Below are 122,186 nucleotides of genomic sequence, written 5' to 3'. Positions count from 1 at the left end.
AAGGAGCATTCTTCCCACTGATCACCAATGTAAGGAACATTCTTCCCACTGATCACCAATGTAAGGGACATTCTTCCCACTGATCACCAATGTAAGGAACATTCTTCCCACTGATCACCAATGTAAGTAGCATTCTTCTCACTGATCACCAATTTAAGGAGCATTCTCACTGACCACCAATGTAAGGAACATTCTTCTCACTGACCACCAATGTAAGGGGCATTCTTCCCACTGATCACCAATGTAAGGGACATTCTTCCCACTGATCACCAATGTAAGGAACATTCTTCTCACTGATCACCAATGTAAGGGACATTCTTCTCACTGATCACCAATGTAAGGGACATTCTTCCCACTGATCACCAATGTAAGGGACATTCTTCTCACTGATCACCAATGTAAGGGACATTCTTCCCACTGATCACCAATGTAAGGGGCATTCTTCTTACTGATCACCAATGTAAGGGACATTCTTCCCACTGATCACTAGGAATGAGCCGAACCCCCCCCCCCCCCCGGTTCGATTCGCAGCAGAACATGCAAACAGGCAAAAAATTTGTTCGAACACGCAGGCACCGTTAAAGTCTATGGGACACGAATGTGAAAAATCAAAAGTGCTAATTTTAAAGGTTAATATGCAAGATATTGTCATAAAAAGTGTTTGGGGACCCGTTTCTTTTTGGGAGCAGTGATTTTAATCATGCCTAAAGCGAAACAATGAAAGGGAAATTTTCCTTTACATTTCGTACCTAGGGGGTGTCTATAGAATGCCTGTAAAGTGGCGCGTTTTTCCCGGGTTTAGAAAAGTCCCTGCACGGGGGCGTGTCCGGATGTGATCGAGGCAAGACGTGTGCTGAGAGAGCTCCACAGTACTCCGGTCAAATCATCCGATTTTAGGAGCTTTTCCGCCCGATTTTTTTGCTGTTGCAGCCCTGATTCTGGTGGGGGAACCTCTGGTCATGCGAAAGGGGGCGGCGAAATCCGGAAATCCCCGAAGTGCCAACGCCAGACCCGCTCTGCACGAGGCTCTGACGCGGGCCTAGCCGCCGCCATCTTGCCCAATCCTCCTTCCTCAAAAAGTGTAAGGAAGCTTGCCAAGAAGATGGCGCATGTCGAGGGGATCGCACAGGACATCCGTGCGGCGGATCCTCAGCCTGTCCCTCCAGATCAGGATGCGGCCCAGGAGGCGATCACCCGCCCGATCCTGGAGGCCATAACTGCCAGCAAGGCCGCGGTCATGGTGAGCATAGATCACCTCACTACTGAATTTACCCTGATAAGGCATGATTTGGACAAGATTAGGGGGAGGCTGACAGAGGCAGAGGAGAGGATCTCAAATGTGGAAGATGAGACTCATGTGCAGGGTAATCAACTATCTGAACTGCAGGAGGTGGTGAGACTACTACAGGACCGCGCTAATGATGCCGAGGACAGACAAAGGAGGAATAATGTCCGCGTGGTGGGACTGCTGGAGGGGGCAGAGGGCCCACAGTCCACCACTTTTGCTGAGGACTTCTTTAAACAATTGCTGAATTTGGGTGAGAGACCCCGACATATGTGTAGAACGAGCGCATAGGGTGCCCATGGGCAGGAGGCCTCCGGGTGAATATCCACGTCCCTTCCTGGTGAAGTTCCTGAACTACAGGGATAGGGACATGATATTATCAGCATCCAGAAGGGCTCAAGAGCTGAAATATGAGAATGCCAAAATGCTTTTTCCTGATTTCTCGGCGTAAACACAGAGAAGAAGGCGCTCATTTAATGATGTTAAGAAAAGGCTGCGTGAGAAGAATATACTGTACAGCATGCTTTATCCCAGCAAACTGCGAGTTCAACATCAAGGCAACGTAAAGTTTTTTGATAATCCGAGGGATGCCTGCGACTGGTTGGATAGGAACCCCTGAAGTGCCTCCACTGCAAGCTGAGTATTGAGATGTTTTCTCTTGCTGTTCTTTTTTTTTTATTGTTGTGTATATCCTTTTTTTTATTTGAGTCTACTGATGCTCTAGACAGCAGCACTTTGACTACGGTGGCAGAGGCAATGGTCCTGTGTACTTTGCTCTCCTTCTGCGCCGCTCTGCACAAATTTTTCCTGTTGCCTGTTGTTGCAGGCCCCCCATTTTTTGTTTTTTTATTGCCCCAGTTATAGGACTGACTTTTTGGGCTCTTCACTACGTTGCTTTGCTAAGCTGAGAGATGGAACACTGTGCTCTCCTGTGCATTCTATCTAGGCTGTGTGCCTTATCTGAACTATTAGCCCTGAAGCCACTAGATGGCAGTGGTGCGCTGTCCTTCCTTCAGTTTTTCTCAGGACCTGATTTTGTAGCTCCAAGTTGAAACCTGTTTATGTGGAGCTCCCTGGAACTAAGGAAGACTTTTAGGCTCTACGGTTGGACAAGAGATCGTTCGGAAAAACTTCCAGTAACATCTGATTTTTGGGTGTTAAATTGTTTTTGGGTTTTGAAGCTGCATACCAGACGGTGGGTATTTTTGAAGCCTTTTTGCTTCAAGGTTCATCTTTTTTTTTTGTCTTTTTTATTTTTTGGTTCTGGTATAATGGCGGGGGGGGGTGGGTGGGTTGTTGGGGTGGGAGAGAGGGGGGATTGGTTTCTTTTTACACACTTGCTACTCAGTTCCCGGTCCTCGGTTAGCGTGGGCCTCATGTCAGCTCTTATTACTGTGTCCTGATCTAGACTTCCGGGTCTATATAAGATGCACCTGGGATATGTTTTGTACAGGGGAATATGACTAATGTGATCAAGTTTGTGTCCTGGAATGTTCGGGGCCTGAATAGCAAATTTAAAAGGGCCTCAATGTTCCAGTACTTGAAAGTAGCTTGTCCGCATTTGGTCCTCTTGCAGGAGACTCACTTGGATGGCAACAGAATTTTGGCCTTACGTAAACACTGGATTCAAAAATCATTTTACGCCACATATTCCACATTTGCAAGGGGCGTGTCTATACTTATTAGCAAGGCGCTCCCTTGCACAATCCACCAGGTGATAACTGATCCGGGAGGGCGATATGCGGCAGTAGTTATGGATATAGCCAATCGTACAATTCTGCTGGTTAATGTATATGTGCCACCTCCTTTTAATGTACAACTGTTATATGATTTATTTGTGAAGCTGACCCCGCATGCACACTTGCCGCTTCTGATGATGGGAGATTTTAATGCTACACTAAGTGATCTGGACTCGTCTAATTCTGGGAGGGGGGGTCGCAGGACTTGTTGTCATGGGTCTCTATGGCTGGTTTAACGGAAATATGGAGAGCTAAACATCCCACCTCCATCTGTTACTCCCACCTCTCGCAGACACATCGCTCATCGGCTAGGATAGACCTGGCATTTGCGAACCAGGCTATGCTATCCTATGTGGGGGGGGCAGATTACTTGGCAGGAGGGCTATCGGATCATAACCCACTCTCCGTCTCCCTGCTCTTCCTGGCGGTTGGGGGGGGCAGGAGTTGGAGACTGTCTCCGGGCTGGTTACAGGAGAAGCAGGTTTCTAATCACCTGCTTGAAGCAGTTGACAATTATTGGACCCAAAACGTGGACTCGGCTGATCCACTGGTGGTTTGGGATGCGTTTAAGGCAGTGATACGGGGGGAATCTATCACGGCTATTAAGAGGGTCAGGGTAGATCAGAATGCGAACATTCAGGAGCTCCAGGACAGGGAGAGGGACTGTGCGTCTGTGCATGCTACGGACCGGACTGATGCTTCTTACTCTGCCTTGTTGGAGGCTAGACGTAGACTTTGGATGCACTGTAATGACCTTGCGCATACGGAGGCTAAACATAGAGCAAATTCACTGTTTTCTGAAGGGGACAAGAATGGGAAACTTTTGGCTAGGTTGGTGGCTGACCAAAATCACATAGAACACATCTCGGTAGTGAGGGGGCGTAGTGGAGATCTGGTCGGGGACCCGACTGAGGTTTTAGCTGAGTTGCCCCGATACCGCCGTATGACAACGCGGCCCTGAGTGCTTTGCTGGGGGGTTTATCCCTTCCTAAGTTGTCGGAGGAAGACAGTGTGGCTCTAGATGCTAAAATTGCAAACAAGGAGGTGGTGTCGGCGATCTTTGCCTTCCCACCTAGTAAAGCGCCGGGTCCGGATGGCTTTCCGGCAGACTTTTACAAGTCCTATGTTGACCAATTGGCCCCTAGGCTTACAACATTATTTGAGTGCTGCCTGCAGAAAAAAGTGCTCCCAGCCTCCGTGCTTGATGCCTATATTATTCTCTTGCTCAAGCCAGGTAAGGATCCGCTAGAATGCTCGTCGTATAGACCCATAGCCTTACTCAACATGGACCTTAAGATTCTGACGAAAGTCTTAGCGAGGAGACTGGCGTTGGTTATTTCATCCCTGGTGGATGTAGACCAGACGGGTTTTATGCCGGGTAAATCCACAGATACTAACTTGAGAAGACTCTTTATGCATTTACAGCTTCCTAATGTCGATTCGGCCTGCAGGGTAATAGTCTCTATCGATATAGAAAAGGCCTTTGACTCAGTGGACTGGAATTTTATGCATACAGTTCTTGAGTCCATGGGTTTTGGTCAATCTTTCAGACAGTGGATTGCGCTCTTGTACAGTACACCTAGGACGGCCATTCGTATGGGGGGGTCTACTTCTGAGTATTTTTCGATTGTGAGGGGCACTAGGCAAGGGTGCCCTTTGTCACCCTTTTTATTTGCCCTCATGATGGAGCCTCTTGCAGTGGCGCTTAGGGTGTCGGAGGGCGTAAAAGCAATTCGGGTGGGTAGTATAAATGAGGGCCTGGCTTTGTACGCGGATGACCTCCTGTTATTTTTAAGGGACCTGGGGAAGTCGTTGGTCACTGCTCTGGGTATTATGAACACCTTTACTACATACTCAGGGCTGAAAGTTAATTGGGGCAAATCGTCCATTCTACCTTTGGATAAAGGGGCCAGTGAAAAGGCGGATCCCAACTTACCACTTAAATGGGTTACTCAGATAACTTATCTGGGAGTGAAGGTAATGGCGAGTGTGATGGATTACATGTCTCTTAACCTGCTGCCCCTTTTGACATTCTTTAAACAGAAAGCACAGACTTGGCAGAAACTTCCTCTGTCTCTGATTGGCAGGGTTAATCTCCTAAAGATGAAGATTCTCCCGGTTATTTTATATTTTCTGAGGAATGCTCCGGTCTGGATACCGAAGTCTTTCTTCCGGAAACTAGATAGTATCACCAGTACATTTCTCTGGGCACCCAAAACACCTAGGGTGGGGTTGAAGGTTTTGCAGGAACCATGGGGTCAAGGAGGGCTGGCGTTGCCTGACTGGCGCAAGTATTACTTGGCGGGGGAATTAGTTTTCGTACATAGATGGTTGAGTTCAGACGCGGGGGATTCGGCTACTATACTCGAGGCAGCCCATCTGGGCTCTTATGAGTCCCTTCGGTTGGCGATCCATCGGGGTACGGGTAAGGACCTCCCACTGACAGATTCTATGAAGGCCACTGTTAAGGCGTGGGTGGAGGTGGAGAAATTGGCTTGTCCCAGTTACACAGGGGTCTCCCCTTCGACTCCCCTGTGGATGAACCCGAAGCTCCAACATTTTTATAAATTTGACGACGCTGCTGGCTGGGCGGTTAAGGGGGTTAAATTGCTTAAGGACATTACGCGTGATGGGGTGCTTTTAACGTTTGACCAGTTGAAGGCCAAACATGACCTTCCTAATTCGCAATTTTTCCGGTATTTGAGACTGAGGCACGCATTTCAGACGCAGTTTGAGACGCAGACGGTTGAATCCTTTCCTTCTCGATTAGAGGACCTCCTAATGACAGAAGACTTACCCAAAACTTTGTCAGTGACGTATAAAGAATTATTAAAAATCAGTCCTAAGGCCTTAAAAAAAAGCAGAGAGCGGTGGGCGGCTTAGGTCCCTGGCATACAAGGGGAGGAGTGGGATGACATGTGGGACCGTCCATTTAAATATCTGGTGGCGGCTAGGGACCGGCTAATTCAGTTTAAATTCCTGCATAGGATCTACTATACCCCGGCTAGGCTGGCATCGATATATCCGTCGGTGCCCCCTGAATGTTGGAGGTGTACTTTTTTGCCAGCGGACGCACATCATGTGTTTTGGGACTGCCCTCAGATTCAGCAGTTTTGGACTGGGGTCACGTCCTGTATAGCGGGAGTACTGGGGGTACCTGTACCTAGGGAAATAAGTGTATGTTTGCTGGGCTTGGTGGAGGAGGTGGTCCCGTCCAGGGCGCATAGGACGTTACTCAGCATCCTCCTGTTCTATGGGAAGAAATCTATTTTGCTTAAGTGGAGGAGTCCGGGGGCCCCAGAGATAACATTCTGGAAGGGGCTGGTGAATGCTATGCTCCCGTATTACAAGGCAACATACTTATCTCGGGGGTGTGTGGGGAAATTTGAAAAAGTATGGAGGGCCTGGTATGAATCTGATCAGACGGTTGGGTAGCGAGGAATGGTAAATAATTTCTGAAGTTTCCTGCTTTGTGTATTTGCATTAATTTACTCCAGGTGCATCGGGACTGGGATCTGGGATGGTTATTAAGCGAGGTGGAGATCCTTCTTCAGAGGAGCCCCGCGCTAGGTTTTTGCAGGGGGAAGGGAACTGAGTAGAGGGGGGAGAGAGGGTGGGTGTTCTGTTGGTTATTGCCATCTGCGATGGCTCTGTTTTTATGTACATGGTCATGTTGACCAAAGGTATACTTGGTGTTGTACCAAGGAATGTGTGTTTTGTTATGCCAAAAAAATGTCAGTAAACAGAAATTTAAAAAAAATAAAATAAATTAAAAGTCACTGCACAAAATGACATTTCTAAAGGAAAAAAGTCATTTAAAACTACTCGCAGCTATAATGAATTGTCGGATCCCGGCAATACAGATAAAAGTAATTGAAAAAAATAATGGCATAGGGTCCCCCCCCAAGTCTCTTTGGGTCTGGTATGAATATTAAGGGGAACCCTGAACCAAAATTAAAAAAAATTGCGTGGGGGTCCCCCCAAATTCCATACCAGGCCCTTCAGGTCTTGACGTACGCGTGTGACCCCACCCCCCTCTGACACCACAGGGATTTTCCCATGGCATCACGGGTGACCCCGCCCAGCTCGGACTGCACAGGTCTCACCTGCGAGGAGATAACGCTGGTCAGCTCTCCTCTCTCCTCACACTCCCCACATCTCAGCGTGAGGCGAGGAGAGACGATAAACAGCACTTCCATGTTTACATGTGATTGGCTGTGATTGGACACAGCTGATCACATGGGTAAAGAACCTTGTCATCTGCTTTTTACCGAGATCGGGGCCAGGGGCACGCAAGAGCGGTGACACTGGGGCATATCATATAACGTCATCCCAGAATGAGACGGGTCCATTTTTTTGTATAAAGTGAAAGATGATGTTACACCGAGTAAATAGATACCTAACATGTCATGCTTTAAAACTGTGCACGATCGTGGAATGAACAAACTTTGATGCTTAAAGTGGATGTAAATCCTCTCCTATACCCAGTGAAGTGAACAGCCTCAGATGATACACAGAGATTAAACAAATCTCCCTACATAAGTTTTACTTGTATATCTGCTGTCTTGCTAGCTTTCTAGACGCTTTAGAAAGTAAACATTGTGTTAGTATTTGTTATTCCTGTTCCAGCAATGGGAGGGGAGTGTTGGCATACAGTGTGTGACAGCTGATTGGAGGAAAGGCATCCCCCCTCCACAGAGGAAGAGGAACAACGATACTTGCAGAGCTGTGCTGTTAATAGACCAGCTCTCTGCTAATCTATATAAAGCACCACCCCAACAGAAATTTCCAGCTGCTTTTATCTCCTGTCTCAGAGAACCTGTCAGAAGTTATCAGGCTGATAACAGAAGAACGGAGCAGCAGAAAATCACAGGACTTAGTGCTTTGGAGACAGAGATAAGTAAACACTACAGATATATGTGCAGGGGGGGTGTGGCTCTCGTCCAGCGTTGACGTCATATAACCGCGTACCAGAACGGCCGCTCTTGTCAGACGCTCTTTAACCACTTAAGGACCGCCTCCTGCACATATACGTCGGCAGAATGGCACGGCTGGGCACATGTACGTACAGGTACGTCCTGTACTAGTACCCAGCCGTGGGTTGCGGGCGCGCGCCCGCAGCCCGGTCCAAAGCTCCGTGACCGGGACCGCGGGACCAGCGCACCCGATCGCCGCTGGAGTCCCGCGATCGGTCCCCGGAGCTGAAGAACGGGGAGAGCTGTGTGTAAACACGGCTTCCCCGTTCTTCACTGTGGCGGCTGCATCGATCGTGTCATCCCTTTTATAGGGGGGCACAATCGATGATGTCACACCTACAGCCACACCCCCCTACAGTTGTAAACACACTTCAGGGAACACATAACCCCATCAGCGCCCCCTTGTGGTTAACTCCCAAACTGCAACTGTCATTTTCACAATAAACAATGCATTTTAAATGCATTTTTTATTGTAAAAATGACAACGGTCCCAAAAATGTGTCAAAATTGTCCGAAGTGTCCGCCATAATGTCGCAGTCACGAAAAAAATCGCTGATCGCGGCCAATAGTAGTAAAAAAAAAAAATAATAAAAATGCAATAAAACTATCCCCTATTTTGTAAACGCTATAAATGTTGCGCAAACCAACCGATAAACGCTTATTGTGATTTTTTTTACCAAAAATATGTAGAAGAATACGTATCGGCCTAAACTGAGGAAAACATTTTTTTTTATATATGTTTTTGGGGGATATTTATTATAGCAAAAAGTAAAAAATATTGAATTTTTTTCAAAATTGTCGCTCTATTTTTGTTTATAGCGCAAAAAATAAAAACCGCAGAGGTGATCAAATACCACCAAAAGAAAGCTCTATTTGTGGGAAAAAAAAGACGCCAATTTTGTTTGTGAGCCACGTCTCACGACCGCGCAATTGTCAGTTAAAACGACGCAGTGCCGAATCGCAAAAAGGGGCAAGGTCCTTTACCTGCATTTTGGTCTGGGTCTTAAGTGGTTAACCATGTGATCGGCTGTGTCCAATCACAGCCGGTCACATGTAAACACCGACAGAGTGTGTGGTGAGGAGAGCTGATTGGCAGCATCTCCTCACAGTGGGACATCTAGGTATGTAATCAGGGCTCTGATCATTAGTGCCCTGATTACATTATAGTGCCAACAGTGCCAGCAATCAGTGACAGCAATCGGTGGCCACAAGTGCCAGCAGTCAGTGCCCACAAGGGCCACCAATCAATGCCCATTAGTGATGCCAGTCAGTGCTGGCTATCAGTGCCACCCATCAATGCCCATCACTGCTGTCCACCAATGCCCATCAGTGTCGCCCATCAGTGCCACCCACCAATGTCCATCATTGCCCATTAGTACCGCCTATCCCTGCCCACCAGTGCCACCTATCATTGTCAATCAGTGACACCTATCAGTGCCCATCAATGTTGCCTAACAGTGCTCATCATTGCCACATATCAGTGCCACCTATCAATGCCCATAAGTGCGGCATATTAGTATATATGTATATATATATATTACTTTCTACTATAAGACATATCCTGTAAAAAACATGCAAAGAATAAATTCCTACATTTAGGCCAATATGGATTCTGCTAAATATTTTCCGTAATAGAACTTTGACCTTTACCCAAGCCAAAAACTAGCCCTGGCACTGACCCAGATCAAACCTTGATCGAGGTATTTTTTCTTTCTTTGTTATTTTCTTTTTGATTATTATTATTATTTTTTACACACAGTTATTTATTTATCTCTCTTGGCAAGCAAGAGATAGATACAATGGGCTAGATTCAGATACAATGGAGTATCTTTATGCACGGCGTAACGTATCTCAGATACGTTACGCCGCCGTAAATTAGGGCGCAAGTTCCGTATTCAGAAAGAACTTGCGCCCTTAGTTACGGCGGCGTAACGTATGTCGGCCAGCGTAAGCCCGCCTAATTCAAATGGGGATGATGTGGGCGTGTTTTATGTTAATGAATGGTGACCCCACGTATTTTACGTTTTTTACAAACGCCGCATGCGCCGTTTGTGAAAGAATCCCAGTGCGCATGCTCGAAATTAACCCGCAACAAGCCAATGCTTACGACGTGAACGTCATTCTACGCAAAGCCCTATTGGCGAACGACTTACGCAAACGATGTAAAATTTTCAAAATTCTACGCGGGAACGACGTCCATACTTAACATAGGATACGTCTCATATAGCAGGGGTAACTATACGCCGAAAAAAGCCTAACGTAAACGACATAAAATAATGCGCCCGGCAAACGTACGTTTCTGAATCGGCGTATCTACCGAATTTGCATATTCGACGCGTAAATATTCGGAAGCGCCACCTAGCGGCCAGCCTAAAATTGCAAATAAGATACGACGGCGTAAGAGACTTACGCCGGTCGGATCTTAGGGAAATCTATGCGTAACCGATTCTATGAATCAGTCGCATAGATACGACGGCCCGCACTCAGAGATACGACGGCGTATCCGGAGATACGCCGTCGTATCTGCTTTCTGAATCTGGCCCAATGTATCTTTCCTCCCCATTCACAGAGAGAGAAACACAGGGCTGGCCTTCACAGTAACTGATCCCTGGCATACCCAATCAGAGGCTATCACAGCAATCAGGCGACCCGGAAACCAGGAGTCCCGGGTCCCGATCATTAGTACGTGACCCAGGGCTCCCGGTGAGACACAGGTCAAGTTCTTCCACCCCAAACTCGCTCAACAATGTCTTCATGGCCCTTGCTTTGTGCACTTGTCCATATCATTGGGTGGAGGGGGGGGATTATGGTGGGGGGTTGTTTTTCAGGGGTTGGGGTTGGCCCCTTAGTTCCAGTGAAGGGAACTTTTAATGTGTCGGCTACCAAGACATTTTGGACAATTTCATGCTCCTAATGTTGTGGGAACAGTTTGGGGACGGCCCCTTCCTGTTCCAACATGGCTATGCACCAGTGCACAAAGCAAGGTCCATAAAGGAATGGATGAGTGAGTTTGGGGTGGAGGAACTTGACTGGCCTGCACAGAGTCCTGACCTTTCTGATGAAATAGAGCTGAGAAAGTTGGGAGCATAACATTTTCCAAAATGTCTCAGTATGCTAAAACCTTAAGAGTTCCCTTCACTGGAACTAAGGGGCCAAGCCCAACCCCTGAAAAACAACCCCACACCATAATCCCCCTTACCCCAAATGATTGGGACCCAAAGCCCATAAAGACATGGATGAGCGAGTTTGGGGTGCAGGAACTTGACTGGCCTGCACAGAGTCCTCTCCTCAACCCAATAGAACACCTTTGGGATGAATTAGAGTGGAGACTGTGAGCCAGGCCTTCTTGTCCACCATCAGTGCCTGACCTCACAAATGCTCTTCTGGAAGAATGGTCAAACATTCCCATAGACACACTCCTAAACCTTGTGGACGGCCTTCCCAGAAGAGCTGAAGCTGTTATAGCTGCAAAGGGCGGGGCCAACTCAATATTGAACCCTACGGACTAAACCTGGGATGCCATTAAAGTTTAAGGGCCAGACTCACGTAGATCAGCGGATCTATAGATCCGCTCGATCTACCTGATTTAAGATCCGCTCCCGCAAGTTTGGGAGGCAAGTGGGTAATTCACAAACCACTTACCTCCAAACTTGCGGCGGCGGATCGCAAATCCCCCGGCGGAATTCAAATTCCGCGGCTAGGGGGAGTGTACTATTTAAATCAGGCGCGTTCCCGCGCCGATTTAAATGCGCGTGCGCCGTCCGCGAAATTTACCGGCGTGCATTGCTCCCACTGACGTCGCTAGGACGTCAGTGGTTTCGGCGCTTACGTAAACGACGTCCGTCCGTATTCGAGAACGACTTACGCAAACGACGTTAAAAAATTCAAATTCGACGCGGGAACGCCGGCTATACTTAACATTGGCTGCGCCTGATAAAAGCAGGGGTAAGTATACGCCGGGAAAGCCGCTACGGAAACGACGTAAGAACACTGCGTCGGGTCCGCGTACGTTCGTGAATTTGCGTATCTCGCTGATTTACATATTATTTATCGTAAATCAGCGGGAACACCCCCGGCGCCATTTTTTAATTGAAAAAAAGATCCGACAGTGTAACACATTGTAACACTGTCAGATCTTAGTCCTATCTATGCGTATCTGATTCTATGAATCAGGCGCTTAGATAGGACCAGTGTAAGTCAGAGATACGATGGTGTATCTGTAGATATCAGGAGATAATACACCGTCGTATCTCTTTGTGAATCTGGCCCTAAGTGCGTGTAAAGGCAGGTGTCCCAATACTTTTGACAATGCAGTGTACAAGATTTTGCGCAGGCTGGCCCGCACTGTAGCTTTACTACGCAGTGGTCGGGAAGTTGTAAACAGGTTATGTGGACCAAGCTGACTCAAGTGAACTATTTCATCCTCTAAGGGATGTCATCGACGTATCATATCCGATACATACAGTATGTGATCCAGCAGCAGTACGGAGACTTACCATGTTAATGGAAGAAAATCGAGTTGGTCGGAATTCTTCTCAAAGATTCAGAGGAAGGGAAGTCTTGTATTTTTATCAGTGATTACAAGACTTCCTCTGACTTCGCCCACCCATCCTTCATCCCGCTAACAGACAGGCAGTCTTGTAATGAGTGATGAAAATACAAGGCTTCCTATAAAAGTCTGAGAAGCACTGAGCCCAACTCAACGTTCTTCTGGCAGAAGGTAGGAAGTGTCCCAAGAAGGCACAGGAACGAAGCATTGCTACATACAGCATGAAACAGCACTGATAGGGGCTGCGTCTCTCTCAGTAAAGGGAATGGCTCACTTGGGCCAGCTTGGTCTAAATCAACTCTTTACCTACCTCAATACCGGGCACTTAAGCCCCCTTCCTGCCCAGGCCATTTTTCATCCTTTAGCGCTGTCACATTTCGAATGACAATTGCGCGGTCATACAACACTGTAACCATGTGACATTTTTATTAGGGTTGTCCCGATACCACTTTTTTAAGACCGAGTACAAGTACCGATACTTTTTTCTCACCGATACCGATTACCGATACTTTTTTTTTCTATCTCATGTGACAGTGGCACATGTGTCAGTTGTTTTTTTTTTTTTACTTTTTTTTTACTTTTTTTTTTTATTTATTACAATTAGGTTTTTTCATTTTTTTTACAATGTTTTCTTTTTTTTAAGGGGGATGGACAGTGTCAGTGGGGTAGATTCAGATAGATTAGCGGATCTTTAGATCCGCGTAATCTATCTGATTTACGATCCGCCGGCGCAAGTTTGAGAGGCTAGTGCTGTATTCAGAAAGAACTTACCTCAAAACTTGCGGCGGCGTATCGTAAATCCCCCGGCGGAATTCAAATTCCGCAGCTAGGGGGAGTGTAGTATTTAAATCAGGCGCGTCCCCGTGCCGATCGAACTGCGCATGCGCCGCCGGCTAAATCTCCCAGCGTGCATTGCTCCAAATGACGTCGCTAGGACGTCATTGGTATCGGCGTGAACGTAAATTACGTCCAGCCATATTCGCTTACGAATTACGCAAACAACGTAAAAATTCAAAACTCGGCGCGGGAACGACGGCCATACTTAACATAGGATACGCCGCATATAGCAGGGGTCACTATCCGCCGGAAAAAGCCGAACGCAAACGACGTAAAAAAAAAAAAGCGACAGGCGGGCGTTCGTTTCTGAATCGGCGGATCTCCTCATTTGCATATTCGGCGCGTGTAAATAACGAAGCGCCACCGAGCGGCCAGCGGGAGAATGCAGTCTAAGATGCGACGGTGTAAGTCACTTACACCTGTCGGATCTTAGGGAGATCTATGCAGAACCTGATTCTATGAATCAGCCGCATAGATCCGACAGACGGAACTCAGAGATACGACGGCGTATCAGGAGATACACCGTCGTATCTCTATCTGAATCTGCCCCAGTGTGTTTTTTATTTTATTTTTTATTATTTTTTACAATTAATTTTTTGATTATTTATTGCAATTCTTTTTATTTTATTTTTATTTTTATCAGCCATGTTGGGGGGCTTTGGTGAGATATCGGGGGTCTTAACAGACCTCTGACATCTCCCCTTTGAGACAGGGAAAGGGACTAAGGACACAGATTCCCCAGTCCCTTTCTCAGCAGCCTCAGCTGCACTGAAAATGAATGGAGAGAAGACAGCGGCTCCTCTCCATCCATTAGCTGAAACATTGTAAACACAGGTTACGATGTTTCAGTTATGTGAATGGACAGAGTCAGAGTCAGGGCCCCTTACACAGCTTTAGGCAGGGACCCCCTGGAGCAAAGAACTGGGGGGGGGTGCTAACAAAAAAAAAAGTGTGATCTCTTCTCCCCTGACACGATAATAAGCGGGGGGGGGGGCTGGGGACCATCGGGTCCCTTACAACTGTACGCAACAAAAAAAATCAGGAGGGGGGGTTCCGGCTGGGCCTGTAAGGGGCCCTGGGGACCATTGGGCCCCTTACTGGTGTAATGCAAAAAGTAAATAAATACAAAATAATTTAAAAAAACGGGAGGGGGGCCAGCCGGACCTGTAAGAGGCCCTGGGGATCATCGGGCCCCTTACAGGTGTAATAAAAAATACATTAATTAAAAAAGGAAGGGGAGCCAGCCGGGCCCCTTACAGGTGTAATGCCTGTACTCCCCTGATGGCGGCCCTGTTTGGAAAACGAAGGAGCCGGATTTACCGGCTCCTACCTCCACTCTCCATCCTGACAGATCGAGGGGGACAACAGCACGAAGGGGGAGAAGAGAGGGGGACAGAAGCACGGAGGGGGAGAAGAGAGTGGGACAGCAGCACGGAGGGGGAGAAGAGAGGGGGACAGAAGCACGGAGGGGGAGAAGAGAGGGGGACAGCAGCACGGAGGGGGAGAAGAGAGGGGGACAGCAGCACGGAGGGGGAGAAGAGAGGGGGACAGAAGCACGGAGGGGGAGAAGAGAGGGGGACAGCAGCACGGAGGGGGAGAAGAGAGGGGGACAGCAGCACGGAGAGGGGGACATGCAGCAGCATGGAGGGGGACATGGAGCAGCATGGAGGGGGACACAGAGGAGAACGGAGGGGGGCAGCAGCATGGAGGGGGACATGGAGCAGCATGGAGGGGGACACAGAGGAGAACGGAGGGGGGCAGCAGCATGGAGGGGGACACAGAGGGGGACAGCAGCAAAATGGAGGGGGACTGGAGGAGGATACGGGGGACAGTCAGCCGTGATCGTGTTACAAGCAACGATCACCGCTGATTTCACTAAAGCAGCTGAAAGCCAAGGGGGGGGGGGGGGAGCAGAGAAATTGACTGTCATACATTGAAACCTATACAGGGTGATCAGTGCTTGTAACTCTCCTACCGCACTGACTGACTGCCCAGGTATCGGGCGAAGCATCGGAGCATTTGCATTCGGGCAAATGCTCGGTATAGGTATCGGGACAACCCTAATTTTTATAATTTCCTTCACACAAATAGAGCTTTCTTTTGGTGGTATTTAATCACTCCTAGTTTTTTTAGTCCCCCCCCCCAAAAAAAGTTTCTGTCAGTAAATATTTGCAAATAAGTAATGTAGCGGCCTGCTCCTGTTGAGCAGGCGCTGCTGTAAATTTAGAAGGGGTCTGAGTTTTTATTTGACTCAGACATGTGTAATTATAGGCAATTTAGCCTCTGTTGCAGCCATGGCTGTGCTGGGAGTAGTCCTAGGCCAAGCTGCAGCAGAGTCAGGGTGTATTGGGTGTTCCCCTCGGCAACCAATCAGTGGGAGCTGTTGCCCGCTGTGCATGCTGGGGAGGGGTACTTAAGGGACAGATGCCACTGGCGGGGGTCCGTTGTACGCGCCTCGGCAACCAACCAGTGGGAGCTGTTGCCCCGCTGTGCATGCTGGGGAGGGGTACTTAAGGGACAGACGCCATTGGCAGGGGTCCATTGTACGCGCCTCGTGGCCCACCTGGCCTGGGGTGCGTGTCCTGAATCCTGACTCCGGGGCCACGTTGGTCCGGGGTTGCGGCTTCGCTGGTAGGCCCAGTAGTCAGACTGGGGCCTGCTCTTTAAAGGTGATCCTGTGCTGTCCGTCCTGCGGGAGGAAGCCACTTGATCAAGGAAACCAGGGGAGGACCTATCCTGGAGAGGACCATGCAAGAGGCTGGTATCTTGGGAGAAGGCCTGGAGACTTCATCGAAGGATGCACCATACACTGAGAGGCTTGATGGTGATTGCCTGTCAGATCTAAGCTCTACTAAAGTTAATCTGCCCTGATGCTGATACATAGGACATATTATACACCTAAGAGATTATTTATCTTTGGATGGAGAGTGGATGCAGGATGCCCCAGGTGCCACGATACAGGAGATTTAATACATATGATATGGAGGTGCCCGAAACTGTTTAGGTATTGGAAGGGGATACTGGATACTATTAACAAGGGGCTAGATTCAGTAAGAGTTAGGCCGGCGTATCAGTAGATACGCCGACCTAACTCGGAATCTGCGCCGACCTAAGTTTAAGTGTATTCTCAAACAGACATACACTTAAACTTATCTAAGATACGACAGCTTGCGCCGTCCTATCTTAGGGTGCAATATTTAGGCTGGCCGCTAGGTGGCGCTTCCATTGCGGTCGGCGTAGAATATGTAAATCACTAGATACGCCTATTCACGAACGTACGCCCGGTCGACACAGTACAGATACGCCGTTTACGTAACGCTTTATCAGGCCTAAAGTTATTCCATCTTATAGATGGAATAGTAATGTTAAAGTATGGCCGCCGTTCCCGCTTCGAAATTCGAAAATTTTACGTAGTTTGCGTAAGTCGTCCGTGAATAGGGATTTACGTAGTTTTCGTCCACGTCGAAATCAATAGGCCCGTGCGGCGGACTTAGCCGCAATGCACACTGGGAAATGTAGGCGCAAGGGCGCATGCGCCGTTCCAAAAAAAAAACGTCAATCACGTCAGGTCAAACCAAATTAACATTAAACACGCCCCCACAGCCTATTTTGAATTAGGCGCCCTTACGCCCACCCGCTTTAGGCTACGCCGCCGTAACTTAGCAGGCAAGTACTTTGTGAATCATGTGCTTGCCTCGCTAACTTACGGCGTCGTAGTGTAAACACGATACGCTACGCCGCCGCAAAGTTAGGACGCCCTTTGTGAATCTACCCTAAGATATATAAAACAAAGTTGGAGATAAACCCTAGATTAACCACTTCCCGACCGGCGCATGTACATGTACGTCCACAGAATGGCACGTACAGGCAGATGGGCGTACAGGTACGTCCCCGCCTTTCCGCGGGTCGGGGGTCCGATCGGGACCCCCCCCCCGCTACATGCGGCGGTCGGATTCCCTCGGGGAGCGATCCGGGACGACGGCGCGGCTATTCGTTTATAGCCGCTCCGTCGCGATCGCTCCCCGGAGCTGAAGAACGGGGAGAGCCGTATGTAAACACGGCTTCCCCGTGCTTCACTGTGGCGGCTGCATCGATCGTGTGATCCCTTTTATAGGGAGACTCGATCGATGACGTCAGACCTACAGCCACACCCCCCTACAGTTGTAAACACACACTAGGTGAACACTAACTCCTACAGCGCCACCTGTGGTTAACTCCCAAACTGCAACTGTCATTTTCACAATAAACAATGCAATTTAAATGCATTTTTTGCAATGGTCCCAAAAATGTGTCAAAATTGTCCGAAGTGCCCGCCATAATGTCGCAGTCACGAAAAAAATCGCTGATCGCCGCCATTAGTAGTAAAAATAAATAATTAATAAAAATGCAATAAAACTATCCCCTATTTTGTAAACGCTATAAATTTTGCGCAAACCAATCGATAAACGCTTATTGCGATTTTTTTTTTACCAAAAATAGGTAGAAGAATACGTATCGGCCTAAACTGAGGAAAAAAAATGTTATATATGTTTTTGGGGGATATTTATTATAGCAAAAAGTAAAAAATATTGATTTTTTTTCAAAATTGTCGCTCTGATTTTGTTTATAGCGCAAAAAATAAAAACCGCAGAGGTGATCAAATACCACCAAAAGTAAGCTCTATTTGTGGGGGAAAAAGGACGCCAATTTTGTTTGGGAGCCACGTCGCACGACCGCGCAATTGTCTGTTAAAGCGAAGCAGTGCCGAATCGCAAAACCTGGCCTGGGCATTTAGCTGCCTAAAGGTCCGGGGCTTAAGTGGTTATGTATCCTGGGCCTAGGGGAAGAAATAAGTAGAATGACCAATACATCAAATGCAGTGTTGAGATGCCTTTTTCAGGCAAGAAAATGAATAGCTCAGAGATGGCAAGCAGTGAACCCCCCATCAGTAAAGGAATGGATTAACGTAGTCACAGAGACAATATGGAAGGAGAAGGTGGTTTATACCAAGAGAGGGAACATCAGGGAGTTTGGTAAAATGTGGAACCCTTGGTTGGAAGAAATGAGATACCCCGTCTGAAAAGAAAACCCAATAAAGCAGATGGTTAGAGTGGGGAGGGGGGAGGGGAGGGAGGGAAAAGGGTAAAACAAAAGGTGGAATATTGAAGATATGTATGAAATATGTGAAACGGAAATGGTAAAAAGAACATAAAAAAATATATGATTGTAACCATCTGTTGTTATTAAATGTTGAAGAAAATCAATAAAGAATATGAAATTGAAAAAAAAAAAGTACCGTATTTATCGGCGTATATCGCGCACTATTTTCCCCTTTTTTTTTTCGTCGTTTGCGTTCGGCTTTTTCCGTCGTAAAGTTACCCCTGCTATATGAGGGGTATGTGCGGCGTATCCTATGTTAAGTATTGCCGTCGTTCCCGCGTCAAATTTTGAAAATTTTACGTCGTTCGCATAAGTCGTTCGCGAATACGGCTGGACGTAATTTACGTTCACGTCGAAACCAATGACGTCCTTGCGACGTCATTTACAGCAATGCACACTGGGATATTTTTCAGGACGGTGCATGTGCCGTTCAATAAAAACGTAAAAAAAACACGGGGTCAAGACAAATTTAAATACTACACGCCCCCAACATCCCCATTTGAATTACGCGGCCTTACGCCGCAACACATACGTTACGCCGCCGTAAATATGGGCGCAAGTTCTTTCTGAATACAGAACTAAGCGCCCAAAGTTACAGCGGCGTAACGTATCTCCGATGTGTTACATAGTTACATAGTTACATAGTTAGTCTGGTTGAAAAAAGACACAAGTCCATCCAGTTCAACCACAAAAAACAAAATAAAAAAACACAGTAAAATCCTATACACCCAACTCCATACCCACAGTTGATCCAGAGGAAGGCAAAAAACCCCAGCGGAGCATGATCCAATTTGCTACAGCAGGGGAAAAAATTCCTTCCTGATCCCCCGAGAGGCAATCGGATTTACCCTGGATCAACTATACCTACAAATCTTAGTACTCAGTTATATTCTGTACATTTAGGAAAGAATCCAGACCTTTCTTAAAGCAATCTACTGAGCTGGCCAGAACCACCTCTGGAGGGAGTCTGTTCCACATTTTCACAGCTCTTACTGTGAAAAAACCTTTCCGTATTTGGAGGTGAAATCTCTTTTCCTCTAGACGTAAAGAGTGCCCCCTTGTCCTCAGTGATGACCGTAAAGTGAATAACTCAACACCAAGTTCACTGTATGGACCTCTTATATATTTGTACATGTTGATCATATCCCCCCTTATTCTCCTCTTCTCAAGAGTGAATAAATTTAGTTCCTCTAATCTTTCCTCATAGCTGTTACGCCGGCCGGACAAATACGCTCAGGTATCTGAATCCGACCCTTGGTTATTTAAATTTATTTAAATATTTAATTTTGAGTTTTAAATAAAAACGGCTGTTGTGGCCATTTTTACTTCAACTTCTGTGTGTCTCTCGTTAATGGGTAAAATGGGAGGGGGTAAAATAACGTGGGGGGTAAAAGAGATAAGGGAATGTTGGGCTATCTTAGCTACACTAGTCATGCACCTGAACCTACCTACCTATTTACCCTTCCACCTCTATAACTTCTTTTGTACTACGTTCTGCAAAAATCTTAGAAAAAGAAGCTTATCTTGTGGACATTGGCAGACAGATTAGCGGATCTTTAGATCCGCGTAATCTATCTGATTTACGATCTGCCGGCGCAATTTTGCGAGGCTAGTGCAGTATTCACAAAGCACTTTCCTCTAAACTTGCACCGGCGGATCGTAACTCCCCCGGCGGAATTCAAATTCCGCGGCTAGGGGGAGTGTAGTATTTAAATCAGGCGCGTCCCCGACGGCTAAATTTCCCGGCGTGCATTGCTCACAATGGTTTCGGCGTGAGCGTAACTAGCGTCGGGCGAATTCTGAATCGACGTACGCAAACGACGTTAAAATTTAAAACTCGGCGCGGGAACGACGGCCATACTAAACATAGGATACGTCGCAGTTACCCCTGCTAGAGCAGGGGTAACTATCCGCCGGAAAAAGCCGAACGCAAACGACGTGAAAAAAAAGCGACGGGCGGGCGTTCGTTTCTGAATCGGCGGTTTTCCTCATTTGCATATTCGTCGAGTAAAAAAACGGAGCGACACCTAGCGGCCGGCGGGAGATTGCAGCCTAAGATCCGACGGTGTAAGTCACTTACACCTGTCGGATCTAAGGGAGATCTATGCGGAACTGATTCTTATGAATCAGTTGCATAGATCCGACCGTCGGATCTCGGAGATACGACGGCGTATCAGGAGATACGCCATTGTATCTCTTTGTGAATCTGGCCCTGGAATTCTTCAGACTCTCTTTTAATTACCCTGGACAGCGAGAAGAAAAAGGTAACATGCAGCCTGAAATATTCAGCAGCTCCTTTGGGGGTTAGTGCTACACGTGGGGGCTCGTCCGGGATAGGCTGTTGCCTGTAAGGCTGCATTCACACCTAGGCGATAAAACTCCTGAAGCCCGACGCTACAATACGCTGGAGGGGAGAAATAACATGATTCTCTATAGAGATGGTTCACATCTCCACGCCGAACGCCGAAACGCCGAACGCCTGAAGCTCAAACAAGTCCCGGCCCCCTTTTTTGTCACGGCATATGGGGCGGCTTCGGCGTTCTCCATACCCGACAATGACCTATACAAAACCGCGGTTAAAAACGCTGCGTTTTGTCGCGGGAAATCGCGGTAAAAAAAACGATGCAATTTGTCGCGGCAAATCGCGGTAAAAAACGCTGCAAATCGCCTACGCCTAGGTGTGAATGCAGCCTAACAACAGAATCGGAAGATTATTTCGCTATTGAGAGTCTGAACTTGTCGGGGTGGTTGAACTGTGCTCGCAAATAAGGGGTTAGGGTCAGGTCGCTTGGCTAGGGCGTTGGCTGCACGTGCAGCAGAGTAAGGTGCTTGGAGCGACGTGCCAGGAAAGGGAACTGAAGGGGGGGGGGAGTTGCAAAGAATCCTGATGAAAAGGGTAGCTCTAGATTATGGTTGGGAGTTTCCTTACGTGCCAGAGGCAACTACAGTTGTGTTCAAAATTATTCAACCCCCCAATGCTGTAAAGGGTTTTAGGGAATTTTGTGTACATTTGTAATTGTATTCAGAATAAAAGTCCTAAAAGGACTTCGTAAAGAACCATATGCAACTAAAATGACATCAATTGGTTTTGTAATACAGTAGTAAATGTTTATTTTGTGAATTCTTCATTTACACAATTATTCAACCACTACCACTCTGAAGAACAGAGGTTCATTGAAGTGTTTTCAATCAGGTATTGAAAACACCTGTGGATGTCAGGGAGCAGCAATAAAGCCTAATAAGCACCAATCAGGCAGCTTTAAAATGACTGTGATACTCAGCTCCTTCTAGACATTTACTGGTGTGGTTACAAACATGGTGAAGTCAAGAGAATGGTCCAGGAAGACAAGAGAAGAGGTGATTAGTCTTCACAGGAAGGGCAATGGCTATAAGAAGATTGCAAAGATGTTAAACATACCAAGAGACACCATAGGAAGCATCATTCGCAAATTCAAGGCAAAGGGCACTGTTGAAACGCTACCTGGTCGTGGCAGAAAGAAGATGCTGACTTCGACTGCTGAGCGCTACCTGAAGCGTAGAGTGGAGAAAAGTCCCTGTGTGACTGCTGAGGAACTGAGAAAAGATTTGTCAGATGTGGGTACTGAAGTTTCTGCTCAGACAATACGGCGCACACTGCGTAATGAAGGCCTCCATGACAGAACTCCCAGGCGCACCCCCTTGCTGTCTCCAAAGAATAAGAAGAGTCGACTGCAGTATGCCAAAAGTCATGTGGGCAAACCACAGAAGTTTTGGGATTGTGTTCTGTGGACTGATGAAACAAAATTAGAACTGTTTGGGTCCATGGATCAACGCTATGTTTGGAGGAGGAAGAACAAGGCCTATGATGAAAAGAACACCTTGCCTACTGTGAAGCATGGCGGGGGGTCAATCATGCTTTGGGGCTGTTTTGCTTCTGCAGGTACAGGGAAGCTTCAGCGTGTGCAAGGTACCATGAATTCTCTTCAGTACCAGGAGATAGTGGATAACAATGTGATGCAGTCCGTCACAAACCTGAGGCTTGGGAGACGTTGGACCTTTCAACAGGACAATGATCCCAAGCAGACCTCCAAGTCCACTAGAGCATGGTTGCAGATTAAAGGCTGGAACATTTTGGAGTGGCCATCGCAGTCACCAGACTTAAATCCGATTGAGAACCTCTGGTGGGACTTAAAGAAAGCAGTTGCAGTGCGCAAGCCTAAGAATGTGACTGAACTGGAGGCTTTTGCCCATGACGAATGGGCGAAGATACCCGTAGATCGCTGCAAGACACTTGTGTCAAGCTATGCTTCAAGTTTAAAAGCTGTTATAACTGTAAAAGGATGTTGTACTAAGTACTAAGATTGAATGTCAATTGGGGGTTGAATAAAACTGATAATGATGTGAGCACAGAAAAGACATTTGTGGTTATTTCATTATAAATGTTATGTTATATTTGTCTGACCTACACGTGCCTCTTTGATTTAATTGAAAGCAGGATGACTGAATGATCAAAATCAATGTCAAACTGGGCAAAACAATCAATTTCAGTGGGGGGTGAATAATTTTGAATACAACTGTATGAAGGAGATCGAGGCGAGCCGTGAGAGATGGTGTGAGGAGGCTATGTGGGACTATCTCAAGGTGCCTAAGCCGTCCCGGGACTTGAGTTTTTATTTTTTTTATTACTCACCGTTTGAAGGGTGTCGCCAGTGGGAGGGACCTATCCGGGTGAGCAATACCCACTCTGGCTAGAGTGGCGACGAGAACTGTTTGCTGGAAGCAGGAGTGTTTCCTATTAGAGATTATACACCTGAACCTACTTACCTATTTACCCTTCCACCCCTCCAACTTCTTTTCTACTGAAGTTCTACAAACAAATCTTAGAAAACTAAGTGTATCGTGTGGACATTGAAATTCTTCAGAACTCTCTTTTATTACCCTGGACAGCCAGAAGATAGAGGTAACGTGACACCCGAAATACTCAGCAGCTCCTTCGGGGGTTAGTGCTACTGTCATTTTTCTCCCTTTCTGCCACTGATGGACGCTGATGAGGTGACACTGATGAGTACTGATAGGCTGCACTGATAGGCACTGATGAGGGGGCATTGTGTGGGCACTGATTAGGTGGCACTGATGAGGAGGCACGAATATGCCGCACTTATGGGCACTGATATGTGGTACTGATTTGTAGCACTGATAGGTGGCACTGGTGGGCACAGATAGGTGGCACAGATAGGCGGCACTGGTGGGTACAGATAGGTGACACTGGTGGGCACAGATAGGTGGCACAGATAGGCGGTACTGATTGGCACTGATAGGCGGCATGGATAAGCGGCATTGATGGGCAGCAGTGATGAGCATTGATGGGCAGCACTAATAGCCAGAACTGACTGGCCTCACTGGTGGGCACTGATTGCTGCCACTTTTGGCCACTGGTTGCTGGCACTTTTGGGCACAGATTGGTGGCAATTGTGGGCACTGGTTGGCACTGATTGCTGGCAGTGATGGGCACTTAATTGTAATCAGGGCATCTACCACTGCCTAACTGCGAAAATAAGTAATTTGTTTGACGTTAAATACCGGGGTTATGGCTGCAGCTAGATGCCATAACTAGGGTTCCCACCTGTCTGGGATTCACCCGGGCAGTCCAGGTTTTGAATTGTGTGTCCGGGTTTCAGTCCACCTGAAACCCGGACACAGTATTCAGACAGGAATGCTATAGTGTATACGTAGCAAGGTCCCAGGTCCCCTTGAGGCCTAATGGTGACCTCCAGAGTCAGGGACAGCTGAAATCCTTTCTGGGTTACAAGGCATATTGGGTGTAATGCAAGGTAGATTGATGGGCGTCAGACACTTCTTAAATGCAAAGAGATTTATTGTCTGCGCCCCCCAAAAATTTGGAGCACCAGCCGCCACTGGGACCAGGACACCCTTTAGTAGATAGAATGTTAATTGGCAGACTCAGACTTCCATAGGCAGACAGCCATGCAGGGAAGGCATCCAGCTGGACACAACGTCTGCATGAGTAGGACCGATGTCTCCTATGGCACAATCTTGTAACAGTTTCTAACAACGGGGTGCTGCGTTGAGAGATCCCCGCACACCCGGAGGAGGTATCTTGCGTCTGGTATGCAGTGGCGAGGAGAGTCCCACAGAGGAGGCATCACCAACGCTATGTATGGAGGTAAGAAAGAAGAGGTGTCCGGGCCTCCTCTCTCCAGGGCTGTCAAGCAGTGCGGGGGGATCCGGGGCTCCAGATGGAGGGAGAGTCACAGGCAGCTACCATGCGACAACTCCTTCTGCAGCCAGCTACCACCATGCCACAACCCCCTTCTGCAGCCAGCTACCACCATGCCACAACCCCCTTCTGCAGCCAGCTACCACCATGCCAGAACCCCCTTCTGCAGCCAGCTACCACCATGCCACAACCCCTTCTGCAGCCAGCTACCACCATGCCAGAACACCCTTCTGCAGCCAGCTACCACCATGCCAGAACCCCCTTCTGCAGCCAGCTACCACCATGCCACAACCCCTTCTGCAGCCAGCTACCATCATGCCACAACCCCCTTCTGCAGCCAGCTACCACCATGCCAGAACCCCCTTCTGCAGCCAGCTTCCCCCATGCCACAACCCCCTTCTGCAGCCAGCTACCATCATGCCACAACCCCTTCTGCAGTCAGCTACCACCATGCGACAACTCCTTCTGCAGCCAGCTACCACCATGCCAGAACCCCCTTCTGCAGTCAGCTACCGCCATGCCACAACCCCCTTCTGCAGCCAGCTACCACCATGCGACAACTCCTTCTGCAGTCAGCTACCACCATGCCACAACCCCCTTCTGCAGCCAGGTACCATCATGCCAGAACCCCTTCTGCAGCCAGCTACCGCCATGCCACAACCCCCTTCTGCAGCCAGCTACCACCATGCGACAACTCCTTCTGCAGTCAGCTACCACCATGCCACAACCCCCTTCTGCAGCCAGGTACCATCATGCCAGAACCCCTTCTGCAGCCAGCTACCGCCATGCCACAACCCCCTTCTGCAGCCAGCTACCACCATGCCAGAACCCCCTTCTGCAGCCAGCTACCATCATGCCAGAACCCCCTTCTGCAGCCAGCTACCACCATGCCACAACCCCCTTCTGCAGCCAGCTACCAACATGCCACAACCCCTTCTGCAGCCAGCTACCACCATGCCACAACCCCCTTCTGCAGCCAGCTACCACCATGCCACAACCCCCTTCTGCAGTCAGCTACCACCATGCCACAACCCCCTTCTGCAGCCAGCTACCACCATGCCACAACCCCTTCTGCAGCCAGCTACCACCATGCCATAACCCATTCTGCAGCCAGCTACCACCATGCCAGAACTCCTTCTGCAGCCAGCTACCACCATGTCACAACCCCCCTCTTCAGTCAGCTGCCACCATGCCACAACCCCTTCTACAGCCAGCTGTCACCATGCCACAACCCCTTCTGCAGCCAGCTTCCCCAATGCCACAACCCCTTCTGCAGCCAGCTTCCACCATGCCACAATCCCTTCTGCAGCCGACTATCACCATGCCACAACCCCTTCTGCAGCCAGCTACCATCATGCCACAACCCCCTTCTGCAGCCAGCTACCACCATGCCAGAACCCCCTTCTGCAGCCAGCTTCCCCCATGCCACAACCCCCTTCTGCAGCCAGCTACCATCATGCCACAACCCCTTCTGCAGTCAGCTACCACCATGCGACAACTCCTTCTGCAGCCAGCTACCACCATGCCAGAACCCCCTTCTGCAGTCAGCTACCGCTATGCCACAACCCCCTTCTGCAGCCAGCTACCACCATGCGACAACTCCTTCTGCAGTCAGCTACCACCATGCCACAACCCCCTTCTGCAGCCAGGTACCATCATGCCAGAACCCCTTCTGCAGCCAGCTACCGCCATGCCACAACCCCCTTCTGCAGCCAGCTACCACCATGCGACAACTCCTTCTTCAGTTAGCTACCACCATGCCACAACCCCCTTCTGCAGCCAGGTACCATCATGCCAGAACCCCTTCTGCAGCCAGCTACCGCCATGCCACAACCCCCTTCTGCAGCCAGCTACCACCATGCCAGAACCCCCTTCTGCGGCCAGCTACCATCATGCCAGAACCCCCTTCTGCAGCCAGCTACCACCATGCCACAACCCCCTTCTGCAGCCAGCTACCACCATGCCACAACCCCTTCTGCAGCCAGCTACCACCATGCCACAACCCCCTTCTGCAGCCAGCTACCACCATGCCACAACCCCCTTCTGCAGTCAGCTACCACCATGCCACAACCCCCTTCTGCAGCCAGCTACCACCATGCCACAACCCCTTCTGCAGCCAGCTACCACCATGCCATAACCCATTCTGCAGCCAGCTACCACCATGCCAGAACTCCTTCTGCAGCCAGCTACCACCATGTCACAACCCCCCTCTTCAGTCAGCTGCCACCATGCCACAACCCCTTCTACAGCCAGCTGTCACCATGCCACAACCCCTTCTGCAGCCAGCTTCCCCCATGCCACAACCCCTTCTGCAGCCAGCTTCCACCATGCCACAATCCCTTCTGCAGCCTAATACCACCATGCCACAACCCCCTTCTGCAGCCAGCTATCACTATGCCAAAACCTCCTTCTGCACCAAGCTACCACCATGCCACAACCCCTTCTGCAGCCAGCTTCCCCCAGGCCACAACCCATTCTGCAGCCGACTACCACCATGCCACAACCCCCTTCTGCAGTCAGCTATCACTATGCCAAAACCCCCTTCTGCACCAAGCTACCACCATGCCACAACCCCTTCTGCAGCCAGCTTCCACCATGCCATAACCCATTCTGCAGCCAGCTACCACCATGCCAGAACTCCTTCTGCAGCCAGCTACCACCATGTCACAACCCCCCTCTTCAGCCAGCTGCCACCATGCCACAACCCCTTCTACAGCCAGCTGTCACCATGCCACAACCCCTTCTGCAGCCAGCTTCCCCCATGCCACAACCCCTTCTGCAGCCAGCTTCCACCATGCCACAATCCCTTCTGCAGCCGACTACCACCATGGCCCAACCCCTTTCTGCAGCCAGCTATCATTATGCCAAAACCCCCTTCTGCACCAAGCTACCACCATGCCACAACCCCTTATGCAGCCAGCTTCCCCCATGCCACAACCCATTCTGCAGCCGACTACCACCATGCCACAACCCCCTTCTGCAGTCAGCTATCACTATGCCAAAACCCCCTTCTGCACCAAGCTACCACCATGCCACAACCCCTTCTGCAGCCAGCTTCCACCATGCCATAACCCATTCTGCAGCCAGCTACCACCATGCCAGAACTCCTTCTGCAGCCAGCTACCACCATGTCACAACCCCCCTCTTCAGCCAGCTGCCACCATGCCACAACCCCTTCTACAGCCAGCTGTCACCATGCCACAACCCCTTCTGCAGCCAGCTTCCCCCATGCCACAACCCCTTCTGCAGCCAGCTTCCACCTTGCCACAATCCCTTCTGCAGCCGACTACCACCATGCCACAACCCCCTTCTGCAGCCAGCTATCACTATGCCAAAACCCCCTTCTGCACCAAGCTACCACCATGCCACAACCCCTTCTGTAGCCAGCTACCACCATGCCATAACCCATTCTGCAGCCAGCTACCACCATGCCAGAACTCCTTCTGCAGCCAGCTTCCACCATGCCACAACCCCTTCTGCAGTCAGCTGCCACCATGTCACAACCCCCTTCTGCAGTCAGCTGCCACCATGCCACAACCCCCTTCTGCAGCCTGCTACCACCATGTCACAACCCCCTTCTGCAGTCAGCTACCACCATGCCACAACCCCCTTCTGCAGCCAGCTACCACCATGCCACAACCCCCTTCTGCAGTCAGCTACCACCATGCCACAACCCCCTTCTGCAGCCAGCTACCACCATGCCACAACCCCTTCTGCAGCCAGCTACCACCATGCCATAACCCATTCTGCAGCCAGCTACCACCATGCCAGAACTCCTTCTGCAGCCAGCTACCACCATGTCACAACCCCCCTCTTCAGCCAGCTGCCACCATGCCACAACCCCTTCTACAGCCAGCTGTCACCATGCCACAACCCCTTCTGCAGCCAGCTTCCCCCATGCCACAACCCCTTCTGCAGCCAGCTTCCACCATGCCACAATCCCTTCTGCAGCCGACTACCACCATGCCACAACCCCCTTCTGCAGCCAGCTATCACTATGCCAAAACCCCCTTCTGCACCAAGCTGCCACCATGCCACAACCCCTTCTGCAGCCAGCTTCCCCCAGGCCACAACCCATTCTGCAGCCGACTACCACCATGCCACAACCCCCTTCTGCAGTCAGCTATCACTATGCCAAAACCCCCTTCTGCACCAAGCTACCACCATGCCACAACCCCTTCTGCAGCCAGCTTCCACCATGCCATAACCCATTCTGCAGCCAGCTACCACCATGCCAGAACTCCTTCTGCAGCCAGCTACCACCATGTCACAACCCCCCTCTTCAGCCAGCTGCCACCATGCCACAACCCCTTCTACAGCCAGCTGTCACCATGCCACAACCCCTTCTGCAGCCAGCTTCCCCCATGCCACAACCCCTTCTGCAGCCAGCTTCCACCATGCCACAATCCCTTCTGCAGCCGACTACCACCATGCCACAACCCCCTTCTGCAGCCAGCTATCACTATGCCAAAACCGCCTTCTGCACCAAGCTACCACCATGCCACAACCCCTTCTGCAGCCAGCTTCCCCCATGCCACAACCCATTCTGCAGCCGACTACCACCATGCCACAACCCCCTTCTGCAGTCAGCTATCACTATGCCAAAACCCCCTTCTGCACCAAGCTACCACCATGCCACAACCCCTTCTGCAGCCAGCTTCCACCATGCCATAACCCATTCTGCAGCCAGCTACCACCATGCCAGAACTCCTTCTGCAGCCAGCTACCACCATGTCACAACCCCCCTCTTCAGCCAGCTGCCACCATGCCACAACCCCTTCTACAGCCAGCTGTCACCATGCCACAACCCCTTCTGCAGCCAGCTTCCCCTATGCCACAACCCCTTCTGCAGCCAGCTTCCACCATGCCACAATCCCTTCTGCAGCCGACTACCACCATGCCACAACCCCCTTCTGCAGCCAGCTATCACTATGCCACAACCCCCTTCTGCACCAAGCTACCACCATGCCACAACCCCTTCTGCAGCCAGCTTCCCCCATGCCACAACCCATTCTGCAGCCGACTACCACCATGCCACAACCCCCTTCTGCAGTCAGCTATCACTATGCCAAAACCCCCTTCTGCACCAAGCTACCACCATGCCACAACCCCTTCTGCAGCCAGCTTCCACCATGCCATAACCCATTCTGCAGCCAGCTACCACCATGCCAGAAGTCCTTCTGCAGCCAGCTACCACCATGTAACAACCCCCCTCTTCAGCCAGCTGCCACCATGCCACAACCCCTTCTACAGCCAGCTGTCACCATGCCACAACCCCTTCTGCAGCCAGCTTCCCCCATGCCACAACCCCTTCTGCAGCCAGCTTCCACCATGCCACAATCCCTTCTGCAGCCGACTACCACCATGCCACAACCCCCTTCTGCAGCCAGCTATCACTATGCCAAAACCCCCTTCTGCACCAAGCTACCACCATGCCACAACCCCTTCTGCAGCCAGCTTCCCCCATGCCACAACCCATTCTGCAGCCGACTACCACCATGCCACAACCCCCTTCTGCAGTCAGCTATCACTATGCCAAAACCCCCTTCTGCACCAAGCTACCATCATGCCACAACCCTGTCTGCAGACAGCTGCCACCATGCCACAACCCCTTCTGCAGTCAGCTACCACCATGCCACAACCCCCTTCTGCAGCCAGCTACCACCATGCCACAACCCCCTTCTGCAGCCAGCTGCCACCATGCCACAACCCCTTGTGCAGTCAACTGCCACCATGCCACAACCCCCGTCTGCAGCCTGCTACCACCATGTCACAACCCCCTTCTGCAGTCAGCTACCACCATGCCGCAACCCCCTTCTGCAGCCAGCTACCACCATGCCACAACCCCCTTCTGCAGCCAGCTACCACCATGTCACAACCCCCCTCTTCAGCCAGCTGCCACCATGCCACAACCCCTTCTACAGCCAGCTGTCACCATGCCACAACCCCTTCTGCAGCCAGCTTCCCCCATGCCACAACCCCTTCTGCAGCCAGCTTCCACCATGCCACAATTCCTTCTGCAGCCGACTACCACCATGCCACAACCCCCTTCTGCAGCCAGCTATCACTATGCCAAAACCCCCTTCTGCACCAAGCTACCACCATGCCACAACCCCTTATGCAGCCAGCTTCCCCCATGCCACAACCCATTCTGCAGCCGACTACCACCATGCCACAACCCCCTTCTGCAGTCAGCTATCACTATGCCAAAACCCCCTTCTGCACCAAGCTACCACCATGCCACAACCCCTTCTGCAGCCAGCTTCCACCATGCCATAACCCATTCTGCAGCCAGCTACCACCATGCCAGAACTCCTTCTGCAGCCAGCTACCACCATGTCACAACCCCCCTCTTCAGCCAGCTGCCACCATGCCACAACCCCTTCTACAGCCAGCTGTCACCATGCCACAACCCCTTCTGCAGCCAGCTTCCCCCATGCCACAACCCCTTCTGCAGCCAGCTTCCACCTTGCCACAATCCCTTCTGCAGCCGACTACCACCATGCCACAACCCCCTTCTGCAGCCAGCTATCACTATGCCAAAACCCCCTTCTGCACCAAGCTACCACCATGCCACAACCCCTTCTGCAGCCAGCTACCACCATGCCATAACCCATTCTGCAGCCAGCTACCACCATGCCAGAACTCCTTCTGCAGCCAGCTTCCACCATGCCACAACCCCTTCTGCAGTCAGCTGCCACCATGTCACAACCCCCTTCTGCAGTCAGCTGCCACCATGCCACAACCCCCTTCTGCAGCCTGCTACCACCATGCCACAACCCCTTCTGCAGTCAGCTACCACCATGCCACAACCCCCTTCTGCAGCCAGCTGCCACCATGCCACAACCCCTTCTGCAGTCAGCTACCACCATGCCACAACCCCCTTCTGCAGCCAGCTGCCACCATGCCACAACCCCCTTCTGCAGCCAGCTGCCACCATGTCACAACCCCCTTCTGCAGCCAGCTACCACCATGCCACAACCCCTTCTGCAGCCAGTTACCACCATGCCACAACCCCTTCTGCAGCCAGCTACCACCATGCCACAACCCCCTTCTGCAGTCAGCTGCCACCATGTCACAACCCCCTTCTGCAGCCAACTACCACCATGCCACAACCCCTTCTGCAGCCATCTACCATCATGCCACAACCCCTTCTGCAGCCAGCTACCATCATGCCACAACCCCTTTCTGCAGCCAGCTACCATCATGCCACAACCCCTTCTGCAGCCAGCTACCATCATGCCACAACCCCTTCTGCAGACAGCTGCCACCATGCCACAACCCCTTCTGCAGTCAGCTACCACCATGCCACAACCCCCTTCTGCAGCCAGCTACCACCATGCCACAACCCCCTTCTGCAGCCAGCTGCCACCATGCCACAACCCCTTGTGCAGTCAACTGCCACCATGCCACAACCCCCTTCTGCAGCCTGTTACCACCATGCCACAACCCCCTTCTGCAGCAAGCTACCACCATGACACAACCCCCTTCTGCAGCCAGTTACCACCATGCCACAACCCCTTCTGCAGTCAGCTACCACCATGCCACAACCCCCTTCTGCAGCCAGCTGCCACCATGCCACAACCCCTTCTGAAGCCAGCTACCACCATGCCACAACCCCTTCTGCAGTCAGCTACCACCATGCCACAACCCCCTTCTGCAGCCAGCTGCCACCATGCCACAACCCCTTCTGCAGTCAGCTACCACCATGCCACAACCCCTTCTGCAGCCAGCTTCCCCCATGCCACAACCCATTCTGCAGCCGACTACCACCATGCCACAACCCTCTTCTGCAGTCAGCTATCACTATGCCAAAACCCCCTTCTGCACCAAGCTACCACCATGCCACAACCCCTTCTGCAGCCAGCTTCCACCATGCCATAACCCATTCTGCAGCCAGCTACCACCATGCCAGAACTCCTTCTGCAGCCAGCTACCACCATGTCACAACCCCCCTCTTCAGCCAGCTGCCACCATGCCACAACCCCTTCTACAGCCAGCTGTCACCATGCCACAACCCCTTCTGCAGCCAGCTTCCACCATGCCACAACCCCTTCTGCAGCCAGCTTCCACCATGCCCCAATCCTTTCTGCAGCCAGCTGCCACCATGTCACAACCCCCTTCTGCAGCCAACTACCACCATGCCACAACCCCTTCTGCAGCCATCTACCATCATGCCACAACCCCTTCTGCAGCCAGCTACCATCATGCCACAACCCCTTTCTGCAGCCAGCTACCATCATGCCACAACCCCTTCTGCAGCCAGCTACCATCATGCCACAACCCCTTCTGCAGACAGCTGCCACCATGCCACAACCCCTTCTGCAGTCAGCTACCACCATGCCACAACCCCCTTCTGCAGCCAGCTACCACCATGCCACAACCCCCTTCTGCAGCCAGCTGCCACCATGCCACAACCCCTTGTGCAGTCAACTGCCACCATGCCACAACCCCCTTCTGCAGCCTGCTACCACCATGTCACAACCCCCTTCTGCAGTCAGCTACCACCATGCCACAACCCCCTTATGCAGCAAGCTACCACCATGCCACAACCCCCTTCTGCAGCCAGCTGCCACCATGCCACAACCCCTTCTGCAGTCAGCTACCACCATGCCACAACCCCCTTCTGCAGCCAGCTACCACCATGTCACAACCCCCTTCTGCAGCCAGTTACCACCATGCCACAACCCCTTCTGCAGTCAGCTACCACCATGCCACAACCCCCTTCTGCAGCCAGCTGCCACCATGCCACAACCCCTTCTGCAGCCAGCTACCACCATGCCACAACCCCTTCTGCAGTCAGCTACCACCATGCCACAACCCCCTTCTGCAGCCAGCTGCCACCATGCCACAACCCCTTCTGCAGTCAGCTACCACCATGCCACAACCCCTTCTGCAGCCAGCTTCCCCCATGCCACAACCCATTCTGCAGCCGACTACCACCATGCCACAACCCCCTTCTGCAGTTAGCTATCACTATGCCAAAACCCCCTTCTGCACCAAGCTACCACCATGCCACAACCCCTTCTGCAGCCAGCTTCCACCATGCCATAACCCATTCTGCAGCCAGCTACCACCATGCCAGAACTCCTTCTGCAGCCAGCTACCACCATGTCACAACCCCCCTCTTCAGCCAGCTGCCACCATGCCACAACCCCTTCTACAGCCAGCTGTCACCATGCCACAACCCCTTCTGCAGCCAGCTTCCCCCATGCCACAACCCCTTCTGCAGCCGACTACCACCATGCCACAACCCCCTTCTGCAGCCAGCTATCACTATGCCAAAACCCCCTTCTGCACCAAGCTACCACCATGCCACAACCCCTTCTGCAGCCAGCTACCACCATGCCATAACCCATTCTGCAGCCAGCTACCATCATGCCAGAACTCCTTCTGCAGCCAGCTTCCACCATGCCACAACCCCTTCTGCAGTCAGCTGCCACCATGTCACAACCCCCTTCTGCAGTCAGCTGCCACCATGCCACAACCCCCTTCTGCAGCCTGCTACCACCATGTCACAACCCCCTTCTGCAGTCAGCTGCCACCATGCCACAACCCCCTTCTGCAGCCAGCTGCCACCATGTCACAACCCCCTTCTGCAGCCAGCTACCACCATGCCACAACCCCTTCTGCAGCCAGTTACCACCATGCCACAACCCCTTCTGCAGCCAGCTACCATCATGCCACAACCCCTTCTGCAGCCAGCTACCATCATGCCACAACCCCTTCTGCAGCCAGCTACCATCATGCCACAACCCCTTCTGCAGCCAGCTACCATCATGCCACAACCCCTTCTGCAGCCAGCTGCCACCATGCCACAACCCCTTCTGCAGTCAGCTACCACCATGCCACAACCCCCTTCTGCAGCCAGCTACCACCATGCCACAACCCCCTTCTGCAGCCAGCTGCCACCATGCCACAACCCCTTCTGCAGTCAGCTACCACCATGCCACAACCCCCTTCTGCAGCCAGCTACCACCATGTCACAACCCCCTTCTGCAGCCAGTTACCACCATGCCACAACCCCTTCTGCAGTCAGCTACCACCATGCCACAACCCCCTTCTGCAGCCAGCTGCCACCATGCCACAACCCCTTCTGCAGCCAGCTACCACCATGCCACAACCCCTTCTGCAGTCAGCTACCACCATGCCACAACCCCCTTCTGCAGCCAGCTGCCACATGCCACAACCCCTTCTGCAGTCAGCTACCACCATGCCACAACCCCCTTCTGCAGCCAGCTACCACCATGCCACAACCCCCTTCTGCAGCCAGCTGCCACCATGCCACAACCCCTTCTGCAGCCAGCTTCCACCATGCCACAACCCCCCTCTTCAGCCAGCTGCCACTGAGAGGTGGCACTGGTGGATGGCACTGAAGGACATTGATAGGTGGCACTGGTGGGCACTGAGAAGTGACACTGAGAGGTGGCACTGATGGGTGGCACTTAAGGGCATTGATAGGTGGCACTGGTGGGCACTGAGAGGTGACACTGAGAGGTGGCACTAAAGGACATTGATAGGTGGCACTGGTGGGCACTGAGAAGTGGCACTAATAGGTGGCATTGATAGGTGGCACTGATAGCTGGCAGTGATGGGCACTAATCTGCACTGAAGGGGTCTGTATGTTACTACACCGCTGCACAGTGTATAGCTCATCTCTAATAAAAGGTTCCTGCAGCAGTTTAGTGCAACTTAGCATCAGCAACGCGGTGCGAATCGCATGCGATGTCTGTGTTCACAACAGCGTGAACCCAGGCCGAAAGCAGATTACTGTTTAGATATCACAAACCTCCTAACGTTTGGAGACGGGAACGGGGGACACCTATTAGGAAAATGGAGCATCTCTGAGGAACGTTTCTGTGACGGTATCGGTATGATATCCCCGTCAACGTTCCCTTCTTCCCATAACGAAAATCACCCCAATATTCCACGAGGAGGGATATCCCTGGAGTCGCCCAGAAAGCCACACATGCCAAGCTTACTGTTGGAACAAGACACTTTAATGACACAAAAACTCAGCTTATATGTGGTTACAGCCTGTTAGGAACGCCCCCCCTCACACAGTGGGGTTTCCCATACAGATTATAGGAGACAAGTCGGAGCCGACCCTGCAGAGACGTTTCTTTAGATAATGACATCAGTGGAGGTAATTACTACACTGAAGCAATCAGAATAATTAACATACTACTTCTCTAATCATTTAGCCTGATGATACAATACACATCTTTTAAGGGTAAACACAGATCTTCTTTACACAACACAATAGATCAATTAACGTTTAGAATAGTGAGGGGACATTAGCACGTCAATAACCTGTCAGAGGAATGAATCACACATGAAATTCCTTTCTACCTCTAACCCATATGGCTAGCAGGGAGCAGTACACTGAGACATATAGGCAAATGTATCACAGTTTCCAACGCCTTGTTGTATCTCTGCCACCAAAGGGGGTCCAACCCGGGACTAGCAAGGAGGACCTAATAAAGGGGGTCCAACCCGGGACTAGCAAGGTGTACCTAATAAAGGAGATCCAACCTGGGACTAGCAAGGAGGACCTAATAAAGGGGGTCCAACCCGGGACTAGCAAGGAGGACCTAATAAAGGGGGTCCAACCCGGGACTAGCAAGGAGGACCTAATAAAGGGGGTCCAACCCGGGACTAGCAAGGAGGACCTAATAAAGGGGGTCCAACCCGGTACTAGCAAGGAGGACCTAATAAAAGGGGTCCAACCCGGGACTAGCAAGGTGGACCTATTAAAGGGGGTTCAACCCGGGACTAGCAAGGAGGACCTAATAAAGGGGGTCCAACCCGGGACTAGCAAGGGGGACCTAATAAAGGGGGTCCAACCCGGGACTAGCAAGGAGGACCTAATAAAGGGGGTCCAACCCGGGACTAGCAAGGAGGACCTAATAAAAGAGGTCCAACCCGGGACTAGCAAGGAGGACCTAATAAAGGGGGTCCAACCCGGGACTAGCAAGGTGGACCTATTAAAGGGGGTTCAACCCGGGACTAGCAAGGAGGACCTAATAAAGGGGGTCCAACCCAGGACTAGCAAGGGGGACCTATTAAAGGGGGTTCAACCCGGGACTAGCAAGGAGGACCTAATAAAGGGGGTCCAACCCAGGACTAGCAAGGGGGACCTAATAAAGGGGGTCCAACCCGGGACTAGCAAGGTGGACCTAATAAAGGGGGTCCAAACCGCTACTAGCAAGGTGGACCTAATAAAGGGAGTCCAACCCGAGACTAGCAAGGTGTACCTAATAAAGGGGGTCCAACCCGGGACTAGCAAGGTGTACCTAATAAAGGGGGTCCAACCCGCTACTAGCAAGGTGGACCTAATAAAGGGGGTCCAACCCGGGACTAGCAAGGAGGACCTAATAAAGGGGGTCCAACCCGGGACTAGCAAGGTGGACCTAATAAAGGGGGTCCAACCCGGGACTAGCAAGGGGGACCTAATAAAGGGGGTCCAACCCGGGACTAGCAAGGAGGACCTAATAAAGGGGGTCCAACCCGGGACTAGCAAGGGGGACCTAATAAAGGGGGTCCAACCCGGGACTAGCAAGGGGGACCTAATAAAGAGGGTCCAACCCGGGACTAGCAAGGATGACCTAATAAAGGGGGTCCAACCCGGGACTAGCAAGGTGGACCTAATAAAGGGGGTCCAACCTGGGACTAGCAAGGTGGACCTATTAAAGGGGGTCCAACCCGGGACTAGCAAGGTGGACCTAATAAAGGGGGTTCAACCCGGGACTAGCAAGGAGGACCTAATAAAGGGGGTCCAACCCGGGACTAGCAAGGTGGACCTAATAAAGGGGGTCCAACCCGGGACTAGCGAGGTGGACCTAATAAAGGGGGTCCAACCCGGGACTAGCAAGGTGTACCTAATAAAGGAGATCCAACCCGGTACTAGCAAGGTGGACCTAATAAAGGGGGTCCAACCCGGGACTAGCAAGGTACACCTAATAAAGGGGGTCCAACCCGGGACTAGCAAGGTGTACCTAATAAAGGAGATCCAACCCGGTACTAGCAAGGTGGACCTAATAAAGGAGATCCAACCCGGTACTAGCAAGGTGGACCTAATAAAGGTGGTCCAACCCGGGACTAGCAAGGTGTACCTAATAAAGGGGGTCCAACCCGGGACTAGCAAGGTGTACCTAATAAAGGGGGTCCAACCCGGGACTAGCAAGGTGGACCTAATAAAGGGGGTCCAACCCGGGACTAGCAAGGGGGACCTAATAAAGGAGATCCAAGCCGGTACTAGCAAGGGGGACCTAATAAAGGAGATCCAACCCGGGACTAGCAAGGTGGACCTAATAAAGTGGCCGGTGAGTGTAGATTTTGGAAATATTTCTTACTTCTTACAGCATTTCTTCACACCTGCCTAAAACTTTTGCACAGTCCCGTATATAAAACAAAGCTAAACCCCGATGGATGTTTGTGGAGAAGAGCTGGAGATTCTCGGATCTCTTCTAAATATCATTCCCCAGACAGGAAATCTCTGCTGGAGAAATCATGAAGAGCCAGGAACAGACACATGATTCACCACGTGTGACAAATCCCCATCACATGTCCTCTGGGCACAGCGATCGTATTCTCCGCCACTTACACGCCTCTTCCCCGATCAGTCTGCGATCCACAACCAGACCCGTCCTAAGAGTAATAAAAACAACAACAATGGCCTGGATTCAAGAAGCAATTGCGCCTGTGTAACCATAGTTACGCAGCGCAATTGCTTACTTGTGCCGGCGTATCGAATGCTCCTGATTCAGGAACCTCGTTACGCCGACTGCAGCCTAAGATATGCGCGGCATAAGGCTCTTATGCCCGCATATCTTAGGCTGCATTCTTGCGATGGCCGCTAGGTGGCGTTCCCGTTGTGCTCAGCGTATAGTATGCAAATTGCATACTAACGCCGATTCACAACCCTACGCGAGCCCTGCGTACGCAGTTTACGTCAATTGCGTACGTCGGTTTTTGCGTAAGGCTGCCCCTGCTAATAGCAGGGCAGCCGATGCTACGTATACCCGTCGTTCCCGCGTCGCAAAATTTGAAAAATACGTTGTTTGCGTAAGTGAATCGTGAATGGCGCTGGACGCCATTCACGTTCACTTTGAAGCAAATGACGTCCTTGCGACGTCATTTGCCGCAATGCACGTCGGGAAAGTTTCCCGACGGAGCATGCGCTCTACGATCGGCGCGGGAACGCGCCTAATTTAAATGATTCCCGCCCCCTACGGGATTATTTAAATTGCGCGTGCTTACGCCGGGCATTTTGCCGGCGCGCCCGCTCAATTTACGGAGCTTCTGCTCCGTGAATCAAGGGCAGCGCAAAAAAATTGCGGGGGCGCAGGGCAAAAACTTTGCCCTGCGCCTCCGTAAAAAAAAGCGCAATTCTTACTGAATCCGGGCCAATGGTATTTACTTCCATTACAAAATATTCTGGATGCTTTGTTTACTCCGTATTATTATACAGTGAGGTGTGATTCCAATACACAGCGCCTTGAAAAAGTATTCATACCCCTTGAAATTCTCCACTTTTTGTCACGTTACATCCAAAAACATAAATGTATTTTATTGGTATTTTATGTGATAGAAAGTGGCGGTGCGCCCATAAAGGGGCGCAGGAGCGTCGTCGCCCCCCCCCCCCCCTCTCCTGGCACCGCTCTAATCACCAGAGATAGAGTCATGCATTCAGGGGTCAAGTCCTGGGGAAAAAAGTGTGGGAACTCCCACCCAAGATCCACTCCCCCACCAAAAAAAAAAAAAACGATACACTCATATGCACTAAACCGCAAGTTCTTTCTAAATCCCGCGATAACTCGCGGCAGACCTCCGCAATGTCTCCTGGAAACAATGACAAAAGCTCCCAGGAGACATTGCGGCATTGAGGAAGTGACGGAATACCCGCACACTACCCGATGAATCCATATACAGGAAGCGGCCAGTAACATAAAGGATTACTAAGGTTCGCCAGTCCCTGACAGTGACTCGAGCTGGGCATCGCCGCTTAGTGAAGGATTGGCTCGGGCGGCTCGGCTGCTCTAGTCCTGCAAAGGGAACTGAGTTCCTGCTGTGAAAAAAGTGCAGGGACTCCGTTCCCACGCGTTCCCGTAGGACTTGAGCCCTGCATGCATTGCATGACTCTATCTTTGGCCGCCGCTGACACACCCCCTATTCAGGTGCCCGGCCCCTTTTCGGGCGCCGGGCACCTGAATTACAGCCATAGGCTCTAATAGGTGCCCAAAACGGTGATCAGTGGGCGCCATGCTGGGCGTTCCCTGATCACTCAGCTGTGTGTTAGCAAAGCGAAGGATTTCGCTTTGCTAACACTGAACCGCCTCTCAGCCAATCAGGTTGCTGGGTCTGTTACCGGTCACCTGATTGGCTGAAATGGCAGGCGCTGTGATTGGACGCCTGAGAGAGGACAGAAGAAGACATGCAGAAGACTGCCGCTGACCCGCTGCGAGACAGGTAAGTGCCGGACAGCATCTGATGGGGCACAGTAGCGACAATTGATGGGCACACTGGCAGCATTTGATGGGGCACAGTAGCGGCAATTGATGTGCACACTGGCAGCATCTGATGGGGCACAGTAGCGACAATTGATGGGCACACTGGCAGCATCTGATGGGGCACAGTAGCGACAATTGATGGGCACACTGGCAGCATCTGATGGGGCACAGTAGCGGCAATTGTTTGGCACAGTGGCAGCATCTGATGGGGCACAGTAGCATAAATTGATGGGCACACTGGCAGTATCTGATGGGGCACAGTAGTGGCAATTGATGGGCACACTGGCAGCATCTGATGGGGCACAGTAGTGGCAATTGTTGGGCACACTGGCAGCATCTGATGAGGCACAGTAGCAGTAATTGATGGGCACAGTGGCAGCATCTTATGGGGAACAGTAGCGGCAATTGTTTGGCACACTGGCAGCATCTGATGGGGCACAGTAGCGGCAATTGATGGGCACACTGGCAGCATCTGATGGGGCACAGTAGCGGCAATTGATCGGCACACTGGCAGCATCTGATGGGGCACAGTAGCAGCAATTGATCGGCACACTGGCAGCATCTGATGGGGCACAGTAGCGGCAATTGATGGGCACACTGGCAGCATCTGATGGGGCACAGTAGCGGCAATTGATCGGCACACTGCCAGCATCTGATGGGGCACAGTAGCAGCAATTGATCGGCACACTGCCAGCATCTAATGGGGCAAAGTAGCAGTAATTGCGTGGCACACTGGCAGCATCTAATGGGGCACAGTAGCAGTTAGATATGTGCATTCCCGTTCGTACGAATGTTGTTTTCGTACGAAAATGTTCATTTTCGTACCCGCAGAATAATGTGTACATACGAAAAAATTTAAGCACCAAAATACGAAAACGACGGGATAACGAATGAGTCGCATAACGAACAACCGCAAATACGAACGAACGATCCGACGAAAATACGACAAAATGAAAACGGCAAAAGAACGAATATGACATCTATAACAAAAGACTTGCATTCTTTATTTTGTTTGAATCCTTGTTCTGTTCGTATTTTGATTTTCAGTCGTATGTTCATATGACATCTAACAAAAGATTTTCAGTCTGTATTTTGTTTGAATCCTTTTTCTGTTTGTATGTTCATATGACATCTAACAAAAGATTTGCATTCTGTATTCTGAATTCCTTTTTTCTGTTCGTAATTTGGTTTCAAAATACAGAATGCAAATCTTTTGTTATAGATGTAATTTTCGTTTTTGTGAATGGGCAGTGAGTGTAGTTAGTTAGTGAAGCAGCTTCTCTTTTGTGCTGAGTACAGTAGTGCAGTAAAGCCAAATAAACTTTTCTGTGGATTTTCGTCTGAAGGGAGATCAGTTGGCCAGACTTTTGAACCCAAAAATGGTTTTCTGATGGAGTTTAAAAACGAACGAACGTTCGGTAAAACGATAGTTTTTATGTTTGTTGTTAAAAAAGTCTGACCAAGTGTATGGGGCTTAACAATAGTTAATATGGATGAGCCGCGTGTTGAAAGTGCCGCGAATCCCGCGATATATTTACGAAAGTACAAAACGACGAAAATTCACGAAAATTATTGTCTAACAAGTAACGAACATGAATTAAACAGAATAACGAACCATCCCGCATGTACGAAAATAAAACGGTAACCAAAATACGAAACAATCGGAATACGAAAAAATCGCGTCGTACGAAAAACGAACGGGAACGAACAGGAAAACGGGCGTCTTACGAAAAACGAACGGGAACAAACCTACGGAACGATACGAAACAGAACAAAAAAAAACAAAAAAAAATTCTGTGCACATGTCTAGTAGCAGTAATTGATCGGCACACTGGCAGCATCTGATGGGGCACAGTAGCGGCAATTGATGGGCACACTGGCAGCATCTAATGGGGCACAGTAGCGGCAATTGATGGGCACACTGGCAGCATCTGATGGGGCACAGTAGCGGCAATTGATCGGCACACTGCCAGCATCTGATGGGGCACAGTAGCGGCAATCGATCGGCACACTGGCAGCATCTAATGGGGCACAGTAGCAGTAATTGATCGGCACACTGGCAGCATCTGATGGGGCACAGTAGCGGCAATTGATGGGCACACTGGCAGCATCTAATGGGGCACAGTAGCAGCAATTGATGGGCACACTGGCAGCATCTGATGGGGCACAGTCGCGGCAATTGATGGGCACACTGGCAGCATCTAATGGGGCACAGTAGCGGCAATTGATGGGCACACTGGCAGCATCTGATGGGGCACAGTAGCGGCAATTGATCGGCACACTGCCAGCATCTGATGGGGCACAGTAGCGGCAATCGATCGGCACACTGGCAGCATCTAATGGGGCACAGTAGCAGTAATTGATCGGCACACTGGCAGCATCTGATGGGGCACAGTAGCGGCAATTGATGGGCACACTGGCAGCATCTAATGGGGCACAGTAGCAGCAATTGATGGGCACACTGGCAGCATCTGATGGGGCACAGTCGCGGCAATTGATCGGCACAGTAGCTGCATTTGATGGGCACAGTGGCTGCATTTGTTTTTGTTTTTTCAGTTAGTGCCCCCCAAAAAATTTTTAGCACCACATAATTGTGAAGTGGAAGGAAAATGATAAATGGATTTCAATTGTTTTACGAATAAATATGTGAGAAGTGTGATGTGCGTTTGTATTCCGCCCCCTTTATCTGGGTTCACACCTTTGCGGCTGCGTTTGATGCGTTTTTCAGGCACATTTTTCAGTGCACTTTGCGTTTTTTATGTGTTTTTGTATGCAGTTTTCATGCATTTTACGTTTGATTTTTCTCTCCTTAAAGAGGAGTCCCGCCAAAAAAAAAAAAAATGAAAAGTCGGCGGCTACAAATACTGCAGCCGCTGACTTTTAATATAAGGACACTTACCTGTCCTGGGCGCCCGCAATGTCCTCACCCGAAGCCGATCTCTCCCTCGGCTCAGGGTGCTGCCGCCTCCATCTTTGGTAAGGGAATCGGGAAGTGAAGCCTTGCGGCTTCACGGCCTGGTTCCTTACTGCGCATGCGTGAGTTGCGCTGCGCAATCCGACTGGTCCCTGCTGTCTTCTGGGACTTGTGTGTCTCCCAGAAGGACAGCGGGGGACAGGGGACAGAGGAGGCGCTGGACATGGTGTAGGTCATGCAGTGGAGGCCCTGGGCGTATAGGGGGTGTAGAGGAGGTCCTGGTAGGGTTGCCACCTGTCCGGGATTCACCCGGACAGTTCAGCTTTGGAATCATGTGTCCGGGTTTCAGATTGCCTGAAACCCGGACACATTGGCCCAGATTCAAGAAGCAATTGCGCCTGCGTTACCTTAGTTACGCAGCGCAATTGCTTACTTGCGCCGGCGTAACGACTTCTCCTGATTCAGAGAGCTTGTTACGCCGACTGCAGCCTAAGATCTGCGCGGCATAAGGCTCTTATGCCCTCATATGTTTGGCTGCATTCTTACGCAGGCCGCTAGGTGGCGTTCCCGTTGTGGTCAGCGTATAGTATGCAAATTGCATACTAACGCCAATTCACAACGTTACGCGAGCCCTGCGTACGCAGTTTACGTCGTTTGCGTACGGCGTTTTTTTTGCATAAGGCTGCCCCTTCTATAGCAGGGGCAGCCAATGCTAAAGTATACCCGTCGTTCCCGCGTCGCGAAATTTGAAATTTACGTTGTTTGCGTAAGTGAATCGTGAATGTCGCTGGACGCCATTCACGTTCACTTTGAAGCAAATGACGTCCTTGCGACGTCATTTGCCGAAATGCACGTCGGGAAAGTTTCCTGACGGAGCATGCGCTCTACGATCGGCGCGGGAACGCGCCTAATTTAAATGATTCCCGCCCCCTACGGGATCATTTAAATTGCGCGCGCTTGCGCCGGGCATTTTGCCGGCGCGCCCACGCAATTTACGGAGCTACTGCTCCGTGAATCAAGGGCAGCGCAGTAAAATTGCGGGGGCGCAGGGCAAAAACGTTGCCCTGCGCCTCCGCAAACAAAGCGCAATTGTACCTGAATCTACTCCATTGTTCAGAGCAGACTATGGCTTCCAAGCAGGGTTGTTGGCTGCAGTTGTCTAAGCTGAGTGTGTCTGTCACACTTTCTTTCATTCTTTCATGCTGCCCAAAGCCAGCACTCAGGGCCGCCATCGGGAATTTTGGGGCCCCTTACACAGCTTAAGGCATGGGCCCCCTCGAGCAGAGAACCGAGGGGGGGGGTGCTCCCGCTGCAAAGTGATAAGCGGGGGGTTTTGAGAAGCAGAGGGGGGGATGCCCCAAGTTGAGAAGCGGGGGGGATCAGCAAGTTGAAAAGCGGAGGGGGGGCCCTCTTACAGGGCCCTGGTTGGCAACTCCAGTTTTTTTTTTTTACATTTTTATTTATTTATTATTATTTTTTTTTAAGGGCCCCCCCTCCGCTTTTCAACTTGCTGATCCCCCCGCTTCTCCTCTGTCCCCTGTCTTTTCTGGGGCACAGAGCGGGGGTTGGAGTGATTGGAGGGGTAGGGACATGAGGAAGAGGTGCAGATTGAGCCCTATCGCCTCTCCCGTCTGTGTGTGATGTATTGTTAGTGCTGGCAGGGCCACCATCAGGGGGATACATTGTATCACGTTGTGTAGAGTGGAGGATACATTGTATCACGTTGTGTAGAGAGGAGGATACATTGTATCACGTTGTGTAGAGAGGAGGATACATTGTATCACGTTGTGTAGAGTGGAGGATACATTGTATCACGTTGTGTAGAGAGGAGGACGCGGAGGATACATTGTATCACGTTGTGTAGAGAGGAGGATGCGGAGGATACATTGTATCATGTTGTGTAGAGAGGGTGATACATTGTATCACGTTGTGTAGAGAGGAGGATGCGGGGGATACATTGTATCACGTTGTGTAGAGAGGAGGACGCGGGGGATATATTGTATCACGTTGTGTAGAGAGGAGGACGCGGAGGATACATTGTATCATGTTGTGTAGAGAGGGGGATACATTGTATCACGTTGTGTAGAGAGGAGGATGCGGAGGATACATTGTATCATGTTGTGTAGAGAGGGTGATACATTGTATCACGTTGTGTAGAGAGGAGGACGCGGAGGATACATTGTATCATGTTGTGTAGAGAGGGTGATACATTGTATCACGTTGTGTAGAGAGGAGGATGCGGGGGATACATTGTATCACGTTGTGTAGAGAGGAGGACGCGGGGGATATATTGTATCACGTTGTGTAGAGAGGAGGACGCGGAGGATACATTGTATCACGTTGTGTAGAGAGGAGGATACATTGTATCACGTTGTGTAGAGAGGAGGATACATTGTATCACGTTGTGTAGAGAGGAGGATGCGGAGGATACATTGTATCATGTTGTGTAGAGAGGAGGATGCGGAGGATACATTGTATCATGTTGTGTAGAGAGGGTGATACATTGTATCACGTTGTGTAGAGAGGAGGATGCGGAGGATACATTGTATCACGTTGTGTAGAGAGGAGGATGCGGAGGATACATTGTATCATGTTGTGTAGAGAGGAGGATGCGGAGGATACATTGTATCATGTTGTGTAGAGAGGGTGATACATTGTATCACGTTGTGTAGAGAGGAGGATGCGGGGGATACATTGTATCACGTTGTGTAGAGAGGAGGACGCGGGGGATATATTGTATCACGTTGTGTAGAGAGGAGGACGCGGAGGATACATTGTATCATGTTGTGTAGAGAGGGGGATACATTGTATCACGTTGTGTAGAGAGGAGGATGCGGAGGATACATTGTATCATGTTGTGTAGAGAGGGTGATACATTGTATCACGTTGTGTAGAGAGGAGGATGCGGAGGATACATTGTATCACGTTGTGTAGAGAGGAGGATGCGGGGGATACATTGTATCACGTTGTGTAGAGAGGAGGACGCGCGGGATATATTGTATCACGTTGTGTAGAGAGGAGGACGCGGAGGATACATTGTATCATGTTGTGTAGAGAGGGGGATACATTGTATCACGTTGTGTAGAGAGGAGGATACATTGTATCACGTTGTGTAGAGAGGAGGATACATTGTATCATGTTGTGTAGAGAGGAGGATACATTGTATCATGTTGTGTAGAGAGGAGGATACATTGTATCACGTTTTGTAGAGAGGAGGATGCGGAGGATACATTGTATCACGTTGTGTAGAGAGGAGGATACATTGTATCACGTTGTGTAGAGAGGAGGATACATTGTATCACGTTGTGTAGAGAGGAGGATGCGGAGGATACATTGTATCACATTGTGTAGAGAGGAGGATACATTGTATCATGTTGTGTAGAGAGGAGGATACATTGTATCACGTTGTGTAGAGAGGAGGATACATTGTATCACGTTGTGTAGAGAGGAGGACGCGGGGGATATATTGTATCATGTTGTGTAGAGAGGAGGACGCGGGGGATACATTGTATCATTTTGTGTAGAGAGGAGGATGCGGAGGATACATTGTATCACGTTGTGTAGAGAGGAGGATGCGGAGGATACATTGTATCACGTTGTGTAGAGAGGAGGATGCGGAGGATACATTGTATCACGTTGTGTAGAGAGGAGGATGCGGAGGATACATTGTATCACGTTGTGTAGAGAGGAGGATGCGGAGGATACATTGTATCACGTTGTGTAGAGAGGAGGACGCGGGGGATACATTGTATCACGTTGTATAGAGAGGAGGACGCGGGGGATACATTGTATCACGTTGTGTAGAGAGGAGGATACATTGTATCACGTTGTGTAGAGAGGAGGACGCGGGGGATACATTGTATCACGTTGTGTAGAGAGGAGGACGCGGGGGATACATTGTATCACGTTGTATAGAGAGGAGGACGCGGGGGATACATTGTATCACGTTGTGTAGAGAGGAGGATACATTGTATCACGTTGTGTAGAGAGGAGGACGCGGAGGATACATTGTATCATGTTGTGTAGAGAGGGGGATACATTGTATCACGTTGTGTAGAGAGGAGGACGCGGAGGATACATTGTATCATGTTGTGTAGAGAGGGGGATACATTGTATCACGTTGTGTAGAGAGGAGGATACATTGTATCACGTTGTGTAGAGAGGAGGACGCGGGGGATACATTGTATCACGTTGTGTAGAGAGGGGGATACATTGTATCACGTTGTGTAGAGAGGGGGATACATTGTATCACGTTGTGTAGAGAGGAGGATACATTGTATCACGTTGTGTAGAGAGGAGGATACATTGTATCACGTTGTGTAGAGAGGGGGATACATTGTATCACGTTGTGTAGAGAGGAGGATACATTGTATCATGTTGTGTAGAGAGGAGGATGCGGAGGATACATTGTATCACGTTGTGTAGAGAGGAGGATACATTGTATCATGTTGTGTAGAGAGGAGGATACATTGTATCATGTTGTGTAGAGAGGAGGACGCGGAGGATACGTTGTGTAGAGAGGAGGACGCGGGGGATATATTGTATCATGTTGTGTAGAGAGGAGGATACATTGTATCATTTTGTGTAGAGAGGAGGATGCGGAGGATACATTGTATCACGTTGTGTAGAGAGGAGGATGCGGAGGATACATTGTATCACGTTGTGTAGAGAGGAGGATGCGGAGGATACATTGTATCACGTTGTGTAGAGAGGAGGACGCGGGGGATACATTGTATCACGTTGTGTAGAGAGGAGGATACATTGTATCACGTTGTATAGAGAGGAGGACGCGGGGGATACATTGTATCACGTTGTGTAGAGAGGAGGACGCGGGGGATACATTGTATCACGTTGTGTAGAGAGGACGCGGGGGATACATTGTATCACGTTGTGTAGAGAGGAGGATACATTGTATCACGTTGTGTAGAGAGGAGGATGCAGAGGATACATTGTATCACGTTGTGTAGAGAGGAGGATACATTGTATCATGTTGTGTAGAGAGGAGGATACATTGTATCATGTTGTGTAGAGAGGAGGATACATTGTATCATGTTGTGTAGAGAGGAGGACGCGGAGGATACATTGTATCACGTTGTGTAGAGAGGAGGATACATTGTATTACGTTGTGTAGAGTGGAGGATACATTGTATCACGTTGTGTAGAGAGGAGGATACATTGTATCACGTTGTGTAGAGAGGAGGATACATTGTATCACGTTGTGTAGAGAGGAGGACGCGGAGGATACATTGTATCACGTTGTGTAGAGAGGAGGATGCGGAGGATACATTGTATCACGTTGTGTAGAGAGGAGGATGCGGGGGATACATTGTATCACATTGTGTAGAGAGGGGGATACATTGTATCATGTTGTGTAGAGAGGAGGACGCGGGGGATACATTGTATCACGTTGTGTAGAGAGGAGGACGCGGAGGATACATTGTATCACGTTGTGTAGAGAGGAGGATGCGGGGGATACATTGTATCACGTTGTGTAGAGAGGAGGATGCGGGGGATACATTGTATCACGTTGTGTAGAGAGGAGGATGCATTGTATCACGTTGTGTAGAGAGGAGGATACATTGTATCACATTGTGTAGAGAGGAGGACGCGGAGGATACATTGTATCACGTTGTGTAGAGAGGAGGATGCATTGTATCACGTTGTGTAGAGAGGAGGATACATTGTATCACGTTGTGTAGAGAGGAGGATGCATTGTATCACGTTGTGTAGAGAGGAGGATGCATTGTATCACGTTGTGTAGAGAGGAGGATACATTGTATCACGTTGTGTAGAGAGGAGGATACATTGTATCACGTTGTGTAGAGAGGAGGATACATTGTATCACGTTGTGTAGAGAGGAGGATACATTGTATTACGTTGTGTAGAGAGGAGGATGCATTGTATCACGTTGTGTAGAGAGGAGGATACATTGTATCACGTTGTGTAGAGAGGAGGATACATTGTATCACGTTGTGTAGAGAGGAGGATGCATTGTATCACGTTGTGTAGAGAGGAGGACGCGGAGGATACATTGTATCACGTTGTGTAGAGAGGAGGACGCGGAGGATACATTGTATCACGTTGTGTAGAGAGGAGGATACATTGTATCACGTTGTGTAGAGAGGAGGATGCATTGTATCACGTTGTGTAGAGAGGAGGATACATTGTATCACGTTGTGTAGAGAGGAGGATACATTGTATCACGTTGTGTAGAGAGGAGGATGCATTGTATCACGTTGTGTAGAGAGGAGGATACATTGTATCACGTTGTGTAGAGAGGAGGATACATTGTATCACGTTGTGTAGAGAGGAGGATACATTGTATCACGTTGTGTAGAGAGGAGGATACATTGTATTACGTTGTGTAGAGAGGAGGATACATTGTATCACGTTGTGTAGAGAGGAGGATACATTGTATTACGTTGTGTAGAGAGGAGGATACATTGTATCACGTTGTGTAGAGAGGAGGATACATTGTATCACGTTGTGTAGAGAGGAGGATACATTGTATCACGTTGTGTAGAGAGGAGGACGCGGAGGATACATTGTATCACGTTGTGTAGAGAGGAGGATGCGGAGGATACATTGTATCACGTTGTGTAGAGAGGAGGATGCATTGTATCACGTTGTGTAGAGAGGAGGACGCGGAGGATACATTGTATCACGTTGTGTAGAGAGGAGGACGCGGAGGATACATTGTATCACGTTGTGTAGAGAGGAGGACGCGGAGGATACATTGTATCACGTTGTGTAGAGAGGAGGATACATTGTATCACGTTGTGTAGAGAGGAGGATGCATTGTATCACGTTGTGTAGAGAGGAGGATACATTGTATCACGTTGTGTAGAGAGGAGGATGCATTGTATCACGTTGTGTAGAGAGGAGGATACATTGTATCACGTTGTGTAGAGAGGAGGATACATTGTATCACGTTGTGTAGAGAGGAGGATACATTGTATCACGTTGTGTAGAGAGGAGGATACATTGTATTACGTTGTGTAGAGAGGAGGATGCATTGTATCACGTTGTGTAGAGAGGAGGATACATTGTATCACGTTGTGTAGAGAGGAGGATACATTGTATCACGTTGTGTAGAGAGGAGGATGCATTGTATCACGTTGTGTAGAGAGGAGGACGCGGAGGATACATTGTATCACGTTGTGTAGAGAGGAGGACGCGGAGGATACATTGTATCACGTTGTGTAGAGAGGAGGATACATTGTATCACGTTGTGTAGAGAGGAGGATGCATTGTATCACGTTGTGTAGAGAGGAGGATACATTGTATCACGTTGTGTAGAGAGGAGGATACATTGTATCACGTTGTGTAGAGAGGAGGATGCATTGTATCACGTTGTGTAGAGAGGAGGATACATTGTATCACGTTGTGTAGAGAGGAGGATACATTGTATCACGTTGTGTAGAGAGGAGGATACATTGTATCACGTTGTGTAGAGAGGAGGATACATTGTATCACGTTGTGTAGAGAGGAGGATACATTGTATTACGTTGTGTAGAGAGGAGGATGCATTGTATCACGTTGTGTAGAGAGGAGGACGCGGGGGATACATTGTATCACGTTGTGTAGAGAGGAGGATACATTGTATTACGTTGTGTAGAGAGGAGGATGCATTGTATCACGTTGTGTAGAGAGGAGGACGCGGGGGATACATTGTATCATGTTGTGTAGAGAGGAGGACGAGGAGGATACATTGTATCATGTTGTGTAGAGAGGAGGACGCGGGGGATGCATTGTATCACGTTGTGTAGAGAGGAGGATACATTGTATCACGTTGTGTAGAGAGGAGGATACATTGTATCACGTTGTGTAGAGAGGAGGACGCGGGGGATACATTGTATCACGTTGTGTAGAGAGGAGGATACATTGTTTCTCTCCGGGTTATACATTGTATCTCAGTGAATGGAGTCTTTGTATGGCTCAGCAGATATAATGGGAGGGCGGGTCATGTGATCAGTCAGCTGACCAGGAAGAGGAGGAGGGGGGAGAAGCACAGAGTTGGGTGTGTGTACATTGGATGTCACCGCTCAGGATGCAGTGTGTGTATATAGGAAGTATACATTGTATATTATAATGTGGGGTGTATATTATATTGTGTGATGTACGCTGGGATTACAATAGGATGTATTGGGGGAGATTTACTAAAACTGGAGGGTGAAAGATCTACATAGAAACCAATCAGCTTCCAGGTTTTATTGTCAAAGCTGAATTTAACAAGCTGAAGTTAGAAGCTGATTGCTTATCATAGACCGCTATACCAGACTGTGTGTACATTCGCTTAGTACATCTCCCCCATAGTGTGTGAGAGATGGGGTGTATATTATATGATATATTATGATTGTATGGGGGTGTATATTATGTGATGTACAGTATATTATATGATGGATGGGGATATATATTATGTTATGGATGTATTATGGGGTGTACATGTTATATAGTGTATATTGTGGGATGGATGGGGTGTATAACATGTGATGTATATTGTGGGGTGTATATTATATGGTGTATAGTGTATGCTGTGTATGTATTATATGGTGTAACCTGTGCGATGGATGAGGTGTTTAACATTTGATGTATATTGTATGCTGTGTGTATTATATGGTGTATATTGTGGGATGGATGGGGGTGTATATTATGTGATGGATGTATTATAGGGTGTACATTTCATATGGTGTATATTGTGGGATGTATAGGGTATATTATATGATGGATGGATGAGGTGTAAATTTTTGGATGTATAGTATATTGTTGGATGTATGGGGTGTATATTATATGATGGATGTATTATGGGGTGTATATGGGGTGTATATTTATATGGTATACCGTATATTATTTGATGGATGGATGGGGTTTAAATTCTGTGATGTATATTATTATATTGTGGGATGGATGGTGTGTATATTATATGGTGTATATTATGGGGTGTATATGATGGGGTGCAAATTTTGGGATGTATATTATATTGTGGGATGGATGGTGTGTATATTGTATGGTGTATATTGTGGGATGGATAGGGTATATGTTATATGATGGATGGATGGGGTGTAAGTTTTGGGATATTATATTGTGGGATGGATGTTGTGTATATTATATGGTGTACACTGGGGGATAATGGATGGGGTGTATATTATATGGTGTACACTGTGGGATAATGGATGGGGTGTATATTATATGGTGTACACTGTGGGATAATGGATGGGGTGTATATTATGAGCAGTCAGGGGAGGCAGGTGGAGCAGAGCCTCACCTGCCATGTATAAACATCATCTATGGTTCCGGAGATATGGGGGCTCCTATCTATGGTTCCCGAGATATGGGGGCTCCTATCTATGGTTCCGGAGATAAGGGGGCTCCTATCCTCTATGGTCCTGGAGATAAGGGGGGCTCCTATCCTCTATGGTTCCCGAGATATGGGGGCTCCTATCCTCTATGGTTCCCGAGATATGGGGGCTCCTATCTATGGTTTCGGAGATATGGGGGCTCCTATCATCTATGGTTCCCGAGATAAGGGGGCTCCTGTCATCTATGGTTCCCGAGATATGGGAGCTCCTATCTATGGTTTCGGAGATATGGGGGCTCCTATCCTCTATGGTTCCCGAGATACGGGGGCTCCTGTCATCTATGGTTTCCTAGATACGGGGGCTCCTGTCATCTATGGTTTCCTAGATACGGGGGCTCCTGTAATCTATGGTTTCCGAGATACGGGGGCTCCTGTCAGCTATGGTTCCCGAGATACGGGGGCTCCTGTCATCTATGGTTTCCGAGATACAGGGGCTCCTGTCATCTATGGTTCCCGAGATACGGGGGCTCCTGTCATCTATGGCTCCCGAGATACGGGGGCTCCTGTGATCTATGGTTCCCGAGATATGGGGGCTCGTATCATCTATGGGGGCTCCTGTCATATATGGTTCTGGAGATATGGGGGCTCCTATCTATGGTTTCGGAGATATGGGGGCTCCTATCCTCTATGGTTCCCGAGATAAGGGGGCTCCTGTCATCTATGGTTCCCGAGATACGGGGGCTCCTGTCATCTATGGTTCCGAGATACGGGGGCTCCTGTCATCTATGGTTCCCGAGATACGGGGGCTCCCATCCTCTACGGTTCCCGAGATACGGGGGCTCCTGTCATCTACGGTTCCCGAGATACGGGGGCTCCTGTCATCTATGGTTCCCGAGATACGGGGGCTCCTGTCATCTATGGTTCCCGAGATACGGGGGCTCCTGTCATCTATGGTTCCCGAGATACGGGGGCTCCTGTCAGCTATGGTTCCCGAGATACGGGGGCTCCTGTCAGCTATGGTTCCCGAGATACGGGGGCTCCTGTCAGCTATGGTTCCCGAGATACGGGGGCTCCTGTCAGCTATGGTTCCCGAGATATGGGGGCTCCTGTCAGCTATGGTTCCCGAGATATGGGGGCTCCTGTCATCTATGGTTCCCGAGATATGGGGGCTCCTGTCATCTATGGTTCTGGAGATAAGGGGGCTCCTGTCATCTATGGTCCTCGAGATAAGGGGGCTCCTGTCATCTATGGTTCTGGAGATATGGGGGCTCCTATCTATGGTTTCGGAGATATGGGGGCTCCTATCCTCTATGGTTCCCGAGATAAGGGGGCTCCTGTCATCTATGGTTCCCGAGATAAGGGGGCTCCTGTCATCTATGGTTCCCGAGATAAGGGGGCTCCTGTCATCTATGGTTCCCGAGATATGGGGGCTCCTATCCTCTATGGTTCCCGAGATACGGGGGCTCCTGTCATCTATGGTTCCCGAGATACAGGGGCTCGTATCCTCTATGGTTCCCGAGATACGGGGGCTCGTATCCTCTATGGTTCCCGAGATATGGGGGCTCCTGTCATCTATGGTTCTGGAGATATGGGGGGCCCCTATCATCTATTGTTCCGGCGATACGGGGCTCCTTTCATCTATGGTTCTCACAGATATGGGGGCTCCTATCTATGGTTCCTGGAGATAAGGTGGCTCCTTGAACAGCCTGTCAGAAGCTACATACAGAGCGGCCAGTTTAAATACAAGCTGACACACTGTTTGCAGCAGACTGAGAGGATGAGATCACAGGGCCTCTCCTCACTTCTTATCAGAGGCACTGAGCTCAATGGACAGCTTGGAACCTCGGACCAATGGTAAAGCACCATTGGCCCAAACTGTCCAATAAAAATTATGTTACGCCGAGTAAATGGATATCTAACATGTCAAGCTTTAAAATTGCACACACTTGTGGAATGGCGCCAAATTTTAGTACTTAAAAACCTCCATAGGCAACGCTTTTAATTTTTTTGTTTTTGTTTTAGAGGTTTACAGTTAGGCTGGGTTCACACCTATGCAAATTAGATATGGGTTTCTCTGCATCCAATTCGCATAGCAGGAGAATGTGACCAGGTCTCTCTATGGAGCCAGTTCACATATCTCCGGGGCGTCTGCGACGCGCACTGTGCGTCTTTGGCTCCGTTTTTAGGGCCGAGTTCAATCAAAGATTCTGAACCGAGCCTTACAGAGGAGGACTAGTGCTAGAATTGTGAGGAAGTTGGGTCCGTGTCGGCTTCGGTTGCTCGGACCACAGTACCTCAGTCCCCGTCTGGAGCCTAACGCCCCGTGGGATCAGGGTTTGGGTCCCTCTTCACAGGAGGACCACTTGACGTTGCACCCGTCTGCACGTTTTTGTGAACACTCTTTATGTGTGTGCACATTTTTTCTGCACCGGGTGGAGTTTTTGGGTGTGTTCACACGCCATAGGCTTTTCAAAAAAAAAGCGGGGTATATATTGTGGGGGTGTATATTATTGGATGTATGGGGTGTATATTATTGTATGTATGGGGTGTATATTATAATGTGGGATGTATGAGGTGTATATTATTGGGTGTACACAACGTGGAAGGAGTGATTGGACCTTGTATAATATAGAGATACATTGATACTAAACCTTACCACTATCTTCCCCCCAGTGATGACCTCGGAGAACTCTCCTCTCTTACACTATCGGCTCTTCAGTGTGTCAGACGGGGCCCTCGGTCCTCCAGACTCCGCCCTCTGCGATGGAGATGTCACCATGGTGGGGACCGGACCCGCTCCCCGCAAGCTTTCCACTTTCTTTGGGGTGGTCGTGCCGACTGTCCTCTCCATGTTCAGCATTGTCGTCTTCATGCGAATCGGTGAGAGCTGCGTCTGTCTCGTCTGTGTGTCCGTTCGATGAAAATGATTTTCTGTCTGCTGAGGTCCCCCATAGACATAAGATGACCTGTTTGAGATCCATTGGGCAGATTAGGAAATCTGGTGTGATCTCTGGGTTTTCCCTGGTAAACTGATCTAGCTCATGCTGTGCCCCACCACACTCCATAGAGTCTACTTTGGCAGGTGATGTGGGCTCACCCAACGCACAAGGTCTAAATAACAGCTTGGTTTTCATCAGAGGACCCCAGAAGGATTAATGGGCCATTGACCCTAGTAGTCCTGAGGCTACTTTGCTGCAAGCTGATAACAGGCTGTGGCCCTCATGATAGCCCTACCAAGGGGTTACTGGGACTGGACATGGAGAAAATGGTGTGATATGACAGGGGGTCAGAGTTTTTTTAAGCTGAGGTCAAAATAGACAGCAGGCAAGAGAGCAGTTAGGAGTCCGGGCAGAGGTGGAGGCAGGCAAGAAAATGGCTGGAGTCTGGGCAGAGGTTGAGGCAGCCAAGAGGTGCAGGCAGGTAAGAGGACAGCTGGAGTCTGGGCAGGGGTGGAGGCAGGCAAGAAAATGGCTGGAGTCCAGGCAGGGGTTGAGGATGGCAAGAGAATAGCTGGAGTCTGGGCAGATGTGGAGGCTGACAACATTCAAGAGAATGGTTGGTGTCCAGGCAGAGGTTGATTCAGGCAAGATAATGATTGGAATCCAGGCATAGGCTGAAGCCAAGGTTGAAGCTGAAAACATAGAAGAGAATAGTTGGTTTCCAGGCAAGAGAATGGCCATCGTCCAGGCCGAGGTTGAGGCAGGCAAGAGAATGGCCAGCGTCCAGGCCGAGGTTGAGGCAGGCAAGAGAATGGCCAGCGTCCAGGCCAAGGTTGAGGCAGGCAAGAGAATGGCCAGAGTCCAGGCCGAGGTTGAGGCAGGCAAGAGAATGGCCAGCGTCCAGGCCGAGGTTGTGGCAGGCAAGAGAATGGCCAGCGTCCAGGCCGAGGTTGTGGCAGGCAAGAGAATGGCCAGCGTCCAGGCCGAGGTTGTGGCAGGCAAGAGAATGGCCAGCGTCCAGGCCGAGGTTGTGGCAGGCAAGAGAATGGCCAGAGTCCAGGCCGAGGTTGAGGCAGGCAAGAGAATGGCCAGCGTCCAGGCTGAGGTTGAGGCAGGCAAGAGAATGGCCAGAGTCCAGGCCGAGGTTGAGGCAGGCAAGAGAATGGTTGCTGTCTAGACAGAGGTCAAAGCAGGCAAGAGAATGGTTGGTTGGATTCCAAGCAGAGGTTGAGTGAGTCAGAAAACGAGACTGGTCAGTGTGTAGGTTGAGGTCAAGACAAGCGGCAGGCAAGAAAATGGTTGGCGTCCAGACAGAGGTCAAGACAGGCAGGGGAACAACATTCACGGCCATCAGGCAGAGTCAGCAACAGGTACTGAGCAGAATTGGGCAATCTGGTTTGGCAATGGGAACCGCAACACCAGCCAGAATTTTGAAGCATAAGGTAGCTGCCGAGAAGGCACAGCACTGGTTACCGTAAGGGAAGATGATTAAATACCTTCCAGTCCCAGAGAGCATGCCCAGTATCGGAGCCACGCACAACTGTGTGCCCACTAAGGCATGCTAAGGCACATGCAGGTGACCAGCCATAGACAAAGATCCACGAGCTGGTGCCTGTGCCCATGACACACTGCAGATGGACAGGATGGGTCATGCTCTCCTGGCCCTACAGACAAGGATCCTGGAGATACTGTAACACGTACACGTGCGCTCACGCCTCTTTATACTATTTACTTCTCTCGGAGTGCAGCTTTAAATCTGTAGACGGTTAGAAGTGCCCATCTGATAAGACTCTGTACTCAGTGATAAGTCTTTGTATACGTCTGTTAGAGGTTTAAGTCTGCCTGATAAAGCCTCGTGTCTGATAACACACCACTCTGGTCAGATAGAAGTCAGTTGTCTGTCTAGCCATATCTGTGCCCCCCCCCCCCCCCGTACACACTGATATTGGTAAAGCCCAACTCCACTTTCACTAGAAATCCACTAAAATACATTGAAGGAGCAAACAAAAGGCTTACAATTAATTTTGGTTATTCTAACGCAGTGCACTGTCACGCATTCCCCCCTCGCAGTGCACTGTCACGCATTCCCCCCTCGCAGTGCACTGTCGCGCATTCCCCCTCGCAGTGCACTGTCGCGCATTCCCCCTCGCAGTGCACTGTCAAAGACCTGACCGCGTTGCCTGTCTGGATCATAAAACTGACTGGACAGAAAAAGAAATCCTTTGGCCGGTAAAATATTTCCCGTCTGTGAATTTAGGCTGCTTTCACACTGAGGCGCTACAGCGCTAAAAATAGTGGCGGCAAATTGCCTGTAAAGTGTCAAAGCCTGAGTGCTTTCACACTGGAGCGGTGCGCTGGCAGGACGTCGACAAACAGTCCTGCAAGCAGCATCTTTGAGGTGCTGTAGGAGCGGCGGGGTATACCCCCTGCCTAATAAAACCAATGGGCAGCGCCGCTGAAGAGCTGGCAAAGCAGCGCTTTGCAGGCACCTTTTTAACCCTTTTTCGGCAACTAGCGGGGGTTAAAATTGCGCCTCTAGCTGCCAAAAAGCTCAGCAAAAATGACGGTAAAGCGCTGCAAAAAATAGTGACTATTATTATCTGTCTATGTGTGATAAGATTTGACTCGCTGTAATGCGCTCTCCCTCTGTTTTTTACTCTTCCTTGCTCATGTGCCCCTCCCCCTCTCCCGCATATGTTCTCTCTTTTCCTCACTCGCTCATGCTCTTCCTCGTCCGCACTTGCTTGACCCCTTCCTCTCTCACTCTCTTCCTCGTACTCATCCTTCCCCGCTCACTTCTTTGATTTCCTTCTTCCGCTCTTCCTCTCACCCTTTCTCTTGCTTGTACCTTATCTCTCGCTCTCTCTTCCTCATAATCTCTCTCTTCCTCGTTCAAGCACTCTTCCTCATGCTTTCTCTCTCCCTTCCTTGCTTCTGCTTATTTGCTCTTGCTCGCACTTTTCTCTTTCACTTTTATCGCTCCTCTCTTTCTCATCGCTCTCTTCCACGCATAAGCGAATCCGCGCTCTTTTTCTTTCTCCCGCTCGCACCTTATCTCTCTCTTCCTCGCTCAAGCTTTCTTGTTCATGCTCTTTCTTCCTCGTACTCTCTTTTACTTCCTTGCTTTGTCTTGCTTGCTCACTCGTGCTATCGTTCCCCACACCTTATCTCTTGCTCTCTCTTCCTCACTCAAGCACTCTTGTTCTCGCCCTTCCTCTCGCTCGCGCACACTCTCGCCCTTCCTCTCGCTCGCGCGCACTCTCGCCCTTCCTCTCGCTCGCCCTTCCTCTCGCTCGCGCGCACTCTCGCCCTTCCTCTCGCTCGCGCGCACTCTCGCCCTTCCTCTCGCTCGCGCGCACTCTCGCCCTTCCTCTCGCTCGCGCGCACTCTCGCCCTTCCTCTCGCTCGCGCGCACTCTCGCCCTTCCTCTCGCTCGCGCGCACTCTCGCCCTTCCTCTCGCTCGCGCGCACTCTCGCCCTTCCTCTCGCTCGCGCGCACTCTCGCCCTTCCTCTCGCTCGCTTGTGTTCTTTCCTGCCCGCTTTTGCGCCCCCACGCTCTTTCTCATGTGCTCTCTTCCTCGCACATTTACTCTTCTTCTCTTGCTCGCTTTCTTTTGCTCTCTTGTGCACACTCCTTCTTTTTTTTTTTTTTTTTGCTCTTATTCTCCCTTCCCCTCTCACGCACTCTCTCTCCCTTGCTCGGGTGCGCACAATCTCTTCTTCACGCTCTCTCTTACTCTCTACCTCGTGTGTGTGTTCCTCATGCTTGCCTTTTCCTATGCCCCTGGCTTCCTCTTGCCCTGGCCCATGCTCGCCTTTCCTCTCGCCCACACTCACAAACTCGCTCTTCCTTGCCTTCCTCGCCCACGTGTGCGCTCTCTCCCTCCTTTGTGCTCTATTCCTCACAGGCTCTTTTCTTCACATTCACTCTCTTCCTTGTGCGCACTTTCTCATCTTTCCTTTCTCTCTACCTCCCGTTCTCTCCCTTTTTTGTGTGTGTGTGCTCCTTCTTCTTTTTTTTTTTCTCTTTTCTCTTCACGCTCTCTTTCTTGTGTGCGCACATTGTTTTCTATTCCTCTCTCACACTTTTTTTTCTTTCTCTCTCACAGGATTCGTGGTTGGCCATGCTGGTCTCTTGCAGTCTCTCCTCATGCTCTTTGTAGCATACGCCATCATCTGGCTCACAGTGCTGAGTGTGTGTGCCATCTCCACCAATGGCGCTGTCCAAGGAGGCGGAGCTTACTGTATCCTTTTTAGTGATTGCTAGCAATGTAGAATACACAGTTCGGAACCCGTCCAGTCTTCTCTTGGTGAAGTTTTCCTCAGACAAAGACATAGTAAGGAAACATAAGCGTTGCATATACAGTGGAATCCGTGTAATTTATGGGATAAACGAAGGGAAATGTAGTGTAAAATCAGAAATGAGCTCAATGACACATGTCTAGACCATGGAAAGGAATTGTGACAATTGTGGAACGTGTGAAAAACCAGAGGGTGTGAAATGGTGATTTCATGGTCAATATGTAGAGCAATAAAGACACTGAAGACACCAAGATGCTTTGGTAACAAAATGCTTATTCAGCTTTTCCAATACTGCTACATCCAATACTACAATCTACTGCTAAAGATCTATAACATTTCTCTTATTAAAGGACTATTCCCCTAAGATGGGTGGGAACAGACCTGGGACCATCCCAATGTGGAAAAGAACAACCAGACTTCCTAGGTGGGCAAGAACAGAGCTGATACCATCCCAAGTTAGGCAGGCACACCCAAACCTCCTAGATGAGCAGGATCAGAGCTGGGATCACTCCAAGGTGGGCAGGAGCACCCAGCCTTCCTAGGTGGATAGGAACAGAGCTGGGTCTATCCCAAGGTGGGCAGGAACAGAGCTAAAATCACCCTAAGGATTTGTAGGAACACCAAACCCCTTAGGTGGGTAGGAACAGAGCTGAGACTATACCAGGGTCGGTAGGAACAGAGATGGGACCATCCCAAAGTAGGCAGAAACACCCAAACCTCCTAAGTGGGCAGGAACAGAGCTAGGACCACCCTAAGGGTTTTAAGGGAACACTCAAACCTCCTATGTAGGCAAGATCAGAGTTCTGGCCACCCCAAGTTGGACAGGAACATCCAAACCTCCTAGGTGGGCAGGAACAGAGCCGCAACCACCCTAAGGATTTGCAGGAGCACTCAAACATAGGTGGGTAGGATCTGAGCTTGGACCAGCTTGGGCAGGAACACTAAAACCTATGTGGGCAGGAACAGAGCTGAGTCCATCACAAGGTGGACAGGGACATCCAAACATCCTAGGTGAGCAGGATCAGAGCTGGGATCACTCCAAGGTGGGCAGGAGCACCCAACCTTCCTAGGTGGATAGGAACAGAGCTGGGACAATCCCAAGGTTGGCATGAACAGAACTAGGTCCATCCCAGAGTGGGCAAGTACACCGGAAACCTCCTAGGCTATGCAAATGCCCTGTACCTCGGACTCCCAAAATACCAAATCTCTCGTCTGCAAGTCGTTCAAAATACGGCCGCTCGACTCGTGACTGGGAAAAAACCCTGGGAATCAATCTCACCTTCACTGAGATCCCTTCATTGGTTGCCAGTAAAAGACAGAATCACTTTTAAGGCACTCTGTCTGACACATAAGTGTATTCAAGGCAATGCCCCCCAATATCTATGCGAAAAACTAAAAAATCACAACCCCAATCACATTCTGCGATCCACCGACCAAAATCTACTCCAGATACCCAAAGCCAGATACAAGTCCAAAGGAGAACGAAGATTTGCAGTCCAAGGACCTAGACTATGGAACGCTCTACCAACCAGCATCCAAATGGAGGTGAATCACCTGGCCTTCAGGAGAAAGATCAAAACCCATCTTTTCTGAAGGCAAAAGGACAGTAGGGAACGGATACTAAGCGCCCTGAGGCGATTAAGTTTGCATGTGTTGCGCTAAATAAGTTTCTCACTCACTAGGTGGGTAGGAACAGAGCCAAGTCCATCCCAAGGTGGGCAGGAACAGAGCTGAAACCACCCTAGGGATTTGTAGGAACACCAAACCTAAGTTGGCAGGAACAAAGCTGAGACCATCTCAAGGTGGGCAGGGACATCCAAACCTCCTAGGTGGACAGCAACAGAGCTGGGACCATCCCAGGGTGGGCAGGTACAATGAAAACTCCTAGGTGGGTTGGAACAGAGCCGAGTCCATCCCAAAGTGGGCAGGAACAGAACTGAAACCACTCTAAGGATTTGTAGGTACACCAAACACCCTAGGTGGGCAGGAACATATCTAAAGCCATCCCAGGGTTGGTAGGAACACTCAAACCTCCTAAGAGAGCAGGCACACAACTGAGACCATCCCAGGGTCGGTAGGAACTGAGCTGGGACCGCCTTTAGGAATTTTAGGAACACCCAAACCTTTAATTTGGCATGGACAGAGCTGGTACAACTCCCAGGGTGGGCAGGAACACCAAAACCACCTAGGACCAAATTAGAATGAAAGCCGATCAAAAATGACGTTGACTTAGTGTTGCCATTGGTTCCAGTTAATGTCTACCACAAATTTGAACCCTGAAAATTGCAAAAGAATGGCCATTGAATGTGATGGGCTGCTGTAGGACACTCGATCTTGATTACACTTCTTACTCAGAGTAAAGCTCCAGCCTAATGGCCTCTACTCCTGTCCTGGGGGTAGTTGTACCTTTTTGGTTTCCTCCTCGCTTTACCACCCAAGTTAGATTCGATCTCCCCACTGGGAACTTAAGCTTTCAAGTACAACTTTCATGCAACTTTTGAGGGTTAGCATTGAATTCTATGGCCCTCAAGTTGCATGAAAGTCGGACCAAAGTAGTGCATGAGCATCCAGTATATAAATGGGTATCGTTGGCAAACATGGGGTACGACTTGTCATGCGATTTTAATGTCCAAAGTCGTATGACAAGTCGCATAAGTATGAATGGGGTTTAAAAACCTTACAGGGGCTCTAATCCTATAATACTCCATCCGAAATGAAAACATTTTTTGTTTTTTTTAATTCTACTTTTAACCACTTGCTTACTGGGCACTTCAACCCCACTCCTGCCCAGACCAATTTTCAGCTTTCAGCGCTGACTCTTTGAATGACAATTGCGCTGTCATACAACACTGTACCCAAATACATTTTTTTTTTTTTTATCATTTTTTCCCCCCACAAATAGAGTTTTCTTTTTGTGATGGGCACTGATAGGCGGCACTGGTGGGCACAGAGGTGACACAGAGGTAGCACTGAAGGGCTTTGATAGGTGGCACTGAGAAGTGGCACTATCAATGCCCATCAGTGCCACCTCTATGCCCTTCAGTGCCACCCATCAGTTTCACCTCTGTGCCACCTCTCAATGCCTTTCAGTGCCACCCATCCGTGCCAATTCTCAGTGCCACCTATCAATGCCCTTCAGTGCCACCCATCAGTTTCACCTCTGTGCCAATTCTCAGTGCCATCCGATAGGTGGCACTGATAGATGGCAGTGGGGACTGATGGGTGGCAGTGATGGGCACTGATGGGTGAGACTGATAGGCAGCACTGCTAGGTGGCACTGTTTGGCACCACTGGTGGGCCTTGATAGGTGGCACTCTTTTTGCACTGGCAGGCAGTACTGGTGGGCACAGATGTCCCTTGCACAAAAGCCGGTGATCGGCTTTTTTTTCTCCTCACGCTGTCGGCTTAAGGAGAAAAAATAGATTACCAAGCTTTTTTTACATCACATAATCAGCTGTCATTGGCTGACCACGTGGTAATGGGCCGGGATCGGCCCCTTACTCGGATCTGTGATCAGACGAGTCTCAGTGACTCAGTGATCACAGGGCCCTGAAGTGGGCGCGCAAAAGAGAGGACGTCTATTGACGGCCACCCGGCAAAGTAGATCCGTGCTGTAGCCGTCATTCAGCTATAGTACGGATGGGAAGTGGTTAAAGCACAGGATGGAAAAGTACTCTTAATCATAGCCGGGACAAGGGGTGGGCAGGAGGGACAGGTGCCCTGGGCGTAGTTGTATATTGCAGAGATGGGGGCGCCGCCATTCTTACTATATGCCTGACAGGAGTAGTGAGCGCAACATCACTACTCCTGTCAGCCAAGCACTAGGAGCAGTGAGGAAAGCAGTAGAGAGCCGGGAGGCATTGCTCTATCTCCTCTCTGCCTCAGAGGTCTCCCACCATGCACAGTTCTTGCAATGACTCCACTCTTAAAAAAAAAAAATCCTCCTATTGACAAGCAGGTGACTGCTGGGAGTAGGATCCCCCTAAGCTTGCATATAATGGGGGGGCTCCGTTTGGCATCTTTGCCCTGGGCACTGGTTGACCTTTGTCCCAGCACTGGTTGACCCTTGTCCCGGCACTGGTTGACCCTTGTCCCGGCACTGGTTGACCTTTGTCCCGGCACTGGTTGACCTTTGTCCCGGCACTGGTTGACCTTTGTCCCGGCACTGGTTGACCTTTGTCCTGGCACTGGTTGACCTTTGTCCCGGCACTGGTTGACCTTTGTCCCGGCACTGGTTGACCTTTGTCCCGGCACTGGTTGACCTTGTCCCGGCACTGGTTGACCTTGTCCCGGCACTGGTTGGCCCTTGTCCCGGGACTGCTCGTAGTCATACAGCACTTTAAATCTTGAGGTTTCAGGTAACTGTATTTTTTTGTGTAGTCGCCTCTTGGAGATGTTGTCCCTTAACCACCTTCCAGTTATGATCTCGCGTACGCTGGGCCCGGAGTTCGGCGGTAGTATTGGTCTGATGTTTTACTTGGCCAATGTGTGCGCTTGCGGAGTTTACGTTCTGGGCCTGGTGGAGGGTGTGCTGGATATTTTCGGAACAGGTCAGTCCTATCTTCTAGCCCAGTAATGGGGAACCTTGGCACCCCAGATGTTTTGGAACTACATTTCCCATGATGCTCATGCACTCTGCAGTGTAGCTGAGCATCATGGGAAATGTAGTTCCAAAACATCTGGGGTGTCGAGGTTCACCATCACTGATCTAGCCTGTCATACGCCTTTTTTCTTCCTTTTTGGTTTCCTCCATAACGCCTTCTGTCTCCGTTATCTTCCCCCAGACTCGTCTGATCCCGCCAACCCCCTGCGCTCGCTCCCACAGGGGTACGGATACAACTACCTCTACGCCAGCGTGGTCCTCCTCCTCTGTCTGTCCATCTGTCTGGTTGGGGCGTCCATTTACTCCCAGGCTGCCTTCTTCATCTTCATTCTGGTCTTTGTGGTCCTCTTGTCCATCTTGCTAAGTTTCTTGGCCGTTGGGCCGCGCCAAATCACTATCCGACACGGGGGGAACGTGACGTTTATTGGCGAGTACACCGGAATCAACCGCACCACTCTCCATAACAACCTGCAAGGTAAGTGCTGTGTATGGGTTGTATCACCAATCGGCTGTCCTTGTCTTTCCAGTATATTATGGGTAGACTCCATCACTTCTGAATGATCCAAAGGGGATGTTGGGCTCTAGGGTTGCCACCTCATCCCTTTTAAACACATATGAATTTCACAGGTTCCGAGTCTATTTTAATGCAGTAATGAGTTTAATCAGCCACAGAACCTGTGTAATTAATATGTGTTCAGGTTTAAAGGGATGAGGTGGCAACCCTAGTGGGCACAGTAGGTGTCCAGACCTGTAAACTCAGCACAGGGATGGTGGGAACCCCTCATAACGGGCACAGCAGGTGTACAGACCCAGAAACTCTGCACAGGGATGGTGGAAACCCCTCATAATGGGCACAGCAGGAGTACAGACCTGGGAACTCAGCACAGGGATGGTGGGAACCCCTCATAATGGGCACAGCAGGTGTACAGACCCGGGAACTCAGCACAGGGATGGTGGGAACCCCTCATAATGGGCACAGCAGGTGTACAGACCCGGGAACTCAGCACAGGGATGGTGGGAACCCCTCATAATGGGCACAGCAGGTGTACAGACCCAGGAACTCAGCACAGGGATGGTGGGAACCCCTCATAATGGGCACAGCGGGTGTACAGACCCGGGAACTCAGCACAGGGATGGTGGGAACCCCTCATAATGGGCACAGCAGGTGTACAGACCCAGAAATTCAGCACAGGGATGGTGGGAACCCCTCATAATGGGCACAGCAGGAGTACAGACCCGGGAACTCAGCACAGGGATGGTGGGAACCCTCATAATGGGCACAGCGGGTGTACAGACCCGGGAACTCAGCACAGGGATGGTGGGAACCCCTCATAATGGGCACAGCGGGTGTACAGACCCGGGAACTCAGCACAGGGATGGTGGGAACCCCTCATAATGGGCACAGCGGGTGTACAGACCTGGGAACTCAGCACAAGGATGGTGGAAACCCCTCATAATGGGCACAGCGGGTGTACAGACCCGGGAACTCGGCACAGGGATGATAGGAGCGCCTCATAATGGGCACAGCAGGTGTACAGACCCGGGAACTCGGCACAGGGATGATGGGAGCGCCTCATAATGGGCACAGCAGGTGTACAGACCCGGTAACTCGGCACAGGGATGGTGGGAACCCCTCATAATGGGCACAGCAGGTGTACAGACCCGGTAACTCGGCACAGGGATGGTGGGAACCCCTCATAATGGGCACAGCGGGTGTACAGACCCGGGAACTCAGCACAGGGATGGTGGGAACCTCTCATAATGGGCACAGCAGGTGTACAGACCCGGAATCTCAGCACAGGGATGGTGGGAACCCCTCATAATGGGCACAGCAGGTGTACAGACCTGGGAACTCAGCACAGGGATGGTGGGAACTCGGCACAGGGATGGTGGAAACCCCTCATAATGGGCACAGCAGGTGTACAGACCCAGGAACTACAACGTTGGGCAGTAGAGGGATATATTTGGTGAAGGGGGTGGATTGACTTTTTCCCATATCGTTGGATTTCACGGTTTCTCATGTCAAGTATTTTGAAAATGAGAATAAAAAAATAAAATGTTCCACACTTGGCACAGACATTGCTTATTGGAGAAGTCCAGCCTGAGCTCTTTATCCCGGGCTTCTCCTCTGGGTCACAGGCGTGCGATCCGTTTTCAGCGCAAAGACCCAATGATGACGGCACTAAACCTAAAATAAGGTTTGCAGTGAAAAACGGTTTAACAAAACGTGTTGATTGGGGGGAGGGAACCGGAACCAGTAAAGGCAAAATATAAGCAGATAAAAAAAAAAAAAAAAAAAAAATTGTCATCTGTATATCTTTTTTGTTCTGGTGGATTTACTGTCCTGTCCTTCTCTCTCTCCAGCGGAATATTCTCTGGATTACACCACTGGAAACCTCATGAACTTTGCCATCGTTTTTGCTGTGATGTTCAATGGCTGCACTGGCATCATGGCGGGGTGTAACATGTCTGGTAAGTCATGGTACTAAAAAATTTATATATATATATATATATATATACCAGAACCTTTTTCCTTTAACCACTTAAGACCCGGGGACCTTTAGGCAGCTAAATGACCCGACCAGTTTTTGCGATTCGGCACTGCGTCACTTTAACAGACAATTGTGCGGTCGTGCGACGTGGCTCCCAAACAAAATTGGCGTCCTTTTTTCCCCACAAATAGAGCTTTCTTTTGGTGGCATTTGATCACCTCTGCCGTTTTTTATTTTTTGCGCTATAAACAAAAATAGAGCGACAATTTTGAAAAAAAAATTCAATATTTTTTACTTTTTGCTATAATAAATATCCCCCAAAAAATCTATAAAAATTATTTTTTTCCCTCAGTTTAGGTCGATACGTATTCTTCTACCTATTTTTGGTAAAAAAAAATCGCAATAAGCGATTGGTTTGTGCAAAATTTATAGGCCCAGATTCAGGTAGAATTGCGCTATATTTGCGCGGGCACAGGGCAACGATTTTGCCCTGCGCCCACGCAAATATTTTGCGCTGCCCTCGATTCACGGAGCAGTAGCTCCGTGAATTGCGAGGGCGCGCCGGCAAAATTGCCCGGCGTAAGCGCGCGCAATGTAAATGATCCCGCCGGGGGCGGGAATCATTTAAATTATGCGCGCTCCCGCGCCGAGCGTACAGCGCATGCTCCGTCGGGAAACTTTCCCGACGTGCATTGCGGCAAATGACGTCGCAAGGACGTCATTTGCTTCAAAGTGAACGTGAATGGCGTCCAGCGCCATTCACGCATCACTTACGTGAGATTCAAATTTCACAGCGCGGGAAGGCCGGCTATACTTTAGCATTGGCTGCCCCTGCTATTAGAAAGGGCAGCCTTGCGCTAAAGTTGCCGTACGGAAACTCCGTACCTGGCTTGCGCGGGGCCCGCGCAAGTTTGTAAAACAGTTGGTAGTATGCAATTTGTATACTACACGCTGATCACAATGGGAGCGCCCCCTAGCGGCCCACGCAAGAATGCAGCCTAAAATCTGCGAGGCATAAGAGCCTCATGCCGCGCAGATTTTAGGCTGCAGTCGGCGTAACAAGGTTTCTGAATCAGGAGCACTCGTTACACCGGAGCAAGTAAGCAATTGCGCCCATGTAACTTATGGTTACACAGGCGCAATTGCTTCTTGAATCTGGGCCATAGTGTTTACAAAATAGGGGATAGTTTTATTGCATTTTTATTAATTTTTTTTTTTACTACTAATGGCGGCGATTTTTCCTGACTGCGACATTATAGCGGACACATCGGCCAATTTTGACACAATTGTAATTTTCACAGCAAAAAATGCTATAAAAATGCACTGTAGAATATGCAAATGAGATGGATACGCCGATTCAGAAACGTACGTGCGCCCGGCGGATTTTTTAACGTCGTTTGCGCAAGGCTTTTTCCGGCGTAACGTTACTCCTGCTATATGAGGCATAGCCAATGTTAAGTATGGACATCGTTCCCGCGTCAAATTTTGAAAATTTTACGTCGTTTGCGTAAGACGTTCGCGAATAGGGCTTTGCGTAAATTACGTTCACGTCAAAAGCATTGACTATTTGCGACGTGATTAGGAGCATGCGCACTGGGATACGCTCACGGCCGGTGCATGCGCCGTTCGTGAGAAACATAATTATGTGGGGTCATGTTTTATTTACATAAAACACGCCCACCTCTTGACAATTTGAATTCAGCGCGCTTACGCCGCCAGATGTACGCTACGCCGCCGCAACTTACGAAGCAAGTGCTTTGTGAATACTGCACTTGCCTCTCTAAATTGTGGCGGCGTAGCGTAAATAACATACGCTACGCCCGCACAAACTTACGTCCCCCTACCTGAATCTAGCCCTTCCCGTCCTTTCATATTATGGCACACAAAATAATAAAAAATAGTGACCCCTAGTGGGGAGTATTGCAGATGACACCAAAAATATATTGTATATGTCACAATGAAAGTGATATGTGCAACCAGTGACCTCTAGTGGTTACAAACATTATAACACCTACATACATATATATAGCAAAGTCCATTAATCCAATGCTGTCCACACACAATCCAACAATGAATGACGTAACACCACGTGTACCCTCCACCAGTCACACTATGCGCTCACCTCCCAGAGCGCCCCCCCTCAAGTGTTTCTGTTATCCTGACTGAACGTCCATGCCGGCGCGCCCCCCTCTGTCAGAGGCTTCTTACCACGTGATCAGCTGTGACCAATTACAGCTGATCATCGTGTATACCAGGACGTGCCGGTAAACGGCATTCCTCGGTTGACGCTGGCAGGGAGAGCCGATTGGCGGCTCTCCCTGTCGGGGGGGGGGGGGGGGGTCTGAGCTGATAATCAGCACATTGATTATCAGCACAGCCGCCTCCCATGTACCAATCAACTGTCAACCAGTGCCCCCATAATAAAGTATGCCAGTGCCCGTCACAGCTGCCTGTTGGTGCCCATCAGTGCTGCATATCAGTGCCACCTATCGGTGCCCATCAATTCTACATATCAGTGCTTCATATCAGACCACCACAGCCGCCTGTCGGTGCCCACCACTGCATATCAGTGCCCATCAATTCTACATATCAGTGCCCACCAGTGCTGCATATCAGTGCAGCATATCCCACCACCACAGCCACCTATCAGTGCCCACCACTGTATATCAGTGCCGCCTATCAGTGCCCATAAATTCTACATATCAGTGCCCACCAGTGCTGCCAATTGGTGCCACCTCATCAGTGCCCATCAGTGCTGCATATCACACCACCACAGCCGCCTGTCAATGCCCACCACTGTATATCAGTCCTGCCTATCAGTGCCCATCAATTCTACATATCAGTGCCCATCAATTCTACATATTGGTGCCACCTCATCAGTGCCCACCAGTGCTGCATATCACACCACCACAGCCGCCTGTCAGTGCCCGCCACTGCATATCTGTGCCACCTCATCAGTGCCCATCAGTGCTGCATATCACACCACCACAGCCGCCTGTCAGTGCCCACCACTGCATATCTGTGCCACCTCATCAGTGCCCATCATTGCTGCATATCACACCACCACAGGCGCCTGTCAGTGCCCACCACTGCATATCAGTGCCACCTATCAGTGCCCATCAATTCTACATATCAGTGCCACCTCATCAGTGCTGCATTTCAGTGCCCATCAGTGAAGGGGAAAACAACATTTTATGACAAACTAAAAAAAAGATTTTTAAAAGAATTTTCAAAAATTTTGTTTATTTTTTTTATTTTTTATAGTTTGTTTAGCAAAAAATAAAATCCGCAGAGGTGATCAAATACCACCAAAAATAAATCTATTTGTAGTAAGAAAATTATAAAAATATCATTTGGGTACAGCGTTGCATGACCGCGCCATTGTCTTTCAAAATGCGACAGTGCTGAAAGCTGAAAATTGTCCTGGGCAGGAAGGGGCGCAAGTGCCCGGTATGGAAGTGTTTTAAGCTCCCAATAGTAAACTCCTGTAAGCGTGATCTCTCGTATGATGGCAACAGAAAGGTAAAAAAAAGGAACTAGCGTACTGTCATACTATAAAACTAAATGTATTTAAAAACGCAAGCGACTATTCCACTAACATTTAGGAATGGACTACCCCTGGTGCATACAGGTGATGAACTTGAAAATATACAGATCTGTCCCGGGGGGGGGGTCACAAAACCGGCGTGCTCCCCCGATTGATCGTTCTTACGGGCAGCGAGAGGGGACGCCCCCCGTCCCGCCGCTCTCCGGGGCTTCTACCGACTCAGTGAGTCAGACAACAGATCCCAGGCCCCCGAGTTCCTACCATAGAGATTCCGGTGGACCAGATGGTCGCGGGAGTCTCTATGATTGTTTGGAGGCCGGGCGCGATGATATGACGCTGCGCCTGGCCTCTGCATTCAAAAAAAACGGCGGCGCTGATCCTTTTTTTATTTTATTTTAGGCTTCCCAGCCTAGGGGTGAGATGTGGGGGTCTTATTGACCCCCCCCCCCTTCATATCTCACTGTAAAGAGGACCTGTCATGCTATATTCCTATTACAAGGGATGTTTACATTCCTTGTAATAGGAATAAAAGTCATCAATTTTTTTTTTTTTTTAAGTGTCAAAAAAATAAAAAAATTAAGTAAAATTAACAACAATAAAAAAAATATTTTTTAAAGTGCCCCTACTCGCACACAGAAGCGAACGCATACGTAAGTCCCGCCCACATATGAAAACGCTGTTCAAACCACACATGTGAGGTGTCGCCGCGAACGTTGGAGCAAGAGCAATAATTCTAGCCCTAGACCACCTCTGTAAATAAAAACATGCAACCAGTAAAAAAGAATTAAAGCGTCGCCCATGACGATTTTTAAGTACCAAAAGTTTGGCGCCATTCCACGAGCGTGTGCAATTTTGAAGGTGGACATGTTGGGTATCTATTTACTCGGTGTAACTTCATCTTTCTCCCTCGTCTTCCAGGACGGCACGCTGAGAGTAGACTGGCCACCTGACAGGAAACACAATCAAAAAAAGAGGTTAAAAGGCCCCACCCTTCCCATGTGCCTCAGTTTCTGATTGTGTTTCCCCTACAGCGAAACAGTTTTTTATTTTTCACCTGACCTAAGGCCTGGGGCTGGTGGTCCCCCCCCCGGAGTCTAGACCACAGGTACTGGGTGCTTTTGGGTCCGGTCAAGGTGCTTGCACTTTCCCGGGGGGGTATCCCTTCTTTATGGTCTAGGGAGGCTGAAAGTGCTAACTAAGAAGAGTGCCTCCCTGGACGCCAGAGCCTCCTAGCTAGCAGGGCTTCCCTAGTGCTCTGAGGCGGCCGTTCCTCCCCCCCCCCCCCCCCGTCTTCCCTCCTACCTTACAGGGAGACTTCCCCTCTGCAGCGTGGTGTCGGCTGGGCTGGGCGCCGCTCCGAGCGGCGCCGTCACTTGCTGGGCGCGTATTGATGACGCGCACGACGGCGTGACGTCACTCCGCCCCTACAAGATGGCGGCCTCCACCGACGGATGCCACATTTCGCTGCAGAGCACAGCAGAGGCAGAGCAACACGCAGCCGGGGAGAGAGAAGGGCCGGGCGCCCTCATCATGGAGGACCGTCTGACAGACCTGGCTGCTGAGGAGTCCACCCGGGGTGAGTCCTCCTTGTGTTCGGGGGTGGGGGGCCCCCCCCCCCCCCCCCCCCCCTCTTGTTGTAAAACCTCAGCTGTGAGAGTATGTTGCTAATGGGCCTTTCTATTTTACATTATGTTTTAGGAGAGGACCCTTCTGCCCAGGGGGAAGCCAGTAGATCTACTAAACCCCTTAAAAAAATTAAGAAATGTGGGAATTGTAATGATAAGCTCCCGACAGACTATAACAAACCCTTTTGCTCCAAGTGTATCCTTAAACTAGCTGGGAAAGAGACCTCGCAAATCATGAAGGATTTTCTCTCTGTGCAGTCGGAAATGCTCGCCACTCTCAAGGATTTTAAATCTTCCTTGAAAAGTAGGGAGTCTGATCCCCCTGTGCCTGGTCCTTCGTCCCAGGAGGGATCCATTTCTGCGCGGCTGGGTTCCCGCCAGCGAACTAGGAAGGCTCCTTCCTCTGACTCCGAGGATTCTGAGGTCACTCTTCAGGACGAGGGCCTGGTGGAAAGCCAGGCGGAGGAAGAGGACGAGGATGCCAGGTCTGGAAAATATATATTTTCCGCGGATGATATGGAGGGTCTTCTCGCAGCCATTTACGCCTCTGAGCAGATCCAACATCCAGCGGAGCAGGTTTCAGCCCAGGACAGGATGTATTTGGGTTTAATTAAGCCTCAGTCTAAGACTATCCCAGTGCATCAATCCCTCAAGGATATTATCCGGAGGGAATGGGCTGAGCCAGAAAAGAAACTTCCCAAGTTTAAGACCTGGAAACGCCGCTGCCCCTTTAAAGATGAGGTGGAGGATACCTTTTTTAAAGTTCCTCGTCTTGACGCATCTTTAGCTCAGGTCTCTAGACAATCCGATCTCTCTTTTGAGGATGCAGGGAGTTTAAGGGATGCCATGAATAGGCGTGCTGATACCTCCCTCCGTAGAGCCTGGGAAGCCAATGCAGCCGCTTTGGGTCCTGCGTTAGCTTCAGCATGCGTCGCAAGGAACACTGCCGCTTGGACTTCCAGGCTGTTAGATCATCTAGCAAGTTCTTCCAAGTCTAGAGAAACTCAAGAGTCCCTCCAGGTGATCGGCAGTGCGGTAGCCTATTTGGCAGACGCAGCTATTGAGACGGTTCGCGCTTCAGCCAAGACTGGAGCACTTATCAATGCTTCTAGGAGAGCTGTCTGGCTGAAAACTTGGAGGGGCGACCTTGCGTCAAAAAACCGCTTGTGTGCGATTCCGTTTGAGGGTTCCCTCCTGTTCGGCACCGCATTAGATCAGGCCCTAGCGAGATCCTCTGAAAAAGGAAATAAATTTCCCTCCAGACCTAGAGCAAATAGGGGGAAGTTTTTTCGTCCCAACCAGAGGAAAAACCCCCCCCCCAGGGAAGAAATCGGCGCCCGGCAGGCGCTGGGGGTTTGGAAAGGATAAGCCAAAGAGTGGGATCCTTTTTTCCAGCCCCAAGCCTGGTGAAAAGGATCCCAAGTGACGAGAGGGTAGGGGGCAGGCTCTCCAGGTTCCTTCCCGCTTGGGAGGAGATAACCAGGAGTCCTCACGTCCTTCAGATCATCAGGGAAGGTTACAGGCTAGAATTCCGCCAGTTTCCTCCCCCCATTTTTCTCCTCACACACCTACCAAGCGATCCTCGCAAAGCCGCTGGACTTTCCCAGAACGTTGCCAGCCTGGCCGAACAGGGAGTCATAGTCCCAGTCCCTCCAAATCAAGAGGGCCAGGGGGTATACTCCCATATTTTTGTCGTTCCCAAACCACTCGGGAAATTCAGATTGATCATCAATCTCAGACCCCTAAATGTTCATCTTCAATACAAAAAATTTCGTATGGAGAATGTTTACAGTCTCAGGGGCCTCTTGTTAGAAGGCGTGTTCATGGTGACAATAGACTTGAGGGATGCTTACCTTCACGTTCCTATTTGTCCGGATCACCAGAGATTCCTCAGATTCGCCCTCACCTCTGCCCAAGGAGTTCAGCACTGGCAGTTCTCGGCCCTCCCCTTCGGACTGGCTTCCAGTCCGAGGGTGTTTACGAAGGTCCTGGCAGAGGTGATGGCTTTTCTACATTTAAAGGGGATCTCCCTCGTCCCTTACTTGGACGACCTTTTGCTCTTCAACCTGAGTCGGGATCAGCTCCTTCTGGACCTGGCCACTGTCATAACCACCCTGGAATCCCTTGGTTGGATCGTGAACAAGGAGAAGTCTTCTCTCCTTCCAGAACAAAGGAAGATGTACCTAGGTTTTCTTATAGACTCCCTAGAAAGGAAGCTTGTCTTATCCCAAGACAAAGCACAGGGTCTTATGACAGCGGTCAGGTCCCTAGTGGCGGCTGTAGATTCCTCTTTCAGAGAAATCATGAGGTTGTTGGGACGGATGACTTCGTGCATCCCGGCAGTTCCTTGGGCACAACTCCACTCAAGGCCCCTGCAGGCCTTCCTTCTCTCATCTTGGGGGGGAACGGAAGAGACGTTGGATACCAGGGTCAGTATCCCGGTTCCAGTAAAAGACACCTTACAGTGGTGGCTGTTGCCCCAGAACCTTTTAAAGGGTCGTCTGTGGAGTCAGGTCAACCCGATCAAAGTCACTACAGATGCCAGCAGCTGGGGGTGGGGAGCCCATACGGAGGAACTTCGAGCCCAGGGTTCTTGGAATCCCCAGCAAAGGCGGGCTTCTTCCAACTACCGGGAGTTATTGGCGGTTGGGGAGGCTCTGGAAGCCTTCGAGGAGAGAATTCAGGGCCGAGAGGTCCTAGTCCTCTCCGACAACGCGACTACGATCGCCTTTCTCAACCGGCAGGGGGGCACCAGGTCACACTCTCTCCTAGCCCTCTCCCTGAGGATCCTAAGTTGGGTAGAACAGAGGGTGCCCTCTCTTCTAGCGGTCCATATAAGAGGGTCCCTCAATCTGGAGGCCGATTTTCTGAGCCGCCAGCCCATCCTTCAGGGGGAATGGGAATTATGCCCGGAGACCTTCAGCTGGATTTGCCAACAGCTCGGTCGCCCAGAAGTAGACCTCTTTGCGTGCAAGGGGAACAAAAAGGTGAACAGGTTCTTTTCCCTCTCCCGAGAGCAGGGTTCACTGGGGGTGGATGCGTTGGCTCAACCCTGGAGATTCCGGTTGGCCTACGCCTTTCCTCCCTTGAATCTCATCCCAAGGGTTCTGCAAAAATTGAACGCCTCAGACACCAACCTGATTTTAATCGCTCCTTGGTGGCCCAAGAGGTCCTGGTTCCCCACCCTGAAACATTGGGCTCTAGCTCCCCCGCTTCCTCTCCCTCCCCGGGCGGGTCTTCTGCGGCAGGGGCCGGTCTCTCATCCGAACCCAGAATTCTTCAGCCTGACGGCATGGCTCTTGAGAGGTGGAACCTGCAGCAGAGAGGCTGTTCGGAAAAGGTGATAGGAACCCTGTTGGCTAGTCGCAAGAAAGTCACCAGACTCATCTATGCAAGAATTTGGGGGGTCTTTTCGCGCTGGTGCTCCGCGAAACAGATCTCCTACCCTGACATCCCCGTCATCCTGGATTTCCTCCAGGATGGGGTGGAACTAGGCTTAGCCACTAAGACCTTGAGAGTCCAAGTTACGGCCTTGTCCTATTTTTTGGACAGGAGCCTTTCTGGGGATCCTCTTATTAGGAGGTTTCTGACAGCTAGGGACAGACTTTCCCCTATAAAAGTGTCTAGAGTTCCCCCTTGGGACCTCTCCCTAGTCTTGAATCAGCTATCTAAGGCACCATTCGAACCTATAGATAGTATTCCAATTAAATTACTTTCCTTTAAATTTACTTTTTTGTTGGCTATCACGTCTGCCAAAAGAGTTGGAGACATGCATGCTTTTTCCATTAAGGAACCCTTTCTTCGGGTTTTTGAAGACAGGGTGGTACTGAGTCAGGATCCTCTGTACCTGCCCAAAGTGGCAACTAAGTTCCACAGATCCCAGGAGGTAGTCCTCCCTTCGTTTTGCGCAGATCCCAAGAATGAGAAGGAGGCTACTTTTCATTGCTTGGACGTAAGACGTTGTCTTTTGATTTATTTAGAGAGGGTAAGTGAGTTTAGGAATTCCCCTCATCTTTTGGTTAATTTTTCTGGTCAGAAAAAGGGTCAGCAGGCAACGAAAGCTTCTATATCCAGATGGATCAGGCAGGCTATTTCTTTATCCTACACCTTAGCGGGTAGACCAGTTCCTGTTATCAAGGCCCATTCCACCCGATCACTGGCAGCCTCCTGGGCAGAAAGAGCAGGAGCTTCCATAGAACAAATATGTAAAGCGGCGACCTGGTCAAGCCAGAATACGTTCGTCAGACATTACAGAGTCGAACTGCTGTCACCGCAAGATCTGATGTTTGGTAGGAAGGTCCTACAGACGGTGGTCCCGCCCTAAGGTAGGCCCGAAGATTGCTTGTTTTTCTCTCAGCGTGCCGTCCTGGAAGACGAGGGAGAAATGACCAGTTACACTTACCGGTAGCTGGATTTCTACGATGTCTTACAGGACGGCAGGCCTACTTCCCTCCCTGTTATTTACTGCTATTCGGAGTTATTTTTTTGTTAGGTCCTAGGACCGTGTTCTAATAGCGGTTACTTATCTACAAACTGAGGCACATGGGAAGGGTGGGGCCTTTTAACCTCTTTTTTTGATTGTGTTTCCTGTCAGGTGGCCAGTCTACTCTCAGCGTGCCGTCCTGTAAGACATCGTAGAAATCCAGCTACCGGTAAGTGTAACTGGTCATTTCACATTATGCAAAACAATTGGGCTAACTTTACTGTTTTTTTTTTTTTAACCACTTAAGCCCCGGACCAATATGCTGCTAAATGCCCAAAGGCGTTTTTACAATTCGGCACTGCGTCGCTTTAACAGACAATTGCGCGCTCGTGCGACGTGGCTCCCAAACAAAATTGGCGTTCTTTTTTTCTCCACAAATAGAGCTTTCTTTTGGTGGTATTTGATCACCTCTGCGTTTTTTTTTTTTATTTTTTGCACTATAAACAAAAATAGAGCGCCAATTTTGAAAAAAATTCAATATTTTTTACTTTTTGATATAATAAATATCCCCCAAAAACATATATAACATATTTTTTCCCTCAGTTTAGGCTGATACGTATTCTTCTACATATTTTTGGTAAAAAAATTCGCAATAAGCGTTTATCGATTTGGTTTGCGCAAAATTTATAGCGTTTACAAAATAGGGGATAGTTTTTTTTTTTTTTACTACTAATGGGGGCGATCAGCGATTTTTTTCGTGACTGCGACATTATGGCGGACACTTCGGACAATTTTGACACATTTTTGGGACCATTGTCATTTTCGCAGCAAGAAAATGCATTTAAATTGCATTGTTTATTGTGAAAATGACAGTTGCAGTTTGGGAGTTAACCACAGGGGGCGCTGAAGGAGTTAGTGTTCACTTTGTGTGTGTTTACAACTGTAGGGGGGTGTGGCTGTAGGACTGATGTCATCGATCGAGTCTCCCTATAAAAGGGATCACACGATCGATGCAGCGCCATAGTGAAGCACGGGGAAGCCGTGTTTACATACGGCTCTCCCCGTTCTTCAGCTCCGGGGAGCGATCGCGAGGGGGCGGCTATAACCGAATAGCTGCGCCGTCGTCCCGGAGCGCCCCCCGCGGAAATCCGACCGCCGCATGCATGTAGCGGGGGGTCCCGATCGGACCCCCGACAAGGCAAGGACGTACCTGTACACTCATCTGCCTGTAGGTGCCATACTGTGGACGTACATATACATGCGGCGGTTGGGAAGTGGTTAAGCATGAAACGTTTAATAAAAAATTGCTGCGCAAATACTGTGCGAGATAAAAAGTTGACCGACATTGTGTGTGTGTGTGTAGATCTATCTATCTATCTATCTATCTATCTATCTATCTATCTATCTATCTATCTATCTATCTATCTATCTATCTATCTATCTATCTATCTATCTATTCTCTCATGTTTGTAACCACTAGAGGTCACTGGTTGCACATATCATTGTGACATATATAATATATTTTTGGTGTCATATGCAATACTCCCCACTAGGGGTCACTATTTTATTTATTTTGTGTATATACATCACATTGTAACTTTTGGAAAAGAGGGAGCGCTTGACATTTCTTTTTCTTTTTACTCTGATCTGCTAATAACAGTTGGTGTTGAGCAGCAACCTCTTAGATTTAATATATAGCACTTACTTTATATTTGTAACGCAGAAGTAAATTTCCCTTTATTTGTAACCACTAAAACATGGTTGTGCGACCTGTGGGCCACCAGCTGTTGCAAAACTACAAGTCCCATGAGGTATTGCAAAGCTGACAGTTACAAGGTTGACTTCTAAAGGCAGAGGCATGATGGGACTTGTAGTTTCGCAACAGCTGGAGGTCCACAGGTTGAGAACCCATACACTAAAACTAAAATGCAACTCCCTATACATCCCCCCCTATACTCTTCCCTATACACCCCCCTATACTCTTCCCTATACACTCCCCCCTATACTCTTCCCTATACACCCCCCTATACTCTTCCCTATACACTCCCCCCTATACTCTTCCCTATACACTCCCCCCTATACTCTTCCCTATACACTCCCCCTATACTCTTCCCTATACACTCCCCCATATACGCTCCCCCCTATACTCTTCCCTATACACCCCCCCTATACTCTTCCCTATACACCCCCCCATACTCTTCCCTATACACTCCCCCCTATACTCTTCCCTATACATCCCCCTATACTCTTCCCTATACACTCCCCCCTATACTCTTCCCTATACATCCCCCTATACTCTTCCCTATACACCCCCCTATACTCTTCCCTATACACTCCCCCCTATACTCTTCCCTATACTCTTCCCTATACACCCCCCTATACTCTTCCCTATACACTCCCCCCTATACTCTTCCCTATACACTCCCCCCTATACTCTTCCCTATACACTCCCCCTATACACTCCCCCCTATACTCTTCCCTATACACCCCCCCCTATACTCTTCCCTATACACCCCCCCCATACTCTTCCCTATACACTCCCCCCTATACTCTTCCCTATACATCCCCCTATACTCTTCCCTATACACTCCCCCCTATACTCTTCCCTATACACCCCCCTATACTCTTCCCTATACATCCCCCTATACTCTTCCCTATACTCTTCCCTATACACCCCCCCTATACTCTTCCCTATACTCTTCCCTATACACCCCCCTATACTCTTCCCTATACTCTTCCCTATACACCCCCCCTATACTCTTCCCTATACACCCCCTCCCTATACTCTTCCCTATACACCCCCTCCCTATACTCTTCCCTATACACCCCCTCCCTATACTCTTCCCTATACACCCCCCCTATACTCTTCCCTATACACCCCCTCCCTATACTCTTCCCTATACACCCCCTCCCTTTCCTCTTCCCTATACACCCCCTCCCTTTCCTCTTCCCTATACACCCCCTCCCTTTCCTCTTCCCTATACACCCCCTCCCTATACTCTTCCCTATACACCCCCTCCCTATACTCTTCCCTATACACCCCCTCCCTTTCCTCTTCCCTATACACCCCCTCCCTATACTCTTCCCTATACACCCCCCTCCCTATACTCTTCCCTATACACCCCCTCCCTATACTCTTCCCTATACACCCCCTCCCTTTCCTCTTCCCTATACACCCCCTCCCTATACTCTTCCCTATACACCCCCTCCCTATACTCTTCCCTATACACCCCCTCCCTATACTCTTCCCTATACACCCCCTCCCTATACTCTTCCCTATACACCCCCTCCCTATACTCTTCCCTATACACCCCCTCCCTTTCCTCTCCCCTATACACCCCCTCCCTATACTCTTCCCTATACACCCCCTCCCTATACTCTTCCCTATACACCCCCTCCCTATACTCTTCCCTATACAGTAAGGTGACCAGATTTTTTAAATGAAATCCGGGGACATATTTTTTCTTTACTAGTAATGGCAACAATCAGCGACTCTCTGCCCGTTGCCGCCCGCCTCACAGCCTCTCAAGTCTTACTCTTCAGGCCCCGGCTACTACTGGGTGGGGAGCGGAGGAAGATCACTCCACCAGGGAAGGAAAGGAGATGGGCAGGTGGCTGGCCAGGATTTGAGCCAAGGCAGAAAAACATGCTAGTGGAGCTGGATGGGCATGTGCCCGAAACTGAAGAAATATTCCCTCCGCTCCGACCAGCACATGATCATCAGAAAGGGGCACAGATAATGGGAAAAATACACCCCCCTATGCTAGTAGGCACGGCGGATCGGGGGTGTGTAATTCAATTTTTTTTATTTTAATTCTGCACTGACTGTCTTTGAAATTGTACCTGCTCCATATTAAATGCAATCTGGGGACAAAACCAGGGACAGACTTGGTCCGGGGACAGTGTCCTCAATCAGGGGACTGTCCCCTGAAACTGGGGATGTCTGGTCACCCTACTATACACCCCCCCTATACTCTCCCCTATACTCTTCCCTATACTCTCCCCCTGTACACTCTCCCCCACACTCCGCTTGAGTGCTTCTGTCATATACCGCTTCCTATCAGTCTGGATATAGATATCAGATATTCCAGCTGCTCACAAGCACACGTCGAGACTTGTTTGTCTGCTGAACATGGAGTGTTTATTAGAACCAAGAATACGGCCTTATATACAGTTAAAGAGGAGGTAACCAGAACATAACTTAACATGAGCTAATTAACTAATCATTTACCCAGACTAGGTGACTCATAGATATGATCTTTCAGGGTAGACGTCACGTCTCCTCGCTCACCTGCTATACAATACACATTATCATAAGTGTAAACACAGGACATCTTCACATAATAGCAGGGTAAATTAGCATAGGGAACAGACCGATGGCTGGAGGGGATGGCATTAGCATTTCCTTACACTGTAAGTCCCAACAGTATGAATCGGTCACTTTAATGGCATATACAGGGTCCCCAGGCATACAGCTCACAAAGCGCACCGATCCTCCAAATGCCAGGGCACATGATCGCAAGGCAAGAGGCCAGAATTCAGTCCCCTCCAAAAGCCTCTGTCCCGGGTGAGTCTGTCACACTCTCCCCTATACACTCGCTACTGTACTACATTTATTTTTCTTCTGCCTGGAGTTCCGCAAAACGCCACAGAATTCTGATGAGGAACATGCAATCTAAAACATTTGTCCATTTTCACAGGGGAGTTGAAGCAGCCGAGTCGCGCCATTCCTCTGGGAACAATAATTGCGGTCATCATCACGTTCTTCGTCTACCTGGTCCTCTTCATATTAGCAGCACTTACCTGTGACAGGTGAGAATTCCTCCACCGAACGAGTGCAAATCCAAACCGAGCTTTCTTCAAACAGAAGGTCTATATAGAGTTCTATTGTGTTCATCTTTATAGACCGGATACATCCTAAATATAGAGCCATTTATCCAACTGTCCATCCAGAGCCTCTGGTTTATAGACCGGATACATCCTAAATATAGAGCTATTTATCCAACTGTCCATCCAGAGCCTCTGGTTTATAGACTGGATACATCCTAAATATAGGACCATTTATCCAACTGTCCATCCAGAGCCTCTGGTTTATAGACCGGATACATCCTAAATATAGAGCCATTTATCCAACTGTCCATCCAGAGCCTCTGGTTTATAGACCGGATACGTCCTAAATATAGGACCATTTATCCAACTGTCCATGCAGAACCTCTGGTTTATAGACCAGATACATCCTAAATATAGAGCCATTTAGCCAACTGTCCATCCAGAGCCTCTGGTTTATAGACCAGATACATCCTAAATCTAGAACCATTTATCCAACTGTCTATCCAGAGCCTCTGGTTTATAGATCAGAAACATCCTAAATATCGAGCCATTTATCCAACTGTCCATCCAGAGCCTCTGGTTTATAGACCGGATACATCCTACATATAGAACCATTTAGCCAACTGTCCATCCGGATTTCCCCTGCCTTAACTGTCTCCCTCTAATCTTGGTGGATTAACTAGAATGTTCTCCTTTTCTTCCCCACTAGGACACTCCTGAAAGAAGACTACGGATTCTTCCGACCCATCAATATTTGGCCGCCCTTCGTCCTAATTGGGGTGTATGCCACGTCTTTGTCTGCCTCTATGAGCACCCTGATTGGGGCGTCTCGCATTCTGCACGCACTGGCCAAGGATGACCTGTTTGGTAAGTTGGTCTTTTTCCTTTGTGGGAGGGACCATCATTTTTTTTTTTTTCTTTTATTTTCTGTGTGAAGTTGAGAAAATAAAGTAAACCTCTCCTGAAAGCTTAATTGGAAGCTGCAGCTAGTCATCCTCATTTCCTGGCCTAGCCCTTTCCTCCCCGGCCGGTGGCCTTGGCCCACCCCTTTTCACTCATTGGATTTAGTTTTTTTGGGGATGGAGGCTCGGCATCACATGCTGGCGTGTGGTCTGCATGCAAGTTCAGCCTGCCTAGAAACGCCCACTCCTCCACACTGACACCCACCCATCAAAATATTTTGATGATTTTGCATAACTCCTCCCAAGAGGCCACCCACTTTTTGCATCAGGCCTTAGGAGCAGACTACTGTGATGTTTTCAGGGTGCTACCGTGTTTCCCCGAAAATAAGCCTGGGTCTTATATTTATTATGCCAACAAAAGACACAGTAGGGCTTATTTTCGGGGTAGGCCTTACCATGTAATGTGCGGTCTTCTCTCTCCCTGCCTGACAGGAATCCCCAGTGTGAACTGAGTTAAAATGCTTCTAAAATCCTATAATCCACTCTATTACAGTATTATATAATGTACAATGTGTGCGTTTCTGTAATATAATTGTAGCGAATACCTTCGTTATAGTGCCGCTCTGCACTTCTGTTACCCGCCGGAGCTCTCTTCCCCACAATTATATTACAGAAACACACACATTGTGCATTATAAACTACTGTAATAGAGTGGATTATAGGATTTTACAAGCATTTTTAACTAGGGCTTATATTGCAGCCCTCCTGGAAAATAACGCTAGGTCTTATTTTCAGGGTAGGTCTTATTTTTGGGGAAACTGGGTATGTACAGCACTGGGACTGGATCATCCAGCACCCAGGGCAAGTATGTGGATCTGCACCCCCCTGCACCCCCCTGCACCCCCCTGCCCTGTGGCTAATGCATGATGTAGAATGGATGTATCATCCTGCACTCATTCTCTGCCCCCTTACTCCGGCTGCCCATGGTTGGCATTGAGTGCATGGTTCACATATGTGACCAATCACTTTTTTCCTTGCAGCTAGAAGATGCATGGTGTGTATTTCATGCCAGTTATGGGCAGAGAAGGTGAAGAGTGGGTATGCTGGAGCAGGCTGTGGCAGCCCACTGGTTGCCAGCCACTTATCTGGAGAATGTGGTAGGTACACTCCATACCACTGTGCCCAGGGCTGCTTATCCTCCTGCCCACCGGTGGCGGCTGGTGCTCCAAAATTTTATTGGGGTGAGCAAACAAAAAAAAAACATCAAGCGCAGCCACTGTGGCCCATCGGTTGCCGCCACTGTGGCCCATTGTTTCCCACCACTGTGCATCGCCCGGCACTTGCCTGTCTCACAACGGGTCACAGTGGCGTCCTCCACGTCCATGCTCCTCGATGTCTTCTCCCGTCCTCTCTATCAGGCGTCCAATCACAGCGCCTGTTGTTTCAGATAATCAGGTGACAGGTAACAGACCCGAGCACCTGATTGGCTGAGAGGCTGGTCAGTGTTAGGAAAACTATTTATTCGCTTTCCTAACACAACACTGAGTGAACAGCGAGCGCCCAGCATAGCACCCGATGTTCACCATTTTGGACGCCTATTGGGTGCTTCCAAAAACAGACAAAAAACGGCTATAATTCAGGTGCCCGGCGCCCGACAAAGGGCTGGACACCTGAATGGGGGGTGGCGGCGGCGATCATAGATGGATAGATTCATGCATCTATGGTGAGAGAGAGGGGGGCCGCGCCCGTGCGCCCTTTATAGATGCACCGCCACTGCTGCCCACCCCTTGTTCTAACCCTGTACGGCCCCCTGCAGGAAGAAATTAAATCCAGGGACAGACAAGCTGGGGAGAAAAGGGTTAGAAAATGCTGAATGCAAAAAAAAAATTGTGTCAGACCCCCTCTCCCTCCAGTATAGACACCTGCCCCCCGTAGTACAGACACCAGAGAGCGGTGTGTGTCCCACGAGCATAAGCCCCTCCTCCTCTGTGGGTGTAATATATTTGGCCATTTTGGAGAAATCGGCATCGGCCGATTTTTATCCAAATTAGGCCGATATTTTACATGGCCACTAGCGGTGCCACGGATCCGGAGCTAGACCGAAGCCGCGGCCTTTCCTGATGCTGTGACCGCGGCCCGCTCTCTGGTGTCTGTAGTACGGGGGCAGAGGGGGGGGGGTGTCTATACTGGAGGGAGAGGGGGTCTGACACCATTTTTTTTTTTTTTTGCACCAGTGCCACCTGCCAGTGCCAATTGGTGCCACTTGCCATCCAGTGCCATCTGCTAGTGCCACCATCCAGTGCCAATAGGTGCCACCTTCCATCCAGTGCCATCTGCCAATGCCACCTGCCAGTGCCAATTGGTGCCACCTTCCATCCAGTGCCATCTGTCTATGCCACATGCCAGTGCCAATACCAGTGCCACCATCCAGTGCCAATTAGTTCCACCTTTCATCCAGTGCCACCTACCAGTGCCAACTAAAGCCATCTGCCAGTGCCAATTAGTGCCATTGCCACCTGCCAATCAGTGCCATCTGCTAGTACCATCTTCCAGTGCCAATTAGTGGCATCCAGTGCCACCAAAAAAAATATAAAAATCGGCCGCAAAAATCGGCTTCATATATCGGCCGCCCAGATTTCTAAATATTGGCATCGGCCAGAGAAAAACCCATATCGGTCGACCTCGAGTTAACTCTTGGATATCCTTGTTGATTAATGTCAATGAAGGAACTATACGCATGCCTTGGTTAGTGATATTAGTTGGTAATCCTGAAAGCGCTATATTAAGCTGCAGTTAATCAGGTTATGAAAGTTCAAGATGGTATTGTACTTGAGCATTCCTAGTTGTACATGTCCAATGATCATTGATAACATAAACTTCTTCAGCACTGATTGTATATTCATGAACAGACTCTGTCACAATTGGTGAGTAAAGAAGTGCTGACAGCAAGAGGGTTAAATCATTGATATGCAGAGTACCTGGTTCTGGTATCCAATAGAGTTGGGCAGTCAGAGGAGGGTTAATACATTACCAGTATACCGCCATTCGCGAGCTTGTTAATCCATTAATTGGGCTGTATGATTGCTTTGTGAAGGAGTCAGTGTGGATTGACTCGATTAGCTGGGCTGGGAGATCAAGCGATGCATCGCAGTCCACAGGCCTCCCCAGCCATTCAGTCAGCTGCTTAACCACTTCCCGCCCGGTCAATAGTCAATTGACGTCCAGGAAGTGGTTGTGATATCCTGACTGGACGTCTATTGACGTCCAGCAGGATTTCATGCCGGCGGAGGCTCTTTACCACGTGATCAGTCGTGTCCAACCACGGCTGATCACGATGTAAACAGGAAGAGCCATTGATCGGCTCTTCCTCACTCGCGTCTGATGGACATGAGTAGAGGAGAGCCGATCGGCGGCTCTCGTGACAGGGGGCGTTCGTGCTAATTGGTTATCAGCACAGCCCCCCCCCCCCCTCGGATGCCAACACTGGACCACCAGGGAGTGCCCCCGGTGCTCAATGGAGCAAAAAAATAAAAAAATAAAAAAACACCAAAAAAAAACCTAAACACAATCAGTGCCCACAAATGGGCACTGACTGGCAACATGGGCACTGGCTGGAATGATGCCCAGCAATGCCATCAGTGCCACCCCTCAGTGTACATCAGTGCCGATCTATGCCCAGTGCCCACCCATCAGTGCCGCCTATGAGTGCCCATCAGTGCCACCTATGAGTGCCCATCAGTGCAGCATACCAGCACCGCCTATCGGTGCCCATCAGTGCCACCTCATCTGTGCCGCCATATCAGTGCCGCCATATCAGTGCCCATAATTGAAGAAGAAAACGTACTTATTTACAAAAAAAAAAATTAACAGAAAAAAATAACTTAATTTTTATCCAAAATGTTGGTCTTTTTTTAGTTGTTGCGCAAAAAATAAAAATCGCAGAGGTGATCAAATACCACCAAAAGAAAGCTTTATTTGTGGGAACAAAATTATAAAAATTTCATTTGGGTACAGTGTAGCATGACCGCACAATTGTCATTCAAATTGCGACAGAGCTGAAAATTGGCTTGGGCGGGAAGGTGCGTAAGTGCCCGGTATGGAAGTGGTTAATGTCCGCCAATGGACGGACAGACACTGCGCTCTAAGCCCAATAGAGGTGCCTGTTGGGTGGCGGTAGTTGGTGCGGTATCTCCCGAGGTTACCGAAGAGCCTCACTGCCTCATAGCTCTCTCTCTCTGACTTCCTGCTCGTCTCACTCGTGGGGGACGTCACGTGACTGGCGCGCGGTGATGACGTCAGCGCGTTTTGCCGTGCAGATGGCGTAGCTTCATCTCGGGCGTCAACCCATCACCAGAGGCCAGGCAAATTTATACGGTGGCCAGCTGGAGATTATCACCATGGGAAAAATAAATAAAGTGTCAGAAGAGCATGTCAAGTCCTATTATAAAATATATAACGGGTGATACATTGGAAAGAATTTATTGCGTTCATTATCATTGCCGCCTGTTGTTCAGAGATAGACTAGCGCCATAAATCAATGCAGTGCCAGTCTCCCTATCAATGCGGCGTTGGCCACGGCCTGAACGATTTGAATAATGTGTTAATCCCGGGGATATATGTGGTAAGAATTGTGTAAACACACATATAAGGAAGGGGAGGAAGACAGAGTTACAAAAAGAGACAGACAACAAACAACACGGAGGGCAAAATTGTTACCATCATTGCCTACTATGATATGCTGGGGGGCATCATTTTGGGGGAAGACATGAAAAAGTACAGGAGAAGGTCTAATTAGTCCATTTGTGTATCAAAACCCTATTATGAATGGATTAGGTCGATTAGCCACAATGAATAGGGAATAAGGATCTGTATGTTTGTGTGGAATGGAAAGTATAGATGCTTTTCTATTAACCAGGGTATACCGCGGGCCGGCGTATAACGCGCACCCCAAACCTAGAATTGTAGTTTAAGGAAAAAAATAAAAACTTACATTTTTGCCCTGCGTCCATGGTGGCCTTGTCCGGCATCCATCTGCGGCCTTGCGCGGGGTCTGTCCAGCCTTGTGGGTGTCCGTCTGCGGCATCCTTGCAAGGGGTCCATCCAGCCTTGTGGGTGTCCGTCTGCGGCTTCCTTGCGGGGGGTCCATCCAGCCTTGTGGGTGTCCGTCTGCGGCTTCTTGCGCGGAGTCCGTCCAGCCTTGTGGGTGTCCGTCTGCGGCTTCCTTGCGCGGAGTCCGTCCAGCCTTGTGGGTGTCCGTCTGCGGCTTCCTTGCGCGGGGTCCGTCCAGCCTTGTGGGTGTCCGTCTGCGGCATCCTTGCACGGGGTCTGTCCAGCCTTGTGGGTGTCCGTCTGCGGCATCCTTGCACGGGGTCCGTCCAGCTTTGTGGGTGTCCGTCTGCGGCTTCCTTGCGCGGGGTCCGTCTGCGGCTTTGGAGGTGTCCGTCTGCGGCTTCCTTGCGCGGAGTCCGTCCAGCCTTGTGGGTGTCCGTCTGCGGCTTCCTTGCGCGGGGTCCGTCCAGCCTTGTGGGTGTCCGTCTGCGGCTTCCTTGCGCGGAGTCCGTCCAGCCTTGTGGGTGTCCGTCTGCGGCTTCCTTGCGCGGGGTCCGTCCAGCCTTGTGGGTGTCCGTCTGCGGCTTCCTTGCGCGGGGTCCGTCCAGCCTTGTGGGTGTCCGTCTGCGGCTTCCTTGCGCGGAGTCCGTCCAGCCTTGTGGGTGTCCGTCTGCGGCTTCCTTGCGCGGGGTCCGTCCAGCCTTGTGGGTGTCCGTCTGCGGCTTCCTTGCGCGAGGTCCATCCAGCCTTGTGGGTGTCCGTCTGCGGTTTTGGAGGTGTCCTTCTGCAGCTTCCTCGCGGGGTCCGTCCAGCGTTGTGAGTCTCCGTTTTTGGATTTGGCGCCTTTGCCGAGAGGAGTCGGATTTTCTGTGTGTTCGGCTCCTCGCGCGTGCCTGCGGGAGGAGCCGAGCGTGTCCGAGCCTAGCCGAGTGCGCAGTACACTCGGCTCAGTCTATTTCGGCGGCGCCCGGGAACAGCAGTATCGGCGTATATCGCGCACCCACGATTTTCCCCTGATTTTAAGGGGGGGGGGGGGGGGGGGGAAGTACGCGTATACGCCGATAAATACGGTATGTATATATACACGCACAAACATAAGGGGAAAAAAGAATAAGTAGGGGAGGAATTGATTTCTCATGTTATATGTGTGTATATATACAGCAGAGGAGAAAGAAATGGAATTAAAATAGTTTTAGCCACAATAAAAGAGCATATGGTGAAATTGATAGTAATCGACTAGAAGGGAGTGATGATGATATACAACGGTAATTCAATGCGGTATGTACTGTATGCAAAATTGAACCATAACCATGTCAGGAGTCCAGAAAGACCTGTAGATTCAATTCAGTATTTAGGCCGATTGGCACCAATGATTTTAAACGATAGACCCACCATTTTTCTTTTTTGTAGGAGGATGCGATCGTAATCTCCTCTTCTGTTTGGTAGTTTTAGTGCATAAATGCCTTTAACAGTAAGTCCCCTGGAACTCCTGCCATGGTACTGGGCAAAAAGTGCTTGGCCAGTGTTTTTTCTGGTATCTTTTCCTTGTCGTTTATCTCCCTCAAGTGTTCACCAATGCGTATTTTAACTGGTTGCCGACCAGCCGCCGTTGTTTTACTGCGGCAGGTCAGCTCCCCTGCGCGAGAGCTCGTAGCTATACGTCGGCTCTCGCGCAGGCCACTAGGGGCGCGTGCGCGCTCCCCCGACTCCTGTGCGCATGCCCGGTGGGCGCGATCGCTCGTTACAGAGCGGGGACCGGGAGCTGTGTGTGTAAACACACAGCTCCCGGTCCTGTCAGGGAGAGAAATGCTGATCTTCTGTTCATACAATGTATGAACAGCAATCAGTCATTTCCTCTAGTGAGGCCACTCCCCCCCTACAGTTAGAACACACCCAGGGAACATGCTTAACCCCTTCCCCGCCCCCTAGTGTTAACCCCTTCACTGCCATTGGTATTTTTATAGTAATCCAATGCATTTTTATAGCACTGATCGCTATAAAAATGCCAATGGTCCCAAAAATGTGTCAGAAGTGTCCACCATTATGTCGCAGTACCGAAAAATAAATCGCTGATCGCCGCCATTACTAGTAAAAAAAATATATATATTAATAAAAATGCCATAAAACTCCCCCCTATTTTGTAAACACTATAACTTTTGCGCAAACCAATCAATAAACGCTTATTGCAATTTTTTTTTTTACGAAAAATAGATAGAAGAATACGTATCGGCCTAAACTGAGGGAAAAAACGTTTTTTTATATATTTTTGGGGGATATTTATTATGGTTAAAAAGTAAAAAATATTCATTTTTTTTCAAAATTGTCGCTCTATTTTTGTTTATAGCGCAAAAAATAAAAACCGCAGAGGTGATCAAATACCACCAAAAGAAAGCTCTATTTGTGGGGAAAAAAGGACGCCAATTTTGTTTGGGAGCCACGTCTCACGACCGCGCAATTGTCAGTTAAAGCGACGCAGTGCCGAATCGCAAAAAGTGCTCTGGTCTTTGACCAGCAATATTGTCCGGGGGTTAAGTGGTTAAGTGATCTCTTGGTCTTACCGACATCAATTTTTTGACACCTCGACCTGAAATCTGCAGGTTCTGGTTTTATGTTGGTCTGGATGGTGCATCTTAACTTCATATCTGCAGGTCCATAGGTGTATTGCATTGGGGCGTGCACCCCAAAGGTCAGACGCATGGTACCGATCACTCGCGATGAAGGGGCCGGTAAGTTACATATTTACCAGCCCCTCCTGCCACTAATTCTAAAACATCCAGCAACAACTGGAGGGAGAGGAGAGTAGGGAAGCCGGAAACGCTGAGGAGAAGGAGGGCAGTAGGGGGAATCTGTGCTGCACAGGGTGATTAGGGTGTGCCTGGGCACACCCATGTGAAGGTCCCTGTTTGATGAGTGGTCTGGATGGGACAATATAACCTCATCTCTGCAAGTCCCTATTTGATAGGTGGTCTGGATGGAACATCTTAACCTTTTTTCTGTCACTCTTCCCCAGATGGCAAATATGTTGGGTACCCCACTGACTCTCTGTGTAAAATACAGCAGTATCTAGGTTTGTTCTTCTCCTTTTATAGATTTTGTCTCCATCTCTTACTATTTATCTCTCAGGAATTCTCCTCGCCCCAGCCAAGCTGGTCTCCAAGGGAGGAAACCCCTGGGGAGCCGTCCTCTATACCTGGGCCCTGGTGCAGGTGAGCTCCTCCTCTTTGTGTGTGTTTGTGTTTTTTATGCTCTGTGAAGTTTTACGACACTTCTGAACATCTCCTTGCTACAATCGGGCCATGGGGTTCAGGGGTTATCCTAACGGTGATGAGACCAAATATCAATTTTGGATGGAGCTGACTTTTTTAAAATCTAGATCTTCCCTGAACTATTTTTGTGGTGATATTTTCTCTCTCTCTCTTTTCAGATTGTTTTGTTAGCTGGAAAATTAAATACCATCGCTGGCATTGTCACCGTGTTCTACCTCATGGCGTACGCCGCCATAGACCTGGCCTGCCTGGCCCTTGAGTGGGCATCCGCCCCAAACTTCCGGTAAGTGCGTTTCAGACTCTTTTTTTTTTTTTTTTTTTTTTTCTTTATTCCTCTTCTTCTCTTCTTCTTCCTTCTTCTTTTTTTTTTTTTTCCCCTTCCTCCTTTTTTTTCCCCTTCCTCCTTTTCTTCTTCCTCCCTCTTTCCTTTTTCCTCCTCCTTTTTTTTTCCTCCTCCTCCTCCTCCTCCTCCTCCTCCTCCTCCTCCTCCTCCTCCTCCCTTTTTTCCCCCTCCTTCCTCCTCCTCTTCCTCCTTTTTCCCCTCTTCCTCCTTTTTCCCCTCCTTCCTCCTTTTTCCCCTCCTTCCTCCTTTTTCCCCTCCGTCCTCCTTTTTTCCCCTCCTTCCTCCTTTTTTCCCCTCCTTCCTCCTTTTTCCCCTCCTTCCTCCTTTTTCCTCTTCCTCTTCCTCCTTTTTCCCCTTCCTCCTTTTTCCCCTCTTCCTCCTTTTTCCCCTCTTCCTCCTTTTTCCCCTCTTCCTCCTTTTTCCCCTCTTCCTCCTTTTTCCCCTCTTCCTCCTTTTTCCCCTCTTCCTCCTTTTTCCCCTCTTCCTCCTTTTTCCCCTCTTCCTCCTTTTTCCCCTCTTCCTCCTTTTTCCCCTCTTCCTCCTTTTTCCCCTCTTCCTCCTTTTTCCCCTCTTCTTCCTCCTTCCTCCTTTTTCCCTTCTTCCTCCTTCCTCCTTTTTCCCCTCTTCCTCCTTTTTTCCCCTCCTTCCTCCTTTTTTCCCCTCCTTCCTCCTTTTTTCCCCTCCTTCCTCCTTTTTTCCCCTCCTTCCTCCTTTTTTCCCCTCCTTCCTCCTTTTTTCCCCTCCTTCCTCCTCCTCCTCCTCCTCCTCCTCCTCCTCCTCCTCCTCCTCCTCCTCCTCCTCCTCCTCCTCCTCCTCCTCCTCCTCCTCCTCCTCCTCTTCCTCCTCCTCTTCCTCCTCTTCCTCCTTTTTCCCCTCCTCCTCCTCTTCCTATTCTCGTTCTTCCTTTTTCCTATTCTCGTCTCCTCTTCCCACTCTACAAAAATTTAGTTTTGAATAAACCGCAGAGGTGATCAAATACCACAAAAAGAAAAAAATAAGCTCTATTGTGTTACCCAAATAATTGATGTATTTTTTTTTTTGGCGTCGCATGACCGCATAATTGTCAGTTAAAGTAACGCAGTGCCGTATCACAAACAATGGCCTGGTCGTGAAGGGGGGGGGGTAAATCTTTCAGAGCTAAAGTGGTTAAAATTTTTTAGAACTCACAGTACATTATCTGGCCACATGCAAAATAATCGACATAGGTGTCCCGGCCCACTGATGAGAGCAAATCGGGGCCACTGGAGGAGAATTTCTAGGACCTTGTGGGTAGTGATGTCAACTTAGGGGCGGACCGCCTCTACACCTCCAGCAGCCTCGGTGCACCAGGACACCTATGTAGATTATTTTGCATGTGACCAGATATTTACTGTGAGTTCTAACAATTTTTAAACTGCCCACTAGATGGCGCTTTTATTCCCTTTCTACACACACACACACGGTGGGGGAAATCGCATTTGATTCTTTGCAGTGCGATTTGCTCCTATTCATTTGTATTGACTGAAATGGGACCCCTAAGTATCGTTTGGGTGAGTACCGATGCTCACGCAAATGCCCGGTATCGGCATCGGTGCACCCCTACGTATTGTGACACATTAGAGGAGGGTCTGCTATAGATGTTAACCGCTGTCACAAGCGATTGCGAGTGCCCGGCGGTCAACGCGCCCCGCATCGGCTCCGTGGGCGGGGGCGCGTGCCTCCAGCGGCGCGCACGCCCCTTGTATCCACAAGGCGAAGCAACGTAACATGACGTTGTTTCGCCCAGCCGAGCCATGCGGCAGCTGGGTGGTTTTTTAACCACTTAAGGACCGGCTCCTGCAGATATACGTCACAAGCACGTACAGGTACGTCCTCTTTAAGTGCCCAGCCGTGGGACCCGAAGCTCCCTGACTGCAGCCGCGGGACCCAATCTCCGCTGTAGTCCCGCGATCAGTCCCCGGAGCTCAAGAACGGGGAGAGCTGTGTGTAAACACGGCTTCCCCGTTCTTCACAGTGGCGCTGTCATTGATCGTGTGTTCCCTGATATAGGGAAACACGATCAATGACGTCACACGTCCAGCCCCGCCCCCCTACAGTTAGAAAAAACACATGAGGTCACACTTAACCCCTACAGCGCCCCCTAGTGGTTAACTCCTAAACGGCAATTGTTATTTTCACAGTAAACAATGCATTTTTATAGCATTTTTTTGCTGTGAAAATGACAATGGTCCCAAAAATGTGTCAAAATTGTCCGAAGTGTCCGCCATAATGTCGCAGTCATGAAAGAAATCGCTGATCGCTGCCATTACTAGTAAAAAAAAAAATTATAAAAATGCAATAAAACTATCCCCTATTTTGTAAACGCTATAAATTTGGCGCAAACCAATCGATAAACGCTTATTGCGATTATTTTTTTTACCAAAAATATGTAGAAGAATACGTATCGGCCTAAACTGCCAGAAAAAATGTTTTTATATATTTTTGGGGGATATTTATTATAGCAAAAAGTAAAAAATATTGCATTTTTTTTCAAAATTGTCGCTCTATTTTTGTTTATAGCGCAAAAAATAAAAACCGCAGAGGTGATCAAATACCACCAAAAGAAAGCTCTATTTGTGGGAAAAAAAGGACGCCAATTTTGTTTGGGAGCCACGTCGCACGACCGCGCAATTGTCTGTTAAAGCGACGCAGTGCCGAATCGCAAAAACTGGCCGGGTCCTTTACCTGCATAAAGGTCCGGGTCTTAAGTGGTATATCGATTAAATTCATTGGTATAAGCAATCATGTTGTGTAAAATAAACAAAAAAAATGAATCAGTTCCATTCAGTAAACGTGGTTGCTTATAACAATGGGAAAAAAAAAAAAAACACATCCTGATCATTTCCCCAGAGTAGTACAGTGTTACTATGGTAACACCGCGGTGCCCTGGTCACAGAGTGTTATGTATAAAAATATATATATATATATATATATATATATATATATATATATATATATATATATATATATATATATATATAATATATATATATTTAGATTTTTTTTTTTACGTAACACACTGGGGCCAGGGCACCGCGGTGTTACCATAGTAACACTGTACTACTCTGGGGAAATGATCAGGATGTGTTTTTTTTTTTTTTTCCCATTGTTATAAGCAACCACGTTTACTGAATGGAACTGATTCATTCGGTCAGTATTGTTGTAATTAGCAGTTATTTTTTTTTATTTTTTTTAGAGCTAATCGCAGGATAGAGGTGGGCTGTGATTAAACCTGTCTGTACCATGTGATCACTGTGACAAATCTCAGCTAGTAACACAATTGTATACAATGGATGGCAAGCAAGGAAGCCATTCATTGTTTACAACTATCATGTGATCTGCTCTGATTGCTCACAGTGATCACATGGTACCGGCAGGTGTAGTGATCTGTCATTGGGGCCCTGTTGCGGGAGGACGTCATGGTTAAAGCTGACCTAAAAAATTCACTGAGCTCTTAGCATAATGTGCAGGAGTTCCATTTTCCGAGACATCGGGGTGTATTCTCGGCATGGGGCCACACTGTTTACACCAAAGACAAATAACTCGCTATGAGCCACGGAAAAGGTTGTTGGGCAAAAGGGACTTTTCATGGCTCATCTGCCAGAAAAACTACTTTTTATTTACCTTATTTATCGGGGTATAACGCGCACCCCAAGCTTAGAAAGGTAAAAAAGACAACCTACATTTTTGCCCTGCGTCCATCAGCGGTCTTGTCCGGCGTCCGTCTGCGGCCTTGCGCGGGGTCCGTCCAGCCTTGTGGGTGTCCGTCTGTGGCCTCCATCCAGGTGTCCGTCTGCGGCTTTGGAGGTGTCCGTCTGCGGCCTCCATCCAGGTGTCCGTCTCCGTCCAGCATGTCCGGTGTTCATTTTTGGATTTGGCGCGAGCCGAGAGGAGCCGGATTTCCTGTGTATTCGGCTCCTCTCGTGTGGCTGCGGGCGGTGCCGAGCGTGGCCGAGTGCGCAGTACACTCGGCTCGGCTCTAGGCTAGCGGCTCAGAGACAGTGGGAATCGGCGTATATCGCGCACCCACGATTTCCCCCTGATTTTAAGGGGGAAAAAGTGCGCGGTATACGCCGATAAATACTGTAAATTTTTTAATTGGACTTTAGTTCTACTTTAAAGGTTTACAATGTTTTTTTTGTCTTTGCAGCTATTGCTTGGCATTGAGCTCTCCTGTTTGACTTTTTGTTTAACCAATTTTTCTGTTTCCTCAACCGTTTTAAAATGTCATTAACTGTTGGAGTAACACAACGTTGTCCAGCCAGGAAGGTCTCCTCTGGTGATATTTGCCTCTGTTGTCTCCTCCCACAGTCCGACGTTCCGCCTCTTCTCCTGGCACTCCTGTCTGCTGGGAATCCTGAGCTGTCTGGTGATGATGTTCCTGATAAACCCGGCCTACGCGTCGGGCAGCATCGTCCTCCTCCTCCTACTGCTGGGCACCATCCACTTCAGGAGTGGCAGCAGCAGCTGGGGCTACATCAGCCAGGCCCTCATCTTCCATCAGGTAAGGGGTGAGGAACCCACCGCTTGGGCTGGTAGGTATCCCCAGAGAGGGGGAGATCTGCATTATAAACATGAAAGTAACCAAAGGTTACCAGGGCACAATTTTAAAGGGAGATAAAATAAATCCTGCATAGATTTTCAATGTGCCCCAGTAGTCAGTGTGGAGCCCAAGCAACCTCTCCTTGCATTGTTGAGCCCCCGTTATAGTGCTTCCAGTATACTGCTCATCATTTTATTAAGTACCCCCAGTGCCAACATTACGTGCCCCCCACAGTGCAATCGTGCCACCACAGTGCCACCATTACTTCCATCTAGTGCTGCCATGTCCCCTCACCCTATATTCCCAGTGCCACCATTACACGCCCCCAGTGTAATTATGTCACCCCAGTGCAACCATTATTTCCCTGTAGTGCTACCATGTCACCTCGCCTTATGTTCCCCCAGTGTAATCATGTCACCCCAGTGCCACCATTATTTCCTTCTAGTGCTACCATGTCCCCTCACCCTATATTTCCAGTGCCACCATTACATGCCACCATTTCTTCCATCTAGTGCTACCCTGTCACCTCACCCTATATTCCACCATTACATGTGCCACCATTACACCCCCAGTGTAATTATGTCACCCCAGTGCCACCATTACTTCCCTGTAGTGCTACCATGTCACCTTGCCTTATGTTCCCCCAGTGTAATCATGTCACCCCAGGGCCACCATTATTGCCCTGTAGTGCTACCATGTCACCTCACCCTATATTCCCAGTAACACCATTACCTTCCCCCCCTAGTGCAATCATGTCACCCCACTGCCACCATTACTTCCATCTAGTGCTACCATGTCACCTCACCCCATGCCCCCAGTGCAATCATGTCACCCCAGTGCCACCATTACTTCCATCTAGTGCTACCATGTCACCTCACCCCATGCCCCCAGTGCCACCATTATGTTCCCCCAGTGTAATCCTGTCATTTTAGTGCCACCATTTCTTCCATCTAGTGCCACCCTGTCACCTCACCCTATATTCCCAGTGCCACCATTACATGTCCCACAGTGCAATCATTTCACCTCAGTGCCACCATTACTTCCCTGTAGTGCTACCATGTCGCCTCACCCTATATTTCCAGTGTCACCATTGCATGCCCCCCAGTGCCACCATTATGTTCCCCCAGTGTAATCATGTCACCCCAGTGCCACCATTACTTCCCTGTAGTGCTACCCTGCTACCTCACCCTATATTCCCAGTTTCACCATTACATGCCCTCAGTGTAATCGTGTCACCCCAGTGCCACCATTACTTCCCTGTAGTGCTACCATGTCACCTCACCCTATATTCCCAGTGCCACCATTATGTTCCTTCAGTGCAATCATGTCACCCCAGTGCCACCATTTCTTCCATCTAGTGCTACCCTGTCCCCTCACCCTATATTCCAAGTGCCACCATTACTGCCCCGTAGTGCTACTATGTCACCTCACCCTTTATTTCCAGTGCCACCATTATGTTCCCCCAGTGTAATCCTGTCATTTTAGTGCCACCATTTCTTCCATCTAGTGCCACCCTGTCACCTCACCCTATATTCCCAGTGCCACCATTACTGCCCCGTAGTGCTACTATGTCACCTCACCCTTTATTTCCAGTGCCACCATTATGTTCCCCCAGTGCAATCATGTCACCCCAGTGCCACCATTTCTTCCATCTAGTGCTACCCTGTCCCCTCACCCTATATTCCCAGTGCCACCATTACTGCCCCGTAGTGCTACTATGTCACCTCACCCTTTATTTCCAGTGCCACCATTATGTTCCCCCAGTGCAATCATGTCACCCCAGTGCCACCATTACTTCCATCTAGTGCTACCCTTGTCACCTCACCCTATATTCCCAGTGCCAACATTACTTCCCTGTAGTGCTACTCTTGTCACCTCACCCTATATTCCCAGTGCCACCATTATATGCTCTCAGTGCAACCATGTCACCCCAGTGCCACCATTACTTCCCTCTAGTGCTACCATGTCACCTCACCCTGTAGTTTCAGTGCCACTATTATGTCCCGCCAGTTCCACACTCCAGTTTTCCAACTTGCATCTTCTATAAAACCTCTTGACCTCCAGAAGATTTATTCAGAGGGACAGGCTGAGCCACTGCCCACTCCACCAGTTGGCGTACCTCTGTTACCCCCCCCCCCTCTCAGCAACAGAATGGAGTCCCGATGAGAACATAGCGTGGACCTGGACTCTTCTCTTTCCATACAAAGTCATCACCAGGCCATAGATCTCCGTAATGTTAGTCGACTCCCGGTGACCGACAAAGATGGGACAGCTAGGAAGTGAGTTCAAGTACCAACCCCCTCGCTACCAGATGACCTGATACCTATCAAGTACCATGCCAACAACTGGTTGCTGTTTCTCCTTGTAGTTGCTCATGAACCTCTACCGTAGTAATGTTACATGTACCCCATACTGTGGTTCTTTGATGATACGCCAAATCCTCACATGCAACCCTTGAAATAACTTCAGACCAGGCTCTGAGCAGTTAAATCGACGTTTACTATAACTTGGCAAACATGTATAACCTGCAATATCATTCCATTCCTAACTAAACCTAACTGTGGCTGCCCCAGGTTACCTGCACAGGTGGAGCCTCTTCGAGGAAAGTCCATGCTTGGTAGTGCTCAAACAGAGTATTCCATGTTCCAGGGTTCTTCTGGGTTTTCGGCATTCCAAAGTGGCCCATAGGTGCTAACTACACACACACACTCGTCAACCTGTCTACAAACCCACTGGAATTTTTTTTTTCCTTTTTTATACTAATCTGTCCCACCACCTGTCCCTCAGGTCTTTGCTATAGTCAAGAGTGATGGCCTCCATCAGAAACTTGACATCCAATGCACCTCTGGGAGGTATGGACCCCTTAATCTCCTGGCAGATGGCTGGGGACAAGACCTTCAACATACCCAGAAGTGTGTTGGGTGTAAAGATTCTGTTGGAAGGAGTAGATATTAAGTACAGTGGAACCTTGGATTACGAGCATAATCCGTTCCAGGCGAATGCTCGTAATCCAAAGTACTCGCATATCAAAGTGAGTTTCCCCATTGAAGTCAATGGAAACTAAAATAATTTTGTTCCGCATCGACTTCAATGACATGCAATACCGCATGCGGCAGGGGGTGGGGGGGCCGTAGAGACTCGGAAACATCCGGAAAGGCCCAAGGACAGTTCGGCAAACCTCATAAAGACTCCATTCACAAGCCTTTCTGAGGTTTGCCAAGGTCAGCTGAACGGTCCTCGGGCCTTTCCGGCTGTTTCCAAACGGCACCGATTATCGCCGTTCGGCTTCTGCGCCCCCCCCCCCACCTCAGGCCAAATGCAGTACTGCACACCGCTTTGGCCTGAATCCTGCTCGTTCTGTGAGACAACACTCGTAAACCGAGTTAGGACTTTAGGAAATACAGTGGTCATATTGCGACACGCTCGTTAACCGAGTTACTCGCAATCCGAGGTTCCACTGTAGTTTGGAAATCTGTGCAATGGGCTTTGGGACAGGTGAGTGTAAAAAGTCTTCTCTTGTATGTGTTTTATTTTTTAATCAATCTGATGATTCCAGTTCTACTTGAAGCCTATGCTTTCAAAAAGTTGGATTTGCATGAATCGGACACATGATTTGTACGGTTCATATAAAAGCTTAGACCTCGATCTGTATGTCCAAGAAGAACTTGTCAAATGACGCTTTGTCTCTTCCTGTCTCAGGTCAGAAAGTATCTCCTTCTCCTCGATGTACGGAAAGAGCACGTTAAATTCTGGAGGCCACAAATTCTTCTTATGGTGTCCAATCCTCGCACCTCCTGCCACCTTATAAAGTTCATCAATGATCTGAAGAAAGGCGGTCTCTACATTTTGGGTCACGTAGAGACCGGAGACTTGGGTGAGTTTCCCCAGTCAAGGTAATCCTGATTGCCATTATGAGTGTGTAGCACTATCTCTAAAGGAGCCACTGTAGCTAACAGGTTCTTTCCCCACCCAGTGCAGAGGCCACTAGGCAAACATCAACAGTTCACTTTCTCTGGCTCAATCGGTCTAGGGCAGGCATTACTAAATGGTGGACCAGATGCAGACTGAGTCACTCCCATGTGAATGGGGGGGGGCAGAGCCGAGGGAAACTACAATGTGAATGAGGGGGCAGAGCTTGGTGGGGCTGCAATGTGAATAGGGGGGGGCAGAGCTGAGGGGGATGTAATGGGAATGGGGGGTGTGACGGGAGGGCCCGTGGAACCCAGAATCCCATGAGAGCCCTGCCTGGGCATTTTGAATTTCCTTTCCCTGAGCGCTGCAAAGTTCTCAGCTGGCTCGGGGGGAATCAAATTCCCAGGCAGTAGATCTAGAACAGCCCAAAATGGCAGATCACAGCAACTCTGGCTACAAGGCAAGCCGCATTAAAAAAGTGGAAGTAAACCCATCCATAAAACGGGTTTATTTCTGGCACGTCCTGAAAAATACATACCTCCCAACATTTCAAAAATCCACTGCGGGACATTCTTGTTGAGGGGGGGTGCCGGGGATCGAAGCTGTTGAGCGCGGGGGGGGGGGGGGGGGGGCGATTGCCGCGATCGAACTTGTTGAGCGGGGGGCGGGTAAATGCCGGGATTGATGATGTTGAGCGGGGGGGTGGGGGTGATTGCCGCGATCAAAGTTGTTGAGCGGGGGGGTGATTGTCGTGATCGAACTTGTTGAGCGGGGGCGGGTGATCGATGTTGTTGAGCAGGGGGGGGGATTGCAGCGATCTATGGTGTTGAGCTGGGGGGTGATTGCCGCGATCTATGTTGTTGAGCTGGGGGGTGATTGCCGCGATCTATGTTGTTGAGCTGGGGGGGTGATTGCCGCGATCAATGTTGTTGAGCTGGGGGGTGATTGCCGCGATCAATGTTGTTGAGCTGGGGGGGTGATTGCCGCGATAGATGTTGTGGAGCGGGGGGGGGGTGTCGCTGATTGATGGAGTTGTTATCTCCTACCTGTGAACACAGCCTGTCGGGTTTTTCTCTTCCCTTCGGCTGCCGCAGACCACACACCGCTCCAGTAAGTCTCCCCTCTGACCTTCTTCTTCTTCCTGTGCGGGAAAATTAACCCCTGCGCGGGACTGCTGGAGGATGCAGTCTGTGCGGGAAGTTCCCGCAGAATCAGGGCGGGTTGGGAGGTATGAAATTGTAACACTACCATTGGTTGTGCTCCCAACCAAACTGTCAAGCCATCCAATGGCTGATGTCTAATCTGATCACACGTGCAGCATCATGGCAGTTGTAGATTAAACGGAGACTTCCTTGGCTGAAAATGATAGGGGGGGGGGGGGTTTACTTACACTTTACGTTTACCTAGCATCCTTAGGAGTGTGCTACATCTAGTTGTATTTTATATTTTGATTCAAAGTATTAAAAAGACAAGGTGGATCATGACTGTATAGTAGTAGTGGATTGTAAATGCTACCAAAGCAGAAGGTGGAAGAAAGCCACAAGTACAGGCAATCTCCATAAGGACATGTTAACATTCTGTGTATTTTATTCCATTACAGATGCTCTTCCTTCAGACCCAGTTCAGGCTCATTATAGCTTCTGGCTTAGTCTGGTTGATAAACTCAATGTCAAAGCCTTTGTGGACCTCACCCTGAGTCCAAGTGTCCGACATGGAACGCAACAGCTGCTGCGAATTACTGGGCTTGGTAGGTTTTAACGCCAAAATGTCACCATCACTTCGCCACTTTTCTTTACACTGTTGTACTTATTAAGGAACGTTTTCCCGCACTGTATTTATGATTTAAGTAATTTTTAACAATGATATTTTAAAGATACAGATTTAATCGAATATGACCACAGTCTAAAAATATGAAATTTATTCACCAGACATGTAATTCGGACATACAGTACAGACCAAAAGTTTGGACACACCTTCTCATTCAAAGAGTTTTCTTTATTTTCATGACTATGAAAATTGTAGATTCACACTGAAGGCATCAAAACTATGAAGTAACACATGTGGAATTATACATAACAAAAAAGTGTGAAACAACTGAAAATATATTTCATATTCTAGGTTCTTCAAAGTAGCCACCTTTTGCTTTGATTACTGCTTGGCACACTCTTGGCATTCTCTTGATGAGCTTCAAGAGGTAGTCACCTGGCGCAGCACCCCATCACTCTCCTTCTTGGTCAAATAGCCCTTACACAGCCTGGAGGTGTGTTTGGGGTCATTGCCCTGTTGAAAAATAAATGATGGTCCAACTAAACGCAAACCGGATGGAATAGCATGCCGCTGCAAGATGCTGTGGTAGCCATGCTGGTTCAGTATGCCTTCAATTTTGAATAAATCCCCAACAGTGTCACCAGCAAAGCACCCCCACACCATCACACCTCCTCCGCCATGCTTCACGGTGGGAACCAGGCATGTAGAGTCCATCCGTTCACCTTTTCTGCGTCGCACAAAGACACGGGGGTTGGAACCAAAGATCTCAAGTTTGGACTCATCAGACCAAAGCACAGATTTCCACTGGTCTAATGTCCATTCCTTGTGTTCTTTAGCCCAAACAAGTTTCTTCTGCTTGTTGCCTTTCTTTAGCAGTGGTTTCCTAGCAGATATTCTACCATGAAGGCCTGATTCACACAGTCTCCTCTTACCAGTTCTAGAGATGTGTCTGCTGCAAAAGGTGGAAGAACCTAGAATATGAAATATATTTTCAGTTGTTTCACACTTTTTTGTTATGTATAATTCCACATGTGTTACTTCATAGTTTTCATGCCTTCAGTGTGAATCTACAATTTTCATAGTCATGAAAATAAAGAAAACTCTTTGAATGAGAAGGTGTGTCCAAACTTTTGACATATAAGAATGTCTAATCTGTAATTTGATGCCTTTTGGAGATTTTTCCATCTTTCCTTGGCTTCGTTATGCACATTAATACAAATTTTTACCTGGGGTGTCCAAACTTTCGATTCCCCACTGTATATGTGTATGTGTGTGTGTGTGTGTGTGTGTAAACAAATGTTACATAAAATGTAAATACCAATTGCGTTGCATAAAATCTTGAATATCAATTGAAACACCTGCTAAATTGGAGTGTAGTACCTTTTGACATGATACAGCAATGATAAACTTCCCTGTAGAACCAATAACCTTGTAAAATGACAATTAGACAGAACGTCTGTATTTCACAAATGTAACCGTTGCTATACTGCTGGTATATCCTATGAATAGTTATCAAAAAACATATGCTATGTGTACATTTTTATACAATTATAATCATGATTCATATGTCTTTCATAACACTGTCTGATTGGCATTTTAAAACCATTCTAGCGTATTTGCCGGCGTGTAAGACGACCTTTTGGGTGCAAAAAAATGCATCCAAAGTCGGGGGTCATCTTATATGCCGGATCTATTTCCATCAGGCTGCGGGCATCCATGATTTAAAAGCCGTGCCTCCTCCTCAGACTGTTCCGTGATAGGCGGAACACTCATTTTCCCAGCAGGGCCTCTGTTTAGTGTTCCACCTATCACGGATGCCTTCTCATCCTCGGACAAGAGGATGTCCGTGATAGGCGGAACACTGAACAGAGGCCCCGCTGGGAAAATTAGTGTTCCGCCTATCTCGGAACAGTCTGAGGAGGAGGCGCAGCCTGAAACATGGATGTCCGCAGCAAAAAAATAAGGTAGGGAGGTCATCTTGGCCGGCACAGTGGGGGCATGGGATGGCACAGTGGGGGCATGGGATGGCACAGTGGGGGCATGGGATGGCACAGTGGAGGCAAGTGATGGCACAGTGGGGCATGTAATGGAATGGCACAGTGGGGAATGTAATGTAATGGCACAGTGAGATTTGAAAAATGCCTGTTCCTGTCAGCGGTTGTTCCTGTCAGCGGTTGTTCCTGTCAGCGGTTGTTCCGGCTACCCCTCAGCTTCCAGAAAGACTAGTAGGAAGGGGGTCGTCTTATACGGCGAGTATATCCCAAAACCAACATTTTTCCTGGAAAAATAGGGGGCCGTCTTCTACGCCGGCAAATACGGTACTTATAATTTTGTTCTACATCAAAATCTTTATATTTTTTACCTTATGACAGAATTATCATTGGGTCAGTAGATACAATTATGATTTTAGTATCTGTGACCTGGAATATAATATATAATTTGAGTGACATAATCAAATATCGGCATAATGCTGACTTGCCAAAATTCAGATCTCTTCCTAACATGTTTTGAAATGAACTTTTAACAGACTCAATGAATATTTAGAGATGGTTTAGCTATACACACAACTCCTAACATCTAACGCAATGGTATTCATTAGACAAGGATGATTTCTATGTGATAACAGTCTAGTTACCTATCTGTGTAACTTTTTTATGGTGGTGTTTGTCTCCTTAACCGCTTCAGCCCCGGACCATTTTTCTGGTTAACGACCAAGCAACTTTTTGCGATTCGGCACTGCGTCGCTTTAACTGACAATTGTGCGACGTGGCTCCCAAACAAAATTGACGTCCTTCCCCCCCACCCCCCCCCCCCACAAATAGAGATTTATTTTGGTGGTATTTGATCACCTCTGTGGTTTTTAGTTTTTCTGCTATAAACAAAAATAGAGCGACAATTTTGAAAAAAAAATCTATTTTTTTTACTGTTTGCTATAATAAATATCCCCCAAAAATATATATATAAAAAAACGTTTTCTTCAGTTTAGGCCGATACGTATTCTTCATATTTTTGGTAAAAAAAATCGCAATAAGCGTTTGATTGGTTTATGCAAAAGATTTATAAAGGGTGAAAACTCTGCGCCAAGTGAATAAATATATAGTAGTTAATCAAATAAGCTGCTCCCCTCAAAGAGTGAATGCTCCTAGTGATATGGGTTAAAGATAGGGGGTGTTAATAATTAATTAAAATACAATGAAAATCGTAGGACTGCACTCCTGAAGTCACTAATCCTTATCAAATAAACAAATGTGCACAAAACATTATCAAACAACATATGATTAAAAAATATTGTGAAATATCAATTAGTGCAAATAAAATTCAGTCCCAATCTTAAAGCGGAGGTTCACCCTAAAAACATGTATATAACATTACATTCTGCATACATTTACAGTATGCTGTTTTTTGCTGTACATACCGTATTATTGCCGTTCCTATGCAGAGGCGCAGTGTCATGTGGGACTTCGCCCAGATGATTGACATCTTGACAAATCCTTCCCCCCGGCGTATAAGGCGCGTCACGAGTTTCTGAAAGTAGCCGAACTGCAAGTCAGCTCTATACGGCGCCTGCGCACCGAGTAGGAGCCGTGTGGAGCTGACTGCGCAGGCGCCGTATAGAGCCGACTCGCAGTTCGGCTGCGAGTCGGCTCGGAAGCCGGGTGGAAAATAGCAATAATACGGTATGTACAGCAAAACGGCTTACTGTAAATGTTGGAAGTATGCAGAATGTAATGTTATATACATGTTTTTAGGGTGAACCTCCGCTTTAAGCACAAAAAATATTATGGTAATAAATCCAAGTTCACAAAACGCCAAACGTCCATTCCGTGCTTGCTGCACTTTGATTGTGTTTTATGGACTTTAATTTATTACCATAATATTTTTTTGTGCATTTTTATTTTTTATTATTAGTAATGGCGACAATCGGCTTTTTTTTTTTTTTTTTACACTTTTAATGCATTTTTAGGACCATTGTCATTTTTACAGTAATCGGTGCTATAAAAATGCACTGATTACTGTAAAAATTACACTGGCAGGGGTTAAGTCAGTACTAGGGAGTGATTCTTACTTTTAAGGGGCGTGGCTATACGTGACACGTCACTTATGACCATTCCCGACCGCAATCGCGCTAAATTTAAAGGGACGCCCATGTGCCTGCCCGTGCCATTGTGTCGACGTACATCTGCGTGCAGCAGTTGGCAAGTGGTTAATCTACCCAACAAGGACAGGTAAATATCTTTGGTTTCGTAAAAAGAGACACTATTGTTCAGGTGACTTTGTTTTAACATAAGGCTTGTATAATTTTTAGAATGGTTGATCCATCATTGAAACTTGGAAAACATATGAAGTCACAAAGACCCCTAGTCCATCTGTCCTGAGGCCCAACTGAATCTAACATCTCCGCCAGAAAATTTTAAAATGTATTATTTCTTCATCATAAACAGCACCCACAACTTAAGTTTTCTTCTTCTTGCTCTTCAGGTGGAATGAAGCCAAACATGCTGGTCCTGGGATTCTATGACAACTCCTGCCCCGATGACTACTTTCTTCAGGATTCTGCTTTCACTCCAGGTCTTTCACCCCGAGACGACCCATTTGGTGTTGACGCCACCTCTTTGCAGGCTCATTTTCCCCCCGTCCGAAGTTCTGAAACTCCTCATTACGTTTCTCCTAAGGAGTATGTTGCAATGATCTGTGATGCTCTGAAAATGCATAAAAATATTGTCTTGGCTCGGAATTTTTCATCTTTACTAAGACCAGGAACCCCAGGATCAGATTCTGCCATGTATATTGATGTGTGGCCTCTGGATCTCCTCCGGCCTCAAGCTTCAGCCTATGTGGATGTTTGTAGCTTGTTTCTTCTGCAGATGGCATGCATTCTAAACATGGCTGCCTCATGGCGCTGCTACCAGCTCCGTGTCTTCCTTTGCGTAGAGTCAAGAAGCCCAAATGGTAGTGGCACTAGCAATGGATGGCTAGCAGCAGAAGTGAAATTCCGGGAACTGCTTGCCAAGCTTCGCATCCGTGCCTCCATCCGTGTGGTCTCCTGGGACAGAGTGGCCATCCTACGGGGCCAGAACTGTGAAGGCCAAGTCCTCACCCGTGAGCCCATTCCTGGTGAGTATCTAAGCGCTGCCAACCGTGTAGTGCTAGAGGAGGGTGGTGCTGAGTCGGCTGTAAGGTTCCTCTATCTCCCACGGCCTCCTGCTGACTCCGCTCTTCATGAATGCTACTTGGAGGAATTGGACGCACTCACGGTGGGTTTGGGGCCAACGTTGCTCATTCAAGGCCTAACACCAGTTACATGCACTGAACTTTGAGAAACGCTGTTACTGCCCACAAATCTGTATCTACCATTCTTAGAAGCTGTCCTATAAGGATTTTTCAACGTTCTAGTCAAAGCAACTCCAGTTCTGCTTTACAACTTATAGCAGCATTAACCTACTATATTCTCCATCTCATCTATAAATCGTTTCACGCCACACCCCCCTGAGACCTAAGGTATGTGGGGGGGAACAGTTTACTCCTTTACCGAAAGAACAACGACTGAAAACCCTGTTGCTGGATTTTGGAACCCTTGAGGGTACTTGATGAATATTCGAGACATAGAGTTTTTTTCTTGTTTTGCTTCCATTCATGTTTGCACTTTATGCAGGTCATTTGCACACGTGTTTTGTCTTTTCTGGTTTCTATGCTCATGTTGGTTGGTTGGGGTTCTGTTGTTTTTCTCTCCTCCTCATTTTATACACCATTTTTGATAGATAAGATTACATTTTTGCTTTGATATTGACATTCCGAGCAGACAATAGAATATTCTACATTAGGTGGGGTTGACTGATACAAGATGTTTTTGAACTTTTTTATTGTTTTTGTTTGTTTTTTTACTTGACCACTAGGAGTTCTGAACATCTACTTATTGCATTATTAAGAAAAATGGATTACATTAGCCAAACTATGATTGGTATAAATTGGTTTATATATTATATATAGGTATATATCTACGGTAATTGTTGACACGTATGGTTTGGCTGTTGTTCTGAGGGTATTTAGGGGGGCTATCTGATATTTTCACTCTCACCATTTTATTACTCTGAATATTGTCTCTGCATATGACTCCAAAGTCTTCCATATGCTTCTTTCTCACTTGACCTAATCGGGTCCTGGGATTCTTTAGTAATCGTAGACTCTTTGATGCCAAAATTATGTTTGTTTGGTTTAGGACCTAAAAGGTCAGTTAATTTCCAAACCTATTTTCAGTTTTGGGTATATGCTTGTTCTGAGATCTCCGCACCTAGGTTTCCAACATCACCCACCCCTTTCTCACCCTAGTAACAGGATCTCACTTTGCCTGTAGGATGTCCACAGCAACATGAGGCATGGTAATACAATAAATAGGAAGCCAATGATTATATAAAAGAAAAACTAAAGGCAACTTTTTTGGATAGAGCAGTTGGGTGTTAGAACCCCTCTCGGGCTTCCGTTGCTTTCTGTGTCCCTATTATGGAGATTTACACTGTCTCTAATTGTCCTGATCACCTATGTCTCCAGGAATGAAAGTGAGGGAAAAATTGAGGTCTCCCCAGAACGGGAATCATCGGAAAGTCTTCCTATGGGCGACACTTGCTTCCACCTGTCTAAAGGAGGTTTTCCTTACATTAGAAAGTTAACCTCTCATTTCCTGTTGAGTATACAGGAGAGGAAGTGAAGGGAAATAGCCTTAAAGCGGAGTTCCACCCAGAGCTTTCTTTTTTTTTTTTATGTAATCTGTTCTTTTACACTATATTAAAACATTTAATCCATGTCATTTAACACATCGCCGCTCAATTCCTGGTTTTTTTTTTTTTTTTTTAAACTACTTACTGTTTATTTTTGCTTTGCAGAGTGTTTCCATCTCTACTGTGGGCACATCTGAAGCCCACTAGTTTCTTCCGGGATATGATGATGCCCAGCATGCACCTCTTGATCCCTCGATGCTTCGACCCGGTGTCCTGTCAGAAAGATACTACCCATAAGACTATGCAACTGAAGCCATGTTGTGTCCTGGCCATCTTGGTACACCCGCACTCGTCCACAGTAAGCCTCGCGTTAGAAGTCGGCAAGCGGACATCATTATACACCCACCGGAGTCTTGCTTTTTCACAGTTATTTTTAACAGTAAACTCAGCTTCTCTATACTGTATTGCAATATAGAAGCTGAGTTTACTGTTAAAAATAACTGTGAAAAGCAAGACTCTGGTGGGTGTATAAAGATGTCCGCTTGCCGACTTCTAACTATATAGGCTTGCTGCGGACGAGTGCGGGTGTACCAAGATGGCCGCAACGCCGCTTTGGTTGCATTTTTTTGATGGGTAGTGGCTCAACACCGGCGATGCCTGTTGTCTCCTGGGATTGATGACACACATATCCCAGAAGACATTGCAAAGCCAGAAATTACGCGTAGTAGGAATATTATGAAGAAATACAGCAGTAACGGGTTTTAAAAATAAATAAAATATATGCCAAATTGCAACAAATGCACTTTTTACTGCTGAATGGTGAAAAGTAAAAAATGTGGGTGGAACTCCGCTTTAAGGAGACACGGCAATAAAAACTAATAGAGGTTTAAACCTTACTCTACTCTATCTGAATTAAAAAAATAAAAAATAAATACTGTATACTTTAAAGCATATCTCTGTAGCATATTTTTTTGTAATCCCGCTATGAACAAAAAAAAAAATGGGGCCTACTATTCCTCTCCAGCACTGTCCCCTACTTGTCCCATCGAATATTTGTTGTCGGAAATTCTGACCATGTGCACGACCATGTGTCAATCCTATGCCACTGTTCTCTTCCAAATAAAATCATGGCCTTCGTCCTTCGTTCCACTTCCAGTAATCCAGGCTGTCATAGATGAGCCCCCCCAGGGGTTTGTCCTCACACGATCTGGGCTCACAACTTTCCTGGACCAGATGTCATATGAGTGATGATCACTGAGTGAGTGAGAGACTTATATAGCGCAACACATGCGAACTGAATCGCCTCTGGGCGCTTGCAGAAGGAAGGACTTCCAACTTCCCAGTTAGAAGAGCAAGGACCATTGACGTTGCAGGATTGTCTAAAGACTGAAAAAACAGGGTATGCATAGATTATCTTAAAGAAAAAAGCCGGAGAAGGGTGAAGGAAAGCCAACGCTTAATTTTAAACTTTATTTTTATTTTTTTCATGTTACCAAGTGATGAGGTTAGGCCTACGATCGGAATTTACGAGAACGGATTTTCTTGTCGGAAAGTTTGAGAACCGGCTCTCAAATTTTTGTTGTCAGAAATTCCGAAAGCAAATGTCCGATGGAGCCTACACATGATCAGAATTTCCGACAACAAATGTTCCATGGGAGCTTGTTGTCAGAAATTCCGAACGTGTGTAGGCTCCATCGAACATTTTGCTTTCGGAATTTCTGACAACAAAAATTTGAGAGCCAGTTCTCAAACTTTCCGACAAGAAAATCCGTTCTCTTAAATTCCGATCGTGTGTGGACAATTCCGGTGCGCAAAATTCCATGCATGCTCTGAATCAAGTACGAGAAGGAAGCGCTCGGTCTGGTAAAACTAGCGTTCGTAATAGAGATGGCACATTCGTCGCTCTGTAACGGTCTGAAAAGCACAAGGCTGAAAAGTCAAATCGTCTCTCACTCGTCTGGCATTGAACTTTGCTTTTATGGTGCAGTCGTACGTCTTGTACGTCACTGCGTTCTTGGCGTTCGGAATTTACGACAACATTTGTGCGACCGTGTGTATGCAAGACAAGTTTGAGCCAACATCTGTCTGAAAAAAAATCCATTTTGTTGTCGAAGTTTCCGATCGTCTGTACATGGCATTAAACCACTGTCGGCTTTTATTTCTTCCGGTTTTCCCAATGCAGAGATTATCAACACTGTCACCTGGACAGGAAGCTAGTGGAAATCTCGCTAAAGGTGGCCAAAGATGGAACGAAAATTCTGCAGGGATCAGGCAAATTTCTGTCCATCTACGGGCAGGATGGTTTTACAAAAGTCGATATCTTGATTGACTTCTATATACCTCGACTGTCGGGTCTCTTTTTGCTTGATCAGTGCTATAACTGGCAGCACTGGTCAGTGTATTCTGATGGTGGGGAACTTTCCCGGCTGTCCAGAATACAAAGCTCTGCGGGAGGGATTTCCCCATCCACACTGAGTGTGATGGGGGAATTTGAGCGGGGTTTCTCAACCAGGGTTGCATGGAACTCTAGGGTTTCTCCAGAGGCTGCTAATTCTGTGTACACACGATCAGATTTCCACTCAAGCTTGGCTTGCATACACATGGTCACACAAAAGTTCTCGGGAAATTGAGCCGAAATTGATGAGCCGAGAAAATGAAGTTCAATGCTTCCGAGCATGCGTCGCATTGTTTCCGAACATGCAACGGAATTTTGCGCATCGGAATTGCTACAGACGATCGGAATTTTTCCCATCGGAAAAATTTGAGAACCTGCTCTCAATCTATTTCTGTCGGAATTCCTGACAGAAAAAGTCTGATGGGGCTATGCACATGGTCGGAATTCCCGACCAAAAGCTCCCATCTGACTTTTCCTGTCTGGAATTCCGATCATGTGTACGGGGCTTTAGGGTTACCTGAGCAATGAGCAATAAGACATTTCTGCCTCTCAGATAAGTTCCCACTGACACCATTAATCTGTTTAGCTAATTCTTCCCAATGACCACATGTGTAAGGAGCATTCTTCCCACTGACACCATTGATCTTTTTAAATATCCGTAAGGTGGCAATTCTTCCCAGTGACCACATCTGTAATGCGCAATCTTCCCACTGATCATCATACTGATGTATCGTGAGTTGTAGATCCAGTTCTTTTTAGCACGGGTTCCCCCGAGACCAGAACGTTATATTTCAAGGGTTCCTCTGTGTTGAAGAGGTTGAAAGAGGCTGGTATAGAGTGCAAATTATCCTCACCTACCCTCTCCCTGATTTGGGGTCTCTTCGATGAAACACCTTGTTCAAGCAACCTTCAGCTTGCATTTCGGTCTTTTTCGATGTCTGATCATTTCCTATGGAATGTTGCATACCGATGCCCGGGATAAGGAAGTTTCTTTACACGGGATTTCTAGAATTTATAAAATTTTGTTGTAGTGGGTGCTTACTTCTTCTTCAGTTATATATACAGTGGAAACTTGGATTACGAGCATAATTCGTTCCAGGCGAATGCTCGCAATCCAAAGTACTCGCATATCAAAGCGAATTTCCCCATTGAAATCGGAAATGAAAATAATTTGCATTGACTTCAATAGCATGCAATACTGCATGCGGCCAGAGGTGAGGGGGGTGCCGGAGAGCCTCGTAAACTGCCGGAAAAGCCAGAGGACAGCTCGGCAAACCTCAAAGGCTTGGGAAAGGAGTATTTTAATGTCTTTCCAAGCATTTCTGAACGGCACCGTTTGGCTCCTCTCGGCTTCGGCGCCCCCCCCCCCCACCTTAGGCCAAAGTGGTAACGCACACCGCTTTGGTCTGAATCCTGCTCGTTTTGCGAGACCACACTTGCAAACCGAGTTTGGATTTTTTTCAAATACGGAGCTCGTATTGTGAAATGCTCGTTAAACGCGTTACTTGCAATCCGAGGTTCCACTGTATATTGAAATCTGCACTGCAATTGCTGGTAATGATATCTTTCAAATTGAGGGCCAAGTGTGAGGTCTCTATCTTGTACAGCACACATTGCCAGTATCCCACCAACAAATGACTGCAGGATATGGTTAGATATGCCATATTCCATACCCTTAATTTAACTTTGGGATTTTTGCAGAATTTTAAGAAAGGCGGTCAGAGGATAATAAGGAATTATGAGCAGGTTAATTTCAATTATTTTGCATCTAAACTTTAAAGGCAATTTGAATACCAATAGAAGTTATACGTATTACACTAGCTTTCCGTTGAACTGTAGTTTAGTTTTGAGTTTTTTTTGCCAGGTATAGATTTGGGGACATGTAGGTGAGTGCAGTTTACACGACTCGTTCCAACAAGGCTGTCTTGAAAAGCGCACACGGAACTATCCTTTTTTTTTTTTTCTTTTTTTTTTCATTTTTCTCCTCCCCCCTCATCATTTAGATGATCCATATCTAAGGGTTTCTCAACTAGAGTTCCTCCATAGGTTTTTATGGGTTCCTAGCAATTTTTGCCACTCACATAAGTTCCCACTGACACCATTGATCTTTATAGCGATCTGTAATGCCCCGTGCACATGACCCGGTTTTCTGACTGCTCCCTCGCAGTTTTTCCGATGGGAAAACTGCCGAACCAGCTCCTTTTTTTTTTTTTTTTTTCGCCGCGATTCCCAACTGACTTTTTCCCGTCAGAAAACCCGGCCGTGTGTAGCAGAAAGTCAGAAACCCGGACATTTTTGGCAGTTTTCCTGTGGGGAAAAACTCAGATGGAGCATAAACACGTTCAGAATTCCCGAGGAAAAGCTCTCGCCTCAGGTATCCCGACAGGAAAACCAATCATCTGTATGGGGGGAAAAGTAGAGGGCAGGTTCTCGGCTATCCCCTCGGGATTTCCGACGGACCTCTTTCCCATCGGGAATCCCAGCCGTGTGTACTAGGCATAAGGGGGAAATTCTTCCCAATGACCACAAGCGTAAGGAGCATTCTTCCCACTGACCATCACGCTAATGTATCATGAGTTGTAGATGTAGTCTTTGTTAGCAAGGTTTCCTTGAGACCGGAAAGTTTATTTCAAGGGTTTCTCTGAGTTGAAAAGGTTGAGAAAGGCTGCTGTAGACAATGGAGCAATGACCTGCTAGCCGATAAATAGCTGGATTCAGACTTGTGGTCTTCATCAGTTTTGGTCAACATTTAAAGGCCAGAATTTTGAGGACCCCAAATGATGTCTAGGGTCCAAGAGATTTGCTAAACACACATTTTAGGTTTCACCTTAAGCACAACTTATTTATGTCACTCCCTTAAAGCACTTGGCTGACTCCAAATGTTGTAGACTTGATTGCCTGGAAGACGATTTGTAGGCCTTTGTTATGAAATATGGAAATTTTTCTTTACCTTTTTTTTTTTTTATACAATTATTTACATTTTTTTTAGCCACATGTACAGCCTGCTCAAAAAGAAAACCCTTACCCTGGCAAGTAACGTAAAAGGCTATACCTTTTCTCCCCTCCGCACCACTCAAATGATCCAAATCAATGCGTGTCGACAAGGCTTCAATGACCCGCTAACCTGTCAATAGCCAGAGTTAAGCACCTATGTTCTAAATTGTGGTCATTGTCAAATGTTGGTGACCTTTTTAAATATGGATTTCAAATGAGATCCTGGAATTTTGGCTTTGCCCTCCTCAAATTATCCTATTTGGGTGAGGAGTCCATAGTTTTGAGAGATCTGAACAACCATTTTCTCTGGAAGATGTATACCAAACCCACAATTTTGGGCCACACTTCTAAAATGTTTAAATGTCATTCATATTGATGTCCTTTCTTCAAAGCCCCTGACCAACTCAAAGATGGTAGACTTTATTGCCTGAAGGACAAGGTGTACATATGCTAGGCCTTCGTACTGCAATAATGAAATATTTTTTTTATCTTCCATTGTTTATTTCTTTAGCCTCACTAGTAAAATCTTTATTCCATTACTTAAACGGTATAACCCTTTGCTTACTAGCAGCACTTCCTTTTCTCTTTTTTAGGTTAAAGAATGTTTCTTTAAATATCTAACATTGCCATGTATTTTTGTTTAACCTGCTACTAATTTATTTTGGTTAAAGAAACGTAAAGTTCTTTTTTTTTTTTTTTCTTTTGAATTTCATGGTTACTGGTTTGCCATTTTTTGAAGTGATAAAAATGTAAGCCCTTTTACTGTTTGGGAAGAACATCCACCAGATGACGATGGGTACCAATACATTGCGATAGGAAGGTGATTGTGTTTTGGTTCTGCTGTGTCAAAAACATCCGTTGCTACGTTAAACTTTTAGCACGGTTGGCTGAATCTGTTTAACTTACAAAAATAATAAGTATTATTATTATCACAGGAAATTTTTTCTAGGTGGGAATTTCTTTTTTGTTGAAGAAAAAAATGCAGTTAACACTTTTTGATGAACATGGTATACACCCAAGAGGTAGGGTACTATACGTTAAACTGGATGAAAATCTTATATATCGATTTTTGGCCTTCTATTTAAGCACATTTTTATTTATTTTTTTGTGAATCTGTTGCAACATTTCTTGCCCAGAGTTTCTGCTAGTTACAGCACTTCCTGTTTTAGGGCAATACCAAGTCACTATCTCTTAATTGGCAGCAGCTTTGTTAGGCCAGCCATACACGGATCAAATCCAAGGTGGTTCAACAGAAAGCAGCCATGTTCGAACCGGTAATGGGCAGGCTGAATGTACCAATATGATCGATCAGCTTGGGTACAACCAGCCTGCCAAATTCTCTTACGATTACCAGGAGCAGATAATGGCTCAGCAGGAGGGATTCCCATGTCGGCGCTGTCTGTGTTGATGGTGGAGTTGTGCAAATTTCTTTCCTGAAACTTGAACCGTGTATGGCCTGCCTTAGCCAGCCATGCTAATTTCTTCAATTGGCCGTTGGGCTACCTATCGGGTCTACAGCAGGCATTCACAGACTGGGTGGAGCAATTCGGTGCACAGCAGAATGCTAATTGCAAAACAGAAGCTTACTCAGCCTGAAAGGGTGTTGCTACTGGTAGGATCTCCAGTTAGGAAACTTTTACAACACAGCCAGTTTAGAAGAGCAAACAAGTCACTCTTACTCCTTCTCATGCACTCTTTGTAATATGGTGAATACCTTGGTAGAAATGTCTTGCTGTTGGATCCCCAAAATAAATAAGAATCTAATAATATATGCTGTTTGGCTTCTAAAAGAGTTGAATATAAAGTGAGTTTTCTGGGTTTTAACCAGTTCAAAGAATGCAGTTGTGCGTATTTTTTTGTTTTGTTTTTTTAACACAAGAGCTTGAACCAGTTCCAAAAGATATGTAGAATTCAAGAGAATTTAATGATTGTTAATATGTATGCCAGCAAATTATGAGCCACTTTTAAGCCTCCAAAGCTTGTTGTAACTGCAATTTAAATTAGATTGATTTCCAGCATGATTCTCTAGCCTGAATGTCAAGCCCTTTGCAGCTCCCACTAGACTGTTTTTCCTGAGTTCTGATGGATAAATTGATTGGTTTTACCTGGGTCATATTTAAAATAATAAAAGCAACACAGACACAGCAGTCTCATAAGAGGAACATTTATAGTTTCAAATGGATTGATTTAGTAGTATGACGCTCTGGCCTGGTAGTGGAGCCCATTGCAGCTCCAATATGACTGAGTTCAGTGATGGACAAACCTCTTGTTTTTACTTGGGTCATTCATGATTACATAAGCACCACAGCAATTCTCATTAAACTGGTACATCAGCTTCACCTGTATCTTCACTAACTTGGCCATATGCGCTTCCCAGCAGTGTTGTAGACGCACAGACTTGTAATCTTGTACATAGTAACAAAATGGCACTTTTCGTATCAAAGGACAATTTAATGGGGCACACGGTGGGTTTTGCGGGTGGCCAGTGCCTTCTTGTCCATGTTTCTGCCTTAGAATCTGCGCTGCATACGACGTAATAGGGTTGAAAGTGTTGTCGTGACTGTTAATGTTTTGTTTTAATAAAGATTCTTTTTTTATGTAACCTTTTTGACACAATAAAATGACAAAAATGTTTGGATGCTGTTGCTTATCTGGTGTGGTATTTCTAAGCCCGATGCAAAAGGAGATTGCTGGCTTTTGATACTAGAATCTTCCCAAGTACACAATGCTTTAGCTACCAAGCAGCCATCAACTGGTAACATGTTCGACTCTGCTAAAAAAATAAATAAATTAAAACCATAGAAAAAAACTTGACTTTTCTTTTAAAGAAATTACCCAATGGTTTGTCCAGAAACCTTTTTTTTAGGGCTGTGCAAATTAACTTTTAATTAATCGATTAATCTTTAATTTTTTTGATCGATCAAAATCTTTTTAAACGATTAAAATTCTTTTGATTGGTACTCACCTCTCCGCCGGCTTCTGGGCCTTCAGGGAGTTCTGTCGGAGATCTGGTGACGTCACGGACACCGGCGGGGCTTGCCGTGTCCATTTGAAGGGCTCCTTTGCTGTGCCTTAATATCTGCATGCCGGCGGGACCTTACTATCTGCCACACGCAAGGGCTGTTATACTTCCCTCTATCACTTCCCTCTATCAACCTGGGATTCTACAACCATCCACTGGGAGTTGTGATAGTTCCCTTCACGGGACATCTACATGCCGATGGACTGATGTTACCACTGCTGAATCCAGATGAGGAGAGGTTATCATTGTACACATTTTTATACCAGTATCATATTTAGCTACATGTTTTTATGACTGCTTTTAGTACTGTTTGGTATTACTCGCACCATTTTTACAGTTTATGTAGCTACATCGATTTTATCTCCAGTGCAATATTTATTTTATTACCTACTTGAAGACTATAAAAGTTTTAATGCTACAGTGTATTCCCATCGAGCGCTGCCTTTGTGTGTTTTTTGTATCCTGCCATCCATTTTCCAGTGGTTGGTAGCTGCATTGGGAATCAGCCTGCAAGGAGATCAGCTAAAAGTAGTTGGATCTGTATGTGCATTATAATTAATCAAAATTAGTCGATTAATCGATTTAAAAAAAAAAAAAAACGATTAATCGAACTGAAAATTTTTGATCATTAACAGCCCTACTTTTTTTTTAGCTGAAAATTTTTTTTTTTAGATACCAGTGCCATTTTATGGGTTAAAAAGACTGTGTCTCCTGATGCCCCACCAAGCAAGGTATACTTGCCTATCAATGTGACCCTCCTCAGTCTCTACTCTGCAGAATGGTAAGCTCCAGTGTCTGATAGGGTCAGGTCTTACCTGGGTGAATAATGTCACTATTCCTCCCCACCTATCGGTATTTAGCTATCGCATTTTCAAGCCTGAGCATTGTCACGCCGAGGAAGGGTAATGCCGTGCACACACGATCAGATTTTCCGACAGCAAAAGTCCGATGTGAGCTTCTGAACGGAAATTCCGACCGTGTGTATGCTCCATCGGACTTTTGCTGTCGGAATTTCTGCCAACGAAAGATTGAGAGCAGGTTCTCAATTTTTCCGCCGGAAAAAAATTCCTATCTGAAAATCCGATCGCCTGTAGCAATTCCAACGCGCAAAATTCCGACGCACGTTCGGAAGCATTGAACTTAATTTTCTCGGCATGTCGTAGAATTGTACATCACTGCGTTCTTGACGGTCAAAAGTTCAGAGAACTTTTGTGTGACTGCTTGAGCGGAATTACGTTGAGAAAACCATCCAAGGTTTTTTTCCAACGGAAAATCCGATCGTGTGTACGCGGCATAAGTGTACATGCTCTTTTATAGCTGAAGGCCTGTTCCATTAGAACAATAGAATTGGGGCTCTGGTGGAACAGAGAGGTGGTGAAGGAGAAGAAACCGGCCAGTATGCCTCTCTGGGGGAGTGGACTCAGGATGCACAATCACTTTGTCTAAAAGAACAAAGTGATAGTGTCTCGTTAAGAACACGTGCTAAAGGTTTGGCTAACAACAAACATGGTTGAAAAGTTGGTGCACAAAGGAAGGGTTTGGGTCCCTAGGAAATTGTGATTACTTGTTGGCGGCAGGGTCTTGGCTGATTTATCCTATTGGATACCTGGAGGATAGTGTTTGGGTCTGAATCAGCCTTTTCTGGGTCTCCTGATGATGTCTGCCTTCCTAGCTTGTGCAGCCTTACAAGTGGGAGATGATGGAAGTACTGGTGCTGCTTTGCTCCTGCAGCGCCATGCACACCTGGGCAGTTCTTTGTGCTTGTAGGACAGCTACAATGGGTGACTGAGACAATAGTAGATAGGGGTTTACTAACTTTACTTTCTTTTGCAATTGGTCAGCAACAGAGGGGAGGACATGCAAGTGCAGTGCCCTCATTGACTGTGTTATGCTACTGACCTCTAAACTGTGTTACTACTGACCCCTGCACTTTGCATTCCCTTCTGTTAACCCCTGCCCTCTGTTACCACTAACCTTTGCACTGTGTTACTACCGACTCCTGCACGCTGTTACCTACTACTAACCTCTGCACTGTGTGGTACTACTAACTCCTGCACTATGTTACCTACTACTAACCTCTGCACCGTGTGCTACTACTGACTCTTGCACTATGTTACCTACTACTAACCTCTGCACTGTGTGTTAGTACCAACTCCTGCACCCTGTTGCCTACTAACATCTGCACGGTGTATTACTACTGACTCCTGCACTCTGTTACCTACTACTAACCTGGGCATGTTACTTATTGCTGACCTCCTTACTGTGTATTACTCATTATTGTGTTGCCTACTCCTGGCCCTGCACTGCATACTACTGACTCCAGCACTGTGTATTCCATACTGCTGATCCCTGCAATGTGAATTACTACGAATCTTTGAACTCTACAGTGCATACTATAGACCCTTGTACTCTGCATTACTTCTGATCTCGGAATTCTGTGTTCCTTCTGGCTTTTTAACTCTACGCACTTTCATCATACTCACCCTATTATATACCCTTGATTCAAAATACAGTGGAACCTCGGATTACGAGCATAATCCGTTCCAGTAGAGTGCTCGTAATCCAAAGTACTTGCATATCAAAGCGAGTTTCCCTGTTGAAGTAAATGAAAATGAAAATAATTTGTTCCACATTGACTTCAACAGCATGCAATACCGCATGTGACCAGAGGTGGGGGGGGGGCGCTGGAGAGCCTCGAAGCAGCCGGAAAGACCCGAGGAAACCTCGGCTCTGCTTGGCTCCGGCGCCCCCCCCCACCTCAGGCCAAACGTGGTACTGCACACTGCTTTGGCCTGAATCCTGCTCGTTTTGTGATGGAGTTAAATAAAATGATTAGTTTGTGTTCGTTAGTTACTTTTCTCCTAAACCACTCAAATATTGGGTTCTTTTCTTATATTGTTTTATTTCTTGATCTCTCTCTCTCTCTATATATATATATATATATATATAGGTGTATACAAGTGTTATTTTCCTTGAGTAAAGTTATGACAGAGTTACAGTAAATCTCAGCCCGGAGTGAAGACATAAGACAGATGGTTTAACTACTAATCCTAAACTGCTGTTACTCACTCCTTCCATGGCCCCCTCCATCGAGTGAAGCAAATATGGAGTCTGAATGAAAGACCTCGTGGCAACAGGGACGTGTAAAAAGAGACTATATGTTGATGAACCAATCAGATGTGCTCATATGAATGATGTCATTCTGTCTATAAAGCTGTGATAGTAAAAAAGGTTCCACCTCTTTACGGTTGGATTTCCCCATGTCAGTCCACCCCCCCTACAGTTAGAACACACCCAGGGAACATACTTAACCCCTTACCCGCCCCCTAGTGTTAACCCCTTCACTGCCAGTGGCATTTTTATAGCACTGTTCACTATAAAAATGCCAATGGTCCCAAAAATGTGTCAAAAGTGTCCGATGTGTCCGTCATAATGTTGCAGTACCCAAAAAAATAGCTGATCGCCGCGTCAACATAAGAAGAAGGCAGAAGACGGCAAAGAAGAGCAGGCTGCGCCGCCACTAGTAGGAGAGCTAAAAAGAAGATAGCGGCGGCGGCGGCCAGCCCTAAAGAAGGCACCGGAGAGCGAGCGGGAGAAGAACCGGGGAGCGCCGAGACGACAGCGGAGAAGATGGAAGAAGACCCCCCGGAGAGTGGAGAAGACCCCCCCCGGAGAGCGGAGAAGACCCCCGGAGCTGACTAATTATTTTAAAACCCTGTGTTGTGTGTTTATTTTCTTTTACACTTTTCCTCCAGGTGAATGGGTAGGGGTACAATGTACCCCATATTCATTAACTTAGGGTGGGGGGCCGGTATCTGGGGGCCCCCTTATTTAAAGGAACTCCCAGATTCTGATAAGCCCCCCGCCCGCAGACCCCGACAACCAACAGCCAGGGTTGTCCGGAAGAGGCCCTGTCCTTATCAACAGGGGAAATGGTACGTTGGGGTGGGGGGGGCCGCAGGGCGCCCCCCTGCCTAATCCAAAGCATCTAATCCAACATATTGAAATGGGGAATTTTGCCAATACTATCTAAAACGCTTCACCGCAGCCCGATGGTAGGAAACATACCACTGCAGGCAAAAATTACTTAAATTACTTAAAAAATTAGGAAAAAGACAACTATCGGCTAGATGGCAGCGGATAGAATAATACCTAAAAAGATTAAATTGCACATTTTATTCTCAATTAGTGTAATAAAATAAACAATATCTATAAATTGGCAGATAATCTATAAATATCAGTAACCAACATCCAGAGATAATGAATATACTTCAAACTAGGGATGTCCCGATACCGATACCAAGCATTTCCCTGAGTACTTGCACTCGGGGAAAATGCTAAGATACTTCACCCAATACTTCACTTTCCCTGTATCCTCCTCCAGTTCCCCCATCCGTTCTGCTTCCCCCCTCCATGCTTGTGTCCCCCCTCTGTGCCGCTGCTATCCTCCTCGGTTCTGCTCTCCACCTCCATGCTCCGTGTCCCCCCTCCCTTCCGCTGCTATCCTCCCCAGTTCTGCTCTCCCCCTCCATGCTCCGTGTCCCCCCTCCGTGCCGCTGCTATTCTCCTCGGTTCTGCTCTCCCCCTCCATGCTCTGTGTCCCCCCTCCGTGCCGCTGCTATCCTCCTCCGTTCTGCTCTCCCCCTCCATGCCGCTGCTGTCCTCCTCTGTTCTACTCTCCCCCTCCATGCTCTGTGTCCCCCCTCCGTGCTCCTGCTTTCCCCCTCCGTGCTCCGTGTTACCCTCCATGTCGTCCTCCGCCCCCTCTGTCAGGATGGAGAGCGGAGGTAGGAGCGGCTCCTACATTTTCCGAATGAACAGTCAGTGATCACTGACTCTGTTCATTCATATAACTGAAACATTATAACCTGTGTTTACGATGCTTCAGTTTATGAATGGAGAGGAGCCTCTGTCTCCTGTCCATTCATTTTCAGTGCAGCAGAGAAAGGGAATGGGGAATCTGTGTCCTTAGTCCCTTTCTCTGTCTCAAAGGGGAGATGTCAGAGGTCCCCTGATATCTCACCAAAGCTCCCCAACAGGGCTAAGAAAAAAAATATAGCAATAAATAATACAAATAATTAATTGTAAAAAGTAATACATATTAAAATAAAAAACACACTGACACCATCCACCCCCCCCCCCATTGTAAAAAAAAACAACAACAAATTTTGAAAAATTGAAGTTGTAAAATAAAAATAAAATACTGACACATGACATAAAAAAAAAAGTATGGGTAATCGGTATCGACGAGTTCTTGAAAAAAAGTATCGGTACTTGTACTCGGTCTTAAAAAAAGTGGTATCAGGACAACCCTACTTCAAACGATTGGAACTCTGTGTTGCACAGGGGAGGGCTGGGCTGGGGGGCAGGGTGGCAATTGCCTCCCAGGCCGCCCTAACTTATGTTCAAAATGGCCGCTACCATTTTATTTTTTATTCTGGTCTTGGAAGTCGGGCGGACCACTAGCTGTTGCATTCCAGGAGTTGTAGTCCATGCTCAAGCTCCCGGTGGGTGGAAAACAGAGCAGCGCAGAGGAAACTACAACTCCCTGGGACTGGATTCTTGGAAGTAGGCAGAGGCAGGGCATGCCAGGGAGTCAGGACGCAGGGCTTCAGGGCTGGGCACTGGCTGCAACTTGACCCCAGCACCAGGAGCATTACCCCCCCCAGGAGACCGTGGCGTGCAAAGACCTGCTGAGCTGAGATCACTGAGGTAAGAGACCCTGACCCCCATCCCCCCCAGACACGCCATGTAACCTGCCCCAGTGATCAGGCTTCATTGATGGGCACTGGAGTTGGCTGCCCTGATGGGCACTGGTGAGGCTGCAGTGAAAAACCAGATGGGCCATGGATGGTGAGCTGATTCAGCGGTTCAATGGGCCACTTGACTGGACTTGCCTCCCAGGCCTAAAGCTGCCAGCCCCCCCCCCCCCCCCCCCCTGGTGTTGCAGCAAATATTTCATTTGTAAAAAATCTATTAATATTTTCGACTAGTCACTCAAAGCGATTTGAATCCCTAGTTAGCATATGCTAAT

General features: G+C 48.4%; 1 protein-coding gene across 1 annotated transcript; it reads left to right on the top strand.

Moving 5' to 3' along the window:
• Nucleotides 1-51,131: 51,131 nt before the first annotated feature.
• Nucleotides 51,132-106,686, top strand: SLC12A9 (solute carrier family 12 member 9). The gene is made up of 14 exons (XM_040347017.1): nt 51,132-51,225; nt 55,140-55,346; nt 59,516-59,650; nt 64,127-64,258; nt 64,493-64,786; nt 66,676-66,783; nt 81,099-81,210; nt 81,938-82,095; nt 90,303-90,385; nt 90,604-90,728; nt 95,118-95,310; nt 99,049-99,223; nt 100,862-101,008; nt 105,508-106,686. The coding sequence occupies exons 1-14, from the start codon at nt 51,204-51,206 to the stop codon at nt 106,344-106,346; spliced, it is 2,730 nt and encodes a 909-aa protein (XP_040202951.1). The 5' UTR covers nt 51,132-51,203; the 3' UTR covers nt 106,347-106,686.
• Nucleotides 106,687-122,186: the final 15,500 nt, after the last annotated feature.

The sequence above is a fragment of the Rana temporaria genome, chromosome 3 (assembly GCF_905171775.1).
Source record: "Rana temporaria chromosome 3, aRanTem1.1, whole genome shotgun sequence".
Taxonomy (NCBI): Eukaryota; Metazoa; Chordata; class Amphibia; order Anura; family Ranidae; genus Rana; species Rana temporaria.
The sequence above is the reverse complement of the archived record's forward strand: the minus strand, read 5'-3'. Positions and strand labels throughout refer to the sequence as shown.

What these genes read in the sequence shown, in the direction of transcription:
- SLC12A9 (XM_040347017.1), top strand. Translation starts at nt 51,204, where the DNA reads ATGTCACCGCTCAGGATGCAGT. An exon ending in GCTGGATATTTTCGGAACAG is followed by an intron (nt 64,259 to 64,492) that starts GTCAGTCCTATC and finishes ATCTTCCCCCAG; the next exon opens with ACTCGTCTGATCCCGCCAAC. An exon ending in CGTAGAGACCGGAGACTTGG is followed by an intron (nt 99,224 to 100,861) that starts GTGAGTTTCCCC and finishes ATTCCATTACAG; the next exon opens with ATGCTCTTCCTTCAGACCCA.